We start from the raw sequence: 135,807 nt of genomic DNA on the forward strand, positions 1-135,807 counted from the left end.
CTGACAGCCCCAGGCAGCTCCGGCCCCTCTGGAGGTCACCCTGCTGGGGGGGGGGGGTGCTGCTGCTGCGTGAGGTCACCCCTCCCTGCTGTCTCCCTCTGTCTCCTCTCTCCGTTTTTTCTCTCCACCTCCTCGCTCCACTCCTCCGTATTTCTCTCCCTCCCCTGCCCCCATCCCTGTCTCCGTCCCCCTTCCTCCCCCTCCAGGCATGACTGGACCCATGGCACCTGGACGCTGCCTGGGCTCAAACAGTGGCCTCGGCTGCCTCTGAGGCCCCCACTGGCTGCCAGCTCCTCTGCAGAAGGGGAGACTCAGGGCCGGGGCCAGGGCTCCGTCACCCGGAAGCGGGGGATTCTGGAGTCTTACTGACTGTCCCAAGCCTTACTCTTGTCTTGTCAGAAAAGTGATGAGGGGCCTCCCTGGTGACGCAGGGGGCTGAGCGCAGAGCTGTGAGGCTGTCCTCAGCCTTTGCGCGCGAGTTTGATCCCCGACCTGCCAGGGAGCTACCCACAGGGCGCAGCAGACTCTCCTGTCTCCCCGCTGCTCCCCTCAGCAGTGGATTTCAGTGGATCCACCTGTTCTGCTCCCCACTCTGTCTGGTGAATCTTCTCACCCCCCATGACTCTGGCCTGGACCCCACTTCTTAAAAAAAAAAGAAAAGTGATTAGCACGCATGCCCTTAAAATAAAAGAACAGAAGGACCATGTCCCCTGAGGAGCAGCCGTGTAGGGCGGAGCGCTGGGGGCCAGGGTGACAGCCCTGTCCCAGGCAGGCCCGACTAGAGGCAGCCGGCACTGCTGCTCCCAGGGACCCAGCCCAGCGGGACGACCTTGGGGTGTCTCCTGACTCCTTGGCCTTTAATGTGGCAGCCAGGCAGCCGTTTTTTGAAGAGTTCTAGCCCCTTCCTTCATTACTCACTGTCCCTACTGGACAAAGAAGTCCGGTGAGTCACGGCTTTATTCAGATGCCCAGCCGTCCCGGGTGGGGAGATGACCTCAGCGTGGCTTCCCTCCAGGGAGGCGGCTGACCGCTGTGTGGGCCAGGCCCGGATGGACTGACGTTTGCCCCGCCTCCCCACCCTTCCTGAAATTCCCACTGCTGAATCTATCCCTTAAGAAGTTTCTAGAAACAGGCGTGGGTAACCTGGCAGGAGTCTCTGTCACCAGGATGATAGGACCCTCGCCCTCTGGTGACTGGCAGCAGCTGCCCTCCAGGAAAGCCGGGCTCCCGCCACCAAGACAGGACAGGAGAGCTGAGAATGAGGCCGCGGTGGGACGGGCGCCGAGGCCACGTGGCGGGGGTGTGGTCACTTGGGTCCAGCAAGAGCGCCAACTGAAGATCTCCTCCCCACTCCTCTCAGATGTGGGCGGCATCTGGGGTGCACCGGGGAGATCTTGGGGGCCAGTCGGAGGGAGTTAGAAGTCGGGGAGTATGCTGCTTTGCAGCGGCCGCCAGGGCACCCTCGCTGGGTGCTTCTGTCTCCAAGTGCCAGCCTCTCCTTTCTGTCTGCGCCCGGGGGGCCTGGGGAGCGCCGCAATGCGTGTCCCTCGCAGGCGGAGCTGAGTCTCCCCTGCTCTGGCTCAGCCTCCCCATTCATGCAAGGAAGACAAACGTTACCCTGACTTGGCGGTGGGGTCTGGCAGGCGAGATGCCACAGTGGGTGTGGGAACGACGCGTGGGCTGTGAAGATGCAGCGCCTGACCTGCCTGTCAGGTCCTGGCTGGCCTTGCCAGCAGGAATGTGGGCACACTTCAGCACCTGGTCAACAGGTACAAGCCCAGCTGCGGGGTCGCCGACTGGGTGGTGGGCACTGGGGAGACTCTGGGTGTAACCCTGGGCAGGTGCTGGCCCCTGGGCACCCGCCCTCCCTGAAGGCCAGGCCATCCCAAATGTGGCATGGAGCCTGCCTGACTCCCCCAGAGCACAGCAGGGGGCACCTTCCCCAAACTCCCAGCCCCTCAGCCCAGCCCCTTGGGGACCCATGGAAGCTGAGGCTGAAGTCACCACAGAGGTCACGGTGTCATGCCCACGCAGGGCCTGCACTCGCCTCACCTTCAGGGGCTCACCAGCGGCAGTGGCTTTTCTTTGAAATGAGGTTCTCCTGACTCCTGGGCCCTCCGGCCGTCCTGCCCAACTGCCCGGTCTCCAGGCCCAGGGTGGGTGGCAGATCTTTCTCCTGCAGACAAGCTTCCCGTGTGAACCATCTCGACGAGCCCTGTGACTTCTGTGATGACCTCCAGCCTGGACACACGTCTCTGCTGACCTCTCCCTCTCGGGACCGCAAGGCTGAGTGGGCCTCTCCATTGGGACCCCTACTAGGCCCCAGAGGGCGCTCCCAGGCCGCCCCGCAGCCGTTACCCTCACGGTGTTCTGTCTCTGAGGGACCCTGACCGGTCAGTGGGTCAGTGGCTGGGGTGAGCCCCCAGGGCAACGGCGCCGACACCACCTCTCTCCAGCCTGGCGCTCAGGGGTCCTCTCCCTCCCCTCCCCACCCCCCTTGCTCAGCCAACCAGGCTTCTGTGCACTTACCGTAAAGTGTTCCGGAACCGCCCTCCCCGGCCTTGCAGGGCCTTGCTGTGGCCCGAGCCAGCTCTTCAACCCACTGGTGGTCTCCGAGCCACAGAAGATTGAAACAAGGAGGACCAGGCTTCTCATCGCCAGCATTTCCTCAGAAGTCAGGGAAGTGACTAAAGCCAGCCCACGGCCTTCCTCTGCTCCGCCACACAGCCTCAGGGGGAGTCCGCAGGGCCAAAAGCCCCAGAGTAATTCCATGGAGGCATGCTTAAGCCAGAGCAGGGCTGCTCCGGGCTTTGACCCCCACCCCCACCCCCACTATCTGAGAACCCCGTCTTCCGCCTGGGGCCTGCGTCACAACTAACACTGGCTCCCTAGGGCCTGGGGGCCTTTAGGGGCGCAAACCTACCCATCTCGCTGGCTCCAGACCTGCAGTGAGGCTGCCCTTGAACTTCAGGCCAAGTCCACCAGGCACAGGACGGGGAGTCCTGCTGACGTGGAGGTCCCCGTTCTCTGCTCTCGGGCGCGTTGGAGAACCAGCTTCTTCCTGCTCTGGAGCCGGCTGCCCTGTGCCGCTGGGAAGTCCCCACGGGCTCCCACACCGCTGCCCTCTTCCTGCCCGGCCTGGACGGGGCTCCCCTGAGGGTGTCCTGGAGAGGGCCTCGGGGCGCCGCATGCTGCGGGGGCGCCTGGTCCGAGAGGGGCCCCGACTTGCCCCCCTCCAAGTCGAGCGAGCTGTCGCTGGGGCTGCTTGGCAGCGCGGCGTCCCGCTGTACGCTGCTCTGCCCAGTCCGCTTCCCCGGGATTCCCTTTCATTCCCTAGGAAGTCACGCTGGAAGTCCTCGCGTCCGCTTCTGTGTCTCTTGAACAAAACGTCGCTCGTGTCTTTCCCCGACTTTGTCACTGGTTTGGGGTTTTGTCGTCGAGTGTCAGAGTATCTCGCGTCGCACACGCACGCGTCGGGCGGGTGTGACGCTGCCACGTCTTCTCCCCGAGCCTGTGGTTTTTCTTGTCCTCTTCCTGGACATTGACATCATCGCACTGATTTTCACAATTTCGAAGAGTATGATTTCTCTTTTTTTTTGCTTTTGAGGCCATGCTTGGGAGCTTCTGCCCTGCTCTCAGGTCTGCGCTCTGAGTCTGTTTTCTTCTGAAAGGTCTGTCGCTTCGCAGCGACCCCCGTGCCCTGCCGTGAACGCTGGTTTCCGTCCTGTGAGGTTTCGTTTGTTTCAGTTTTGCTTTCGAATGTCCAGCTGGGCCGCACCTGGTGCTCACGCTCTGCCTCCGTCAGTTGATTTTGCATATTTGTCAAAAAGGTCTGTGAGCTCGCGCAGCGGGTCCCTGCTCTGGAGTCTCTGGCTCCTGTTCGCTTCTCCGGGGCTGACGCCAGCGTCTTGACGACGGAAGCGACGCAGCAGCCCGTGAAGTCAGGTGGACCAACTCTTCCATTTCCCCCAATTTTCACAGCAATTCTACTTCCTCTCCCTTCCCACATCCATTTTAAAATAGTCTCTTGTGTGTCGACAGGAACTCCTGCAGACGTCGACAGGAGCTGCGTCCCACCTGTAGATGAACTGAGGAGGAGTCGGCGTCCTCACCAAGCCGGGTCTTCCCCTCGCTCTCCATTTATTTTGGTCTCTGGCGTCTTTCATTAACAATTTGTAATTCCCAGCTTACAAATTATGAGTGTGGTTTCTTAGGTTTATTTTCACTTTCTGTGTGTTTGTTGCCGGTGCATGGAAACAGCTGGTCTGCTCGCTGGTCTGCGCCCCGAGTGCCTGACCCTCTCTGGGTGTGCTTTATCAGTGGGGGGGTTTCTTGAAGATCCCTCAGGATCTCCTGCATGGACAGATGCTTTGCTTACCCCTTCCCACCGCATGCCCTCGAGTCCCTTCCTGACCTGCCTCGCCAGCTAGGCCGTCCCAGTCTGGGGCTAGATTGGAGTGACGAGAGAAGACACTCTTGACTTCCCCCGGGGTTAGGAAGGACAGATCGCGTCTTCTGCCATTCCGTGTGGTGTTAGCTGTCGATGTGTCAGAGCTGTGTCGCTGAGATACTTCATATACCACACAACACAGGTATTTTAAGTGTGCGATTCGAGGATTTTTTCATACATTTCCAGCCTTATGACGATCTGCACAACACTCTTAGAACTTTTTTTAATTTTTATTTATTGCATAGAACTGGGGTACAGGCCAGAGGTGCAGTGGGTGACAGGGGGTGAGAGGACTCCCCAGAGACAGAGTGGGGAGCAGAACAGGCGGATCCACTGAAATCCACTGCTGAGGGGAGCAGCGGGGAGACAGGAGAGGTTGCACTGATTAGCATTCTCTGAGCCCCCAGAGTGATTCCTCTCCTTGCTCACGTGGGTGGCTGCCCCTGCAAGCAGGCAAAACGGGCCCCTCGACTCTCTAGGGTCCCTGAGAGCCCTGGGCTTCAAGCACCTCCCTGTGGTTCCCTGGCCAGGAAATCAGCCCCATCCGAGGGAACTGGTGGGTCTCTGGAGGAGCAGGTTCGGCCAGCTGCGGGGGGTCAGCTGTGGGGTCCAGCTGAGGGGCTGCATGTTGGCAAGGCTGTTTGGATGCCAATTGGAAACATGCTTATGGTCAAAATACTAATCACGCCTTCAGGTAGGAAGGTCCCTGTGCCAGCCCCGCACCCACGGCCCAGGGTGCGTCCTCCGTGCCTCACGAGGCCCGTGCATCTGCATGAGGGCTGCTGCATGGGAAGAGGGCGGAGGGCCGCTGCCAGGACTTCCTGGTGCTGGCTTTTTGTGGACACAATTGCTGGCTGTCCGCAGCCTCTGCAGCACGGGTTTGATTCCCGGCTGGCCAGGGAGATTCCCACATGGCACGGCAGACCTCTGCTGTCTCACCCGCTGCTCCCCTCAGCAGTGGATTTCAGTCCTTCTGCCTGTTCTGCTCCCTGCTCTGTGTCTGGTGGATTCTCTTACTCTCCCGCGCCTCTGGCCTGTACCCCAGTGCTTGTATAAAGAAAATCTTTAAAAAAAAAAATGATGTAGGAAAAGTTTAAAATTTAATAAAAAAAGATTTAAAGTTGAGAGCACTTGCTTCGCTATTTCTCTGGCCATATTACTGTCATGTCACAGTTCTTAAAGACAAGTTGTGTGTTTCTAACAAAAATGACCACTGCTTAGAGAGAGGGAGGGAGCGGGAACTCCATCTCCCGTCACCCACGGCGCGGGCCTGTCTGCGCGGGGCCCCCGGCTGCTGACCACAGGCCTCGGGGCGTGTGGATGCCACCATCTGCTGCGCCGAAGCCGGATACCACGGCTTTCCCTGCGCCACCCACCCGCCCTCTCGCCGGCTCCGAGGAGCGCCGCTGGCTGCCCGGGCTGCGGGCGTCCCTTCCCGTCTGCGGCAGCCTTCGGGCAGACATGACTCGGGCTTCGCCAAGTTTTCGTTCCTTTTTGTTTGCAGAAAAAAACCACATGGCCTCTAACTTAATATTTAAGTAAATTCATTTTATTTGCCAGTCCTTGACCACAGCGGCCGGTCTCCACGGCGCGGGCAGGTCTCTGCTGCTCCCCGGCGGGCGAGCGGTGGCGCGGCCCTCTGGACTCCTAGGGGAGGCTGTGATGTTTGGCTCCTTTAAACCAACTCTCATACTTCATTGATTTTTGCTTGAGGTTGTTTCCTGTTTGGAAGGAGATTTTCTTGAGAAATTCTATGAGTCCGTGTCCCAGCCCCTTGGGCACCGACGGCCGTGGCAGCCAGACGTGCCCCCAGCTGCCGCCCGAGGCCCTCCCGGCCCAGCGTGTGTGCAGGTGCGGGCACCGGCCCCCCAGCAGGCTCCACTCAGCCCCGTGCCCGGGGGAGGCGCTCCGGGCACCCCACTTTGAGGACAAAGAAGCCAGGGCCAGGAGGTGCCGCCCCTTGCCCGAGGTCGCCTGCGGCCACTTGGGCCCCGGGTCGAGGCCGATGGCGCCCTGAGCTTGGTCGCGGGACTCAGTGTCCCTGACCTGACGAGCGCCAGGACGCTGCGAGGGGCGCCCGGCCAGCCTCCCGGGGCGCCACCTGCCCGAGGGGCTGCCCTCGCTCGGGGACCAGCTCCTGGGGGAGCTGTACCCCGCTGCACCAGGACTGCGCCAGGACTGCGCCGCCCGCTCACCCAGAGCTCTGCGGAGACTGTCGATGATCTTCTCCAGAGCCGCGAGGCTCTTGATCTGGTACATTGTTTCTTTGTCCTCTTCTGTGGGAGAAGAGCGGGCAAGATTCGCACCCAGGGATGGATCGCAGACTCCTGCTTTTCCCTTCACCCGGGTCGCGGGCACCTGACCTCTCTGCGCCAGCCCCAGCCCGTGTCCCCCACGAGCCTCTGCCCCGTCCATTAGGGAGGACGGGAGGCCCCGCTCTTCCTCTGTCGATTCGCCTCCATGCCACGGCGGGCGGCGGCGAACCTCAGCCGTCTCCCGCCCTGGCCACGGCCACTGCAGGGCAGGACCGGAGAAGAAGCCAGACGGAGGCCACGTGGTCAGCCCGCCCCACACCAGCCAGAGGCCTCTGCAGGAGGGGCCAGTCCCGTGGGGAGGTGAAGCGAGTGGACACTGGGCTCCGGCAGGGCAGGACCTGGCGTTCACCTTGGCAGCTCCGTCCTGCGCCAGATTTGGCAGCCTTGGGTGGCACATCAGGACACAGCTGTGGGGCAGTCGGTGGTGGGGTGTGGCGCGTCCCCAGACCTCCGTGGCGCTCTCTGTTCTGGACTAAGTGACTGCCAGGCAACAGTTTGGCCAGCCACCTGCAGGGCAGGCCGTGTCCCCTGGATGCCACATCTGGGCTTCTCCCCGCAGAGCCGGCAGTGACAGCAGGCAGAAGGGCCAGGGGTCCAAGGGGTGGGCCCCGGAGGTCAAGGGTGGGCAGGTGTAGATGCAGGCCTGGGCCTGTGGCTGGTCGGCACTGAGTCATTTCTAATGGTCCAAGCTGGTGCGCAAGTCCTTAGAGGGGACCCCTAGGAGAACCTGACCCCAGGCACATGGGGCTGCCTGCCACGTGCCCAGCAGGGAGATGCCCTCAGCCTGCTGCCCTGGAGGCCAGCTGGGGGCAGATGGGGTAGGAGCTGGGGCCTCTGAAGCTGGGGCCTGGAAAAGGCTGTGTCCTTCTCCAACTAGCGTGCCCCAGGCTAGCTTCTGAGCAGGGGTGCACAGAGACCTGCAGGAGCTGGTCTGCGCTGGCACCACTGCCCGGAGCAGGTGACTTTAGGGCAGCTCCTTTCTTGGTCTCCCCTCCATCCCCCCGCAAGGCCCCTCATGGCTGTGCTTCCCTCTCCTCTTGAAACCCTGGTTCGGGGCCTGCTGAGTCCTTACACTTCCCTGCGAGGTGGGAAGAGACAGGTGTATGTTGACATTTGCACAGTCAGGGGCGTCAGGACCTGGTCTCAGCAGGAGCCCACCCGGGCCGTGGGGAGAGCCCTGGAGATGCCCCTGGCCAGGGGAAGGTTTGGGGGCATGGGTCGAGTTCAGGGTGTAGCCACAGGTTCCTACGGTGGTTTCCTAGGAAGCGTGGGTGGCCATGAGTGGGGAACCACCTACAGGAGAGCTCAGCTGGAGAACCCAGGAGGGTCACCGGGAACATCGACACTTGCGTCCCACCACGGACTGGTGCCACCCTCAGCAGCCCGTCCATTTGCAGGCCTTTCCTTGCCACCCACTCCTGCTGAGACACTAATCGTCACCAGCAGAGCCGCTGACTCCAGCCCTCTGACACACGAGGGGCTGATGGGCAGCCATGAAGTGCCCGGGAGTGGGACCGGGCAGCCCGCCCCCATGGGAGTGAGTCTGTATGGCCCGCTGCCGCATGGGGTGAGGCTGGGCCGCTCCGCAACATTCTCCCCAAACACACAACCGAGGGCAGTCATGGGGGAGATCCAGACACAGCAAGTAGAGTCGGCAAAGCAACCAGCCAGGCCTTGGCGCCCTTGAAAGAAGGGTGAGCAGGGGACCTCCCAGATCACAGGGCCCCGAGCGCCAAGGGTTAGCATGGAATCCTCCTGGTGGACCCCAGAACCCCAAAAGTGAGGTGTGTGAGAAGCCGGCCGCATGGCCGGCTCTGGGGCTAGCAGGGCTGCTGCCAGTGCCTCCTGCCTGGGGAGGCTGTGCTTGGTCAGGGAGGATGGCTGGCAGGGGTCGCCAGGGGGGGGCGGGGATGCGCGGCACGCTGCACCCTGCTCTTGCAGCTTTGTTAGACGTCTCATGCGGTTTCACAATGGAAGCTTTTAAATGCTTGCGCGACCCGGCTTCACCATCCCGTCACCTGCTTCTCAGACACCGCCCCACAGCCGCGGGAGTCTATGCACAGCCCACTTCCACTTATCCACGGGCAGGCAGCCCTTGGCCGGAGGCCAACTTTCTTTCCACAATATTCGCAAGTAAACGTCTCTGTCCAGATGGCCCCCGGCATCCGGCACAGCGGCTTCCTGCCGCCCCCTCCGGGGCAGCCCAGGGCAGAGGGCGAGCGCTGAGCCCCTCCCCTCCCACACCAGCTCAGCTTCTCTCGCCCAGGAGCTAGTTCTGCCCATGGTGTGACCCGGGTAACCCCTTCATCAAGGGGTGCCTCTGTTTCTCCATCTGCAAAATACAGGAGGGCCCAAGAGCACTTGGCTCACAAGTGGGTAGAGCGCGCCTGGCTCAGGGCACACGGAGGCTTTGCCTCAGGGCTCAGGATGGTCTAGAGGACCGTGTGAGGACAGCAGCGGGGGTCCAGCACTGCCCCCGCCTCCAGGCCGCCACCTGGGGCTGCGTCCCAGGTGCCACGAACTGGCCCCCAGGCAGGGGCACTCCTGGGACCTGGGGCGGCCTGCGCAGCCAGGCTCAGCTTGTGGCTAAGCACACGGGCTGGGGCTCTGACCCTGGTGCTGCTGGGAGGAGACACCTGGAGGAGACACCTGGAGACGGGCGGAGGAGACGGGTGGAGGAGGCAGTGTCGGGACACTTGGAAGAGATTCGTGGGTGAGAGGCCTGGGGGAGGCTGCTCCTGGCCTTCGCAGAGGCGCCGGCAGCCACCGTCCTGACACCATGGAGCCGTGGAGCAGCTGGCACGCTGCCTCTCCAGGCCCGGCTCTCTGGACCTGCCTGACCCTTTCCGTGGCTCCCTGCCAGAAGCTTCCTGAGACTCGGGCCAGCTCTCTGGCTCCAGCGGCTGAGCCGCACGGCCTGGCATCTGCCCGTGAAGGTCGGGTAATTGGGGTTTTTTTTTGGGAAAGAATTCTTCCCTCTCTTCTCCCTCCCTGGATGCCAGGTCTATCCAGGATGCTGCGCAAGCGTCTGCTCCCGCGGGTCAAGGGTGGCTGCTCTAGGCCGACCCAGGCCGGCTTCTCTGGGGATGCCACCCAGAGGCAGGCTCCTGGAGAAGATGGTTAGGAAGGCCCTGAAAAGCAGGCCCCTGCCATGGGCGCAGGGACACGAATTTGGGGAGCTCCCCTCCCACTGCCTGGGGGTGTGGTCGTGCTTGGCGCCTTCCACACAGCCCCCCCATGGGGTCCCCTTGTTTTGGTCTAATCTGTAGGGCAGAGAGAAGCCTGCTCCCTGGGGGATGCCGGTCCTGCGCTCACAGCCTTGACCTGGGTCTTCATCTGAGAAGCCTGCTTCTCCCCCACCCCGGGGGACACCTGCAGGGCGGCAGCTCCTTCTCCGCCTGCCGGCCGCTGGGACAGTCTATGGGCTCTCCGGAGCCTTCCAGGGTCACCCCTGCGAGGCTGGGGCTGCAGGCCCCTCGGCCCTGACTGGAACCTGGGAAACGGTCCTCGCGGGGGACGAGCGTCCTCGGCCCTCCCCGGGCCCCCTCCGCCCCGGGGCTTGGGCGCAGGCCCAGGCCACACTCACCCGTGAAGGAGAAGCCGTCACCTTTCTCGGACGAGAGCTGGTTTTTTTGTCTCCTATCCGTGTCGCTTGCGTCGTTGGTCATAATAGGGGCTTCGTTGAGGAAGAACATGGAAAAAATGAAGAAATGTTTCCTCAGTCACGCACGGCGAGAGCCGCCCCCCAAGCACTGAAACCCGAGGCCGGGGCTTGGCGAGGTCTCGGCTCTGCCGCCGGGCGCTGGAACGGGGATGTCGGCAGACGGGGGCGCCCGCTGACCGCCGGAGCCCGGGGCCGGCCTGCAGAGGCGCCGGCCGCCGTCTGGGGCTGGGGTTCACGGAGGCCGACCGCCGACACGCTGAGCCTCCCGCCCCAGCGCCCCTCGCCCGGTCGGCCCGGCCCGCGCGCCCTTCTGCGAGCACTGCCGACCGGACGCGCCGCCGGGGGCCTGCAGGTCCGCTTCGTCCACTGCGAGCTGTGTGGCCCGGCGAGCCCCTCGGCCGGCTCCAGCCCCGGGGGACCGCCCTGTCCTCCAGGAGGCGTGGGGGCATCCGCGGGCGGGAGAGGGCGTCGCCTCCGGTGCCCCGCGCGCACCCCGAGGGCAAGACTTCGCCCGTGCGCGCACCGGAGCCCGGCCGAGCGAGGAGAGGGGAGCCTGTCCTGCCGGCTCGTCGGCCCCGGAAGGCCCCGCAGAGGGTCTGGGCTGCCCGCAGCTTCCCGCCCCCGTGGCTTTGGCCCGAAGCTGCTGACGTGGAAGACGCTAAAGCAGGAGGACGCGCACCCACGGAGGCCTCTGGGCGCGGCCAAGCAGGCCGGGAGTGTATACTTGCATTTTGTCTTTGTGTTCATTGGTGATTTTGTGAAGGTTCTTTGTGCTTCAAGAAATCCTGATTTATTTGGATCCAAAATCTCTTGCACTAGAATCTCATCTGGGGAGAAGCACAAACACGCGTTACAGCCGGTGACGGGGCCCACACCCTCTTGCTCCTCGGCCGCGGCGCCGGGGTCCCCGGGCTAGAAGCCGAGGCTCAGGGCGAGCAGGGGCGGAGCCGGGACTAGAGGCCGGGTCTGGGGAGACCAGCGACCCCTGCGCAGGGTCCGGAACCGGAGCCAGCAGACGCCCCGGGTGTGAACGCCTCGGTGCCGGGGAGCAGACCGGCCCTTCCCGTGGCGGCGTCTGCCCCGTTCCGAGACCCTGAGGCGGCGTGCGTGGCCCTGGCCCGGCCCAGGGAGCCCAGCTCACGGGTCCTGGCCGGGGCCCCCGCCGGCTCCACGCGCCATCCTGCCCTCGTGGGGGTGGCTGAGGCCCTCCCGTCGTTTCCGTCACCCCTGGCGTGGACTGGGCCCCACCCATGGCCGTGGGGAGCCCCCGCAGGGGCCACGGAGGCGCCAGAGAGCGTCTCGTCAGCCCCTCTTGCTGGCCTGGCCGGCCCCTGCCTTCGTGGGCCTCGAGCCGCTGGGCGCCCCGCCCGCTCCCAGGAGCTCCCCGCCTGGCCCCAAAGCCCCACATCCCGGGCGCCCTCGGCTCCCGCCGGCCCAGTTCCGGAGAGGGCGGGGGCTGGGCCGTGTCTGGAAGCCGGGACTCAGCCGGCACCCGGAGGAGACGTCCAGGCCGGGGGTGGGGCGCGCACCCCGGGCCACTTGGGACCCTCGGCCGCGTGGCTCTGGGGCTCGCAGGGGTGAGTGGGGCCTGCCGGGCCCGTGGGGGATTCTGCTCCTGACACAAGAGCTGCCCCCCGTCCCCTCCCCGGCCCTGGAAGGGCCGCGATGTCTGCAGCGGTGGACGCCAGCGTGACCACAGGCCCAGGCCGGAGCCGGCCGGAGCCCTCAGGCCACGCCCCGCGGCCCCGAGCAGCCGGGACACGAGCCCACGCTGCGGCCAGCCCGCCCGGGGAGGGCCCGCTCCCGCACCCGCCCGCGCCCGGGCAGGACTGGCCTCCGCTGGAGGCCCGCTCGGTGTAGCCCCGGGAAGCCCAGGGCCGAGGCTCCGAGCTCTTGCAAGGACCGAGGCTGCCCCAGGCGGCGGCCGGTTTGGGATTCTAACTCGGGCTGCGGGCTGGGCAGGCCGGCGGGGTCTTCAGCAGCCGGCACCCCGCTGCCCGCCCTGGGGGGCGCGGTCTTCATGGGCAGTGCCCGGGGAGGGGCTGGCTGCGCCTTCCTGAACACTCTGTCTGGCCACACGCAGCCGGTTTGCCCCCAGCCTGCACGGGCTCCCGCCGACCCCTCAGGGAATGGCCGTTTCGCCCGCAGGTGTGGGCCTGGCTCGGGCCCCGGGCACCTGCCGGAAGGCCCTTCCCTGCCCGGCACTCTGCCCGCCTCCCTCCTGACCCCACGGGCGGGCCAGCGGCCGAGGTGGCCCCGTGTGGGCGAGGGGTCGGGCCCCAGGCTGCCGGGCCCAGCCGTCTGCTCCGAGGGCGTCTCTGGCCTCAGCTTGCCGGCGTGAAAGGGGGGCGGGCCGGGACCGTGGCCTGGGGACACGCGAACGTGGCTGGTCCCCTCGGGCTGTCCCCTGAGCCAGGAGGAGCCTGAAAGGATCCACTGATCAGGAGCCTCAGCACACGTGACGCGGCACCGGCAGGGAGCAGGCTGCTGGGGTCCGGCACCCCCGCTCTTCAGTGCGGCCACAGGGCATTTGAAACGACTTTCTGGGCCTCGCTGTCCTCTGCGGGGGGCGGGGGGGGGGCGCTTCCAGCCCAAGGGACGTCCCGGGCTGGACACGGCATTTCCCACACGCTCCAGGCCACTCGGGCGCCCCGGTCTGCGGACTGGCCTGGCGAGGCGGGGCTCGAGCCCTTCGAGGTCTGAGGCGCCCCAGTTCCGTCTTAACGGCGGGAAGTTTGACTCGGGCCTCAGCCTAAGGCGAGGCGCTGGGATGGGGAGCCTGGCCTCGGGGCGGACCCCGAGCTGGTCCTGCGGGAGAGCCCCAGGCTGACCCCCCACCACGAGCTGGTTCTTACCAAACACTGTAGCCACATCGTCATCCATGCTTCTTAAATTTATTGGCAACTTAGTGCTTGAACCTAGAGGGGAAACAAAACCCCTAACAGCTTAACAATGCCCACGACTCTAGCGGCTTCTCTCTAAATAGACGGGCTTGCGGGTGCCCTCCAGTCTGCTCGGGTCTGGGTTCTTGCCTGGAAGGTGGGGCCCCGCGGCGGCCAGGTGCGGACAGGGGAGGGCTGTCCCTGCGCTCTGAGCCCACGCTGTGCCCAGGGCTGCTCACAGGTGTGGCCCCGGCCTGTGTGACCCTCAGGGTTAAGAGAGCCAGCACAGAGGACACGTGTGTCCCTGGTCAGGAGCTCTCTTCCTCCTCCAGCAGTGCCTGCCCAGCAAGCTGAGGGGTGCACCTTGGAGGGGGGAGCAGGAGGGGTGCTGCTGTTGGGGGGCTTTTGGCGGGGCAGGAGGCCCAAATCGACGGCACCCCCTCTGCTTCCATCAGCAGCCTCTTCGGGGGCCAGGACAGGTCAGAGGCGGAGCTCCAGGGTTCCTGGGCCCGACCCCAGCCTCCCTGCCTGCCTGAGCCGTGTGTGGCTGGGGACCGATGGCCCCGCCCTCCCTCCCAGAGCTGTCTGGGTCCACTTCCTGGACTCAAGGTCCACCTCAGCCTCCTCCACTGTCCCAGGTCCTGTCAATTTTCAAAGGCCCACAGTGATGGGCAGTCTGCATACCAATGGGCTCATCTGGCAGGGGCCGAACAAAGCGGGAACTTTGCAAAAAGTCCTGCGAGACAGTCCCTCCAGCTTGTGATCCTGCAAGCAGAGCAGACGAAGTGCAGTTCTCCTTGAGGAGACATTAATGGGCCATTAAGAGCGGGTGCAGCTGTGTCGCGCCAGCACTTTGTTAAAAATACTCTTCATTTTGCGCCGGTCCCGCCTGACAAAGGCGCCGGTGCAGCCAGCGCGTGCAGGGACACGCTGATGCTGCGTGACGTCGCGCGGCCCCCCCGTCTCGAGCTGCGCTGCCGCAGTGGGCACCACCTCGGCCGCAGCCGCTGGGGTCCGCCGTGTCACTGCGTGGCCACCGCGGGCTCTGCGTTTGCACAGGGTGCAACCTGGACGCCTGGCCCTGAGCGTCCCCCTCGGGTGACTCTGGGAAGCTTCCCGGACGGGGTCCCCCCAGTGGCCCACCCCGATTGCTCACACCCAGGAGGGCCCCTCTGGCCCCCGGCACAGGACTGGTCGGGACGAGGCCTGAGGCCCGCTGGCAGCACTGAGGCCCGTGACGGGGCAGGGCCGGTGGGGCTCCTGGCTCGGTTAGGGGCTCGGGACTTGCTGGGTGCTGATGCCGCTGTAGGCCCGCGAAGAGAAAACGCCTTGTTCCAGCAAGAAATGCCAAGACAGCAGGGTGTGTGTGGGGGTGTGTGCATGCGGGTGTGTGTGTGTGCGCGTAGGGTGTGTCTGTGTGTGTGTGCACGCGCGTGTGCGCGCGCTGTGTCGTGTAGAAAATCGAGATGGCAAAATGTGTGTCCCTGGAGCCGTGACGGGCTCTGCCGTCCCTGCCTCGGGGAAGAAGGTCTCCCGAGTGAGGCTCCTCTAGAGGGGGGTGTCTCTCCCCGGGTCTGGATTTTGAAAAGGGTTTTAAAGGTAGAAAAATTCTTCATCTCATGCCCACCCTGGCCCCAGGAATAAATGGTGAACTCAGGAGGCAGGGCGGGGGGCCCATGGGAAGGCCATACCCCAACCCTGAAGGTACCTGGAGAAGTTTTGATGGGCTGGAGCTCAGCGCCTCGCCAGCAGCACAGCAGCAGGACCACCAGGCTCGCCGCCCCGGCCGCCATGTCCCTCCAGTGCCGAGGAGGACCTTCTCCTGTGGCAGCCCCTCTGCTGGCCCTGGTCTCCGGGAGACGCGGAACCCTGGGTCTGTGACCTCACACAGGCAGTGCCCCCTCGGGTGTTGGCGGGAGAGGCTGTGCGGCCTGCGGCTGGAACACAGGGCTGGCGCCCGGGCGTTGCTGTCCCCTCGCTCCCCTGGAGGCCTCTCACCCCGGAGCCGGCAGGACGCAGCTGGGGCCCTGGAGCCGGCCTGCACGTGCACCAGTGTGCCAGCGCGTGCCAGTGTGTGCCAGCGAGTGAGAAGAACCGGTGTCGGCCTCGGCCTCAGGCTCTCGCTAGGAGGGAGCAGAGTCCCCGCGACATCACACAGCCCCTGGCTGGCGGGAGAGCGGAGAGACCAGCAGGACAACAGACGAAACCGTCTTTCAGACGAGGCTACGTGACGGGCATCCCCCGGGGGCCTGGGCCCGGAGACCCGAGGGCTTTCTGCCAGGATGATGGAGGATGGACAGTCCTAGGGGACCTGGAGGAGCCCGGGGCCCTGGAGAGATGAGCGGGGCTGGGCAGGGCTCTCCTAGGCCTCCCTCTGCTGGGAGGGGTGTGGGGCGCCTTTCCTCCAGGGGCAGGCGGTGCCCCCCGCAGGGGGTTCTGGCCTGGTCAGGGGAGAAGCAGGAGAGACCCTCCTCCTCCTGCCACGTCCCCAAGCTCCTTTGGCTTAGGGTGACCAGCAGGCCCGGCGCACGGCCTGAACCCCATCACCTACCATCTGAACATCCCCCAGAAGCCCCAGTCCAGGGTAGGTGGCCCCGGAGCCAGTGAGCCAGCGAGTCCAGTGCAGGAGCCCGGCGGCTCCAGCCCTGAGCATCTCCATGGAGATGAAAGAGGGGACAGAGGTGGTGGTGTGAGACAAACGCCCCACTGGGGCTTCATAGTGGGAGGCAGTCGTGGGGGAGGCCGGACCCAGGGCGTCCTCGGGCGGAGCGAGCCCCGCAGACCTCCAGCCCCACCTCTGCTGTCGCCAGGCGCCTGTGAGCTGCGTTCCCTCATGCCCAGCACGGGGCATGAGGGTCGTCCAGGCCCACATGCTGGGGTCACCCTGAGCTTCCCGTCAGGTCGTCGTCGGCCCCCAGCTTGTGGGCTCATGCACACGCTCCCCTTGGAGAGGGAACGAGGTGAAAGGAGAACAGGGGAACAAGGGGGCTGGAGAACAGGGGAACAGGGGGCCGGAGAACGGTGTGCAGGCAGGAGCGCCCCAGAGCAGCCCGGGCGAGTGAAGGCGCGCGGGAAGGTCCACGCTCAGGTGGCGAGTCCCGGCCTTGCTCTTTGCGGAGAAACGAGCTTCCTGGCGAGACACAGACGCCGTGTCCCCAGGGAAAGCTGCTGTCTTGGCTCACTCTGCCAGGCGCTCGCTCGCCTGCCGGCAGAGGCTATTAGGGAAAGGCGCTCGGCAGGCAGAGCCGTCGCGGCATTCCAGCGCAAACAGGGTGCAAATGCCCAGTTGTACTGGAAGATGATGCCCCAAACCGCACGGACAGTGCGCACGCGCAGACACGGCCTCTGCGGGCCTCCGCCCCGGCGTCCAGGGCTTGGGTTTTGTTGCTAAGCCTCCAGGTTCTGCTTTGTCTGCAAAAGCAAGCCTCAGAGGGCCTCCCTGGTGGCGCAGGCGGTGCTGCTGCCCGCAGCCTCTGCAGCGCGGGTTTGATCCCGGCCGCCTGGCGAGAATCCCACAGGGCGCGGCAGACCTCTCCTGTCTCCCCGCTGCTCCCCTCAGCAGTGGATTTCAGTCAGTCTGCCTGTTCTGCTCCCCACTCTGTCTCTGGTGGGTCCTCTCGCCCTCCCGCGCATCTGGCCTGTACCCCGGTTCTTGTGTAAATAAATAAATCTTTAAAAAAAAAAAAAGCAAGCCTCAGAAAAATTTGAGGTTTCCTTCTTTTGCACTCTAGGATCTTAAAGCTTTTTAGCCACTCATCCTTGGTCACACTTTACTTGAAAATTGCCCAGGTGCCTTTCACAAAGGTGCCCCCTTCCTAAGGAGGGACGGTCTGGGCACGCCCGGCCCCTGCCCTGGTAGCCCTGTTGTTTCCTCAGCACATGCGGCACTTGGTGATTTCCACCACAGCTAAAATGTGTGTCCAGTTAACTGACTGTCCATCTGACGGCCGCGAGAGCCCTGTCTGGCACCTGCAGAACGCCCGCAGCTGCAGGTGGTTGTCTGGCAGGGGAGGGAGGGGCAGCGGGCAGGGGTGAACCCCACGGCCGCGAGCTGGCGAGGAGCTCATGGGCAGTGACCCCGGTGTTTCTTTCTTGCCTCTGACAAGATAGAAAATCCATAGCTAGATTTAACTTGCAGGCCGTTAACTGAGGATCATAAACAGCATAGAAATGCTAAATAGCACCATTAAGTAGGTGCTTATATAACATTAAAAAAATTGCTGCTTAAAAATTCTGCTCCAAGGCTTTAGAAAGCCATCTAAAGCTATTACCATATTTTTTAAAAACCTGAGCTTTTAAGGGTGAGTATGAATAAATTTTTCAAGATGTTTTCTGCATACCTTTAAAGACTTAAGCTCGAATTCCTGTGTCTATAAACTTCCTATGTAAAGTCCTGCACCTTAATCCAGTCTCCGGGAAGGTGTGGGGAACAGACCATTAGCTTGAATGCCCACCGGTCCAGCTATGGCCTGGAGGTGTTTATAGAAGGCGTGAGCACCCCCAGCTCAGGGGTCCCCTCAAGGACTCCCTGCCGGGTCCCCCTACGAAGGAGCTGGGGCATCTCTGTCCCTCCCTGTCTCCAGGTCCCTGTGAGGACAGGCATGTTACCAGCCACAGAGCCCCCAGGCCCACAGAGCTGCCTGCCGCCTGGCCCCTCCACTGTCCAGACAGTCTACTGTCCTTCCCGACCAGCACCTGGTTTTGGGGGCGTCTCTGGACCTGGACTTAGATCTGGCAGCGGGAGAAATGCACAATATTGGGCCAAAACTCCGGAGACCGGCCAGCTGGCGTCCAGGGCAGGGCTCGGCCCCAGGCCTAAAGGGGACGGTCCATCTCTACACACCCCGTGGTCTGATGGGGTGCCTGGAGCTGGAAGGCTTTAAAGTGGGGGGAACCAGGTAAACAACAATAACCCTTACAACTCTGAGTTGTGGGAAAGTGATAGAAATGCAAGTAATCTCCGTCCATAAAGTGCAGGTCATGTCCACTAGTGTGACCGGCTGCCTCGCCATGGTCCCCGCCAGCTCTGAGGCTATTTGCACACTCGTTTCAGAAATGCGTGCCCGTGACAGCGTCTGGGTCTGAGCGACAGCGTCGCCCCCTCCCCCCGGCCCCCCGGCAGGGAGCCAGCCCTCTGGACCTCTGCGCGGTTACCTTCCGGAAGGACCGGCCTTTTGGGGCGAGCAGCGCTTTCCTAGCTCTGGAAGGGAGCCATCGGTCAGCTCAGAGTCTCCTCCAGGACTTCTGCCTGATTGACTTACAGATAAATACTTGATTGAATATTCCTAAAAATCTGAGAAAATAAGGAAATTGGACTTAATTGGATTTGAATATTCTTTAAATGTACTAGTTAAAAATATTATTCATATAAAATCTCACTCAAAAATGTTTTAAGAATCCAAATTTGCAAATTAGGCAAATCCTGAGCAAGTGATAGTAATTTAATCTAAAATTTTAGTTTTAAAATCAGCGGTCCTGATTTATCGACATTAAGCATCAGCTTAACTATTTGGGTCTGTTTTTCCTAAACAAAAATAGTTTTCCTGATCAAGTGAGCTGGTGTCGCCCCTTCAGATGAAAGGTGAAATGTGGGTTTGTGGGCCAGAAGTGCAGGCGTTACTCGGGTCGACTTTTTGTTTCAACGGTAATTGTTTCATCTTGACACCCGCAGATAATTTCCGAGATCTGCAGAGAAACCCAGATCTCTGAATGAATTCCCGTTGTGTTTATTAACGGCTGGGGCCGGAGACCGGCGCCCGAGGTAAGAGCGGCCGGGACCAGCGAGCGCCGTGGGCCGGGTCCTCAGGCCGCGGGTGTCCAGACAGCGGCAGGCGGGTCGGAAGAGAAAGGCAATCGCACTTGGGGAGGCCACGCTCGGTGGTGCCTCCGGCTGGGGTGGGGGGGGGGCGTCACGTGGTGTGGAGGGGTGACCTGGTCCCCAGAGTGAAGATGAATGTCCCAGGCAGACACTCCACCTAGAAGACGCCCCCAAACCTCCACGACTGCCTCTTTGATTAGGGAAAGTGCAGAATCTTCGAGAATAACCGTGTTCTTAAATCAGGTGGGGTGCAGGGCAGAGGGAAAGGCCTGGCCGCAGAGACGCAGCTGGAGGCCGCCCTCCCCGGCCCATGCGCCAGCGTTCCCTGGGGATTGGGGCCGCTGTGTTCTTGAAAAAGACTGGCCTGCAGTCTTCCTGTCTGGTGACTTCTCCATGGGGCTTTGGATTAGGGTGCTGGGACAGGGAGCGTTGCCTCTGCTTCTACCTTCTGGAAGAAACTGTGCAGAATTGTCTCTCTCTGTGGAAGCTTCTCGCGATCCTCTGCCAGCGTGAACGTGCGGGCCTTTCAGCTCCTCAGCTCCTCGCGGCGACCTGCTGGGTCCCTAATGAAATAAGGAGTTAAGTAGAATCTTTGACTTGTGCCATGTTGTCTTTCATCTGAGACGTGACTTTACATTTTTTTTTTTAAGATACTTTTTTTCTTTAAGATTTATTTATTTATTTACACAAGCACTGGGTACAGTCAGAAGCGCGGGAGGGTGAGAGGATTCACCAGAGCCAGAGCGGGGAGCAGAGCAGGCAGAAGGACCGAGGTACACTGCTGAGGGGAGCAGCGGGCGGCAGGAGAGGTCTGCACGCCATGCGGGACCCTCCTCCGGTGGCCGGGGAGCAGCCGGGATCCAACCGGTGCTGCAGAGGCCGCGGGCAGATTCACAACCCAGCGCTCAACCGCTGCGCCACTGGGGAGGCCCTGAAGATACATTTTTTTTTGTACAAGAACCGGGGTACAGGCCAGAGATGCGGGGGGGTGAGAGGATTCACTAGAGACAGTGAGGAACGGAACGGACAGATTGACCGAAGTACACTGCTGAGGGGAGCAGCGGGGAGTCAGGAGAGGTCTGTCCCGCCATGTGGGTTTCTCCCTGCCTGGCCGGGAATCGAACTCGTGCTGCTATGGCTGTGGATTGCTTCATAGGTTGCGTCTTAACCCCTGCGCCACCAGGGAGGCCCTGACTACATTCTCCAAAAATCGTCTTTTAACCAAAAGTTGGAACCTTCCCCCGGGAACTGCGTGTTCACACAGGTGTCGCCTGCACATGGCGGGTCCTGGTTCCGTGTTCTCTTGGGGTCCCCATGCGCTCTCAAGCGGGGCTTTGGACGAAGGAACTTTCAGTGAACACAAAGTTCACGGAAAACCTTCAACAGCAGTTGCTGGTTCTCCAGAATCTAGTTTTCTGTCTCGAGGATCCAATGAGGATTTATGAGGATGTGTGAGGATGTACACCCCGGCGAGCCGGCCAGCACCCAGAAAGGCCAGACCCCCTAATCTGGCATGGCTGTGCTGGGCCCCGTGGGGGCCTCCAAGGACACGCGGGGCCCGGGTGTGGCTTGTGCAGCCAGTGGGATAGCGGGTGTGGGGGTTAGCCTGATCCCGAGGGGGAGAGCGGGGCTGTGAACCCCAAGCGTGGCCGCTCGAGCGGGGCGCTGCCCTGGCAGAGCTGGAGAGGGACGGGGCACCTGGGCCCTGCTGGAGCCTGGGGCCGCGGGCCTCCCTGGAAGGGGCCCCAGAGCACGCGTGTCTGTCTCTGGTCGGCCTTGGACCGAAGCCGGGACCGCGCGGGCCAACGCTCGCCAGCCGGGCCGCGGGGCTGGGGCCGGGGGCCGCCGTGTCTGCAGTGCTTGTCCCTGGAGACGGGGTCTGGATCCCGCAGGCGGGCCCTGGGCGCCCGGCGTGGGAGGAGGGGCCGGGGGCGGCGGCGGGCAGCGGTCAGAGCTCGAGCTGGCTGGGCGGGGCGGGCCACCTGTGCTTGGAGGATGCGGTGCCCAGGGGTGGCCGAGCTGACCGGAGCCTGGAGCTCAGCCTCTCGCCTTCGAGCGCTCTTAGCCAAAGCCCAGAGTGTTACCGACCAAGCAGCCCAGCCCAGCCTCCGCGCCGGGGAAGCAACAGCTGCGACTATTTAAAGCGTCCTTAGCCCGACTGCCCGGAAGGCCAAGCGGCTCTGGGCAGCTCCCTTCCCGCTCGCGCCTGGCAGCAGGTGGGGGCGCAGGAAGCAGCTGACGCACAGGGGTCCGGCCGGGCTCGCCGCCTCGTGCCCTGGCGGGGGCTCAGGAAACCACCGGCCCGGCCTGTCCCCCAGCGCACTTGCGGGCTGAGCGCTCACAGCACTGAGCCGAGGCCGACGCCTCCGTCTGGGTTGGCAGCGGGACCCGGGTCACGCGTCCAGGACAGGCCAGTGGGCTGGCGGCCGGAAGGAGGCGCTGGCGCTGTGCCAGTGGGGCCCCGCGGCCCACCCATGGACGCGTGGGCGACCCCGGCCGGGTGCCAGCACCAGCTTCAAGAGCGAGCCCCGCAAGCCCCCTCACGCCTGCTTCCGCTTGCGTCCGCGTCCTTAGCTGCGGCAACTCCAAGCTTTTTGTGAAGAGACTTAAAAACTCTGAGCTGTTTGGCCTGCGTGCGGCCACCACCAGCCCACTGACCATGCCGGCGGGACCCCGGGGCGCCCGTGGGCAGTGCTCCTCCCACGTCAGGGCTGCAGGAGGGTCTGGGCATCAGGCGGGCTGTGTCCCCACACCCAGGGGGAGGGGTGGGCCGCCCTCCAGCCCACCCCACCAGGCCGAGGACGACCGTCGGCGAGGAGGGAAGGGGCCGGGCCTCCCCTGGCCTGCACAGCCCCCATCCTTGCCACGGCCGGCCAGGCTCCCAGGACGTGGCCTCAGAGCAGGACACACATCACCAGCTTCAGGTCGTAAAGCTGGAAGAGTCACAGGCTGCGGGTCGGCCGCCGTCGGCCGGCACCTGCCTGCTCCTGCCGAGGTCCAGGCAGGAAGGCGAGAGCAACGAGGAGCCGCACCGGGAGGCGACACTGTGCAAGGCCCCGTGTGTGTGTGCACGCGTGCGTATGTGTACCCATGTGTGTGCGTGTGTGTGTGCTGCCTCAGCCCCTGGGACGGGCGCGGAGGCGGGGCCTGCAGCCCTTGGCTTCCCGGCCCTTTCCCGGATCTGCCTTCGCTGCGGTCGCCTTCCAGCTGCTGCCCGGCCCTGGGCGCGGGGTCAGTGCCCGCCACCCACTGCCCGCTGCCTCTGTCCAGTTGTCCTCTCAGCACTCAGTGTCCTTGGGCAAAAGGCCGCCCAGCTCTGTGGCCCCCGGCACTGGCCTGGAAAGTGGTGTGCTGGGCTTCCTAACTGAACGTGGGGGAGCCCCGTGGCAGGGGCCTGGGGGGGCTCTCAGGTGCTGAGGTCTGCCGGGTGCCACCTGACCCAGTGTCTGCTCCGACCCCTCATGTGGGCACGCCAGCCGGCTCTGGGTCCCGGTGGCCCCTGCCCGCAGCTGCCCTGGCTCGGCCACCCTCAGCTGTTGGGACGGGTCACCCTGGGCCACCCCACCCTTCTGCCGCTGCTTCCCCACGCATCCTGCCCTCTGTGAAGGCGGCGGCATGATCGGGAGTGAAGGAGGCCGCGGCCTCGCCCAGCTGGACAGATGCCCCTGAATGGGTCTTGTCGCCGGCCTCCTTCTTCCTGGCCTGGCTCCCTGGCCACGGGTGGGCGCAGGCTTGTTGGGCACCGTGCACTCCCGACAGGCAGCGGGTGGCTTCCGGCGGCGGGAAGATGCACCGCTAGGGCTGGCCGTTGGGGCCACCTTGCCTCTTCCTTCTTATCCCGGGGAGGGGGCGCCACCCAGCCACCCACACGCTTTGAGCCCAGCCCTGACCCCGGACCTCTGCGTTTTCACCAGTGACCTTGCCACGGAGACCTCGGCCCCCCTTCGCCCCTGTGCAGCCAGAGAAATGCTGCTCCTCGTGGTAACGTGACTGGACTCGGCATCTGAAGTGGACAGGAACCGGGACTCTGGGACGGGCCGTGGAACAGGCCACGTGAATTTCAACGAGTCACGTTTGACAGCAGGTTCAACTCCCCACCCCTCGCCTCTGGCGACTCGTCCTCAAGCCTGCGCTGCGGTGCTCACACCCCAGGATGGACACAGGTGCCCAGTGCCCAGGGGCAGGTCAGCTTGCCTGGAGCTCCGAGGGGGACACTGGCCCGTGGGTCATCGCCTGGCACCCCTCCCGCCTGCGCCTGGTCCCCGCACCTCATGCAACGTTCTCTGGGTCGTGACTCAGGCTAAGCCTTCTGGCAGTGCGGCCAGCTTCTCGAAGGCGGCTCCAGCAGGAGCTCACCTGCGAGGGGTCAGAGGGGACAGCCCGGAGGAGGCCGGCCTTGGCCTTACAAAGGGAGAGGCAGGCCGGACCCCAGGAGACGTGTCCCATCTGTGGGACGGGCCCATATAAAGACCCCCACGGAGGGGCGAGCCGGGGCGGCCACGTGCAAAGCCACCTGCGTCACCTTCAGAAGTCAAAACTGCAAAACCCTCCCATCAATAGTTGCCTACAAGTTTTGGCTTTTTTGTTTTGTTTTTTCTATTCTTTTTTTTTTTTAATTTTATATATTACCATGTGACGGTTCACAGGGGATGTGGTAGTGGGATATTTATGGGGCTACACCTATGGGGAGAAATCAAATACTGTACAAAAATAAACAACAATGTACGAACATTAAAAAGTTAATAAAAGAAAATAAAAAAAAAAAAAAACCTATTTTTACTTCAAAAAAAAAAAGTTCCCCCCCCCAAAAAAAAACACCAAAACTGGAAAACCTGGCACGGGGTGACAGCCCTCCGCCCGCTGCCGGGCAGCACCGCAGCGTTGCCAGCACCGAAGGCCTGGCCCTCGCGGTCACGGGGACCTGCCAGTTACTCCGCGGACACGATTATTGAAATTTGTAAGACGGAAAGAACCACGCTCCCGACGGCAAGCGATTTTTCACAGAAGGGGCGGACAGCGCGAGAAGACGGGCGTGGACGCGCCAGCCCTCCCGGGGCCGGGGGTGCGGTTGTTGGCTTTGCCCCATGGGAAAGTGTGTGTGTCACTGAGCGGTGAAAGGGGGTTTAAAGATCTGCACGTGTAGCACAATCCTGTTTGACTCTTTCAAGGACTCTGTACGTCTCAGCCAGGGCGAAGGCGAGGGGCCTCGGCTCGGGGTCGCCTGCCGCCACGGCGCCGACGCACGGGGCAGCGCTGGCGTGGAGAACACAGGCTGGCCGTGCTGGCGCTCGGGCACCGTTGCTGTAAATCGGCAAGCTGCTGCGGGCAGATCAGAGCCGCCGTGGAGGAGCTAAGCTGACAGTGCCGCCGCAGAGGAGCGAGAGAACGAAGCTACGCCCGGCGATGTGCAGGGCGGCGGCCGGACGAATGCCGAGGACGCTCAGACACGTCCCGTGCGCGCGCCGGCCAGTGCGGCTCCCTCGGCCCTCGGCCCGGCCCGGGTGCTGGACGCGGCCGCTGGCCTGTGCTCACCCCTGGGCCCAGCTCCCGGCGAGGGTGGCGCTGGCTGCCCCCGCTGCTGCCTCACCCGACAACCTCGGCTCGTGACCCCCAGTCCTCTAACCTCTCCGGCGAACGAGGTCAGCCGAGAGCCCCGGGGAGACGGAGGCCGTGAGCTCCCCGGAGCCCTCCCGGGGCGGCCTGAGGGGCAGACGCCCGCGTTTGTAGCGCCAGGTCCGCAGGACGGTGACTCACCCTCCGCTGCTCGAGAGCGACAGCACAGCGCGGCCGACCTTGGTCCCCAGCCCCCGCTGCAGGGGTGACGGGACGCAGGCTGGAGAGGCGAGGGGGGGGCAGGCCCACTTTCCCTGGTCTGCGGCCTGGAGACCCCTCGTTTTATGTCCTCACGGCCAGCAGCCCCGCCATCTCCCACGCAGACACCCGCGTCACCGTAAACAGGACGAAATGAACGTTAAGGAGAAAAGTAGCTCCAAGGCGATCCTGGTTCTGCCGTCCAAGCCCAGGAGCGGCGCTGAGTGGCCCGAGCTCCCGGGACGGGGCGCGGCGTTCAGATGCTCCGCCACCGGGAGAGGAGGGCCCACGCCAAGGGGGCGCCGGAGGCAGGATGTCTGCTCCTCGTCCCGGCTCCCGGCGTGGCATCGGTGCGTACTAGGCGTCTGGCACCCAGTAGGCGCCTGGGCCACAGCTCCCTTCCCTGGGCTCTGTCTTCCCAGTGTGGGTGGTTAACTTTGAGGCCAGACCCCACGTTCACACACCCTAGACACGGATCCCTCACAGGCCGGGGCCAGCGGCGCACTTCCGGGGCCAGCTGCTCACGGGGACGTCCGGGGCAGGATCCCCGCGGCAACCGCACGGGCCACACAGGAAAGGCACTCTCCCGCCTCCTGGAGGCCAGAGCCCCAGCCCCGGGGGCACCCCCAAGCCTGCAGGGCCCAGTGCTTCCCCTCGCCCTGCTCCAGGCTCTGGGGACCGATCCCCAATCTGTGTCATGCGTCTGGTTTTCTCTCCATGTCCCCTGCCAAGAGGACACCCATCCTGTGGGGTTCAGGCCCCTGCTCCCGGGAACCTCCGCTGAACCCCTCACCTCTGCACAGACCCTTCCTCCGGTGCTGGGTCGGGACCCGAGCCTGCCTTTTTTTTTTTTTTTAAAGATTTTTTTATTTATTTATGCAAGCACTGGGTACAGTCAGAAGCGCGGGAGGGTGAGAGGATTCACCAGAGTCAGAGCAGAGCAGGCAGAAGGACCGAAGGACACTGCTGAGGGGAGCAGCGGGCGGCAGGAGAGGTCTGCGCGCCACGTGGGACCCTCCTCCGGTGGCCGGGGAGCAGCCGGGGATCGAACCGGCACTGCAGAGGCCGCGGGCAGCTTCGCAACCCAGCGCTCAACTGCTGCGCCACCAGGGGAGGCCCCCGAGCCTGCCTTTTGGGGGCCCTGCCGGACCCGTAGTGCACATCCTGGGGCTCCTCTCCTCCCTGGGGTTGCACAGGGGGGGTCCCCATCCCCAACCCCGAACCTCTGGCTCGTGCACTGGGCCTGGTCCCTGGGCCCCTGGTACCCCCAGCACTGACCACCCAGCAGCGCCCTGGCCAGCTCCCTCGGGCCCAGGCTTGCCTCCCACCCTCTGGGCACCCACTGCTCTGTGCAGGGCCCCTCCCACCCAGCCCTGTCTGCAGCCTCGGAGACCTGGGCTCATCTGTCTGCAATAGGCTGAGACAGCGCCTCCTCTCCAGCAGCCGAGGCCCGTCCCCCAGACAGTGCTGACCGCCCCCTGGGGGTGGGAGAGGCCGGAGCAGCCTGCAGCCCCACGACACAGCAGGGCGCCTCCTCCTGCCCCCTGCACTGGTCCTGGGAGGGGAGCGGGAAGAGCAGAGTAGGAGGGGGGTGGTGGTGAGGGGCAGGAGGCAGAGCCGGAGAGGAGGTGAAGGATGAGGGGAAACCGGGAGAGGAGGGAGCGGGGGAAGCGGTGTCTCTGGAAACAGGCAGGGTTGGGTCAGTCCCTCAGAGCCTTCCTGCCTAAAATGGACGTGAGGCCGCCTGTGCCCCCGCTGGGGAGCCCTGGGGTCACACCTGCGGAGACGGCTGGGGGGTCGCGGGGCCGGGCAGACGGGGTGGCAGGCTGGGGTAGGGGCTTGTTATTTTAGGGGGGCAGGTGCTGCAAGCCAAGAGCCCTCCTGGGTGCGCAGCAAGTGGGACATTTCGCCCCAGGTGGCCCCGGGCCTGGCCCCCGGCCGCGGCGTGTCTGTCTGCCTCCTGCACCCAGCGCCGCGCGCCCGCCCAGCCCAGCTCCTCCCTCTGATGGCTGAGTGGCTCCCCAGGGTGCTCACGGACCGCGTCTTCATCTTCTCTGTTCTGGGGCGTTGGGGCCGTTTCCATATGGTGGGTATTGGACAATTTTAAAAAGCTCCCCCTGCCCCTCTGTCCGCCTGCCCTGGCCGGCCGGCCGACGTGTCTCGCCTTGGGCTCGGGTTAGAGATTACCCCCCGGTCTGACTTCCCGTCAGCAAGAGAGGTCTGGGGGGGTTGTCGGGGGGACGCAAGGCCAGTCTGGACTGAGAGCCAAGGGGGGCCAGCTTGGAGAGAACGGAAGTGGCATCTGAGGACAAGAGGCTTGGGGGGCTCCCCAAGGGGACCCCGGGCCGAGCGGCAGACTCCTCAGACCGCCAGGGTCCCTGCGAGGCTTGCTTCTCCCGAGGGGCGGGCCACAGGCCTCGCCACGGGGGCCCTCGTCTCCTGGGTGGACCCCGCGCCTTTGCCCAGCCCCTGGGAGTCTCCAGGCGGCCGCCTGCTTGGGTAAGGGCTCCGTCCACGCGGCGTGAGGTTGGCGTCTGGAGACGCTCTGGCCGCTCCATCGCCTGTTCCTCCGGCTCATCCCCGGGAAGGGGCCTCCCACCGCCAGCGGCCTGGGCGCCTCGCTGCACGGCTCAGAGGCCCCGGCTCCGCTCGGGGAAGCGGAGCAGGCCCTGGGGGCGCTGGGGCTCTGGGCTGTCTGCGGCGCAGCACCCCTCGGCTGGGGCGAGGAAGCCTCGCTCCCCTGGCCCCCGCACGGCGGGCGGGTGGGGCTCTCCTGGGCCTGCGGGGCTCCTGTCGCAGTGGTCAGGAGGCGCTGGAGCCGATCACGAAGCCCCGAGCCTGGAGATAGTTTCTGACCAACAGCAGCTGCCCGGGGGCCTTTGCACCAGATGCGCCACAGACGCCCGATTCCTCCCACCACCTGCTGCCGGGCGCGCCGCTGCCTGGGGGCGTCCGCTGTGTGCTGAGCCTGACAACAGGACGCTTCGCTGCGCCACGTCCTTCGCCGGGACTGTCCCGGGGAGGCCCTCGGGCGTGGCTAAATCCGGGGCCACCGGCGGCCACCGTGTCCTGAAGCCAGGCTGTCCCGTGGCAGCGCTGGGGCCGCCGGGCATTCCCAGCCTCTTCCTGCTTTCTCCGCTGACCGGCCAGGGCAGGTGCCCCGCGGCCTTCCTGCTCCCCGGGACCCGCCTGCGCTGGCCGCGGGCGGCCGACAGGGGGAGGCAGCCCACAGCACGTGGTGTCCCCAGCGCGAGCAGGAGAGCCCAGGCTTCAGCACGTGTCTCAGCCAGCACAGCTCCGTCGGCTCCTCCGATCCCCGATCCCCGAGGGCTCCCGCCTGTCGTCAGTTTCACCTGTGTAGTCTTTATTTTTAATTAATTTATATTTTACACCACGGTTCATTCTTGTGCACTGTCTGCTCTCTCCTCTCAGGCGTAGCCCCTGTCAGGTTCCCACAGTTCACCCGTGACCATCCCCGCAGTCCCCGGCGCGCCTCCCTCCCAGTTTGATCCCTCTCCCGCCTCCTCCCCTGCAGAATGTCTCTGATTGAGAGTTGCCTGTCAATTTTTTTTGAGATTTATTTATTTATTTTTTTTTAATTTTTTTTTTAATTTTATAGAGGCATGTTTATTTTATATTTATTTATTTGTTTGTTTTGTTTATACATGCACTGGGTACAGTCAGAAGCGCGGGAGGGTGAGAGAATTCACCAGAGCCAGAGCAGGGAGCAGAGCAGGCAGAAGGACCGAAGTACACTGCTGAGGGGAGCAGCGGGCGGCAGGAGAGGTCTGCGCACCATGTGGGACCCTCCTCCTGTGGCAGGGGAGCAGCCGGGGATCGAACCGGCGCCACAGAGGCTGCAGACAGCTTCGCAACCCAGCGCTCAACCGCTGCGCCACTGGGGAGGCCCTTGAGATTTATTTTTATGTATGCACGCATGCAAGAGCTGGGGTGCGGGCCAGAGGTGGGAGGGTGAGGACTCCCCGGAGACAGAGTGGGGAGCAGAACAGACGGAGCCACTGAGACACACTGCTGAGGGGAGCCGCGGGGAGGCAGGAGAGTCTGCTGCGCCCTGTGGGCAACTCCCTGGCCGGGGATGGAACTCATGCTGCAGAGGCTGCGGGCAGCTTCAGTGCTGAGACTTAACCCCTGCGCCGCCAGGGAGGCCCCTCATTCTGTTTATTTATTTATCCTGATCCCTTATTTGGCTTCCCTGCGTCCCCCCGTAAGAGCTGCAGGAGAGACCACACGGTATTTTCCTTTCTCCTTCTGACTCTTTCACTGAGCGTCATCCCTTCCGGCTCCATCCATGTTGCCGCGAGCGGCACGAGTTTATCTTTCCGACGGCTCAGGAGTACTCCACGGAGCGTGCAGACCGCGTCTTCTTGAGCCGGTCACCTATTGGGGGGCATTTGAATGGTCTCCGGCTCCTCCCTAGCGTACATAGTGCTACAACAGACCCAGGGGTGCAGATTTCCTTTTGGATGAAAGGTTTTGGGTCCTTGGGGAGACTCCGGGAGTGGAGCCGCGGGGTCGGGGTAGCTCCATTTCCAGTGGCCTGAGGGGCGTCCCCGCGGCCCTCTGAGGAGGCCGGGTTGGTCTGCGCCCCCGGCGGCGTCAGGGTCCCTCCTCCACGTCCTCGCGTTTGTTGTTGCTGGTTTTTTTTTAATACACGCGCGATTCTCATTGGTGTGAGGTGGTATCTCGAGTTCCCTGGGCAGAGCCAGTCGTCCTGCCCGCCCGGGTGATCTCTGGGAGCTCAGCGAGTCCCTGTCACCTCACAGAGGTCACCTGCGTGTCACCACCAGCGTCCTTTCCAGGCTGGCTGCAGTGAGGTCAGCACGTCCTGCAGACGTGGGGTGCAGGGCAGCGGGTTAATGGCGGTGGGGCCCCACTGTCTCGCAGCTGTGCCCCTGCATGTCCCGTGGGCTCCCCACACTGCCTCAGCCCCGGAGGGCCCGGATGCACCACTGCGGGCATGAGGCCCCACCCTCTCAGCACCTCCCAGCCGCCCGCCCGGCCCGGGCCTCGTCCTGTGGGCCCAGCGGAGACCTGGGGTGAGCCCCTGGGGGTATCTCACACCCTCCACCGAGCTGCCCCGGCTCCTAGGTCCTTCCTGACAACAGCACTGTCCTCCCTCCCACGTCCGCCGCGTGGCCGTGAAGTATGATCGTGCTCCTCCCCGCCCCGCCAGCGGGCAGCCCTGCTCGTCCTGCTGGCCCTGGGGTTCCCGGCCCCCGCGTGCTCCTCGGCCTGCCCGGGCCTTCTTCCAGCCCTGCTCGCCTTCCTCCCTGCTCAGGCGCCTGGAGCCAGGCGAGGCCTGCCCACCAGAGAGGGGCCGTGGGGCTTCTCGGCCCAGCTGAGGTCGCCTTGGGCAGAGCCCGAGAGCAGCGGCTGTCCCCAGGGCTCCCCCCGCCCCCTGCGCCGGGCCTCTGAGCCGCGCCGAGTCCAGCCCGCTGCTCGTGGGGCGGCCTTTCTCCCTGGAACGAGGCGGGCACTGCAGTGACTTAAATCGCGCCCCGTGGCCGCCGCCCTCACAGGCGGTGGAGCAGCGGTCTCGGCGCCTCGGGCTCCGGCGGGACGGCCGCTGCGTGTGGGGCCGCAGGCTCGGTGCCCAGCTCCTGTGTGCCGGGCTCCGCTGCTGCTTTTCCCGAAAGGCCTGCGGGCCGCCTGGCTCCCGCGCAGAGAGGGAGTCGGGGCCCTCCTCTGGCCAGCTCCCCGCTGCCCGCCGCAGGCTCCTTGGCTGGCGCCGTCGCCTGGAGGGGGGCAGGGGCGCATGGAGGCACGGGGGAGCAGGCACAGGGCAGCCTAGCGAGGGGGCGTGTGTGGCTGAGGGGAGCCGCTGGGGTTGGCCTATGGCCCCGGCCTGGCACTCGTCTGCCCCAGGGTCACGGTGGCAGGGATGGCGGCGCGGGAGAAACCACTGCATGGGGTCACCCAGACCCCGTCAGCCGAGCCCGGCTGAGGGCAGCCTGCCTGCAGGGAGGGCAGTGCCCAGCTCAGGGGGCAGCCTAAGGCGTTCGCCAGGAGCCCTGCAGGAAGCTGAGACTCACCCTCGGGCTGGACACTCGCGGGAAGCGGCGTGGGAGGCCTGTGTGGGGTGCGCGACCTGCCTTTCACGAGGTCACCTCCACATGGAGCCTGTGGCTTCCGGGTGCGTGTGAGGGGGCAGCATCTCACGAGCAGCGTCCAGGCACTCACGGTGGGAAGGGGGACACAGCCTCGGCCTCGACCACCGCTCCCGGGGCGCTTGGGGTTGTGCTCTGCTGAGCTGGAGGCCACTGTCCTGGGGGAGCCCACCAGTCAGGGCACGGGCGTGGACGGGGGACTTGGGAGACCCTGGGACCCGTTCCCCTCACTTCTTTTTTTTTTTTTTTTAAAGATTTATTTAGTTATTTATTTATACGAGAGCTGGGGTTCAGGCCAGATGGCCGGGGGGGGTTGTGGGGTGGTGAGAGGATTCCCCAGAGACAGAGCGGGGAGCAGAACAGGCAGATGGACTGAAATCCACTGCTGAGGGGAGCAGCGGGGAGACAGGAGGGGTCTGCCGTGCCCTGTGGGCAGCTCCCTGGCCGGCCGGGATGGAACTCGTGCTGCTGAGGCTGCGGGCAGCTTCCCAGCGTGGCGCTCAACCCGCTGCCCCCCAGGGACCCGCTCATCTCACTTCTCAGAGGCCTCTGGCAAAGGGGCCTGCAGCTTTGCCTCACCTTCCCCTCCCCCGCAGTCTCCCTCCCTCCCTTTGTCTTCGGGGTCACCCCGATATACCAGCTGCCCCCGGCTCTTGGCTGAGCAGCTGCTTCCCTGGACCCGGGTGGGTGTCTCTGCGCGTGCGGCCCCACGCGGCCGGTATGCGTGAAATGGCTCCCGCCAGGAGCAGCTTCCCGGACACCTATGTTTATAAACGATAATTATCCTGCCTGGATTCTTTAATTTTTAGCATTTTGGCCATATTCATTCCAAACGACTAGGCCAGGCCCATAAAATGTTCACAGTGGGGCCTCCCGGTGGCGCAGCGGTTGAGCGCTGGGTTGCCAAGCTGCCCGCGGCCTCTGCAGCGCTGGTTCGATCCCCGGCTGCTCCCCGGCCACCCGAGGAGGGTCCCGCATGGCGCGCAGACCTCTCCTGCCGCCCGCTGCTCCCCTCAGCAGTGTACTTCGGTCCCTCTGCCTGCTCTGCTCCCCGCTCTGGCTCTGGTGAAGTCTCTCACCCTCCCGCGCTTCTGACTGTACCCAGTTCTTGTATAAATAAATAAATAAATCTATAAAGAAAAAAAAATGTTCGCAGTGGGCGCAGCGAGCTTCCTAGAGCATCTGCTGCTTCCGTCCCTCCAGGGCGGCGCTGGCACGGCCTCCCAGGCCACGGGCAGTGCCGCCCAGCACAGCCTCGGGGGGCCGCAGGCCCTAACACTCTAAGACCCCTCCCAGCTCCTGTGCACTCCCTCAGCGCAGACCAGCCAGCGCCGGCCGTGGTGGGCCTGTGGTCTGTGTGCCGGGCATGCCCACGGCTGAGCGGGGAGTGGGGCTGAGCGGGCTGGTGAGAAGCAAGGGCGCGGCAGCCACCCTTGCAGGTGCGTCCTCCACACTGCACCTTCGGGACAGCGTCTGAGGGGTCTCCATGCGGCTACCCCGCGCCGGGCTCCTCCGCTGACCTCTGCGTGGAGACCTGGACACAGCCAAGGAGAGTCGGAGCTCATGCCCACTAGGGAGGCGGGCACAGCGCCACTGACACCTCGCCGGGCAGGCTGGCACGGCCTGGGGCCCTCCAAAGTCGTGCGGAAGATGAAGGTGCATCCCGGGGAGAGAAGGCACCAGAAGCTTCCAAGCCCAGTTCCGGCGGACGGCCTGGGCTCCTCTGACAGCTGGCCGCCACGTGCAGGGGCACCCGAGGCCACTCCCGAGGCTGGCTTCCTGCAGACCCTTCTGTCCAGTCCATTTGAATCAGGCTCCTGTTCACCGGCCGCGCCCCGGCCCGGCGGGACTCACCGTGGTTACGGCCGCCTTCATCCCGCCCGCTGCAGGGGGGGGGACCCGACGACAGCTTGGCCCGGCTCCCTGCTCTCGGTAGAGACCCTGGGCCCCGACGCCGGAGCTGCTCCCGGGTCTGTCCCCTGCCGCGTCTGCGGTGGGCAAGGTCAGAGCCGGGCGAGTCCATGTCCACGGCGACACGCGTGGCCAGTGAGAAGGGGACAGTGGAGGGCCCTTCCAAGGCTGTGACTTTGACGCGTGACCTACCAGGAGGCAGCGCTGAGCTGGGCGCCGGGCGTCACCCCCAGGGGCAGCGGACATGAGCGACCAGTGACCACCGAGGGGTGCGGGGGTGGGGGGAGAGGAAGCCTCGAGGTGAAGCCCTTGCAGGTGTCTGGCCTTTGTCACCAGACGGCAGCTCAGCAGGTCTGCGGGCCCTGCGGGCGCGGGCAGGGGCACGGGCCTCCCCTCCCTCCTCCCGCGAGGTCAGGTGGGCCCCCAGGCTGCCCTTGGGTCCTCCCGTCCGCGGGGCCCAGCACCTTCGCCCCGCACCGGCCCCCAGCCCGCCCACCCGCCCGCCCGCGGGGCTCCCCGGCCTTGGCCTTGCTCCCCGCGCTCTCCACGATGCCAGCAACTTCCAGCGGAGTCGCCCGTCCTGGGGGGCGGCGGGTGGGGGTGGCCGCTTGGGCGCGGGGGGGGGGGGGGGGGGGGGGTTGGGTTGTGGGGGTGGCCGCCTGGGCGCGGGAGGGGGGCCTCCGGGGTGCGGGGGGGGGCCGTGGCGGGGGGGGGCCGTGGCGGGGGTGGCGCGCCGGTGCGGTGGGGGGTCACCGGGGCTTGGGGGGGCGCCCGGCAGCGGCGCGCTCGGTCCCAGGGCGGCGCGGGGCGCGGCCCCACGGGCTGCGGATTTAATTATCTTTGTGCGGCTCCGTAATTACGGGCTCGCGGGAGCGGGGCGCGGGGCGCGCGGGGCGCGTTCGCGGCGGCCCCTCCCCCTGGAGGCCCGGCCGGGGCGCGGGGCGAGCGTCCGGGGAGCGGCCCAGGCCCGCGCGCTCGCGGCTCCGAGGGATAAAGCAGGGGCGCAGGGGCGCGGGCGGGCGGGCGGGCGGGGGCCGGGGCGCCCCGGGCGGCGCAGGTGGGGCGCGGGGGGGCGCGGGGCGCGGCGGGGGCGCACGGCGCGGGCCGGGCCGGGCCGGGCCGGGCCGGGCCGGGCGCGGGCCCCGACGCGGCGTGTCCCCGCGCGCGGGCGGGGGCGGGGGCGGGGGCGGGGGCCGGGGCGGGGCGCGCCGGGGCGGCCGCGGCTCCGCGCCTCCGCCGAGCGGCGCTGACAGCGGCCAGGACGCGCGCGGGCCGCCGGGCCGGGCCGGACCGCGGCGCCGCGCCGAGCCAATCGCCGGCGCCGGCCGCCCATGGGCGCGGGGCGGGGGGGCGCGGGGGGCGCGGGCGGCCGGGCCGGGGCCGCGGCGCGGTGAGCGCCCTGCGCGGAGCGGACCGGCGCCGCCGCGATGAATTCGGCCGAGCAGACCGTTACGTGGCTCATCACGCTGGGGGTGCTGGAGTCGCCCAAGAAGACCGTGGCGGACCCCGAGGGCTTCCTGCGCGCGGCCCTGCGCGACGGCGTGGTGCTGTGCCGGCTGCTCGAGCGCCTGCTGCCCGGCTCCATCGAGCGGGTGAGTGCGGCCGGCGGGGGCGGCCGGCGGGGGCGGCCGGCGGGGCGGCGGGGGGCGCGGGCGGCGGGGGCCGGGGAGCCCACGCGCCCTCCTTTGTGCGCGGACCCGGGAGCGCGGCGGGCGCGGGGGGCGCGCTGGCGGCGCGCGGGCCGTGGCGGGAGCCGGGGCGCCATTGTGCGCGGGGCGGGCCGCGGGGGGCGGGGGGCGGGGGCCGTGCGCCCCGGGCCGGCCGTGCGGGGCCGGCGGGAGCCGGGGCGCCGCGCGGGGTGCCCCCCGCCCCCCGCCCGCGCCCCGAGCGAGCGCCGGTTCCGCAGCGGGCGCAGCCCCGCCGGGGCTTTGTTCGGCAGAGTCGCCTGCAGGCGGCGCGCGGGGCCCCCCCTCCGCGGGCCCCCGCATTGCTGAGGATGCGCCCGGCCGGGGACCCCTCCCGGCGCGGCCCCGCGGGGCAGCTCCCCGCGCCCCCAGCGGGGCCCCCGCCCGACTCTCTCCCCGCGACCCCGCCCGACGCCCCGACTCTCTCCCGGCGACCCCGCGCCCCCCGCGCGCGCGCGCGGCCCTGACCGGGGCCCTGACCGGGGCCCTGACCGCTGTGGCCGCGGGCGCCGGCCTGGCCCGGGGAGGGGCGGGGACCTCCCGGGGCGCAGAACCTGCCGAGACCTTCTCGGCCTCTGAGCCCCGCCGGCCTCGCCCGAAGGTCACCGCGAGGCCGAGTGCCGGGAGCAGGGACCGCGGGTTCCCCCAGGGTGCTGGCCGACCCTGGACCGCAGTTTGCTAATTAAAACCCCGTGGGCAGGCGCCTCCGCGAGGGGCCGTCCTGCAGCTCCCGCCCGGGCCCACGCAGGAGGCCGGCGCGTGGCCGCGTTTCCCTGCCCGTGAGTGTCCGCGGCTCCCTCCTGGGCAGGCTCGGCCGCGCACCCTTGTGTTGGGGGAGCTGCCCACCCGTGCGGGACATGCCGGTGCCGCATGGCGCACACCTGACCGCCCGGAGCGGTGACTGGGGCAGACCCGGTCCCGAGCCCGTGGTGTGGCGGGCGGCGGGCCTCCGTGAGAGGCGGTGAGAGCGGCCACGGTTGCCCAGACGGCTAGAGGTGATGCTCCGTCCTGAGCCAGGCCGGGGCCGCGCTGCCAGGGCCGACGGTCGCGCCCGTGTCTTCCCTGGCACCCGGCCGCGGGAGGATGGAGGGGCAGGCGCCGCGACCCTTTCCCTTTACGTGGTGGGCGGTTTTCTCGGACGCCGTAGCTTTCCGTTCACCTCTGAGACGCCACTGAGCAATGTCGAGCTTGGGGAGGCCACGCCGCGGCTGCCTGGCACGGTCGAAACCGTGGCCTGGGGGCTCTCTGGGCCCGCACTTGCCCGGGCCCGGCGGGCCGCGCACTGGCAGCTCCAGGGCGGGACCTCACTGACCAGCAAGTTGCAGCCGGAGCGCCGACGCTCTGGGTCAGAGGTGGGTTTGGGGAGTGAAACTTTAGCTCTGCTCTGCCTGGACACGCGGGCCTCGGGGGCCCCCCGGGCCTCTTCCTGCCGTGGCTGCTGTGGCCACATGCACCCCCCCCCCACGTGAAGGGGTGTCCATCCAGGGAGGCGTGTCCCTGGAAGGAACCTTTGGGAACTGGATGTTCACATGGAGCAGAAGGGACCTGGCCCTGCTCTCCCAACACTGCCCGACGGGTCTGGGTGCCCGCGCTGCGCCCGCTTGCAGCCATCGGGAGGCGAGACCTTGCGCTCAGCTCACGGGGGACACCCAGGCTTCCCGTGCGCCTCTGTCGGGGAGATGTGCCTGCATCCCGTCCAGAGCTGCCGCTGGGAGCCCCAGGTCAGGCAGGGAAGGGCCGTCACGTCACCGTGGAGAAGACGCCTGCTCCTCGCCAGGGGGGCGTTTCCTGATGTGGGGGGGTGGGCGCTCAGAGGGCCCCGGCCCCAGGCCGGTCTCCTGCGCCCCGGCCTCTCTGCACGTCCTCGCGGCCTGCTGGGCTGCTCCCACGACGGGGATGGGAACAGGACGCCAGAGCCAGGGCCCTTCCACGTGCGCTGCCGAGGGCGGTACCGGCTGCTGGATTGGGTCGGGGGATGTGCTTGGGGTTTGGGCGTTTGCTCCGAGGCTGGGAAAGTGGCTTTCCGGCGGCGGGAGTGTGAGCTGCGCCCTCCGTTTGCTTGGGGCCGCAGCAGACGAAGGCGCTTGATTCACTGCGAAACGCAGGCCAGTCCTCTCTCTGGCAGCGCGGCAGGGCGCGCGGGGACCCGTGAGGAGGCCGGTCTGCTGAGCGCTGTTGTGTGGCGCCGGGCCAGCCGAGGCTCCCCTGTCCTGGGCGCCCCACTGCCGCCCGGGGTCAGCCTGGGCTCCTGAGGCCACCGCCGCAGAGTCCCGCGCCGGGCCGGGGAGGTGGGGTTGTCCCAGCCTCGTCCGGTTCCAGTGGCCCCATGGCTTGTGGCTGCGGGACACGCGTTCCCGTGGCTCCCCCTTCTGGGTCCGAATCACCCCTTGCTGAGGACGCCCGTCACGGAGGATCCGGCCGCCCTCCCTGGTATGACCTCATCGGAGCCGATGTCAGCCCAAACCCGCCGAACGCCGAAGGCCGGGGTCAGGCTTCAGTGTGTCTTCATGGGGCGACCCGTTCAGCCCCTAACAGGTCACACGACAAATTTGGACCAAGTCAGTGTAGTAAGTACCTGCCCGCGGGCCCAGGGGCAGTGGCCAGGCGACACCTTTAGGGCTGGCAGGAGAAAACTCCCCGGCTCAGAGCAAGGCCGACGAGAGGGAGGTGACTGGCAGCCGTGTGCAGGGGCAGCCAGAGGCCAGAGCCCTGGGCCTGGGCCTGCGTCCGAGCTGGCCAGCCTGGTGGCGTGGCTGCACGTGCGCTGCCGTGTGGTGCGTGTCCCCCCAACGTGGCTTCAGGAGTCCTCGGTCTTCCGCAGACTTGCGGGAAACCAGTGCCCGCCGTGGGGGCACGGGGTGAAGACGCTTTCTCCCTCTCGGGTGGCGCTTCTTCCTGACGGCACTGGAGCTCTGGGCCAGGCGGGAGGAGAAGCCGGGTCTCCCATGCCCTCGGACCGAAGCTCGGAGTGCCGGGCCCCAGCGGCCGTGCTTCCAGGCGCCTCCGCCTGCGGGATGGAGCTGTGGGGATGGTGCCAAGGGCTTGGGTCTCCCCAGCGGGCGGGTCTGCGAGGCCCCTGCAGTGGGGCCGCAGACATTCTCGCTCTGGAGGGAAGGGCTGGAAGGGAGTCCGGAGACCACCTCGTCCGACTCTAAAGACGCCTTTCAGCGCTGCAGGCCGACCGCTCAGATCAAGGCTCTGCCGCTGCACGGCCCTGGACCCCGGGGTGGTTGACTCTGCGACAGTGACATCTGCTTGAGGCACGTGACTGGGACGTGCTCTCTAAGCCCTGCGCCCGGGGAGCCTTGCTGTGGATTTTGGACCCGAGGACAGGGGTGCTCTGGCCGCATTCGCTGGCTCCTGTGGAATAAAGCAAACAAGGCTGCACGCTGGCTTACGAGAGCCCCCCGGGACCGGCCGCAGCTCCCTTGGGCATGCGGAGTGGGGACACACTCTCTCGTGGGCGGGGCGCGGTGGTCTCGGAGGGATGCCTCGGCTGCTCCGGGCTAGTCTGGTCCACAGAATTACACCGGAGTGGCCCCTGTGGCTCTAGCACCGCCCGCCTCCCTTAAAAAAGTGCCCACCCCGAGCGGCAGCCTGATGACCCTCGGTCCCAGCTCACCTGCTGCTGCCCACTTTGCAGGTGAGACACGGCTAGTGCGGCCAGGTCCCCAGCCAGCACGCAAGGCGGTGCCCTGTGTACCTGCTGCCTGGCTGGGCTCTCTGGGACCCACCTGCTTGTCAGGGCAGCTGTGACCACAGGGACAGCAGACTCCAGCTAGATGGGGTGGCACGGACAGGCTGGCAGGGCCCGGGGAGGGGGCAGGGGGCCGCAGGCAGCTGCAGGTGCGAGCACTTAGCACTGCGTCTGCGTCCGTCACCCACAGGGGAGTTGACCGGAGCCGGCCGGCCGTGGCGCTGGGCCGGCACCACTCCCCCAGCCTCTTGGAAGGGAGCGTGCCTGGGTGACCAGGGGGAGGCGTCAAAGGCACCCCATTCCTCTGGGCCTCCAACTCTGATACAGGCAATGTCAGGTCTGAGAGGCTCAAGGCCCCCCAAGCCCACTGGTACCCCTGGAGACACCGTGTTCTAGCATGTCCACCCGCCCCTGACCTCAGCAGCCTGCCCTCTTCTCTGAGTCTGTTTCCTCCCATAGGCAAGCCCGTGGTGCCCGCCTGGAGGACCCGGCCTGTGGGCAGCAGGGCGTTGGAGGGGGAGGGCTCCCGGAGTGCTGGGCCTGGAGCGGGCCTGGGCCTGGTGTGTTTGCTCATGGGTCAGTATGTCTGTGCCGTGTCCAGGAAAACCCTCAGCAGCAGCTGACCCTCAGGCCACCGGCGTCTGGGAGTACATTTCCATTCTCACAGAGGGCCGACTCTCCGCTTTGGGGCACCGGCGCCCCCTCCCTGCCATCCTGACAGCCATGCTTGTCTGGGTGGGGGACCCCGACTTGGCGGGCAGGGCGCCTGGGGTCCCTGCACAGCTGCTGAGCGTGCAGCTGCCAATGTGGAGGGCCCGAGGCTGCGAGGGCTCGGGTTTCACACGGCTAGAGTTTCAGGCGCGGGCCAGCACTCACAGATGGGCAGCGAGGGCCAGACGGGTGGCCGCCGGGTTTGCAGAGAGGCCTGGGGCCCAGGCGACCCCAGCTCGGCTTCTCACTCCCCCGTCACCTCTGCCGTGCTGGGTGGAAGCAGCTTCTCGATTCTCCATGTTCCCAGCTTCAGGGCTGGACACCAGCCTGGGCTGCCCGGCTTGCGTGTGGCCTGTGTGCTCTGGCCCAGGGCCGGGGACTTCGCTGGTGGTGGTGGTGGGGGGGCAGGGGCTGCCAGCACCTTGGCTTCAAACACTTCAGGCTAATTGGTGTCTGCTGGGTTCACACCATGGGCTGCCGGTGTTCACGCCGGGCACACAGACCCTCACGCGTGTGCATGGAAGCCACGTTACACACACTAGTGCACGGCACTGTGCACACGCACGCTGGGTTCCCACACGTGCTAGCGTGCTGCACTGCACACATGCACACCCACGCACGACGAGTCAGGTTCCTGCTACACACGTGCCGGCAGCGAGGTCTGCTGGCGGCGCCTCTGCGCAAGGCCTGCCTGTGGGTTGTCCGGGAGGACTCGGCCCCATCGACCTGCCCCCCGCGAGCCCGTGTCTCCTGCTAGATCCTGTGCCGGGAAGACGCTTCCCCGCTCTTCCTTAAATAGCTCGAGCGCGGAGGAGACGGGCGCGTCGCCTTCAGCAACTGGGCTCGCGAGGCCTTTGCTGGGAACACAGGTTTCCGGAGAAGCCATTGGCCGCGGGCGCCCGGGAGCGCGGGGCTGCAGCTCCAGCCGGGAGGGGTCTCTGCAGACAACCGGGAGCTCCTGGGGACGCCGGGGTCCTGCCCCACCTGGCTGTCCCCTCGCGCCCCTGCTCCCGGCCAGGAGGCGTCTGCGGGGAAAATGGCCGGGTGGGCCGTGCTCGGGACTCCTGGCGAGGGCGCGGGTCACACGCTTCCCACGGAAACAGCCCTCCGGCTTGCTCACGCCTTGTTTCTTCTGAAAACAAGCCCCACAAATAGCGCGCGGTCACATTCCTGGCCGGCCCGGGCAAAGGGCGAGCCTCGAGGGAGGACGGCGGCCGCGCTCCAGCGGGAGGGGACCCGCCCGAGCGTCTTCAGGCCCCCGCGGCTGGTGATGGGCGGACAAGGTCCAGCTTGTGGCGTGTGCCCAGCAAGCCCCCATTGTACGGTCCGCAGCACCCCCACATCGGGCCCCCTCAGGGGGTGCTTCAGATCAGCAGCCGCGACTGTGCGGGGTGCTGGTGGTAAGCGTGCTGTGCCCGGGGTGCTGGCAGCACCTTCTGGAGGGAGAGGGCACGCACCTCGCCCACAGCCGTGCCCTCGTCCTCCGCGTGGAACTGCCGCTGTAGGGAGCCGGAAACTTCAGGGCAGACGAAGCCCCGAAAGGAGGGAGCGAGAGGGGAGTAAAGACGGGACTGGGGATCAGCGAAGCCAAACTACTTGAGAAAAATCAACAAAACCAAAAGCTGGCGCACTGGGGTGGTCAAGCTCTCGGCAGACCGGCAGGAAGGAAGGAGACCCAGTAGCACCGCGGCGGGGCGGCCGGGCGGGCCAGCAAGTGCTTCCACGCCGGGCTGCTCAGCTGGACCCGCGGAGTCCCTGGAAGCTGCCCAGAGAATCGTCGCGGCACCCGAGGCCTGTGTCCAGAACAGGAGCCCCAGACTCTCGGCAGCGGAAGCCACGGCCCAGCCGCAGGCGGGAGCGGACGGCTGCGGCAGCCATGGCAGCAAGGGAGACGCTCGCGTGCCCCGTCGTTTCCGCAGACGCCTGCGGCACCAGTAGCTAGAAGTGCCTGGTGGGCGGGCTTGGGGGTCCTCACACCGCAGGGTGCTGGGGAGGAAGGCTGCATGCACCCTGCTGCCGGCCCACAGCTCCTCTGGCCTGCACCCACTTCCTGTGTGCCCCGATAAATACATCTTAAAAAAAGAGAAGAGGTTGGACAGTCTCCCCCGAGGGCTGGCTGCCCGTTTCGGGGGCTTTCCCAGGACAGACAGACGACACCAAGCCCGGTGTGACCCGCCCGTGCTCTCATGTGGTGGCCTGGAGGCGAGGAGCCGTTGCACCGGGAGCTGGCGGGGTGCCCACAGCTATGCTGGCGTGTTGGGGTGCGGGCGGGGTGCTCATTTGGGCGCGGGGCGGTGGCCCCAGCTTTGCAGCCCCACGAGCGCACACGGCGGAAGAGCTCTGCTGTGCGCAGGTGGCGGCGCTGGCGCTCAAGGTGTCTGCAGCTGTCCACTTCCCCAGCGGGTCCTCACTGGGCGTCCACTGCGCTCCAGGGCAGGCTGGACCGGAGGCGGGTGCTTGGCCAGAACACAGCGTGTCCTCTCCAGCGGGGGCTTCTCCCGAGGCGCCGGGGCTCTGTCTGGCACCTGGAGATATGTGGCCTGAAGGAAGGGGAGGCGCAAAGCACCCACTTCCTCTGCGGGCATGGCTGTGTCTCAAGTGGCTCCTCGGGAGGGGCCTGCGCCCAGTGGGGTGTGGGCCCAGGTGGACGGGCGGGGGCCTGGTGGACGCAACTGCCCAGAATCCCAAGGGCGCCGGGGTGCTGCTTGGCCCAGGGCTTAGTGTCTATGGGGTGTTTGCTTTGAAAGGTCGTGATGTTTTCATGGGGAGAGAGACGTGGCCTGCTGTGCCCTTGGACACTACTCTCGCCCCAGGGCGGGAAGCGGGTTGTTGGGGTCCTGAGGCCTGGCGAGGACAGTGACTCAACTGCTGTGCCCGCCGTCCCTGTGCTGGTGCTGGGCACGCTGCTGCTGGGAAACTGAGACAGAGCTGCAGGGCTTGGTGCTGGGCCGGCTGGGAGGTCAGTCAGTGCTGTAGGACAGTGGGGGTGGCCCCCGCAGGGACACTGGGTTGAGCGTGGGCTGGCTGGGCGCGCACAGAGTGGAGACCCCGGGGGGAAGTGCCAGGGAGCCCCAGCCTGGGGATGGCCCTGCAGGCTGCGGAGGGTGGTGAAGGCGGCTCAGTCAGGGTTCAGGCGGCTGGGAAGCCTGTGCAGGAGGGTCACCACGCTGCCAGAAGCTGCGGGGCCCGGTGAGCTCTGGCGAGGGGCGTGGAGGGAGGGAGGGCGCACAGAGGGCCTCCTGGCAGCCCCGGGCATGCAGAGGCCAGTGCGTGGTGCCGGAGAGGCTGGGGAGGCGGAGGCGGGAGGCGGGAGCAGGGGTGCAGGGCCTGCCGGCCACAGGCTTGACGTAGAGAGAAGCAAGTACTTCATGTTTTAGCGCAGTTTCAGGTTTCCAAAGGGATGAGCAGGAGGTACGGCCCCGCCCCCTGGAGTGGCACCCCTCCTGGCGGGCAGCGTCGAGGCCTGAGCGGGGGGCGGCTACCCGGGCTCTCTGCCGTGTTTCGTGGCTCTGACGCACCTCTTGCCCCCACAGCAGCGCACAGAGCAGTGTCACTGCCCTCAGCCCTGCTGTCCCCCTCCCTGCCTGGGGCGTCGCACGGACACCTTTGCGGACAGCTGCTTGCTGCCCCGTGACATGCGTTTGGGCTCCTCACCTCCTTTTGGGGTGCAGCCCTCCCCTCACTGCTACATGGCCGCCAGCCTTTCTGGGCCGCACGCTGAGGGCCTCGTGGCCACCCGCGTCTGGACAGTCGTGAGCGCTGCCTCCTAGACTCCCCGGGGCAGCGTCTGTGGGGACAGTGCTGGCCGTTCGTGGGGGTAAACAAGGTGCACGTCGCTGGGCCGTGCGGCGAGAGAACCCCAAACTGTCCCTGCGCGGCGCCCCAGCGGGGGTGGGAGTCCCGCGCGCCACCCGCGTGTCTGGGCCTGGGGGCAGCCCCGGCCTTCCCAGCACCCAGCACCCTGCAGGCCGCTTACGCCCTGCGTCTGTGTCTCCCGAGGGCGGGGCCGACGGGCGCTTCCGCCGGCTGCCGGCTGCACATCTCCTCAGCTGAGGCGTCTGTCCAGGCCTTCGCCCGCTTCCTCCGGCCCGTGGGAAGCCTGGGCCGTGCTCCGGCTGTGTCTGACGTGCTCCTGGCCGCCGGCGCCGGCCCTCCTGCCGCCACTCTCGCCCGGAATTGCTTTCTCTCGTCTCTCCGTCCTCTTCAAGGACACCAGCGTCCACTGCGAAGTAGCCAGCTCTGGAATGTCCAGTCGTGGTGATGAAGCCGGTGCACACAGGCCCGGCCGCCTCCTGTGCCACCGTCAGTGAAAGCTTTCTGGAAAAGTGTCTCCACCGTCAGCCCCTCACAGCCCCAGGCCCTTGCCGCCCGGGGGAGGGTCTCGGCTGCTGTTTCAGAGAGGAGGGGTCTCGCTGTTCTGTCCCGCCCTCAGGGCTCGTCCTTGCGCCTCTGGCCACCGGCTCTGGACCCGGCCGTGCTGATGCTGGTCCGCTCAGGCTGGCCCGACTGCCCCTGGCTCCCGGCTCCGGAGCTTCAGGTCCAGGACAGGATCCTTAGCTGGAGGAATGGGCTCAAGGCGCCCCCAGACCCCACTGCGCGGGCAGGGGCGTGGCCAAGGGGCCTTCACAGCGAGCTGGCCCGAGGCCACGTGGGGGTGCGGCAGGGAGAAGCCCAGGGCAGCGGAAGACACAGGTGAACGTGCCCGGAGTAGCGCCTGAGCACCGCAGGTGCGGCCAGCCGCGAGCTGACAGTCTAACCTGCGTGGACCCGCCCCGGCATCTGCTCAGAGGGGCACCGTGTGCTCTTGGGTGGCCCAGGCCCCTCGGCACTGCAGGGAGGGACACATCGGGGCCTGTCTCCCGGCGTCCCACACGTGGGATGGGAGCGAGGCTCTCGTTTCCACTCTGGGATGAGCAGAAAGAGACCCCGGAGGGTTCGGGGGTGTCAGCAGGGGCACGGCGACCGCGCTCACGGCCGAGGACGTGGGAGGAGAGGCTTTTCCATGGGCCCTCGCACAGCCCTGGGCCCTCACACAGCCCTGGGCCAAGGGCCGACCTGACCTGGGCCGACACTCACCGGCTTCCGCGCTCCCTGCTCCGCCAGGACCTGCGTCTCGGGGCTGGGCTGCAGCCGCCCGCAGGCTCCGGGTGCACAGGCAGCGCGTGGGGAGGCCGGCTCTGGGCTTCCTGGCCAATGCTTTATGCCTCCATGTGAAAAATGCACTTTTGGCATCGACACAAATGTGCTCCAGCCACCCGGCTCCAGCGACGCACGCTGTGCTTTCGGGTTGTGGGAACCTGGCCTCAGGGGACGCGCGCTAATTTAAGCCAGCGGTCTCACGCCCCGCCTGGACATCTTAGTCTGGTTTGGGAACCGGAGGCTGGGTGCACTTGTGTTCCTCCCGCCCTTGCTGATCCGTCTGGCCGAGGCCCCCGAGACAGCTCACCTCCCCGACGAGCGCACCTCCCCGACGAGCGCCGTCCCGGTGGGAGCTGGGCCTGGGAGAGCAGGATGCAGACAACTCACCTCCCCCACGAGCCGTCCCAGCAGGAGCTGGGCCTGGGAGAGCAGGACGCAGGCCAAAAAAGGGGGGAAAACGTGTCTCTGTTAAAAGCTCAGCTCAGTGAAATACCTGTGACCCCAGGCTGCCCATTTGGGGGAGAAAATTAACTGAGCTGGTGTCTGTCAAGCACATACATCCCTGCATTTCTGCTTCACTTGTTGGCTCTGAGGAAAGGGAGCCACGCCCCAGGCTGGGGGTGCAGAGTGCAGGCGGACGAGGCGGGGCGGCCAGGTGACAGCAGCTGGCTTAAAGGACGTGCCCTGGGGCAAAGCAGGTGTGTGTCGGCTGTGCTGGGTGGGCCACCAGCAGGACCCTACGAGGACGGCCCGCCCCGCCACCGTTCTGACGGGGCCTGAGGAGAACATGGCTCTCGCTTGCTCACAGGCTGGCAGGCCGCACCAATGCCAGGGCACTGGCTCCTGGGCTGCCCGCCCCACCTGTCCTGGGTCCACGTTAAGGGCGGCTCCACGGCTTCCAGAGATACCTGGCGCTTTCTTCCACCCGCCATTTCTCTGGCACGGGAGGTGTGATGCTGCAGTTCCTATGTGGCTCCCCATAGGTCACGTTGGCTATGCTATGGCCGGCCATCTCCAGAGCCGCCTCTCTGGAAGGCCGCTGCCTTGTGGACGGGCCGGGCAGCTAGTCCTGTCTCTGACCCATGCTCCTGCCGTCGCTGTGGCGCCTGTGGCCTCCAGTCTGGGTCCCGGCAAAGGGCAGGCGGCCGCCACTGGGGTGGATGGAGAGCTGCGTGGAGAGGTTGTTTACAGAACGTGGGTGGCAGCAGGAGGACTGGAGGGCCTCGAGGCCAGTGCCCTCCGCAGGCTGGATGGACCTCGGCAAGTGGGGGTGGAGGCTGCGGCCCAGGCCGGGGCTTCAGGCCAGCGAGGCACGTGGCCAGCGCTGCCGGGGTGCAGGGTGCTGGGCCGGCCGTCTCTTCTGCTCTGTCTCCTGAGACCCCAGAGAGCTCGCCTCGTCCCATCTGCTGGTCATGTGTTTAAGGGGAGAAGCCCATAGGCCCCGGGCCGGGCCTACCAGATGGACGCTCGGGCGTTCACGGGAGGGTCCCCTGCAGGGGCCTGAGGCTGATGGCGGCAGGGCCTGGGTTCTGCAGTGGGAATCCCTGTCTCCAAGCGGGGTACATGGAACGTCTTGGTTGACAGTTCCGTCTACGTAACCTGCCCGGTGCCACGGATGGTCCTCGACCATCAGTATGCAGGGGCCTTGTCGGAACCCGGCCTTGGCTCCTGCCCCAGACCTGCTCTTGCACTCGGTGCCAGGCGGGCCGGTGCGGGCATATGTTTGGGAGATGCAGCTACATCTGCTCGGTGGGTCCCAAAACTGGTCAAGTGGGGAGCTTCACCCCTTCTTTCATACGCACGCGCTCCCGACAGACCCCCTCTTGCTCGGCGTTTCCCGGTTGCCAGCGGCCGGGTGTGCTCTGAGCCTTGATCTTCAGTGTTTGGTGACATCAAACCTGTTTAATTATTTGCCTTCCAGAACTGCCACGTCTTCTTTCTCTCGCAGTTTTGCAAACCAGATCTAAACACTCCCAGAGTTGGAGAGAAGGCAGCCGCCTCCTGGCGCGTGACTTGGCCTGAGGGGACCCGCTCCTCCCGGCCTGGCGTGGGAGATGGGGACGGTGAGCAGGACATGGGGCGGCTGTGGCGGTCTCTGAAGTCTGACCTTAACCCTGCTTCGGATTTGAAGTCTGTAGCCAAGTCTCAGCACACCAGACACACCCTTAATCAAATATTGCGTACACCGGCCACGTTTCCAAGGAAATCACGATGGTTTTGGCACTGCCTCTGCCTGATCACGGGCGCCCCGGCAGCGCCCGGAGTTGCCTGCGGAGGGCTTGGGCAGGGTTCTCAGGAGGGCGCGGGGCCAGGTGGCTGGAGCCCTGAGCCCAGGATGCCCTGAGGACGCAGTGAGCGGCCCTCGGGGGAGGCGCCGTGGCGGCACATGCAGCTGCTGCTTATGTGGGGCCTTTGTGTGCAGTTTCGCCTCTTGGGTAGACACCCGGGAAAGGAGCTGTGGGGCTTTGGGTGTAAGTGTGCCTGAAATGTCCAGTTTTCTTGTGGCCTTCGACGCTGCTGCGGCGAGCATGGGGGCGGGGCTCGGCAGCTTCCCAGCCTCGCCACTCACTGCTGGGCTTTCCGCTTGCCCTCTGCCCAGTGCTGTGCCGTGTGCTTTTAATTTGCACTTTCCTGATGACTGATGGTGTCACACGCTTCCTAGGGGCCCACTCGCCACTCGGCTTACTTCTTCTCTCTTTTTTTTAAGATTTATTTATTTATACAAGCATGGGGTACAGGCCAGATGCACGGGAGGGTGCGAGGACTCACCAGAGACAGAGCGGGGAGCAGAACAGGAAGACTGACGAAATACACTGCTGAGGGGAGCAGCGGGCGAGTCAGGAGAGGTCTGCTGCTCCGTGTGGGAATCTCCCTGGCCGGTATCGAGCCCGCGCTGCAAAGACTGCTGACAGCTTCACAGCCCTGTGCTCGATGTGCTGCGCCACCGGGGAAGCCCTCAGCTCGCTTCTTTAGGAAAATATGAAGGCGACGATGAAGTGTCTTCTTTTGCATCCAATCTCCAATCAGCCACGGTCTGGGTTGTCCCCGGTTACTCACCACCCTTGGACCCACCGAGAACTTCTCAAATATCATGCGCTTGGAAGCACTTCCAGCTGCTTCTTTTTCCTCTGAGCTCAACTCAGACGTCACTGGCTGGGTGGGTGACACGTGGCCTCCCGTATGTAGAGTTGCTGTTTCTTTCCCTCTCACTTCCGTGGGCCTGAGGGGCCACCCTCTTCCTCACGGGAGCCCGGGTGGCACCCTGCTGCACTCTCGGCATTTCTGCACTTAGCACCCCGCCTGGCTGGGAGGCTGGGCCCATCATTGTTGAACTCTCTTATTGGCCGTTTGCCCCTCTTAGCAGCCCTGTGGGAAAGGCTGAAGGTGTCAGCATGACTCAGATGAGGACCTGAGCCCAGAGGGGTCAGCTGACTTTTCCAGGGGCCACATGTGCGCTCCGGTCAGGGCCCTTTCCGTGACATTCTTGCTTTTACTCACGCTTCAAGCAGGTGTCATTGCAGGTGCGCTGTTCTTCGGCCCGCGGAGCCTGGTTGCGTGCGCTCGTGCGCCTGTACATGCACTCTCAAGGCCTGCGGGAGTTTTCAGGGAGTCCACCTGCAGACCCTTAGCTTGCGTGTGCAGTCACTCGAGGCGGCCCGTGCGGGACGGCGCCTTCCCCACCTCCCATCAGGCATGCTGCCCACCCGCTTCTCTCTCGGAGGGGCGCTGCTGCACATTCTGGACGTCCCCGAGTGGTGGGACAAAGGCATCATTAGAAATAGCCGTGACGTTTGAAAGTTGTGACTGAATCAATCCAGGAATTTTGCACTTGAGGGGCTCCTGGTTGTTAGCAGCCGCAGTCATTGAAGGAGGCCCTAATCCGGCTGTTAGTGGAGAATTGAAAAAAATCACAATTTATGGCAGATTCTATCTGGACTGGCCTGTGTAGCTCAGAGGTGTCAGAATTTTCGGCAAAACAAAGTGCCTTCCTCGTCCATATACTGATTAGTATGAAGACGGTTTTGGGGTCTGCATAAAGAACCCCAAGAACACAATTAATGCTGGAACTTGTCTCATCCTAGCAATAACGGAGTCATCCATGAGTAAAGGTACAAATGAAGCCCTATACACCTAAGGTAGCATTTCCAAATAAAACTTGATATTAATAATCTTCATCAAAAATTAGTATGTTGTTTCCATTCTTTTTTTTTTTTTTAAAGATTTATTTGTTTATTCATACAAGCACTGGGCACAGTCAGAAGCGCGGGAGGGTGAGAGAATTCACCAGAGCCAGAGCGGGGAGCAGAACAGGCAGACTGATGAAATACACTGCTGAGGGGAGCAGCGGGTGCGGCAGTAGGGGTCTGCGCGCCATGTGGGACCCTCACCGGCGGCCGGGGATTGAACCAGTGCTGCAGAGGCTGTGGGCAGCTTCGCAGCCCAGCGCTCAGCCGCTGCGCCACCGGGGAGACCCTGTTTCCATTCTTTGTGCACTCGGAGTAGCTGTGCTAACTGCAGAAGCTTGTAACTTGCTATTTCCAGATGTGGAGGAGATTCTCGTTCTCTGTGGCAGTTACGTTCCCCCAAGTCGGTGTGGACATGGAGCAGAGCTTGAGCCGTTATTCCTAGGACAAACACAGGGTGAGCTATGCCCTTCCAGATTCTGCGTACACGTATGTGCAGATTTTTAAGGTGCTGGATAGTTTTAAGGGAACCCACTTGCCAATCAGCACAAAATCCGGCTTTAGGTGTATTTCCGTTTAACGACAGCTTATTTAATGTATAGTTTTATTTATTTATTTATTTATTTTACTTTTTAAAAAGATTTATTTATTTATACAAGCACTGGGTACAGTCAGAAGCGCGGGAGGGTGGGAGGATTCACCAGAGCCAGAGTGGGGAGCAGAACAGGCAGAAGGACCGAAGTACACTGCTGAGGGGAGCAGCGGGTGAGACAGGAGATGTCTGCGCGCCATGTGGGACCCTTACCCGGCGGCTGGGGATCAAACCTGTGCTGCAGAGGCTGTGGGCAGCTTTGCAACCCAGCGCTCAACCGCTGCGCCACTGGGGAGGCCCTAATGTATAGTTTTAGAAATAACTAATTGCATGTACCATTGCTTTCTAAGAAGGCACTACTTCAGTTACAGCACCACATAGAGCCGACTGTGAATGGTGGCCCCGAGTGGCCCGCGCAGTGCCCACCTTGCTGTGTCCATGAGCGCGCACCGTGCATGCCGAGGGCACAGCTGGGCAAGAGTGCGAGCCCCGGGAAGCCTGCGGCTGCTGCTAAACACACAAAGCTCTATGAAACTGCTGTAGATGGGGCTGCGGCCTGTGTGACGGGGCACTGCCCCCCCGGGGTCTGACCTTGATCTTGGCCTGCGCCGTGAAAACCAAGGGCGTGGGGGAACTGGCTCCTCAGAAGAGGAGCTGCTGGGGGTCAGGGGTGGGGTGTGACATCAGGGGCTCGACGGCAGGACTGTGGCTTTGACCTGATGATGGAGTTTGTGGCTTTCCTTCCCAAGCTGGCTTGAAAAACTGCCTCAGTCTTGCCAGCTTGGCTTTTTGCCTCAAGTCTTTAGCAGCCTCTGCGTGAGGGACGAAGCCCGAGGAAGCCAGGCACCTGACCGCGAGGCCGTGGGCAGCACATACATTTGTTTGAAACAAGCCAGTCTCACCAGCAGTGAAAACCTGCTCTTCCACGGAAGCCTCTCCTTGCGTGACGCTGAGTGGGTGCTCCTTCAGTGCCTCTGCAGAGCCCGGCTCACCCGCAGGTCTGGCATTTTCCACGCAGTGACGCCTTTGGAAACGAGCCAGGCAGCCTGCGCTCGCTCGCCGGAAAGGGCTTGACATTCTCCTGGCCCTGGGCGACGTGCAGTAAATTTCTTTAGCTTTCAGCAGCACCGCGACACTGTCCACGGACTTCTTATCAGCTGCTGTCTCACGCAGCCATAAGTTGGGCTGCTTTTCCAGCGTGTCCATGGCCGCGTCACGTGCGGCGGATGTCACCTTAGCACTTTTCTGGAGCAGCTTCACCGGCAGATCGGCGGCCGTCCCCTTCCTTTTTGTGGATGTACCTGATGGTTGATTCACTGACACTGGACTCACGGCCCCCAGCGCTGTAGCTCAGGCCGAAGGAAGCTGAGCTCGTCTGCGCCCGTGCGTTCCCTGCCAGGCGCCACCGCCCTCTCGCGCTCAGGCCCCGGCCGAAGCCTAAGCGAGAGCCCAGCCGGGCACCAGGAGCTGGCGAACGCGGCGCCAGGGTCTCCTGCAGAAACCACGGCGCGCCCGACGGGCGGGCGCCGGCCGGAGCGCAGGCCGGGCAGGCTCCGGGAGCCGGTGCCCCACAGGCCTGCGGGGCGGGAAGGCGCGGCGCGCTCGGGCTTCCCGGGCACGAGCCCCTGACGGGGATTCCCAAGCAGGAGCTGCGATTCGCGGGTCTTCACCCGTTTCCCGGCCGAGCCGGGCGCAGCGCGGGGAAGGGAGCGAGGGCGGCGCCCGGACCGGCCCTCAGCGGCGGCGCGGCTCGGGGTCCCCCTGCGGCGGGGGGAGGGGGGGGGCACGACCCGCCGTCCGCGGGGCGCCCGGGGGGGTCCGTTTCCCAAGGCCATCCCCGGCGCGGCTCCCCGCCCGCGGGCGCTCCCGGCCGGACGCGCGCGCGTCCGCTCCCCGCGGGGCGCCCCCAGCCTCCGTGCGGGGGCGCGTGGGGCGGGGCGGCGGCTGTCCGGGCGCCCGGGGTGCTCCCCTCGCCCGCGCGGGCCGCGGGCGGCGCGGCGGGGGGCGGCCGGGCGGCCGGGCGGGCCCAGGGCGCAGGCGCAGGCGCGGGGCGGGGCCGGAAGGGGTCGCGCGTCCCGGCCAGAGGACGTCACTTCCGGCGCCCGCGCTTCCGGGTGCGGGCCGGGCCCTGGGATCGGCGCGCCCGCGGCGGGGAGAGGTGCGCGGGGGGCGCGGGGCCGGGGGGCGCGGGGCCCCCACCTCCCGCCGGCGCCCCCGCTCAGCGCGCTGCGCCCCTCTGTTGCAGGTCTTCCCGGAGCCCCGGAGCGAGAGCGAGTGCCTGAGCAACATCCGCGAGTTCCTGCGCGGCTGCGGGGCCTCCCTGCGGCTGGAGGTGAGCGCGGGGCGCGGGCCGGGCGGGGTGGGGGGCGCGGGGCGCCGACCGGGAGGGGCTGCGGGGCGCGGCGCGGGGGCGGGCGCAGTTGGGGGGCGCGGGGTGGGCGGGGCCCTAACGGTCGCGGCGGCGGCGCCCCGAGCCCCCCACGCGCCGCCGGGTGTGGGCGCCCCCGCCGCGGAGCGAGGCCTGTGCGAGCCCCGCGCGGCCCGGCGGCGGAGGAGCGGTTCCTGCGGCTCGGGTGCCGGGGACGCGCGCGGCCACCCCCCGCGGGTCAGGGCTGCGGTTTGGGGCGCCGGACTGGCTTTAACTGGCCTCAGGGGTCGACCCGCGCCGCCCCGAATCGGCCAGCGTCCTCAGGAGGCGGCCAGGCAGGGCTGGGCGGAGGTAAAATGGACTCCAGGCGCGCCCAGCCGCGGTTCTTTCTCTTCCTCGGGCTGCAGGCCGGCTGGGTCTTACTGGGTCCTGACGTCCAGTGTGCGGGCAGAGAAGGGGTCCCCGTGTCGGGGGAGCGCGCTGGGCGGGATGTTGCCAAGGCCTGGTCAGGCCACGTACTAGCGTCTCGGTGGCAGCTCTGGAAATGTCCAACTTACTCTGCAGATGGCACCTCAAGTTCAGGCGTCTGGCCTTTACTCGCGGGTGAAGGCTGCTGGGGAGCGCTGGGCTCAGGGATTTTGTCTGCCGTTCCCCGGGGCCTCAGCGCCACGCCTGCCCACTGCCAGTCCTGCCACAGCCTGCTGGCGGGGCCTCCACTGAGGCTTTGCCTCCTAGACTGGGTGAGCAGCAGCTTCCCAGCTGTGAAGTCCTGGGATTCGCCAGGTGGCATAGAGAGCGCGTCTGCTGTTGGCAGCACGTGTAGGAATTGATAGGTGCAAGTGCTGTGTCTGTGAGTGATTGCAGATGCTCGTCTGCTTTACTGCCGGTGGTGCTTGATGTTGGCACTCAGTGTGACACTTTTAAGTAGTTTTAAAGAAATTTGAGTGTAAAAATGTCTTGTCCTTAGTTTTCCAAATGTTGCTGTTGCGTTGTTTACAGTAACTACTTTTTGTGATTGGGAGTTTACTTAGGGGTGTTCCACCAGAGCGCGTTCATGGACATACCTTGATCCTGTGGAACAGCTTGTTGCACATGTTGGGTCTTCAATAAATACCAGCAATGGATTAAATGAGTTTGAAGTTGCAGTTCAGAGCAAATTAGTTTCTTTTTTTAAAAAAAGTTCAGGAGTTATTTTACGTTTTTATGGAGCTAATGTGTCAGGAAATTTAAAAGACACACGTTTTGTTAGCATTCTCTCAAGCTCAGCTGTAAGTCACTTAAAACCTTCGTTATGAAAAAGATGAGAAAAGGGAAACAGCACATAAAGAAACCTCATGTTGTAGGGCCACCCTGGTGGTGCAGGGGTTAAGTCTCAGCGCTGTCAGGCTATCGCCGGCCACTACAGCCTGAGTTTGATCCCCGGCCAGGGAGCTGACCCACACAGCGCAGCAGACCTCTCCTATCTGCCCGCTGCCCCCTGCGTGTTTTTCAGTGGGTCTGCCTGCTGTGCTCCCCACACTATCTCTGGTGAGCTCTCTCACCACCACCACCCCCCGCACCGCTGGCCTGTACCCCAGTTCTTGTTTGCTTACACAAATAAAATAAAAAAAACCAGAAAATCTCATGCTTTTCAGTCATGTGGATTTTTTAGGAAATTCTCCTGGAAAGGGAGCTCTGCTTGGCCGGGCCCTGCCTTGGACTCCAGACTCCTATCCATGGTGAGCGGCAGGCTGGGGCCTGACAGGAGCTGCCTGTGCGCCGCTTCCTGGTGTTTTTGAAGGAGCAAAAACACCACGCGACTGGCAGCGCCCCGCCACTGCGGGTTTTGGCGGGGAGGGGTCACGGGAGTGCGGCGGACAGGGCGTTTCCGTCCCGAGTTAGCCAGAGATGCCCCGGCTGTGCGGCCCTGCCAGGTCACCTGGGTGCAGCGCCGGCTCGGGGCTGGCCTGTCGGCTCGGGGCGGCTCTTCCCTTGCGCGTGCGCGTTGCTTCCCGCGCCTTCTGCGGGCGGGCCGGGCCTGGGACTGCAGGCCGGGCCCAGTGCTGCCGCTTTGTGCTTGGCGGCATCAGCGGGCACATTGTGCCGGTGGCAGGCGCTGGCCGTGGTGCCCAGGCAAGCCTGACTCGGCTGTTTACTCGGGACGATGGCAGCATAGTTGTTTACTCATGGCCGCAGCGGGCCCTCCCCCGCCTGCGTGTTAGGGAGGAGACCCTGACTGCACGGTGCCGCCCGCGTCGGTGGCGCAGAGCCTCGGTATGCTTGTGGGTGAACAGTCACGTCTCGCTCACGCCAGAGGCGCGCGGGCATTTGACAGCATAGGCATGCCCTCCATGTGCGCACACGTCGGCCTCTTAGCTGGGGTCTGGCTCCCGCTTGGCCCCAGGCCGTCGTGGGCAGCGGCAGCTTCTCTGCGCAGTTTTCCAGGGAAGTCCGAGTCCAGCGCTTCCTGGGAGTGACCAGAATGGGTGTCTTGAGGGTCTGCAGGGTACGTGTTGTTCTTGATTATTTTGCAGGATGTGTGATCTCTCCCCGCCCCCGCCAAGCGGCCCGACCCCTGGGATTCAGACCCCGGCCCTTATTCGCCATCTGGCTGAGGATCTCACCTGCGGTGCTGCTGTGTGGCTGTCCCTTGTGGCCTCAGCCTGGTGTCCTGCTGGTGATGAGGCCCGAGGCCCACCTTCCAGAAGGTTGTGCCCAGGAGCCTGGCCCCAGCGGGCAGGACTGTCACAGTGTGGTCTCTGTTCGCCGCCCCGCATACTCGCAGTCTCTGTCCCAGCGTTGGACTCCCTAAGAGGCCTGAGTCGTCTCTGCTGTGACTTGTCAGCAGATCACGGTGCGTGCCCGGGCCAGGTGCCGTCCCGTGCCCTCCCGTCTAGTGCCTGGCTGAGCCGGTGGCAGCTCTCACTTCTGCTGAGAAGCTGGGACAGGCTCGGGTTGTCACCTTCCCCGTAATCTGTTCTCATTTAAAAGGATGTGAAGAAAATCCCAGTTGGTCTTGTAGGAGGTCCCCCATTTCCAGGCAGGTGTGTGCCCTGAAGCCTTTGCATTTCAGGGGAGTCCTTTACACCCTGGGGACCAGTGGGCAGCCGGCTTCCCAGTGAAAAGTCGCACAGCAGCCCCCTGGCCTTGTGGCCCACGGTTACATGTGGATCTGTATTGAACTTTTGAAAACTAGCTCCCTGTGCAGCACGTCCTCGCCTGCGCGTGCTGTCCGTGGGCTGCGCTTGCCCTTGGGGGCTAAGAAGTCTGCTTGGCAGCGGCCACGTGGGTTCTCGTGCGGGAACAGGTTCCTCGGCCCCTGGGGTGCTGCTGAGTCTGGGGAGGTGTGGCGCAGCGGGGTGGTCTGCTTGTCCTTGTTTCCAGGGGGCCTGCGGGGGTGAGGGTGGAGTGCTGGCATTTCCATAGAGAGAGGCGGGGTGGTGAGGGGCACCGCCAAGAGAAAGAGTGGGGACACCCCTGTGACCCCCCAGCTCCTCTTGACCGGGTGGCTTCCAGGTCCCCGAGCTAGCGTGGGGCTGGCAGGAGGGTGCCATCACCGGAGACCAGGGTGAGCGCAGGGACGTGGCCGAGCTGGTGTCGGGGGCAGGTTTGTGGGGTTCCGGGTGTCTGTGGGCTGTGGGGAGGGGCGGGGAGCTCCCGGAGGATACATGTGGACGTCGCCCGTGGTGCCTGCGGTCAGGTGGCAGCTGAGAGGAAGCTAACATAGGATCTAGGACACTTAATTGCGAAGTGTTCGTTTCCTGTGCATCCGCTGTCATCTGGGGGGTGACGGGTTGAAGCCGCTGGTGTGGAGAAGGGTGTGTGACACAAAAGTCACTGATGAGCGATCCCCTGCCGTCCTGCCCAGCCCCTGCCCGCCAGGGCTCCTGTGTGCTCCTGCCCGTGGCCAGGGCACTTGCGGTTGAGCTGGAAATACCTCTCAGCTCGAGTTTTGTGCCCATTTGCTTGCAGGTTCACAGTGGAGCCGTGTGTGCGCCCTGGCGGCTCTGCCCTTTGCTGCACCCTCCTCCGCCCCCTGGCTTGCCTAGGCCTAGGAGTAGCCTGGGTCCTGTGTGGGAGAGGTGGCTCCGGGTGGCCTGGGTTTCTGGGTGGTAGTGCCCCCCTTCTCTGCGGGCTAGCGTGCGTGAGAGACAAATGCTTCCGCACCCCGCCCCATCTGCTCCCATACCCCCACCTGCAAGGGGCTGGGGAACCGCCACACAGCCAGGCCTGCTTCAGTCCGCCCCCCCCGCCGCAGCCCTGTGGGTGCATCTTTGCGCCCCTGAAGCTAACGCAGGAGCTGGCAGCGTCTGCCCAGGCCTCCGTCCTGGGATGGGGCGCGCGGGCCTCAGGCTGGTGCCAGGGCTGTGTGTTGGGAGACGCTGTGTGAGACTTGATTGTCCCTCCGGGGTGGGAGCGTTGGAATGAAGGACAAAATCTGCAGCTGCCCCAGGGTGAGCATCCCCTGCTGGGCCTGTTTGTCGCATGTCCCTACAGCGTGGGCCCTGAGCTGGGGACGGAAATAGCACAGCCAATTTAGGACTGGTTTTACTCCTCTTTTTCTGAAATCACAAATTCCATTTGACGATGTGATAGGACAAAAATGTATTTTTAAACTTTGCGAACCACACTCCGGGACTGTGCCAAAAGTAACAATTTCTTGCATCAAAAATAGCTTCTTCCTGGACTCCCTGGAGGAGCTGACCTGGCCGCTGCCTTTGGAAGGTTCCAGCCCTGGCTATGGTGGGCGTGGAGCTGGCCCTGGGGTAGCGCCTCCCCGCGAGGACTGGGTGCTGGGAAGGATGCCTTCTCCGTTCCCTGCCTCTCTTGTGGGTGCACATGGGGAAGCCGGGGCCGGCATCTCGTCGGCGTGGCGGGGGAGGGTGAGGAGCAGGTCTGGGTGTGTTCCCCTGTGTGGGGTCCTGGGAAGGTGAAGCGCCGAAGAGCTGATTCCCGGGACACAGGGGCCGGGGCCGTGCTCTCGGCAGCGCTGCTCCCAGGAGCCAGGCCTGGGCACACCCCAGAGCCCAGGGACCCAGAGCGGCCTGCAGCTGTGACCTGCCGTGCTTTCAAGGCTGGTCCAAGCCCCGCCATCCGCAGAACCTGGATGGGGCTGGAGCGGGGAGCTTGGTGGCGGCAGGAGGAGCAGGACAGCTGCGGGGCCTTCGCACCTGGGAGGATCCTGAGGCTCTACCAGACCCGCCCGGCCTGGTAGCTCTGACCGCAGGGGTGGGGTGGGGGAGGGGGGGGCAAGGGGCCCAGTGGGCAGCAGAGGGTGACACACGCGAAGAGGTGTGACCTGTTCCCCAAGCCGCGCGGGGTTAGAAGCCACCGCTCCTGCGGGGAAGCATCCTGCGGCGGGCGGCAAGGGGTTGGCGGGAAGTGTTGGGGTGATTCTGTCACGTCAGTGCTGTGTTGTGCTTAGATGCCCTGACCTGTTGTTGGCCTCGTGGGGTTCGCGGTCTTCAGCTGAGCTTCGGGGTGCTCTTTCCTTCCTCGGAATGGTTTTATCTCCTCCTTTTCGTGGAGGAGCAAACCCGGCCTTGGGGCTTCGCCCGGGCCCTTGGCGGGCGGCCCCGGTGCAGCTCTTCTGGCGGGTGCAGCCGGAGGAGCCCCATCCTCTGCCCCCGTCGGGGCCCAGGGTGGGTTAGGTCGGTCGGTCCCCTGCCGGGTGTCAGTGGGCGCCAGGAGGGCCTTTCCCGGTGGGGGAAGGGGGTTTCCCGTTCTTGCCAGGAGCAGGCGTACCCCTGCCGTCCAGGGCCTGCACCCCCTGCCGGCATCGCTGTTTGGGTTTGAGATTGGGCATCGTTCACACCATTTTAAAAGTGGGCTGGGGCGGGGTGGGCCAGAGCCCCAGCTGAGGGTCGCGTGTGAAAGGCATGGGTAGTTGAGAGTTGTATGTGGGGGTGGGGGTGGCAGTGCCACATGTGGCCTTGGGGTGCAGCGAGCTGACCCTAGGGGCGAGTTCCCTGTGAGAGACTGCTATTGGGGGTAGGGGAGCATGGGGCGGAACCCCGTGTTTGGAGGAAGGAGGGAGGTGGTGATTTGTTGGGGTGAAGCTGGAATCTTGATGCGGGTCCGCGGGGGTGGGGTGCGGTGGGGACACAGGGTGTGCGTTGCACGGTGTGCCGTGTGTGTGCTCCGCCGAGAATGGGGCGGGTGCCCAGGGTGCAGGCGTCTGAGGGCCCGCCGCGCGCTCCTCGTGCCCGCTGGGCGCCTTTGCCCTGTGTCCTGGACGTTCCAGGTTTTGCCTTTGGCCGACTCGGTTCCTGCCTCTGGCAGCGCCGAGCTCCACGTCAGCTCCGACCTCAGCGCAGGCCCGCGGGGCGCTTCCTGGTGTCCGGCGGAGAGGCCTGCAATAACAGGAAGCGCCGCTGCTCCGCGTCCTGTCTGCCTGGGTCTGCGCCTCGCGGCCACCATGAAGGTCAGTGCCGGCCTTTGTCTCTTTCCGCGGAGCCGCCACGTCTATCTCCCAGGCTCTGGGCCCCTCGTGTCTCCTGCGCTCTCCTCCCAGGCGAGGTGGGGCCGCCGGCTCGCTGCTCCCCGGGACTTGGGCTGTGCGCTGGGCCCAAGCACAGGCGGCCGCCACTGCCTCAGGCCGAGCCCGGCAGCTGCGGGCCAGACCCTGTGGGATGCGCCAGGTGTGCAGGCCCCACTCGCTGTGGCCTGCGGGGGCCGCGGGGCCCCCAGAGTGTTCCCTCACTCAACATCTGAGAAACAAGCCAGAAGACAGTACGTCGAAGCTGACGTGCGAGGGTTGTGGTGCGGAGCGGGCGGCCGTCGGGGGCGTCTGCGTCTGTTGGCTGTGTCTCTGCCGCAGGACGGGCCGGGCACACGCCGTCCTGTGAGGGCGTGGGGGCCTGCCAGGGGAGGGGAGGGGAGGGGAGGGGAGTCGGGTAAGGACAAGGTAGCCAGGCTGGGGTGGGGGGCAGGAGGGTCCCCCGGCCCTGGCAGGTGGCGGGGCTGCGCGCATGGGCAGGAGGGTGGCACCGGAGGACGTCCCCACGCCTCTCCCGGTAGGCCCGCGGCGTCCGAGGACATCTGCTGTGCTCTCTGGCACGTCCTCGTGGTTTTCCTGGCAGAGTTGCGGGTGGTTGAAGATTTGCTTCCGCCCGAGTGTCCGGCCACCTCGCGGCGAGCCTGGCAGCGAGCTCTGTGCTCTTGCTCCCGTGCGCCACGGGCCTGCGGCTGCTTCCGCCTGTCCCTCGGGGGGCTGACACTGAGGACCGGGGCTGGGCCTGGCCTGCCTCAGCGCTGTCCCCTCACACCGGGGCTCCAGGCCTCCTCTCAGCCTGTGGCACGGACGTCTGCTCCTGTCTCGTTGCTGTCAGCTGGAGGAGGGCGGGTGGAGGGCCCGGGTCTCCGGCTGGAGGCCTGCCTGGGCTGACGGAGGCGTGCAGCAGCGTGGGGCTGCGCGGGGGGCGGGGGGGGGGCTGCACTGAAGTGGTGTCTCCTGCCCCAGGTCAGGACCCGGTCCCTTCCCCTCAGGTGCGCCTGGGCGGGGCCTCAGACCATGCTGCCCGCCCTCAGGCCCTTGTCGCTTCCAGAGCCTGCGCCTGCTCCGGGAACACGACTCCACTGATTGTGCTTATTTGATGTTTCTTTTCAGACGTTCGATGCAAATGATTTGTATCAGGGGCAGAATTTTAACAAAGTCCTCAGTTCCTTGGTGACGCTGAATAAAGTAACGGCAGGTAAGACGCGGCAAACTCAGGGGCGTGGGCGGGGAGAAGAGTCTCGGCTTTTCCGTTAGGCTGACGAGCATTGTTGAGATCAAAAACTAGCTTCCGTGGCGTTAAGTTTGGGGTTGTGGCTTTTGCTGTGACAGCTGTTGTCTCCCCTTTGGGTCTCTGCTCGCAGCACGCTGGGTGCTGAGCTGTGTCCAGTCAGTGCCGGCCCAAGCCAACGTCTCCTGCATGGGTCTGCTGACTCCCTGTGGTCACAGCCCACGAGTGGCTGGTGAGGTGGCCCTTAACACCCACCTGGGCCACTTCCCTAGGGCTGCGGGGGCCTCCAGGCCACTGGCGTGCAGGGTCGGGGCCCACTGTCTCCTCGGTGGGAGAGCATAGCGAGGGGCTCCCGGGGGCGCTTCCTGGGGCCCAGGGCCAGGCCAGGTTCTGTGCGAGTCCCCCCTGAGCTCGGCCCGCTGTTCCGTGGGCATGGAGACGGCCCAGCTCAGGGGCCTGCTGTGCTCGGGATTTTCTGTTTGCCTCTGTGGCGTGAGGCTTCTGATGGAGGGGAAGTTAGACCCGGATGTGCCTCTCTGGGTCGCTGGCTCCCCGAGTTCATTCTGTCAGAGCCTCCCTGCACTGAGGCCCGAACACCCCTGGACGGGCACAGGGCTGGCGCTCGGCTGCCCTGCTGTGGCCTCGTCAGGGGCGGCGTCCCGAGCAGCCTGCCCCCTCCGCCAGCCCAGCCCGGGGCCAGGTGCGGCCGCACTTGGATAACTTGTCGGGTGGGGCTTGACACGGCCGTCTCGGGGCCGTCGACACGAAAGTGTCCAGGAACTTGCCGAGTGGGGACCCTCCTGCCTGAGCAGGTCTGAGGGAGGCCGGGGCTCCGGGTGGACGGGGTGTGCAGACGAGACAGGCCCAGCGCCCGCCGCGCTCTGTGGAGGTCGTTGGCCGGCCCGGCCATCTTCTCTACCCAGCGGCGTCCCTCTCGCGGGGGAGACCAGACTGTAGGAGGAAAACGAGTCACGAGCTGGCGAGGTGGCCCAGCCCTGGGACAGAAGAGCTCCCCGAGGCCACTGGGTCCCGGCATCACAGACAGGCGCCCTGAGCGGCGGGCACAGGCCGGCCCTCCCCCAGCGGGTCCCTGTACACCCAGTCTGCCTGGGCGGTGTGTGCCAGCCACCTGGCTCTCTGGGGCAGGCGGGGCAGGGAGACAGGACGTGATCCCTGCTCCCGCACGCCTGTGCCCCGTCAGTGGGAGTAGAGATGGCCAAGCGGACCTGACCCCAGAGCTCCTGTTCCAGGGCGATGCCAGTCGGCGCGGGGCGCGCCCACGCAGGGTGTGGCCTCAGGCATGGGTCAGGCGCCATGGCTGACAGCCTTGGATGGCGCTGGTGGGTCCAGCCAGGTCTCCGCGCTGTGCCGGGCGGTCAGACCCAGCTGGAGCCCAGCGTCCTCAGCTCTCTCGCCCCCTCTGGCTGCACCGTGGTGGGACGCCCAGCCAGGCCACTCCTTCAGGGCCCATGAGCCCTGCGCCGCTCCCGCTTCGGCTCCAGGGTGGCTGCAGGTTGGGGTCCTCTTGGGGGCTGTGGGTGACGATGGTGTCAGAACATGGGCAGCTTGGGCAGGGCCCTCCCCCATACCTCAGGAGCTGTGGGCGGCCCTCTCTGCACGGCGCTTCCTGAGCAAACTCCCCATGGCCTCGGGACTTTCCTTCCAGCCACGTCACTTCCAGGACGGGGCTTGCCCCTGGCTGCCTGCCGAGCCCCCTGGTCCTGTGCGGGGCAGAGCATGGCCGCCCCCACCAGGGGGGCAGCTGACAGGAGCTTCTCCAGCCGACAACGCGGAGTCTGGCGTGGGCTTGAGTGAGCGTCCTGTCTCTTGGGTGCAAATAGTTCTTGCTGCTGTGGGTGTGCCGTGGGGCTGGGGTGATGTCCAGGGGTCAGCGCTTCGAGGGGGTCACTTTTCGGGTGAGGGGAGAGTGTCACAATCAGAAAATGTTTCGCAAACCTGAAGGCTGCCCTGGACAACTGGTGACTCGGTCCTTCCAGACGGCTCTGGAAAGGTGATGGGGGGGAGTGAGGCCCTTCGGTGCACAGAGGCCTCCTGTTTGCAGCATCAATGGCCTGCTTTGTGGCAGCCCGGGTGTCCCTCGGGGCCACCCCGCGGGGTCTGGCGTGCGTGGTGGCGGGCGTGTCGCTCACTCTCCCCTGACCTTTGCAGACATCGGCCTGGGGAGCGACTCTGTGTGTGCCCGGCCCTCGTCTCATCGCATCAAGTCCTTTGATTCCCTGGGGCCCCAGCCGCCTCACAGCCGGGCTTCCAAGTTGTTCCAGGGCCAGTATCGGAGCTTGGTGAGTGGAGTGGTGGTCGCGGGTGCGTGTGGGTGTGGGTGTGGGTGTGCCTGCGGGGCCCCTGTGCCGGGTGCGGCGGCGCGGGAGGGCTCTCTGGCTCCCTCGTCCGTCCTGCGCCCCCCCCCCCGCCCCCTGGTCTGACTCATGTTTGCGAGCCGCGTGTCGTGCTTCAGATGGGGGTCTGGTTTGAGAGCCAAAGCTGTCTGGAGGATGCTCTGAGCTTGCCCGGCGCTTGGCGTCGGGACGGGGAGCAGGTTACCTGCTGGGTGCGGGGCCGGCTGGGAAGAGGCTTCCTTCGGAGTGGGATTAGCCGTGCTGTCCTGGGTGGCCGCGGCAGGGGCTGGTGGGCAGGGGAGCCCGGCCGCGGCTCGCTGGGTCAGGTGCCTGCAGAAGACCGCGGGCAGCAGGTGCTGGTGAGCGCTGGCAAGGACGAGGCGCGGGCTGAGAACGTCCCCGGGGTCTGGGTTGTGCTTCGGGGGGACGGCGCTTAGTTCTGCTCGCTGGGGGCGACGTTGCTGTCACACCAGAAACGGGCGATCTGGTTGCGAGCCCAAAGAGAGCTGAGTTTGGCGAGTTTTTAAGGACACGGCTTCTGTCTGCTTTCCGCAGAGGGGAATGAGCTTGAGCAAGCGGCGTGGCCAGAAGAAACCAGAGCCGCGTGGCCAGCCCCGCAGCGCAGACGCACTGGCGCGCCGCTCCCAGGCCGTGGGCTGTCCCCGCCGTGGAGCCGCTCGGCTCGCTATCGCTGCGGTGCCCGGGGGCAGCCCGTCGCCCGGGGTTGGGGTCTGCGCCGTGTCACTCCTCTGCTGGCCCAGCCCTGCTGGACAGGCGGGCAGCCCTGGGGGTGGTGGGCTTGCCCGGAGGGACCGCAGCACACACTGCCTGCACCCTGAGTCCACTTTTGGGAGGAGCCCCCACACCCCTGGAGCGCTCCCAGGAAAGCGTCATGAGAGGCACGAGGCAGATGGAAACGGGCGCTGGCAGCTTGGTGTGAAGACACCCCTGCGGTTCCCCTCAGTGCGGGCGTGCTCTCGTGCGCCCCTGGTGTCCTGAGGAGCAGGCCGGGCCGCCAGTGTGGGCACCGCAGCAGCGCATGGGGATGCTGCCCTGAGCCCCAGTGATGTCAGGCTTGGCTTTCTCAGTGTGCCGGGGAAGGAGGTAGGGAGGCTCTCCGAGGCCTGCATGGGCAGGCGTCCCTGTTGGTGACCGTGGGCCCGCCCTGGCCAGGACTGCCATGCACCATGCTGGAAGGCGACCTGCTAGGGCTGTCTGCGAGCCGGCACCGGCACTCGCAGAGGCTGCCCTCATTCTGTGCTGGGAGCTCTCCTGGCCACGCCGCCAACCTTGGACGCCATGTGTGCATCCTTCCTGGGAAGAAACCCCCTTCGAGACGGCCCTGCGCCCCAGCGGTGCTGTCAGGCTTCTCCTGGGCCAGCTCTGGCCACTGCGGCTGACCCCTCTTGCCATGATGCGCGTGCTGCGGCGGGCAGCCTTCCTCTCACCGGAGGGGCCTCTGCTCACAGGCTGCCCACCGCACCCAGGCTTCCCCTCACGGTGGGCCCCCCCACCTCCCACGGACCTGTGCCAGGGAGCGCCAGGGAGGCTGCACGGCCAGGCAGCCTGTGCCGTCCTTGGTGACTTTTCTCTGCCTTTTTCCCTTTAGGACATGACCGATAATAGCAACACTCAGCTGGTAGTGAGAGCCAAGTTCAACTTCCAGCAGACCAACGAGGATGAGCTCTCCTTCTCCAAGGGCGACCTGATCCACGTCACGCGCGTGGAGGAAGGGGGCTGGTGGGAGGGCACGCACGACGGCAGGACCGGCTGGTTCCCCAGCAACTACGTGCGCGAGGTCAAGCCCAGCGGTAAGTGGCCTCCCCAGGCGGGAGCGCGGGGCCGTCCTGGCTCTCGTGCCGTGGGCCGCATCCTCGCACAGGACTGCCCTGTCGACACCCTCCCTTCAGCCGGCCTTGCTCTCTCGCGGGGCCTTCAGGAAAGGGCGCCTGGTCAGAGAGCAGCTTCTCATCTGTGCCGAGGTCGGCGGGCGTCGAGACTGCCCTGGGGCCGCGAGGTCCGCCCTTCCTGCAGCGGCCCTGTCACACCGAGTAGCTTTTGAGCCCCTTTGGGCCGCCATAGGACTCGGGTTTGCGCCATCAGGCTGGTTGTTTAACGTTTACCACCGTGGCAACGCTCGCCTTGTGTCCAGTTGAGCTCTTCCCGCTGTCTTCTTTCTGCTGGTGACGGTATTCCAGGGGTGTCGCTTTCCCGACGGGCCATGACGCTTGCCGTCGTGTGGAGATGCAAGCGGGTGCCCAGCTCGCGCTGGGGGAGGGGGAAGGGCGGGCTTTGCGCACCTCTCTGTTGCTGCTGGGGTGTGGGGCGTGCTGCAGGGGTAGGTGTTTCCTGAGTCCGGCGTGGCTGAGCATGGGCGGCGGTGCTGTCCTGTTGCCGGTGCTGGCAGAGCGTCCCAGACCTGCCTCTCGCCGGCTCCCCAGGGTGAGGTGCACGGCAGGTGTGCGAGTGCAGCTCTGGCCCCGCGTCACTGCGCTGGGGCAGGGGTCCTGACGCAGGATTCTGGGTCTGCCGCAGCCAGGCCCCACACCGACACAGGGTGGCAGCCTGCCCGGCACCCACAGCCGGCACTCACAGCCGCACCTGCCTGCCCTCCTGGCCACGAGCCCATCACCAAAGCACCCCAGGCCCGGCGGGCTTCTCCCTGCCGTCTGCACAGACAACTGTAAATCTGTAGGCAGAGAAGCACTCCCCCGGGGCGACGCGGGACACGGCAGAGGGCCCACGCGCAGTGGCTCGCGGTGGCCTCGAGAGGGCCAGCTCAGCAGGCCGTTCCTTGGCCTCGCGCCGTGTGCCTGAAGACTGGGACCCTCCGCACGTGCCCAGTTGCGCCGTGACAGGCAGCCCTCAGGGCCCCTGAGCCCCGGGCTTCGTACGCCTGCGGTGCCAGAGACTCTGGCAGGTGCGCCTCCTCTCCTGCTGTGAGGACAGGGCCACGCTCTGCTCGCCGCGGCCCCCTCTTGGGCTGAGGCCTCCGGAGCCCAGCGCTCGTTCTGCCCGCAGCTCAAGTCCCCTCACCTGCTGCGCTAACCGGTCCTGTGAGTGGTCACTCCAGCGACCACGGTTACTCTTTCTGGAAGATTGCCTTGCTCTTCTCCAGGTGGGCTCTTTTTCCCGGTGCCTTTGCACTCATCACGGTTGGGTTCCTTCCCAGCCATCCTGGCCCTGCCCCACCTGCTCCATGGCCGTGTGTCTGTGCTTGGTTCCGCCCTGTTTTTTGATTCTGTGCTGTTTGGTTCAGCTTTCCAGGAGCCTGTGTTAGGGATTCTTTGTCAGGTGGTCACTCCATGTGGTTCTCTGGATCCCGAGATGCAGAAGTGGGCCTGCGGAGGAGCAGCAGCCATTCTTTGGGGGCTCCCAAAGGTGGTTCTTGCCTTGGGTAGATCCTGGAGGGCTCACAGGAGGTGGTGTCTGTTGGGGTCACACACCTTTGAGGCTGGACTCCAGGTGTTGGTTTCTCGCAGGCTGCACCCCATCTCTGCATAGCCACCTTTCTCCCCTGCTGTCTCTCTGGATGCTGGTAGGCGGAAGCTTCAGGGCTCTTCATTGGCCATGTGAGAGAAGCCCCCACCCTTGCCCTTGGCCAGAGTGGTTCCGGGCTGCATCTGCGCCCTACACCACAGCCCGGGCTGCTGGCTGGAGCCCTGCTGTGTTTGCGTTCTCCCCTATTTGGCACCCAGGGTCCCCATCCCCTTTTTATTTTAATCATTCCTGTTTAAATTGTGTGGTCCCAGCATCTCCAGTTTATTGTCAAACCACTGCCTGCCTGGGGGGCAGGGCTGAGTCCTGTCCTCATCGTCTCCCCCTCCCCCCCAGCATCCCTGAGCCTGTCCGTTTGTAGCCATCGGGTGGACCGGAGACGTTTCTCTCAAGCTCCTGGGACGGTTGGGTTCTTCCCACTGTTTCCTGCGCGGGTTTCTCACCAGGGAATGGCCGCTCTGTCACATTCGGTTGGGGTGGGGGGGGGTGGAAGTTCTAGAGGGTTCTCATTCAGGCTGCACAGGCGCCTGCAGTGAACCTGGGCATGTGTCTCTGCTGCCTCCTCTGCTGCCTCCTCTGCTGCCTGTGGCACTGAGGGACCGTCTGGGGCCTGGCCCCTGCACGCAGGCTGTGGCCCCTGGCCTGGAGCCTACCGCCTTCGCTGGGGACAGCTCCTCTCGCACCCCATCTCCTGCAGGGCGCTTCCCCCTTGGTCCTGGTGGCTGCACCTCCCAGCGGCGGGTGAGCGTGGGTCCCTGGGGTCCTCAGGCCTGGCGTGGGCTCCCTAGGCTTTCTACCCCTGTGGTGTGCGTGTGGCTCTGCTCCTAAGGGAGCCGTGCCAGCTTGCGTGTGAGGAGCCCCTCTGCCTGCGTCTCTCCCCCCGTTTGCTCTTATGTCGCCTTAGCGGCCAGGCCTGCCTTCTTGGGAGGGTTTCCCCGCGGCTGTGCGGTGCATGGGTGGGTTTCCCCGCAGCTGTGGCGGAGCGCGCGTGGGGCTGTCACCTGGGCCTCGTGCGGTGGGTCTTCAGCGTCGGTGGAAGAGGCAGTTGGACGATTCTTTTGCTTTTGCGTAGTTAACAGCCGACTCGGGGCGCTTTCAGCGGCGCTAGCTCCCCGAGCCACGCCTGCTCTGCCGGGCGCCGGCCTCCACGGCCCCTCGCTGCAGCTTGTCGTCTTCCTCCCGAAGGCGGGTTTTTCAAGACGAAAAAGGCCTTGTCACTCTTGGCATGGAGATAGTCCAGCCTTTCCTCCTGCGGCTGTCTTGGGCCACGGGTAGGCGGTTGGGAGGAGGCGAGTCTGCGGGCGTTGGTCCCCTGGGCTCTGGTCCGCGGTCCCCTGCCCCGCTCCGCCACGGGGGCCCTCTGGTGAGGCGCGGGGGCCCTCTGGTGAGGCGCGGGGGCCCGTGTAGGCGACAGCGCGCGCTGAGGCCGTAACGGAGACTGAGCAGGCACTCGGGGTGGGGGGCCTGGTGCCTGGGAGGGCGCGGGCTGCGGGCCTCACGGGAAATACTGTGAGGACAGGCAGCGCGCGGTGGGCCTGTTGTCCCCGACCCATCGGCGGCGGGCTGTGCCTGACGCCAGGACCCGTGGGAGCAGGGCTGCTGCTCGGAGGCCCTCCCGCCTTCCCCACAGCCCCAGAGCACGCGGGAGAGGCAGCCGCCCACCCATGGGGCTGATGAGCAGCCCGGGCCACAGGACTGGGGATAGGCCGCCCCTCCGCCTGAGAGCCGCGGCGGCCACACTCCCTAACGTTGGGGAAAATGGACCCGCGTCCCGCCAGCCAGTGCCCGCCTGCCCCTCCAGCTCCCCTCAGCAAGCGTCTCTCCGCACCCAAGTGGGTGTGACGGGAGCCAGGAGTTTACAGCCCGCAGCCTCTCTGCCCCGCGCTCCGGGGCAAGCCGAGAGTATCGCCTTGCGCCCTGCCCATGGCTGCCGCTGGAGCCAGCACCTGCCTGTCAGTGCCTTTGCACCCTGGAGGGCCCGAGAGCGGAACCCAGACCAGGCACTGGGTGCCCTCACATCGCCACGGGGCCAAGGCTCTTCCCAGTGCTGTGCGTCACGCCCGGCCTGGCCTGGCGTCGCTCCACAGCGGCGTGCTTGTGGCTGACAACCCAGGGCGACCTCTGTCGGGTGTTCAGCACCTCGGGCTCCGCGGGCCTGGCCTCCTGCCCCGGGGAAGGGCTGGGGTTCGGGAAGGGCTGGGGTTCGTGGCGGTTGGATGGGGGCCTGTGGGGCTGGTGCTTGGGGCATCTCTTGTGGCTTCAGTAAAACCACCTCACATTTTCTTTGCAGAAAAGCCTGTGTCGCCCAAGTCGGGAGCCTTGAAGAGCCCTCCCAAAGGATTCGACACAACCGCCATTAACAAAAGCTATTACAACGTGGTGAGTGCCCGGGACGGCTGCTTCTGCTTCAGGCTGCGCACAGACCTGCACCTGTTCCCGGGGTGGCACACGGTGCTGGCCCCCTTACCTGCAGACCTCAGATGTGGGGTTTCTAGGAGGCATGGAGGGCAATTTTAACTTTCAGGGCCCTCGCTGTCGCTTGTTGGTGCTGGGGAGGACGGACGCGTGTCAGAGCAGGCGTCGGTTTCCTGGCTGGGCGGAGGCGCGCCTGACTCGCGGAGTTGCAGCTGCCACGTGTTGCAGCCATTGGCATGTGGGAGAGGCGTATCCCAAGACTTGTGGGCCCCCAAGTTTTAGAAATTCTGATTTCTTTCAAAGCTAGGGTAGGGTCTCCCTGGTGGCGCAAGGGTTAAGCACCGCACTATGAAGCTGTCCGCAGCCTCTGCAGCACGAGTTCGATCTCCAGCCAGGGAACTACCCACAGGGCGCAGCAGACCCCTCCTGTCTCCCTGCTGCTCCCCTCAGCAGTGGATCTCAGTGGATCCGCCTGTTCTGCTCCCCACTCTGTCTCTGGGGAATCCTCTCACCCCCCGCATCTGTGGCCTGTACCCCAGCTCTCGTATACATAGATAAATAAATCTTTAAAAAACAAAACAAAACAAAACTAGGGTAACAGACCTGTGTTCTTTTGAGGTGCCGGCCCTGAGTAGTTACTCAAGAGGTTCAGCGGCCCACAAATGCGTTCAGCTGGCGCTGGCTCGTGGGTGCTGCCCGGGCCCCTGGGCGCCTGCTGGGAGCTCTGTGGGGAGGGCGTCCTCCAGCAGCCTGGCCACCTTCCCCATGAGGGGCGCACTGCAGCTGCGTCAGTTTAGTTTCTCTCTCCTCTTGTGCATGTGAGCCAGGAGTATGGCGTTGATGTTTATTTTTAGCGTAGGATGGTCTCCGGCTCAGCTTGCAATTTTTTTTTTTTTAAAGATTGATTTATTTATGCATACAAGAACTGGGGTACAGGCCAGAGATGTGGGGAGTCACCAGAGACAGAGTGGGGAACAGAACAGACAGATTCACTGAAATCCACTGCTGAGGGGAGCAGCGGGGAGACAGGAGAGGTCTGCTGTGCCCTGTGGGTAGCTCCCTGGCCGGCAGGGATCTTGTGCTGCAGAGGCTGCGGACAGCTTCACAGTGCCGTGCTTAACCCCTTGTGCCACCAGGGAGGCCCTCAGCTCTCAAATCTTAGCAGGCCAGCACCACCCACTTCTTACCTGTGAGTGGGTCACTCTGATGCCGCATCAGTGACGTGTGGACTGAAGCCCCGCCAGGCCTGCCTGCTGTGCGAGCCATGCCTCGCTGGCCCCAGGGGGACACCCCGTGCTTCTGCAGCATCCGTGTGGCCACGGCCCGGCACGGGGCCCTCTGCCGGGTCTGGCTGCCAGGACAAGCGGCTTGGGCGGTCTGTGTGGCTGGACGGCGTCTCCTGAGTGCCACCATTGTTCAGCCGGGCCATGCTCCACGCCCCCTGACTGGGCCGCTGGGCACGCTCTGGCGGGGCGGGCGCAGACTGCTCTTCCCTGGAAACCGCGCGTCCTCCTGTGCTCTGGCTCTTTGGGGTGCACCGCGTGCCGCCAGGCTTCATGGGGTCCTGCAGCAGCCAGAACATGCAGAAGGGCAGACAGGGCAGGCAGGTGAGGACCCTGTGCTGGGGAGAGGCGGCTCCCTGGCCACTGTGCGGTGGCAGGAGGCCGGCGGTCCGGCGTCTGGCCTGGGAGTCCTTCCGGGGCACCCCGCCCCTCCTCGCAGACCCGGCCCCGGCCAGCTGCCGGACTGACCGCTCTGTGTCGGCACGGCATGGCCTTTGGGGGAGGGGGCCTCTGGCCCGGTTCTGTCCAGCCTCAGCCCGGGTTCCCAGCTGCGTGTGCCTGATGTCACCGTGGGGCGCGTCCCTCTGGCCCCTCACACGTCCTCACGCTGGTGACCCGCGCTCCTGGGCCCATCTCCTCATGTCCCAGGGAGCTGCTCTGTCTGCAGTGTGCGGGGTGACCCGATGCTGCTGCTCCCAGTGCCGCTCTCCGCGTCTGAGACATGAGGTCGTGTGCTTCACCCCGCGTGGAACGCCGGGCAGCGCCCCCACCTTGCCCATCTGTGACGTACTCGTTTTACTTTATTTGTAGCGTCAGGGCCTATTATTTTCCGCGGCGCACTGTCACGCTGTGTCCTCTGTTGCCAGCCCCTTGCCGTTTGTGTCCAGTGAGTATTTCTTTGAAGAGACGGGGTGATGGTAGGATCGGCACCCGCTCTCCCCACAAAGGAATGAGCTTGGGGCGGCCCCGCCTCCTCCGGCTGGCTCCACCGGGCTGTGTGAATGGACCCATTCAGGCCTGCTGGCCAGCGTGCCGGGAAAAGCCCTGTGACAGCGTCGACACGAGTTCCTTCACCAGGCGGCGCCGGCTCGGCGGCGGGCTCTCCCCAGCCTGGGGAAGCCGGACACACGAGCCCGTTGCTGTATCGGCGCTGGCGTGTCCGTGTACCGTGTACCTGGGCGCTGTCTTTCTCCTGGATTTCGGTTATTTCGTTGGCGGAGGTCGGGCGAGAGTGAGCACGAGGCACTGTCATCGCTGTGTGCGCTTCCTCGTGTGTGATTACTTCAGCCCGACTTTGGAGAGACAGCGGCACGTCTTAGTGCAGGTGGTGGATCCTCAGAGTCCCCTTAGAGCAGGTGCTGGCGCGGGGGGCTAGGAAGAGCACGGGGGGGTGAGGAGGCGGAGGAGGGGTTGAGGCGCAGCACAGAGTGGGGGGCGAGGAGCAGCTCGGGGCGGAGAGGAGCGCGGGCCGGCCTGTGCTCCGTGCAGCGGAGCTCCCGGTCGCGGAAGTGCACCGGCCTTCCTGCTCGCCGCCTGCTGGTCTCCAGGCGCAGCGCTGCCTCTGTCCAGGGGAGGGGGGTCCGCAGCGGTCACTCGCTCTCGAGTGGGCACGAGCTGACTCCTGGCCCTGCCTCCAGGGGGCCAAAGAGGCCCCCCCTTGGCCCCAGCCGTCTTACGCTGGGTCAGTCTTTCCAAGCCGTCAACTGATGGGCTTTGCTAACATGTCAGAAAGCATTTAATTATGCTTTTCAATTATTTTGCTATTTTTAAGTGAAGTCACGGCTATACAGAGGTAGCGCCGCACGGCTGACCGCCTGTCACATGCATGCACTCAGCCGGGGGAGCCAGGGCTGCCCTGCGTCCTGGGGGGGGCTGCCGCCCGGGCTGGCTCCCGTCCGCCCAGCGCAGCTGCGTGACCTTTCCGTGGACAGACCTGCCAGGCCTGCGGCCGTGAACGCGTGCATGTGAGCGGGCCTGACCCGCACTGTGCCGCTCCCTCCTGCGTGCCTGTCCTGCCTGGAGATGGTCTTGCCTGTCCTGGAGGGTGCGGGGGCCTTTGGAGAACAGCTGCCCGTGCCGTGTGGTGTCGCAGGGCCCGGCCCGCCCCTGCTTCGTGGTCATCCTGTCCGTCGCAGCTGGCTTGGTGATGGTTCTGTGATGGCGGGACGCCCGCCAGCCTGGCCTGGGGCCACCGTGTTGGGGTGGCTCTGTCGGGGAGGCGGCGGGTCCTGGGGCCGGGACACACCGCTGCGGTGGCAGCTGAACAGAGGTGATGGTCTCTCCGGAGCTCACTGCACATCTTAAACGTTGGATCAGTCTTACTGTGTGCGCGTTGTCTTTCCCTGCAGGTGCTACAGAACATTTTGGAAACGGAAAATGAGTATGCGAAAGAGCTTCAGACTGTGCTTTCCACTTACCTGCGGCCACTGCAGGCCAGCGAGAAGTAAGTCAGGTGGCGACATGCCCATGGTTGCACCCTGGGGATGCCAGAGCTGGGGCCTGACCACGCGGGCCTGCTCGTCAGTGTGGCCTCCGGGTCCTGGGGGTGGCGGCAGGACGTGCGTACACCTTTCACGCGTTTTCACTGTGGTTCTTCCTGACTCTAGGCTGAGTTCAACCAACACTTCGTATTTAATGGGAAATCTAGAAGAAATATGTTCTTTCCAGCAAATACTTGTACAGTCTCTAGAGGAGTGCACCAAGTAAGTGAGATGCTGAAAACCTGGGGAACTGGGCTTGGTGTCGCTGGGCACGAGGGTCCGGTTACGTGGTTTTGGAATTCGCTGTTCTGAAGATGGAAAGGAGCTGGTTTTGGCTCACGCGGGCATGACGCGCTAGTAAAAGCTGCTTTAGATTGTCCAGCTTACGGTCCAGGGTGCAGCTCTGACCGGCAGGTGGAGCAGGGCCTGCACGGGCCGGGAGCGGGCGCCCCCCCACCTCCCTGTGCTGGCAGGCCGTGCTCCCGGCCGTCCTGAGGGCTGCGGGCGGCCTCGTCGCCGGTGTTTAGGGTGGACTAGACCCTCTGCCGTCACCAACCAGCTCTGTCTCAGGCCCCTCCTCTCTTGGAGGTTCCTCCAGTCACAAGCTGGGCCCCTGGCAGCCTGCCTCCACTCTGCAGTTGAAGGGGCCCAGGCAGGACCTCGCCGGCACATGCCTGTGCAGTGGACGGCGTCACTCTCTTCCTCCAGGCACGAGCATTGTAGGAGCCTGGGCCAGGACCGAGGCCCCTGGCTCAGCTGCAGGAAGGCGCCCCGAGGTGGGCTTCACCCTGGCTGAAGCCTGGGAGCAAGGAGGGGCAGGACATCAGGCCCTGGGGCCTTCCTGGGACTTGCGCCACATCTTGAGTCTGTGGCCCGCGTGGCAGCCCCGTGAGCGGCCCTTGCAGAAATGCACGGCCTGCTCCGCCAGGGCGGGTCGGGTGGACGGGCCCTGTCTGAAAAGTCACCGATCGCGGCCTTTCGGGGCGTGCTTTGTGACGGCAGGTGTGGGGAGAGGGCTCCGCCTCCCCGCGCGTCTTCACTCTCCCGGCCCCTTCCCACGGAGAGCGCCGCGCCTCTCACGAGCCGTGAGGCCTTCCTCCCTCCCGTCCTTCTGCCCCGCAACGAAGCCCTGTCTCTGGCTGTGGCTGCGGCTCCTCTGAAGTAGAGGGAGTGCCTGCTGCCTCCTGGGGGCCCTGGGGCTCCTCGCCCAGCGGGGGTCCCCCGCGATAAGGAGACGCAGGGCTGCTGGGAACGGCGGTCTGCTGAAGCTAAGCAGAGGGACACTTAGCTTTTTCTGGTGACAGAGGAGTTTACCGGCACCTCGGAGAACGCCGGAAACCACGAAACAGGAAAAAGTGAAAGCAGGTGCCGCCTCCTTCCCGCATGGAGGCGACGGAGTCCGCTCCCCTCTGCCCGTGGCCTGGGCTCCAGGCTCGGGCTGGTGTGGCGCCCGCCGGTGGGTGGGGTGGCCAGGGCAGAGCAGGACAGCAGGCAGGCGGGCTGCGGAGGAGCTGTGTCGCTGAGCGCTCTGGCCCTCGAGGTGGCGGGGCTGCCTCCCACCCCCGCACTGAGATTGGGGGCATGCCGCTTCCGTGAGTGGGGTGGCCGGCGCAGGCCCCGCCGTGTGCGGGGTTGTCAGTTGGAGACCGCCACTGTTCTCCGTGGCTTGCGTGGTTTAGCCCGTTCCACCCTCTCAGTGAATGAGGAGGCAGGTTTGAAGGGGAGGCCGGCAGGGCAGAGAGTCTGAGTGGCTCGCCCAGGGGCACGCGCGGTGACCGTGGGGACTGAAAGCGCTGGTTTCCAGAGTGCCCGGAGCCGCGTGGCAAGGCCTTACCCCCCACCCCCCACCCCCGCCCCCAGCGCTGTGCGGCTTTCCTGGCAGCCACCTGCTTGCATCCTGTGGCTGCTGCGAGGTCTGTCTCGGGGCAGCTGGGCCCTCCTGTCCTCTGTAGAAAGGGTGCTCGGCTGTTGTTTGGTTGGGGGACTCCCCCAATACTATGCTTCGCCACTTTCTCTGGCCGGTTTCTGCAGGGAGAGTAGCAACCCCTCTGGTGTCCTGCCTTGAAGGATGTGGTCTTTCCAGTCAGGGCTGGGGGCTCTGGTGGCACTGGACTTGGGGTGCAGGGCTGCGACAGTGTCGTCCTGCCCACGGTAGCACAAGGACCCCACTCCCAGTCACTTCCAGCTGGCACCTGGTGGTCCGCAGAGACCAGCACCGGGGCTCCCAGCGGCCTCCCCCAGACCCATGTTCAGGGCCCCACCTGGCCCTTGGCTGCGTTGCATTGGGCTGCGCAGGGGCTGCCGCTCCTGGTGTGGTTGTGTGCGGCGCGCTCTGCGGTGCGGCTCGGGACGGGGTGGTCTACCCGGGCGCCTGGTCCAGCCTTCACCTGCGGGAAGGCGGCGGGTGTTTATCGTGCGCTGCCATGGGGCCGCTTTAACACAACGTGATGACAGCCAGCTCGCCCTGCTGGGGGGTCTCCGCGGCTGCTGCCAGAGGCGAGGCTTTCTGGCCGTGGTTCCTCCCAATGCCCGCGGAGGTGGGACTGGGGTGAGTGTGCGCAGAGGTTGGCACTGGCTGGCTGTGACTTCACATGCCTTGGGGGCTGTGGCGCGTACCCAGGACCCCTGCCACACCATGTGTCCTCGCTGGGCCCTGGCCCGTCTGCTGCTGCTCACCGAGGATGTCTCCCTTTGCTGTCTGCAGGTCGCCTGAAGCCCAGCAGAGAGTTGGGGGCTGCTTTTTAAACCTGATGCCACAGATGAAGACCTTATACCTCGCGTACTGTGCCAACCACCCTTCGGCAGTGGGCGTCCTCACGGAGCACAGGTGCGTATCCCGCCTTCCTCGCGAGGCCCCGGGCCTCTGTGTCCACCTCCCACCTGCCGGGAACCAGGCCCTTGCTCTCACCAGGAGCAGGTGGCTCAGGGCCCCTTGGGAAGAGCCATGGGGGCGGCGCGCGCTCATGGTGTGGTGTGACCGAGTTGGGATTTGCCGTCTCCCCTTGAGCTCTGTGGCCGCGAGGTGGAAGGAGCTGCCGGTGCTGGGTTGCAGCTGCCGCCCTCGCTTCCCAGCGCGAGGCCCGGGGCTGTCAGAGAAGTGCCTGTTTCTGGGCAGGGTGGGCTCACAGGCTGAGCATGCAGCTCTAGCTTGTCAGTGGAGACACAGTTACCCCGGCTGGGCAGACGGCGGCTTTCCCCACCGCAGAGGGGCCTCCGTTGCCAGCGTTGGCAAGGGTTGATGGGAGGTGAAGCATGGCGTACTAGCTGTGTGTGTCTGGGGCCCGAGTGTGAGCCCGGTTCTTGGGGTCACCCCCCAGGGGTCCGCCCGCTGCAAACCCTGTGTCCCTGGCGGCGACTCTGAGCGGCCTGTGGCTTCTGAGATGGTGCCCGTGAGGGTGACAGTGGCTTTGTCTGTGCTTCCCCTGCTGCCCGGCTGCGTGTCCTGGGCTGCCGTGTCAGCCAGGGAGGACGGAGAAGTCACGTACAAGTGGCTGTGAGGAGCGGTTTGTTGTATTTTTTTGTTGTTGTTGCTGAATTTTAAAACACTGAAAGGTAGAATTTTTCTGTAAGGTCACCGGTATTGTGGGGTGACCTCACGTTCGTGCTTCGGCTGTGTGCCGCGTGGAAGTTAAGAGAAGTTACCTTTGCTTGCAGACTTTTCACTTAAACTCTTAGATACAGTTTTTTGAGCGGAGGAGGATAACGATAACTTCGTTTTTGTTCATTTTTCTCTGTCAGAGATGAATTTTAACTAAGTTGAAATTTCAGTATAATCCTGAAATATCAGATGTGGCCCGGACAGGCTCCGTGGCCCCTCTCTTGGGAGAGGCCCCGCAGGGGTGGTGCTGAGGGACATGAGCTCTGGTGCCAGGGCCTCCCTTCAGCGGGCTGTGCTCTGGGCTGTCCAGCGCTCGTAGAGGATGTCTGCGAAACCGATTTCTCCAAAGGGAACAATTCCCTTCCGTACACTCAGCTGCAGGGCATCATGGAGTGAGTGGGTTAGGACAATAATCGGAGGGGTGGCGTGGGGCGGGCCCAGCGCTGGGGCAGCCACAGCTGTTCCTGGGCCCTCTGGCTCACGTGAGCTGTGCGTGGCAGGGCCGGAAGGGGGCCCACCGGCCTTGTGTCCAGAACCCCATGCTGGTGCTGTCCAGGGCCCCGCGGCTCAGTGGAGCCGCCCAGAGGCACTCACGGCTGTTTCTGATGCCCCCACCAGGGGCTGGGCAGCGCAGGACCGCGATGCTCACAGCCAGAGCGGCGTCTGGGTGTGTCCTGCTGAGCGGCCTGGGGTGATGTGGGCCCGCCCGCGGGATCACCTGCCCGCACTGACCTCGCGTCTCTGTCTCCTGCGGTGGCGCCCTGCACAGTGAGGAGCTGGGGGAGTTCATGGAGACCAAAGGTGCTGCAAGCCCTGGGATCCTGGTGCTGACCACCGGCCTCAGCAAGCCCTTCCTGCGCCTGGACAAGTACCCGACGCTGCTCAAGGAGCTGGAGCGGCACATGGAGGTGCGGGCCACGGGCTGGTTGCCAGGCTGGTGCTCCCCCTCACCCCGGGTGCGGCGCTCTGGCTCCCTGGCCTCCCGGCGCGCCCGTGGGCTGGGGTTTGCAGAAGCGGGCGCGATGGGGCCGGTTCCTGGGCAGCTGTGTGCGGTGCCATCAGCCACGGGCTGTGGCGGCCGGAGTCCCAGGGCACCCTGCTCGCCTGTCCTGTTCTTAGCGACGGGCTGTGTGCCTGGCAGAAAGCGGGGTTCAGGGCATTGTCTTGGCTCAGGAGCGTTCCCGTAAGGGGTGGTCAGCGGGCCCTGCCCACACGCGTGCCGGTCCTCTGCCGCGGTGGCTGCTGTGCCCGCACCGGCGTGTGGGTGCGGGGGCCCCTCTTACTCCCACGTCCTCTGACGTGTTTCCCCGAGGGTCACCGGCTCCCTGACTGTATTAAAGAATGAGAAATGACACCTTGTAAATAGGACATGTTGTGGGGTGAAAACCCTGACACAGGCTGTAGGGCGCCTTTCCAGGGGGAAGCGTGTGACTGTGAGAGCTGAGAGTCTCGCTTCTTCGCAGGATTATCATCCAGACAGACAGGACATCCAGAAGTCCATGGCCGCCTTCAAAAGCCTCTCTGTAAGTGTGGCGCGTGTGTTACAGGCTTTCCTCGGCCCTTATTCTGGCACTTGAACGCAGAGAAAGGCGTGTCGCCTGGGAAGGATAGGTAACGGGGAAAATGCAGTTCTCTCAGGGGCGTGAGCTGAGGGGATGTGTGTGTCATCAGTGTCCCCGCGGCTGGACTTGTGGGCGCCAGAAAAACGCAGTTGTCGTTCAGGTGTCGAGAAGACACCGCGACGCGCCCCGCGGCTGCCCGGCTGTGGCCGGGTGCCCTCCCTGTGCCCTGCAGCCCCCCTCGCGGTCGGCCTGCTCTTGGGCCGGCTGTCCCGAAACATCCGCCTTGTTGGTGTTTCCCTCGGCCCAGATTCTGCGCGGGCAGACGTTACAGTCACAGCAAGCGCGTCCCTCGCCGCTGTGTGTGTCTCCTGACGTGGGTGACTGCGGTCCCCGGGGCCCTGGCCCAGGGGCTGCTCCGCCCTCTCGCGGGTGTCGAGCAGCGGGCTGTCTCCGGGCGCGCCACAAAGCTGCTGTGGGGCCACCCAGGCTGTGAGGCTGGCGGCTCCCGTGCCATCACCGGGCTCTCGTGTCCCTCAGGCTCAGTGTCAGGAGGTGCGGAAGAGGAAGGAGCTGGAGCTGCAGATCCTGACGGAAGCCATCCGCAACTGGGAGGGTGATGACATCAAGGCCCTGGGCGCCGTGGTTTACATGTCGCAGGTCCTGATCCAGTGCGCGGGGAGCGAGGTACTGTGCTGCCCCCGGGCGGGCCACTGCCGTCCCCGCCCACGGCTGCCCTTGGCTCTCTCCGCCAGTCCCTGCTCCTGGATTTCCCTCCGGCTCTGTGGTCAGTAGTGCGGCTTAGAGCACGCTTGCGGACATGAGGCCTCAGGACAGGCTGGTGCTGTGGCCCCCAAGGCGTCCGCCCTCTGTCTCCTCTGGGGGTGTTTGTTCTTGAGGTGTGGTCTCTGGGGTGTTCTTAACCATGTTCAGGTGACGGTTTGAACTGTCAAATGCTGCTCACGCTAAGTCTCTCACGCAAACAAGGTGACAGTTACGGGAGGGAGGAGACCGCCTTCCACGGGCGTGTCCGGCTTTGGGGATGTCCCCGGCTACTGGTGTTGGCATTTCACGGCCGCCCTGGGCTGAGGGCCCCGCCCGCCCCCTGCACTGAACGCCGTTACGGTCGCTTTTCCTTAACCAGGAGGGAGAGTTTGAGTCCAGTTCCAGAGTCGCAGGCAGAGCTGAGCTCTTTGGCTAGCCTCAAAGTGAAGGGTTGTACGTGGGCTCCTTGTGAATCTTGAAATTTATTGTAACTTTGTTTTCACTTAATTTAGCCAATAAAACGGGGTGGGAGAAACGCAAACAGCGAGTGGGGCGGGGCGGGGGGGACCGTCCTCGTGCTTCTGTCTCTGAGTAAGTGCTTGGTCTGTCCTTGTCCTGGCCTAGGAGAAGAGCGAGCGCTACCTCCTCCTCTTCCCCAGCACGCTGCTGATGCTGTCCGCCAGCCCGCGGATGAGCGGCTTCATCTACCAGGTACCGCCCGTGGGGCCTCCCCCAACCCCCCGTCCGCAGGGCACCATTTCTGGCCTGGCTGGTGTGTGCCTGGGGCTGTGGTGCCTGCGCCTGCCCCGTGCATGTCCCCTGCCAGCCTCAGTCCTGAGCTGGGGGGAGGGAGCAGGCGATGCGCAGCACCGCCTCCTGACCACTCAGCCCTCCTGCCGCTTGCCCCGCACCTCAGACGAGCAGCCACTCAGCGGCCAGCCGCGGCGTGCTGGGAAGGGCCTTTCCAGCTGGCCTTCAGGGACCTGTTGGAGAGGACGTGAGCGCTGATGGGAGGGCCGAGGCGAGGGCTTCTGGTGTTTCCTGAATTGCAGACTCGCGGCGTGTGGGTCCTTGGTCTGGGTCGGCCTTGGCTCTGGAAGCCAGTGCCTCCCAGTCCCGTGGCTTGGCCCGGCGCCCGAGACGGTGTTGCCGAGCTCAGCCTCCTTTCTCTGGGTGGCCTCGTGGTTTCCTGCTGCACTGGCCAGATGTCCAGCCACTGACCCGAGTCAGATGTCCAGGGACTCTGCTGCCCGGAGAGCAGCTCCTCACAGGCCCTGCACAAAGCGGGCCTCTGAGGACACCGGACAGCCCTGCCCCTCTGTTGGCCAGCCTGCTGCAGAGCAGGGTCTGTGCAGAGTCAGCTGCTGCTCCCTCCACCCAGCACCGCCCCCTCCTACCCAATGCCCTGGTGGGATGACCGGCGAGGTGGAGGCCGAGCTCCCTGTGTTCAGGCTCTGGTCTAAGCAGAGAAAGGAAGGGTCACCGCTTGTGAGGCCCAGGCCCTGGTAGCAAGGCTGGCACGCGGCCATGGGGGCTTGGGCGTCCCACCCACGGGACCTGTCCTTGCAGGGAGCCTCTGCATGCTGAGGCCCGTGCATCGGTGGCGTGCATCTCCCGCTCTGGCAGGTGTCACGCAGCAAAGCCAGGGACACGGGGAGATCCTGGCCCCTTTGTGGTGCGAGGCGGCACACCGCCTGCTGTGGTGGTCTCGCGGCTCTGAGCCCCGTGCCTCAGGGACCCGCTGTGGCTGACGTGCCGGAGGGTGCCTCTGTCAGAAGTGTCTGACCATGCATGCCCAGCATTGCCCAGTGTCCCAAAGTGTCCCCGCCTCTGGGTGACCCTCAGCTGGCTCTGCCTCCGTGGACAGGGTCTTTTCTGGTGTGGGGATGGGTGGGGAGACTGTCCCTGGCCGATGGGCATAGAGCAGCATCCAGGCCCCTGCCCGCCAGGGCTCTGTGCCCTGTGGAGGACCGTGGCTCTCTGCCAGACAGCCCTTGCTCCCCGCTGCCGCGGCCTGGCCCGGCCCAGACGTACTGGCTGGTGTCTGTGTTCAGTGCCGTGTGTGTGGCCCTCTCTGACATCTCTGGGCGCCATGTCCCTGCCTGCTTGCTTGTGCTCATTGCCCAGCAGCTGGCCACCAGCCCCTGCCCCTGGGCCGCCTGGGCGGGTCCCTTGGGCCTGCTCCCTGGGGGTGCTCGGAGGCGCGCCACAGGTGCAGCCGGGGTGTGTCTCTGCTGCTCGCTGGTGCTGTTCCTAGATTTGAGCATCAGTAGTTCTCACTGGGTCAGAAGCTCTGATGTCACGCGCGTGGCTGGTACAGGAGAGGGGTTTTCCTGGCTTGCGAACACTCTTCTCCCGCTTCTAACGTCACTTGTCTATGAACGTTTGCTTTAAAAACAGCATCTTTACGTGAGAAGCTCTAACTTGGGGGTCGTTTTCAGGGCAAGCTCCCAACTACAGGGATGACGATCACGAAGCTTGAGGACAGCGAGCACCACAGGAACGCCTTTGAGATTGCAGGTGAGGGGCGCTGCGGGCGCTGCGGGGGGAGGCCCACCATTGGGGCGCCGTGGGCCCACGTGCTCTCCCCATGTCCCGCCTGGGCATCTCCTCTCTTCTAGGGAGCATGATCGAGCGGATCCTGGTGTCCTGCAGCAGCCAGCAGGACTTGCACGAGTGGGTGGACCACCTGCAGAAGCAGACGAAGGTCACGGCTGCGGGCAACCCCTGCGTCAAGCCGCATTCTGTGCCGTCTCACACCGTAAGGACCCGCCTGGCTCGGGGTGGCTGCCGGCTGGCCACACATGGCGTCATGTACCGGGGCCCACCCAGGGTTCTCTGCAGACGCCGCCGGCCCCGCACTTTAGCCCAGGGGCTGCGGACCCAGCAGGGTCTCGAGAACATTCACTCTGTAGCAGGCGTCATCAGGATTTAGTGATGAGGGGGCCAGGCTCACGGGGAGGCTCTGAAATCGCCTTCTTTGATGTCTGCTTTGACTTAAGGAATCTTCACCTGTGTCCTGCTCGTTTGCACATCTCAGCAGCTCTTCGGTCTCCCATATACTTAGGGCGCCTTCAGAGGTCAACATGGAAACTCACATTTAGAGCTTCCTGTCGCGCTGTCTCTGCTGTCGCTGTGCTTGGTCTCCGTAGCAGAGACGAGCCTGGAAGAACGGGCCTGGCCGCATCCAGGGGTTCACGAGACAGTGGCGCCCGTGCTTTGCCCAGTAAATCACACTAACTGGGCCGCGTGGGCCCCCACATAGTGGCTGTTATTTGACAAAATTCCGTTATTTCCATGGGCTGAGATGCCCTTTGTGAGTGTTACTGCAGGCGCACGGGCCGGGCCCCTCGGCTGCCTCCTGGCCTGGGCGGCCCAGAAGCTCCCACGATCGCGCCCTGTCAGCGTCGTCTGGGGCGGGGGTGGCTGAGCCTCCGCGGGTCGGGTGTCTCTGCACGGCCTCGACTGCGGACGCTGTCTTCCTCGTCTCCCGGCAGCTCCCCTGCCACCCGCTCGCCCCGTCCAGCAAGCACGCCGACAGCAAGCCCATGCCGCTGGCGCCCCCCTACCACACGCTGCCCCACCCTTCCCACCATGGCGCCCCACATGCCGCCATCAGCTGGGGGCCGCTGGAGCCGCCGAAGACCCCCAAGCCCTGGAGCCTGAGCTGTCTGCGGCCCGCGCCTCCCCTCCGGCCCTCGGCCGCCCTCTGCTACAAGGAGGTGAGGCGCTCGGGGGCGCTGTCTCGGTGTCGGTGCAGTCGGGGTGAGGCGCGTGTCTGTCTGTCTCGGTGTCGGTGCAGTCGGGGTGAGGCGCGTGTCTGTCTGTCTCGGTGTCGGTGCAGTCAGGGTGAGGCGCGTGTCTGTCTGTCTCGGTGTCGGTGCAGTCAGGGTGAGGCGCGCGTCTGTCTTTTTCAGTGTCCGTGCATTCAGGGTGTGGGGTGCATCTGTCTTTCTATGTCCTTGCAGCCGGGGTGTGGGGTGCATCTGTCTGTGGCGCGAGAAGGCAGAGGCCTTTCTTCGGAGGCCTGTGGGGGGTCAGCCCGCTGTTGTCATCCAGAGTGCCCCGTGCCCCTCCCTGACTTGGGCGCTGTGGGCCAAGGGGCTGGCAGGTCTCACAGCGGCTTCCTCCATGCCCCTCACGGCACCCAAGTTATTTGGCTTCCGGTGTATCAGGCCTCGCCTTGCTGCAGCTGGCCACCGTGTGCCCGGCGGCCCCGTCTCGCTGGAGGCCTGGTCCAGGAGGCCGCATTTGTCGGGAGCGGCGGTGGGAGGGCAGGGAGCATTGCGCCTGGAGGCGAAGACAGCTGTTTGGCAGCGCTGTGGCGCCAGAGAGACCATGACGCCTCCCACTCACCATGCCCAGCGCTGCGGTCTCTCTGACCACTGTCGCCGGGCCTTGGGGGCCGACTGCAGGCGGGGCCGAGTCAGGGGAAGCCGCCTGGACAGCGGGCTCCGATCAGACATGTCCGCACAGCAGGCTTCTGTCCAAGGAGCGCCGCCGGCCTCCCAGTAGAGCACCAAAGGCCGAGGGACCTGGGGGGACGTGGCTACAGTGACTGTGTCGCTCATTCCCAGCCCCGCCCTAGCAGCCTCGCCAGGACAGGACGCCCTTCCTCAGCCCCGTACCCACGGCCCGGACGCACAGCCGTCCCAGTGAGCCCGGCGAGCATAGCTTCAGACCTGGCCCCTCCGGACCTGGCCCGACTGGAGTCCAGTGCTTCATGCTCCCTGGCGGCCAACGCCATCCTGACAGCGGCCCTGCGCTGTGTGTGGGCGCCTTTCGGGCTCGAGGAGGCGGCGCATGTGAGGAGCCCCGGAGGCCCCGCCCGAGGACGCGGGTGGAGCCCGAGTGTGGCGGAGACGAGTGTGAGCGTGGGGCATGTGTGAGCGTGTGGTGTCAGCGTACACGAGCCTGGCGAGGCGCTGCGCACACGCCCCTCTGCTGAGGGCCGCCGTGAGAGGTGCTCCCGACTCCCGGTACCCTCCGGGGGTTTCTCGCGCAACCTCTGCCTTGCCGGTGGTTGGGGTCCCCGCTACGGCAGCCGCTTGGGGAGCATCGCTGCTCTGTGCTCCCCGGTGAAATTGGAGTACACGCGAGACGGGCCCACGTAGAAAGGCCCCAACGACAGGTGCTGGGAGGGAGGAGCCGGTGGGCAGGAAGGCTGCTCCCCAGGGGTGCGCTCTGGGCCCGCCTCAGCCCGGGAGTGGAAATGCCGCTTGGCCAGCAGCCCCACTTGGGGCGTCAGCTGGAGGCCGTGAAGCTCTCGGTGCAAAAGGCTATGAGCCTTCCAGCAGCGGACGCTGGGGCCCTGTGCCCAGGCAGGGCAGGGTTGCGAAGAGGCGGCAGCCACGCTGCGGGCAGCTCTCAGCTGCCAGGGAAATGCTGTGTTGCCCTTTGCAGCAGAATGGAGTTTGAGGGAACACAGCGCGAGGTAGTTCAGAAGGCCAGAGAAAGTACTGGGCGCGTGAGAGCAGGGTTGGCCGGAGTGAAGTGCTCCTGAGAGCGCGGCGCTGAGAAGGGACCTGAGGCTCGGAGGGCGCAGGGAGGGACGCACCATGGGCCTGGGGGCTGGGTCGTCAGTGGGGCCTCAGCAGGTCTGTCCGGGACTGAGCCCACGGTGCCAGCCCCTCCCTTCTCGCCCTCTGGGCCCCTCCTCGTGTTGGGCCACTTGGCTGGCCGTGGTCAGCGAGGCCTGGGGCGGGGCTACCGCAGTGTGGTCTGGGCCTCGGTGCAGACCAGGATGTCCTAGGCAGGCTTCCCTGGCAATCCGTCACGACTGTGCCCTGGCCCTGGGAGACGCGTGCTGCCCGCCACCGCCCGCCGGGGACGCGCGCTGGGTTGTATGTGCTCAGCGTTTGTCTGGCTCGGAATTTTTGGACTTGGTTTTGTGCACGCTTCTGGCTGCTCGCCGGAAGGAGCAAGCATGACGAGGGAAGGCTGGTGCTCAGCGGACAGCAGTGGCAGCTCCGCCCTGGGACCGCTGCCCCGGCTCCTCCCAGCTCTGGATGGTCTTCTGGGCCTGGCTTGACAGGACTGGCGTGTGGGGCCAAGTCCTCCTGGCCCTGCATCCACGCGGCGTGCGCGCTCTGCGCTGGTGCCGCTGCAGGTCTACAAACTGCTGGAATTTATCTGTTCAGTGAGGGTTTGAAAGAGACACTCTCCAAGGTTGATCTTTCTTCCCTCTGCGTGCATCAGCCTGACCAGCGCATCTCCCCCGCCTCCCTGGTCAGAGGCGGGGTCCCGTGTCTGTTGTCACGGTGATGCCCACAGTGACGCCTCACGGTTGGCCCCGGCGTTACTGGCTCAGTTGTCCTGTTGGGTTTCCGCCGGCGTGCTCTGCGTCGTTCTGGGTGCTGAGTGCCGTGCGGCGGGGGCGAGGGTGCCTTCCCGGTGAGGAGTGCCCCGAGTCACCTGAGCCCCAGCCCTGCCTTCCACGCCGCTGCGCCCAGGCCAGCCCCTGATCCCCAGCTCTTCACTCGCTCCTCCAAGAGCAGGCGCAGCCGCCCTTCCTAGCGAGCCGGGCGGTTAGTCCCTGTGTGCCCTGCTCGCTGGACCCGGCGGTCCGCTGGATGCAGGTGCCTCACGTGCGAACTCAAGTCACCATGGGGCAGCAGGACGCCCCACAGGCGGCTGGAGTGACCCAGCAACGCCCCAGCACTCTCGGGGTTGCCAGGCAGGCCCCTGGTGAGGCTCATCAGTACTGCCCTCTCTCCCTGCAGGACCTTAGTAAGAGCCCCAAGACTATGAAAAAGCTGCTTCCCAAGCGCAAGCCTGAGCGGAAGCCGTCGGACGAGGAGTTCGCGCTGAGGAAGAGTGAGTGTGTGCGCCGGCGGGCGCGGTGCGGGGCTGCCTGTCGGTGGTGTGGAGAGAGCTCACAGCGGCGTGTCCACGCGATGCCTGGCGCGGCGGGAGAGGCAGGAGGCCTGCCTGGGATGGGACGCCATGGGCGAGGTCTCCGGTGCTGGGCCCCCGCGTGGCCCATCCAGCCCGGCCCTGGCGCGTGAGCAGCAGCTGGGCGGCGCCTCCCAGCTCCAGGGGTGTGGACACTCTGGCGGGGGCTCTAAGGACCACTCTCCACACCGAGGCTGGCCTGCGGCCTCTCTGGGGTGCAGCTGCCTCCCCTCTTGCATGGCAGGCACGGGGTGCCGCCTCCCTGCGCGCTGAGCTCTGGGGCATGGCAGCTGGTGGGTGGCGGGTGCAAGCCGGGCCTTGTCAGCTCTCGCCCTTCCTGGGCCGCAGCGGCCCTTGCGCTCCTGCGCGTGTCTCTCAGCTCCCCTCTCCCGGGCCTGCCCGTCCTCAGCCTCGGGTTGGACAGCGAGACAGCTCGCGCTGTAGGGGGGACCCTGGGCCCCCACGCGGCCGGTGAGCCGCACTTCTGAGCAGCCTGGTCCTCTCGGAGGGCGCTCGTCTGTCCTGGCTGTGCTCCGTCTGGTCGGCGGGCAGCACCGGTGTGCAGCTGTGACGCATGTGTCCCCACAGGCACGGCCGCGCTGGAGGAGGATGCGCAGATCCTGAAGGTCATCGAGGCCTATTGCACCAGCGCCAAGACCCGGCAGACGCTCAACTCAAGTGAGTCTCTGCGGACGTGCTGGGCAGGGCCAGGCGGCTGCAGGGCTGGCCCGCGGGGGTGTGGTGGGGCAGGGCCACACGTGGGCCTCTGCCGGACACGGAGGACGGGCGGTTCCGTCCAGGCCGTTCAGACCTCCGTGGGGCGGTGTCACCATCTCTGCTGTTACTGTGACTTAGTTTTCTAGAGTCTGGTCAGCAGCGTGCCCTGGGCCAGTCCCTCTCGGGCCAGTCCCCGCCTGAGATTCTTTGGAGGTGCATCCAGTCAGGTGGCCCCTAGATGTCGGGGCCACCGGCTTCACCTGCCCTTGGCGTGTGACGGCTCCCGGGGGCCGCCTGACCTGCTGCAGAGCTGGGCCTTTTCAACAAGACCCTCCCGCATGCCGAGCAGAGGCCCCGCCCGCCCCGCCCCGCAGGGGGAGGCGCCCTCTCTGCTGCCGTGTCCTGGCCACGGGCCCTCGCAGGGCTGTTATTTCTTGGGTTTTTCGTTTTTCTGAAGAACTAGGTTATCCCATAAGAATTGGTTTCTGTAGGATTTTGAGCTTTTGGTTGCTTTGCCACTCCAACTTGTGGCGCATTTGCTCGCTCCCCCTCGGTGTCAGGGCCCAGCACAGGCCGCCCGGTGGGCCGGTGCTGGGTCCTCTCAAACTCGTGCTGGAAAGAGGGGCGGCGGGGATTTCCAGCTGCCTCTCAGCGTCGCGGGGACGCCTGCAGCCCCGCGGTTGGGCCGGCTCCTGCCCGGGGAGCGTCTGTCCCCTCTTCGGGGCGGATGCCCTTTGTAGTGACAGGTCAGTGCAGAGGAGAGGGCTGTGCTGGGAGGCCCACCGTGAGTGCACCCCGGGGCCCTGTGTGCAGGAGGCTGTGTCTGAAGTAATAAGCTCTAGAGCGTGGCCACAGCCATCTGGGTGTGGACTTTGAGAATTTAAAAAAAAATGACTTATTTCTGCTTGAATCATTTGAAATAAAATTTTAGCCAGGGAGTAGACCAGGCAGTGGGAGCTCTGTGTGTTCTCGTGTGAGTGCATTTTTTTGTTGAGAGGCAGTGCCCACGACGGGCCCGGCCCCCGCAGGGCCGCCGGAGCTGTGCCCGCGGCTCCTGACCAGGCACCCGGCCGCTGCCGGAGCAGCCCACACCGTGGGCCCAGGGCAGACCGTCCCCTCAGGCCTAGGCCCAGTGTCCCGAGGGCAGGTGGGACGGGGCGCCGGTCCTTGGTGCTGGCCAGGCATGTGCTCGAGCCGCGGGCGCAGGGGCCCAGGGGTGCGGGACACTCATGGGTGGTGCTAACGGCTGTCGGGCGGCGGGTCCACGGCTCCCGCCCCACCTCCCGGGCCGCACGGCCTGGCCAGCACCAGTGCTCGTGGCTCTAGCCCCTGCTGGCCTCTGCTCTGCCTTTTGTGTCCACTTTCTCCTGTCCTCCTCCTAAGTGGTGGCATCACCAGTGAGAGGCCCCGCACCGGGCGGGCTGGGGGGCGGGGCGGGGCCCGTGGACACCCTTCTCCACGCGGATGTTTTTGCGGCAGGGAGAGCGGATCAGGTAAGTGTAGGCCCCGTCCTTAAGGTGCTGCCTAGCCTGACAGAGCGAAGAAAAGGAAAGTCCTCGGAACTGTCTTGCATTCAGCGTGTCCGTCTCAACGACGGGACACGGTTTGTTATCGGCCACAGGGACGGCTCCTTGCCCGAGGACGTCCTACAGGACGCTGTGGTCCGTGAGGCGCAGGGCAGACGGGGGCTCGCCAGGCGCTGCGGGCCCAGCCGCCCGCGAGGGCTGAGGGGGGGGTGAGAGTCACGCGTGGCTGCGGGTCTAGTGAGGTGGTAGCGGGCCCGGTGGCGGCTGGGCCGGTGCTGAGTCCGGCATCGCGGCCCAGCCTAGGTGAGGAGAAACGAACGTTGCTGCCATGTTTTAACAGTATTTTCTCTCTTCCTTCTCTTCCCGTTACCCTGTGCTTCTGTCTCCATGTCTTTGGTTGTGGCTCTTCCTGTCCGTCCTCCTCCTCCCGCCTCCGCTGTCGCCCGCCCCGCCCGCCCGTCTTAGCATGGCAAGGCACTGACCTGATGCATAATCACGTCCTGGCCGACGACGACCAGCCAAGTCTAGACTGCCTGGGTCGTCGCGGCAGCCTTTCCCGTTTGGAGCCTTCAGACCCCTCGGAGGACTCTGACTATGACAGTGTGTGGACAGCCCATAGTTACAGAGCGGGGGCCGCCTCTCGTAAGAGCTGTTGCTCGTATATCTCTCACCAGAACTAACGCCCTGCGCTCTCCCCAGCACTGCTCGTGTACTGCAGCCTGCTTTCCTAGACGTTTCCTTGCTGTTCTTGTCTCTTTCATGTGGTGTTTTAACAACGCGGGGGTCTTCTGCTCCCCTTGTGCTGGGTGGTGCAGCACCGCCCATCGCCGCTCCTTCGAGCACAGCTGGAGGGGCCGACGCCCGGCCTGTCCCCGGGGTGCTGGCTCCTTGGGCAGGCGGGGTGGTGCCGAGCACCCGCAGGGGTTATTCTCGGCGTGGCGCCCGCCTGCTCACGCACGGTAGAGGCGCGAGCTCGCTGATACCGGAACCGGCGGGCCGGGGCCTGCAGCCCACAGGACCAGCAGGGGCCTCCGCCTCCACGTGGGCCCGCCTGGCTTCCGTGGGGTGAGTGCCGAGCACGCCCCACAGCCTGCGGCTGGGCGACCAGCAAGACCGTGCTGAGCTGTGTTGGGGGGGGGGGGGCAGGGCCCAGGGGGCCGGCCCGCGCCCGCCCAGGGCTCCCGAGGGCGCACGGCCGCAGGAGGGAGTGCTCTCTGAGGCGGCCAGCGTAGCGTCAGCCGGGACCCCCCACCGGAGCTGACCCCACCGTTGTGCTCCTCGGCCCCGCCCACTCCCTGCGGGTGAAGTCCCGCCGCAGCTTCCTCCCCCCGTGCAGTGCAGGCTCCCCAGGCGGTCGGTGGGCTGGAACAGGCGAGTGCTTTGGCTTGAGTCCTGGCCTGGCTGCACCCCGACATCCCCGACACCCATACTCATACTGCCTGCAGTGGATGCGTTGCTTGTTCTCAGCCGCTGGCTGCAGTGAAAGTCCAATTACCGCAATCCCGGCGCAGTGGCCCCCGCGCTCGATGTCCTGGGGACACCTCAGCATCGCAGACGCGCGGCTGCCATGAGACGCAGGAGGGGACCCCGCTGGGGCCCGCCCCCTTAGGGATGCTGTAAGGAGGTTTCACTGACCTCGCTCGGGCTGGGTCCGCGTCAGGGCGGTCTGAGCGAGCGCGTCACATGCAGCGCAGCCCCACATCTGCCCATCGCTGGGGGCCGTGTGCCCTCCCGCCTGCTGTGTTTGGGGTGGAAATGGCACCCGAGGGTTGCGTTTTAAGGGTTCGCTGAAGCCAGCTCAGCACGTGTGACGCCATGGCGAGTCGGGAATAACGTGTTTTCCTTCCCTCAGGGTGGCGGTGACCGCAGGTGGCTGTGATTTCTCCCCAGCACCCTCCCTGGCCGCCCCCAGGCAGTGTTCCCGTCTCGTTTGCACGGAGACACCTTTGCTGCGTCCGCCCTGTTCCTGGGAGTTGAGCCCGGTGCTGGCGGCCCGGCAGGCGTGTGGCTCAGGCCGCGGCTCTGCGCTGCGGCGGGCAGGCGGGTGGCCCCAGGGCTGGGTCGCCCCACTCCACGTGCTCTGCCCCGTCGCCCCGAGGGGCCCCTCCGGCTGCAGCTTCCTACTTTCCCACCGGATGTAACTACGTGCCAGTGTGCCAGGGTCCGTGCCCCTGCGGGGGTCTGTCTGCCCCACTGGCGCCAGGGCGTGGAGAGAGAGGGCGCCGGAGGCTGGCCTCCTCACCCGGCCGCGCTCCTCGGGAGCAGCCTGGCTCTGTCTCACCTAACGTGACCCTCCTGCCCCACGCCGGGCTGCCCCGTGGCGGAGGCTCAGGCCTGGCGGCGCGGCGGGCACCCCCGGCACGGCCCATGGGCTCTGTCCCACGCCGGCCGCGCTTGCGTTGTCTTGACGAGACACGTTCTTGACCGCCGAGTTGTGGCGCTTGCCCACCCTGTCTTTTTGTGCCAGTTAAAGCCATTTTGACAGTGATTTTGTTGACGCGAAGACGACTGCAGGACGACGATCCGGCTTCTTGTCTGGACTCGTCCCGAGGGTCTGCACCCGGGGCGCTCGTGGCCGGGTCGGAAGTGTCGTTGGCGCCGGCCTGGGACCACGGTGGCCGTGCCGGCGCCCGGGGGCCGCGCCTGCTCGTGCGGGGCGTCGGTCACCCCGCGCTAGTCCGCGTCCGCGTGTGCATTAGCGTTACCGTGAGGATGGAGAATCCGAGCAGAAGGTAGGTCCCGCCGCTCGGCCGTGGCGCGTGGCCGGGGCGGCCTCCCCGTGGCTCCACGCTCGCCGCGGGTCTCTGAGCTGTGTAACTGTGTGTTTTGTCTGAAATTGCCAAAACACAGTGATGTGTACGTAGCGTGCGCGGCCCCGTGACAGCCCGGCGTGGCGCTCTCGGGGGTGCCGGGGCGCTGCCTGGAGGCAGGCGGACGCCCCGTCGTCCTGGTTGCACATGGCCACGAAGTGTTTGTTTTATATTGAAAAACGACATCTGTTCTGTACAGTTGAAATAAATTTTGCATTTCTAGCCTGTGGCTTTTACCGTTTGTTCCGGGGGGCGGCGGGAGCGCGGTTGCAGCCCACGGGGTTCTGGGGGGGGCTGCCTGTTCTGGCCTCGGGGCTCCCGGGCCGTGCAAGTGGGTGTCTGCAGTGCGGTGCTTTGGCTGCGTTCTGGAGGCGACGTCCGGCGCAGCTGAGCCAGGCAGAGCTCGGGGGTGGGCCAGGAAGCCGCGTGACTGCGCGCGGCCCTGCCTGCCGGTGGGCGCCTCCCCGTCTCTGGCCAACTCTCAGCTGTTTAGGCTCCTCGTCTGGCAGCCTCAGCCCTGCGGGGCCACGCCACTCGAGGACCCGGAATGGTCGCCCAGTGGGAGCCATGGGTCTGCGCACCGCTGGCACTAAGGCCCCCAAAATGGACCCGTTTGATGAGTTATTTCTCAAACGGAGGTGCTGTTCCCCCAGGGTTCTGTGTTTTAGGGGCCGGGGGCCGTCACTCCTGGTCACCTCTGAGCGGGGACTGCATGTGTGTCTGGCACCTCACGTCTGAGGAACCTGACGTGGTCCCGAGGGTGAGATACGGGGCTCCCCCGCCCCAGCAGCCGCATGGCCGTAGGCGCAGATGGTGAGTGAGCTGGTCTCGCGTCCCTCCAGCCACTGTCCGGGCACCGTGGTGCTTGCACCGGTGCGGCCACGGTGAGGCCAGCCCTCGGGCGGTCCCAGGCGCGCTCGCGCATGACGGGGTTTCCTGCCTCCTCTGAGGTCCGGTACATGCCCGGGCCCTCCACAGGCTTCGGGGGGCTCCAGGCCACGGGTGGCGGCCCCATCTCCGTCCTGGGCCCTGTGCGGGACCAGATCTTCACTGTGCTGGGCCCGCCCAGAACCGGTCAGGAGCCTCGGCCCCTTGGAGGCTCTGACAGAAAGTGCTGGGCCATTGTTTCTGCTGTGAGCGTTGTTTTCCAGCCCAAGTGACGGGGGAAGTGGGCAGTGTGCCTTTAACAACGCGACAATCTTTGCAATAATTTGTCAAGTCCACTTTCCAAAGCTGTGTTTTTAAAGAAGGAACTTGTCACGAAAGCGGCTAGAGGACCGTCCCTCGCCGGTGAGAGACTAGGCTCCTCCAGTTGTTTCGAAGGAGCAACGTGAAACAAGGCCGGTGGTGGGCAGCCCGCCTCCTGGGCACCCTGGCCCTCAGCGAGCCCGTAGCAGCTTTTCTGACCCTGGTGGGTGTCGGGACGCGGTGGTGCATCCTCACGCTCCCAGGCCGAGTCCATGTGAGCTGTCAGGCCGCCGTGCCTCTGCAGAAATGCCCACTGCACCGTGCATGTGTGACCCGTGCCGGCCCCTGGGGCTACAGTGCCCGCCCCAGCCACGACTTTCGGAAGTCGTCACGCAAAATCCTTCCCTCTGTCGTCCCAGGGGACCCGTGGGAAGTGCTGTCACGGATGTACTGACTGATGCCCGGCCGGCCCTGGTGTGCCCTGGTCGGGGCCTGGGGCACAGCCGGGTGGGAGGCCACACGCCGGGACCGCAGTTAAGCTGCCGCTCCCTGCCTGCGCCGCCTCTGCACACGGGGCCGGGTGCCCTCCTGGGGGCCCGGGCAATGGCCTCTGGACAGCAGGCACATCTGCCCCTGTGGGCATGCCCTGGGGCCTGGCCCTGCGCCTTCTCTGGGACGTCTCTCTCATTCCCACTGCCCTTGTAAGCCCCAGTGTCCAGCAGCACCCCAACTCCCCAGAAAGGTCCAGAAGAAGATGGATAGCAATTGGCCCCGTCCCCCAGCTGGGGCCCCAGCACGGGTGCCTGGGGGGACAGTTACAGCAGCAGAGGAGTCCCCTTCTGGGGCCACGTCTCGAGGGACCCCACCTGCTGTGTCTGTAGAAGCTGTGCCCGACTTGGCCGGTGCCCACGAGAGGGTGGCCCTTGGAGGGGCTTCGGAAGCCCCATGGCCTCTGGGGCCTGGAAGCGGCAGCAGAGGGCGTCTTTGAAATAGCATCTGACCAACGTAGTTACAGGCGCCCCCAGCCTGCTGCTCGTCAGCCGCAGTGGGACACCAGGACCGCCCTGCCCGAGGCTCTCCCTGCCCCCCTGCCAGTAGCTGCTTCCCGGGTGGCCCTGGCCTCGGGGGGGGGGGGGGGGGAGGCCTGCTTTGCCTTCCTGGGGCTGTCGGATCCTCAGCGGTTCCGTTCAGAGGCTCAAAATAAAATGCTGGTGAAACTCATTTTCCCGGGCCTGGCTCCCCGGGTGGCAGGAGCACGGTGCCTCCTCGCAGCTTGACGAGCTTCTAGAAGCGGGTAAAGCAAGTCGAAGCACGGTCCCCTTAGCAGTCAGCATACGTGACACCCGACTGTGCTTTCTTCACAGAGCGCGTTGGTCTGTCAGGACGTGACCCGGGCATCTGTGTTCTGGGGTCCCCTGTCGCCTTTTTCAAATAGGCATCTCGTGTCATTTTTCAGAAATAGGAATGATGCGTGTGCAGTGTGGTGCTGACACCTCCTCCTCCTGCCTTTTAAGATTTTCCCTGCATCCTTGAATAAGATTTATCTTTTCTCATTTTTAAAATAAATACTTGGTTTCTCTGCCTTACTGGGTGTAATGTTTGGGTTCATGTGTCTCAAGTAACCTGTTTTGCAGCAAACGCTGACTGTCCAGTAGACACTGCCCTAGGCAGGCCTGTGCGGGTGACGGGCCGCTGCCCGCACACCCCCGGCCCCAGGAGTGGTTCCTTCCTTCGCTTGGAGAAATGTTTATATTCCAGGGAACGTAAAGTCTTCGTGAAAGAACCAAGTAATGAACAAATCGTTCCCCTTCTCCAAACTAGCGCACCCCGATTCCCTCCTTGCGCACTGGCGAGCCGTGTCCCCCCCGCGCTGGCCGCGCCGGCTCGTGCGCCCGGGGCCGCGCGTCCTCCCAGGGCGCCTGAATAACGGGACTCAGGATGTGGACGAGTCGGCTGTCCTGCTCAAACCCCAGCTGGATGTTTCCCCCCGGTGTCCAGAGCAGTGTGGTCAGAGGCCTTGAGCCGCCACCTGTTGAGAATTTCAGGGCTCTGAAGACCCAGGTTCTGACCCGCGGCGGAGCCTCAGGGCCCGTGTTCGGGGAGTGCCGCCCTGGGCGTGGGCGGGCCTGGCGCCCCTAGACGGAGGTAGAGAAAATTGAGGAAAGCCGCCCCCCCCCCCCGCCCCCGTTTCCGTGGCCGCCGCAGCCTGGCGTGGCCCCTCGTAGCCTCAGCGCGGCAGTAGCGCTGCCTGGTCGGGTTTTTTGTTTTGCTGCCCAGGCGGTGCCACGATGCTCACCTGCGGGCTCTTTCTCTTTGGTGGCGATAGGTTCACGCAAAGACTCTGCTCCTCAAGTTCTGCTCCCAGAGGAAGAGAAAATTATAGTCGAAGAAACCAAAAGTAACGGTCAGACCGTGATAGAAGAAAAGTGAGTAGCGCTCGTGGCTGCAGCAGGCACGGGGTCCCCGGGGCTGGGCTGGGGTGCACGGAGCCGGCGAGACCCTGGGGGGCGTGGGTCTGGGCTCGCTGGGGTCTGGGCCTGGGCCCGGAGCGTGCTGACCGGCCTCTCGGTGACCCGGCGCCTCCCTGAGCCCGCCTGCCCCCCGTTTCAGGAGCCTCGTGGACACGGTGTACGCGCTGAAGGACGAGGTCCGGGAGCTGCGGCAGGTGCGTCGGCGCCGCTTCTTGGGCTCAGCGCTCAGTGGGTTTGCGAAAAGGCAAAAGGGATGGAAAGCTGGGGCGGGCTGTCCTCCAGCAGGCGCTCGAGGGCCCCTCGGGCCGGCCTGTCACGCCAGGGTCTCCACCTGCCTTCCCTGCTCCACCCCGCGCCGGCCGGCCCGGCCGTCACTCGAGCTCCTATTCAAGCCATCATTGAAAATGAGATCGGAGGGCCCAATAAACGCCGGCCAGGCGCCCCCGGGTGTCCTGCCACTCGCAGCCCCTGCTGCGGCCCTGCTTCGGGACCGGTGCATTTTGTGCATCTGTCAGGTCATGCGCATGGCTCTGCTCTTGGGACGGAGCCTGCCCGCCGAGGTAGGCCTGGGGGTGGGAGGTGAGCCCTGCGGGGTCCATGCTGCGTCCAGGTGGCGGGGCGAGTGGCACCATCCCTGGGGACACGTGCGGGTGCCGACGGGCTTCCTGCGGACCCGAGGTCGCGGGGGTGAGCGGAGGCGGTGGGGCCAGGCTCTCCCTGACATGGGCCGCGCAGGGCTGGACGCTGGGGCTGCTGCACCCGGCTCGGCACGCCAGGCCGATGTCCTGGACGGAGACCTGCGGAGCCTCTGCAGGGCCGGGCCCGGCTCCACCGTGTCTGCTTCCTTTGTAGGATAACAAAAAGATGAAGAAGTCTCTGGAGGAAGAGCAGAGAGCCCGGAAGGACCTGGAGAAGCTGGTGAGGAAAGTTCTGAAGAACATGAACGACCCTGCTTGGGACGAGACCAATCTCTGAGCAGCAGGAGCCCGGCTTGGGCGCGGGAGAGGTCGCGGCAGCCGGCCCTGCCACTGCTGACGCTGGGACCCAGGGGCCGCAGGGTCTGTTGCTCGACCGGCCACGCGCCCCGCGGAGTCTAGGCATGAGGGGGACACCTGACGTGACAGCTCGGCCCCTCCCTCGGCGACAAGCACAGTGACTGTCCAGGCCCCGTGTCCCGACTTCTCCCAATAGATGTAAACGCCACCTGTGTGCTCTCGTGCTTGGTGTGCGGGACACCGGCCTGGCGGGCTGGTGCGGGCCGGTGCGGGCAGGTGCGGGCTGGGGGCTCCTGCTGCCACTGGCCCGAGCCCCGGACGGGTGTCTGCACGCGAGGGGCAGAGGCCCAGAGCCTGCGGAGTCCCTGTGTCAGCCCGTCTGCCTGTGCCAGGCGCCTTCCCCTTGCCCGCCTCCGCTGTGGGCCCGGCTTCTGTTGAGAGACCCGGCCGGCCCCACACTGTCCCGGGCGCGTGGGGCTGGCGAGCGCGCTGTCCCCAGCACACATGGCCGGTCCTCCCCTGGGCCCGCAGACAGAGGCGCCGCCATGCCGTGCTCTGCGGCTGCGGGGTGCGCTGGGGGTGGGTGGGTTGCGCCGGCCGGCAGGCAGAGCATGACTCAGCGCACCTTGGGGGAGGGAATGGGGAAGGAGGCGGGTCCACGGTCGACCCCGGGGCGGGGCAGAGGCGCGGGGAGCCCAGCTCGCTGTCCTGCGAGGCGTGGGGCAGGTGCCCGTCTTCCGAAGGGGTCGCTGAGGGCGAGGTCACCGTCCTGTCGGCGGGGCTCTTCTCTGCAAACCAGTGCTGCCGTGGGGAGCGCACGCTGGCCGTTGTGGCCGGCCCCTCGGCTTCCTGGTGGCCGGCGGGCCTCGCTGCCCCGCCCCCAGCAGTGCTCGCCCACCTTCCTGACAGCGGTCAGGGCCCGGCGATGACCTGTCTGCGCTGGACCTTGGACGAGGGCCGCCAGCTTCCTGCCCTGAGAGTTCTGACACGTGAGCCCTGACGCTGCAGCGGGAGGCTGACCTCCGGGCCGGTGCGGCTGGCAGCTGGACAGGGCTCCGCTCGGGAGCCGCCCATCTCTGCGCCCCTGGGGGCACCACGTTGCCGGCTGGGGGGCTCCGGGTGGCTACCTTGCTTGCACCTGCGTTTCCCTGAGTATTTCAGGAAGCAAGAGAAAAGGCGTCTTCAGACCTGCCGCGCCACGCAGGCGGGTGCGCTGGGAGGGCTGGGCGTCCGCGGCGGCCCTGGGCAGGGCGAGTGCTCGCCGAGGCTCCTCGCCCGCCCCACCCCGTCTGGAGAGGAGACCTGGAGCCCTGTCCTGAGGCCGTGGAGCCGCGCCCCGGCGTCGACTGCCTGGCGGTCCACTCCGCGTGCCCTCCGGATGCCCCCTCCTCAGCGCCCCCAGCGCGGCGCGCCTCACCCCGCGTGGTTGTCATTAAACAGACTCCTTTTGCAAACCTGCCCCCGCCTTTCGTGAGGTGTCGAGTGTTCCTTGCACTTTGGTTCCCAGAATTTTGAATCCTGGTGTGAATTTTATAACATCGGAAATAACTACTTTTGCCTCTAAGACCTGGGCTTGGCAGCCTTGGCCGGGGACGGGGCCGTGGCCGCGAGCCCCTCCGGACGTCCTCCAGAGCGCAGCATCGCGTCCCCGCGGCGGCCCCGGGCAGCCTGGTGGGCTTGGGGGTCAGCCCGACTGCGGGGAGCACATGGGCTTGGGGGGTGTTGAGGGTCTCCCCCTCCCGCGCTCCTGGCGGCACTCGCCGGGGGGCCTGTGATGACCGGGAGGGGCAGCCACTCCAGGAGGTGTGCGCAGGTGAGCGCTGACCGCTCGGCCCCTTTCCACTGTGTGGCTCTCAGCTGGGCCCAGGGCCCCGGGGGAGACCACGAGGTGGTGGTGAGGCCCCCGCACCAATGGGCCAGGGCAGCCAGCGAGTGTCCTGCAGGCCGCAGAGACAGCTGTGTGGGATGTCCCTGCCGCACGGCCAGCGCGCTTGCTGGGGGCCCCGGAACCGCCGTACCTGGAGCACAGGAGTGGGGGGAGCACGGGCTGCGGCAGGGAACTGGGGAGAAGGCGGGGGGCACTCACCAGCAAATGGTGGGGGCCTGGGGCGTCCTGTTGAAGCCGGTCTGGCCGCGACGCCCGAGAGAGGCACGAGGCACAGGGAGGCGCCGCGCTCAGCTTGGGCCTGGGGTGTCTGGGCGGGGGTTCCAGCCCTCCTGCTGTGCACCCCGACTTGGGCCAGGAGCCCCGCTGGAGGGGCTCCCGGATCCCCGCACTCGGCGCTGTACTGAGGAGGGAGGGAGGGAGTAGCTGGGCTGAGGGGCCGCTGAGCCTCGTCAGCTTCAAGCCGTCCAGTCCTTGTGCAGACGTTGGGGCTGGGTGGGTCACGGGTCAGGCGCCCGCCCGCAAGATGGCCTCCGAGCCAGGCGCGGGGGTGCTGCAGGCGACGCCCCTCCCAACAGTGGACACCAGGGTCAGTGCAGGCGGCCAGGCTGCGGGGGGTGGGGCTGAGTTAAAGGAGTGGGGGCTGTGGGGGTCAGGTCCTGCCACCCAGGGGCCAGCCGTGGGGACTCACTGTGCAGTCGGCGCATGCGCGCCCTTTCTCTGGCTCTCGGGAAGAGCAGACACCGCCTGGGCCCGGGGGCGGGGCCGTGCGGGGCGGGACGGGTGTCAGGGTGGGGGGTTGCCAGGCTCCTGCAGCTGGAGGGCGGCAGGCTTGTTGGGGGGGTTGATTCCATGCTAGTCCCCGAACCAGAGTGGCCCCACGCCGCCCAGGCGGGTGACTGCCCTCCTGGCCCCAGGTCTCGACGCACTTGTCAGGGCCTTTACACCTGCCGCCGCTCACCCGCGTGCACACGCGCCTGCTCCCCGCCCAGGACACACAAGCTCCCTCCTGCCCACACGCCTTGTCACCCCCGGGCAGCCCCTCACCGGTGGCCCTGCTGGCTGTCCTCCTCGACCCTGCCCGAGGGCACACGCCTTGTTCTGGCTCCTTCTGGCGGCGGGCCCTGGGCTTGCACCCTCACTGCTGTGCCCTGGTAGTACCCAGCGGGCTGTCGGGAGGGGAGTGTGGGCCCCCGGAGTCCGTCCCCTCGGCCCTGGGCCTCCTGGCCCTCTGTGTGATGTCATGAGCCTGTGTGACATCACAGTGGGCAGGCCAGAGGCCTGGCTCCGTGCTCCACGGCTGGAGAGCGGCAGGTTGGAGTGGCCAGTGTCCGCTTTGACCCCACGGTTGGTGTCCACTTGGAGGGTAACTGCAGCGCAACTGGGCTCCGTCGGGGTCATGATCCACAGGTGAACCCCGGCTCCTGGCCTCCCCGTGGGGCCCTGTTGCTGGCCCTCGGGCTCCCTTCTGTCCCCCCACCCGTGCTGATCCCAGGCTTCTCCTGGGCTGGGTGCTGACCCCGGCCTCCTCCCCCGGTGCCCCCCCCCGCCCTGCTGACCTGCTGTCTCCTCCAGGTGCCCTTGACCCCAGCTGTCCTCCGCTGGCCACGATGAGATATGCACCAGAATTCAAAAAGTCCCCCTCGCACCTCCTGAAGAAGTTTGCAGGTAATGGGACGAGCCCTGGGCGCCGGCCCTGCCAGCAGGGGACGGGGGCCGAGACCGTCCTACGTGGCTGGGAAGCGCGGCCACGGCGTGAGCTGGGCGGAAGCACCTGGCCGAGCCGGCCCCTGTGGGCCAGGTGCGGGGGATGCACACCTGGCTGGGAGCCCGTCTCTGCGGAGCTTGCTCTGACAGTAAACAGGTGGGCGGAGGAGAGCGAGACCGGCTTCTCCCCCTCCTGCTCCTGACGGAGGAGCCGAGCCCTGGGAGGCATCTGTCCCTCTGCCCGGGAGGCGCTGGCTTGGGGTCCCAGCAGCCGCGCGCCCCACAGGGAACCTCGGCCCGGGGCCTGGAGGGTGTGTGCCTGGCACAGGGCTCCTCCCTGCCGGGACTGTCCCAGGCGCCAACACAGGGCGGGGTCTCTGCCGGCCACGCTGGGGCCACAGGAGGGTGGTGTTCCGGGTGCGAGTGGCCTGGCGTTGGCGGGGGCTGCCTGGAGGCCTGGGGCCATGAGGAGGGAGGGGCCTGCAGGTCCTGGGCACCCCTGACCCTTGGGGCAGACGTCCCCCCTCCTGGCTCAGGGCTGTCTGGGGTGCAGCAGGTGGGGCCGGACCTGGGCAGGGGACCGGTCTCCCCGTCTGCAGTACGGTGGAGGGTGGCGTCCACCCACCTGCGAGAGGTGGCCCAGGGGACCCCCAGAGTCCGCTGGTAGCGGGAGGGCCCCCCAGGCCACGAGGTTGCCAGCGCTGCGACTGGGCCCTGCGCGATGCGGACGCATGCGGAATCCCTGGGACTCACCTGCGAGGGGAACCTGCCCCGGGAAGGTGGGTGCGAGGCTGGGGCCTGCCGACCCCGCAGAACGTCCCGGCCCAGGTGCCGTGAGCGCGGCCGCGGTGCAGGAGGAGGACGGGAGGATGGCGTGGAGCCGGGCGTCCACGGCCACAGCTGCCCGCGCGTGGAGGAGCGTGTCTCAGATGAGTTGACCGCACAGGAGGCCCCTCCGAGGCAGGCCGGCCCCCGGCCCAGGAGGGCAGCCTCGCCACGGGCGCAGAAGCGCTTGGTGGAAAGCGGAGCTGGCCGCCCCCCACCCCCACCGTGTGCCGTGGCCCCGAGCCGGCGAGACCCGGGCCCCGCCCCGTCCAGACCAGGCCCAGGCGGACTTGGGGACACCCTGACACCACCCGCGGCCCCCGGCACAGCCCCGGGTGTGTGCTCAGGGCCAGGGCTGCCCAGGGCCAGTCAGCCGCCAGCACCCCGGACCCCAGCCGGGCCTCTGGCCGCTTGGCTGTGGCTGTTCCCAGGCCCTGGCGCCGTCTGCCCCGCGGCTTCTGTGCACAGACGGGAGGGCCAGGCGGGCCGCCCAGCTTGGCTCGGCCCTGGAAGTGGGGCTGCCTGCCCCGGGCCGCAGAGGCCTGCCTGGATCTGGCTGGAGGGGGTGTGGAGCAGCCAGGACGGGGTGTCTTGGGGAGGGGCGCCGGGGCAGCCATTCTCCTGGACCACTTAGTGTGGAGCCTGAATGAACCTAAGACGATGCTGGGTCACTGGCGAGCACGGTGGCCCTGCCCCTGCCCCTGGTGATGGGGGTGTGGGGCTGGCCTGAGCGTCGCCCGTGGGAGAGGGGCCCCTCCCCTCCCCCCCGCCCTAGGGCCCAGCCCCACCCCGGCTCTGCCAGCTGGGGGCTCCGAGCCGTGGACCTGTGGGAGCCGAGCCCACCTGCCCCCTGCAAGCCCGCGGGCCACGCGCCTCCCGCCCTCCGCTTTCTCAGCAGCAGCTGCCGCAGCCGCCCGCCCACGACAGCTTTTCGGTTCCCAGCTAATCCTCCGCCCCTGCTGCTGACTGAAGCCCCGGGGGCCGCGCCGAGTTCCCCCCCGGCCCGCTGGATCAGGCGGGCTCCGCCGCCCTGCAGGGTGTCCCCTGCTATCACGGGGGCCCCGTTCTGAGCGATTCCCTTGGCACATCTTGCTCAGAAACCTCATTCGCTTCTTAGTTTCCGAGGGAGATTGCGTGACGCGTGATCTCGAGTGACGGCAGCCGCCCCGCAGGCCCCGCCCCGCCCTGCCCGGAGCTGGCTGCGCCCGCGTGACCCTCCCGTGCCCCTTTGCAGTGTGCGACATCCCCCTCTATGACATCTGCGACTACAACGTCACCAGAGACCGCTGCAAGGAGCTCGGCTGCTGCTTCTATAAAGGCGTCTGCTACGAGAAAGCAGTTCCCAGTAAGTATGAGCCAGGCCGGCGCCGAAGCCCCGCGCCCGCCGCCCGTAGCTGCCTCCTGCAGAGTCTGCGGGTCGGCTGCAGCCAGACACGGCCCGCGTGGGGTAGACGTGGCTGAAGAGCCCGCTGTCCGGGGCCCGTGAAAGCTGAGCGTGGGGCCGGGGCCCATCCAGGGCCGGTGGCTGCGGCGCTGCCGGGAGCCGGGAGCCAAGCGGACCTACAGCAGGTTCTGCACCCGCCACGCACTCGGCCCGGCTGCGCGGTGGGGGGTGACAGCAGCGGGGGCTCCTGGCCGGGGGAGGCCATCGTCCTTCAAGTCGGGGCTGCTTCTCGTCTGCAGGCTGGGGCCTGGGGGCCGAGAAGGGCCGCCCTGCTGGCCCGTGTCGGGGGTCTGGTCTCCGGTTCGCTGGTTCTTTCTTTGACCTGCTGCTGAGCTCCCCCAGCGAGACGCTGAGACTCTGGGCCCCTGCGGCGGCTCCTCGGTCTTCTTGTGTTTCGCTAAACGATTTCCCTCCCTCGGCAGTCCCCGACTGAGCTGTTGTTCACTCCGGCCCCTTAGGCACAGGCCGTGTAGCTTCCTGAGCACGCTGGGAGAGCTGCCTGTCTGCGCCGGGCCGTCCAGACCCAGCGTCCTCGGGGCAGCTCAGTATTTTTCCAGGCACACGGCCGGACCTTCTTGCTGCTTTGCACGTCTCGTGTTTCGTTGAAAACCGGACCTTTTACACCACAGGATGCGACGGCCCCGAAAGCCTCCCCCCAGAGTTGCTGTTGCTGCCAGGGTTTGCTTAGTGAGTTTTCCGAACTCATGCCTGTGTCCTTCGTGTTGCGTGCGCCAGAGTCTGCCTGGCTGGCCGCGTGGTCAGCGAGCCGTGGACAGAACCCTCCCGGATGCCCGCTGACGACAAGGCCTCCACGTCGGGCCTCCGCGTCGGGCCCCAGAGCCTCACGGCCGTCTGGAAGAGCATCAGGCCTCTCGGCCTTTCCCGGAAGTGTCCTGAGCCCCGAGCGCTTCCCCGGCCCCGGGGACCCCAAGGACGATGTTGCAGCTTTGAAGCCTCCCAGCAGACAGCGCCCCCACATCTTCTGCTCGGGCTCTTGGTCAGCGCCGGCTCCTGTGGTTCCCACGATGGCCTCTGAGCATGCCTGGCAGACACACCCGGAGGGCAGCCGCGGCCATGAACGGCACTCGGAGAGCTCAGCTGCCAGGACGCCCTGCAGCCCGCCCGCCCCCACCCCGGCTGCCGCAGGAGGTCGCCCCAGGCCGCCTTTGGACGTGAGGCTCAGCCTTGGCGCCACAGGCGCGTGTGTCCCGGGGACCAGAGGGAGCACACGGGCGCGGGCTGAGGGGTGCATCTGAACATGGGTGCGGCCCCGCAGGCGAGGCCTGGGCTCTGGCTGCTCCCAGCGGGCGGCCGGGCCTTGGGAGGTCTGGCAGCAGCCCTCGGCGGTTCCGCGGTGCCTGCCTTCGGCTTGCTCCCTGCGCCCTGCCGGCAGGAGGCGTGACCCTGCTGCCCCTGGGGTCACGGGGCAGCGGGGGGAGCCCTGCTCCCGGCCCATCTGGTCAGGAGCGCGGACACGGGGGTCAGCACCGGGTCTTTGGAATTCAGAGGGCGACTCGCCCCTGCCCTGCAGCCTCCGCGCAGGGCGCAGGGCCTCACGCTGTTCTTCTGGGTGTTTGTCTTCCGTTTCTTCGGGCTGAGGTGACTGAAAACTTGGATCCTGTCTGGGGTGAGCGGCCAAGACATCTAAAGAGAACATTTCCCTCAGTGGCGGCTACTTCTGGGTCCTCTCACACGTGCTCTGTGACAAGCCGCACGTGTGGCGACAGTAAGCGCCGCGCTGGCTGGTGCTGGACGCCGCAGCCTTCTGGGCCCGGCCCCGCGGTGGCCGGCGCGTGCTCGCCCCGCCGTGTCTCAGGTCCCTGGAAGTGCCCGTTCTCTGTCCCAGCCGCTGCCACACTCCCTCGTGTCGTCCACCCACCGCCCGGAACATGCGGGTCCAAGCCCCGGGGCTTGAGCAGCAACTGGGGGGCGGCCCGGGGGCGGCATCGCAAGCCAGCGGGCCCTGCAAGGGGGCTCAGGGGCCCCCAAGAGGCAGCTTGGAAGCCCCTGGGCCCCACCAGCACCAGGGCCTCCGCATCTGGGGTGTTCAGAGAAGACTACGCACCACTGGGGGTGGGACCCCCAGCTTGGGGCAGCCCGGCTGCGGCCGCACGGGGCCACGGGCCCTGTGTCCCGGGAAGGCTCGTCGTCCCAGCCGCCCACTGCCCCGGGGGCCGGGAGCAGCACGGCTGTGGGCGCGAGTCCTGCTCGTTCCCGCTCGCCAGCGTCACGACAAGGACGTGTCTCAGGAGGTCCAGGCACGTCCCTGTGAAGCCATCACCTTCCTCACTGGGCCTTCACCGTCCAGCCTGTGGGGTCCCGCCGGGCCCACCCGGACAGCACCTCCCTGGGGCGTCAACCCCCACCCCGCGGGGGCCCTGGGGACACGGGCGGGCCCCAGTCCCCAGAGGCTCAGGAGAGGCGCAGACGCCACGCTAGGCCCGGGGCCGGTGTGGTCCTTCCCGCCCTCCGCGTAGGGGGCCAGCGGGAGGGCCGGGGTTGAGGCTGCTGGGGGCCGCGCGCTCCCCAGGCCCGGCCGGCTCCGCCGCGTGGGGCCGTGTCTGCGGTGGCCGTGGCCGGCGGTCCCGGGAGGGGCGGGAGAGGCGGTGGGTGCAGAGGCTGGAGGACGCCTCTCGCCGGGCCGGCCGCTGACCCCGGCTGTCCTTGCCTTGCAGCCTACGTGCAGGTGTTCTCGGCCCTGATAATCATCGTGGCCGTGGCCTTCATCATCACCATCATCTACAGGTGGTTCCTGCGGGCGCAGGCGCAGAGCTGGGGGAGGCAGCCTCAGCAGAGGTGCCTGTCCCGGGGCGCCTGTCCAGGGGCCCTGCCTGTCTGGGGGCCCTGCCCTGGGGGGCACCTGTCGGGGGGGCCCTGTCTGGGGGGGACCTGGCCTGGGGGGCTCCTGTCAGGGGGTGTCACCAGGGAGCCTGGACAAGAGCGGCCGGGAGCAGGGCCTCCCCGGAGCGCACCAGGCGCGCCCACCCCCAGGCACACTGACAGTGTTGGGGGGCTGCCCCTCCTGGCCCGCTGTCCTTGGTGTCCGGTGCTGCACGTGGCCCCTGTTTGGTGTGGGTGCAAGGAGCAAACAGGCCAGGCGCCCTCTCAGCAGACGCCCGCTGGGTGGGGAGCGGCACGGGGCGGTACAGGAGCCGCTCCCGACACGCTCCCTCCCGCCAGGGTGGCCCAGGAGAGCCGGAAAGAGAAGGAGGTCTCTGCCGGGCAGACCTTGTCACCCAGGACCAGTGAGAAGTTGGGGGACACCCCCTCTGGGGAGACCCTGCCAGTCACGAGCACGGGGCTGTCTCAGTCGGGCACGGAGGAACGAGGGGAGGAAGGTGAGTGGCCGGCCCCGCAGCGCCCAGGGCCCCAGGGCCAGCTCCCCGGCCGGAGGGTCCGCTGGGGCTCCCCCCCTCGGCTCGGCGTCTGGCCCGAAAGCCCCCCGGATGCCATCCCGTGTGGCCCGGGCAGAGCCGGGGGCTCCCTGGAGACCCTCCCAGGGCCTGGGGTCAGCAGCTGGCAGGTTGGAGAAGGGTCCCTGCGGCCCAGGTGACCGTGGGGTGTGGGGGGCTCCAGTCTCGGCCCCTGCTGTCCTCCCGCACAGCTCTGGCTCATGCAGGGGCAGCCCCGGAGGTGGTGTGGGCAGGGAGGGCGCCCAGCCCCGGAGGTGGTGTGGGCTGGGCCGCTCTGGCGGCGCGCGGGGCCCGGCCTCCTGTGGGCGTGCTGGCCCTCCCGGCGCAGGGCCCCCGCTTGTCTCTGGGGAGTCGGGCTGACGGTGCTCAGGCGTGCGGGGAGACCGGGCCGCGAGCCTCAAAACTGCCCTTCTGTCCCCCCCCCAGCGACCGTGACCATCACACACGCGGAGGAGAGCTTGGACTAGGCGGCCGGCGGGCGCTGCCGCGTGGGCCATGCGTGATGATGCCCCGGGGGGAATAAAGATATTTTGCAGGCTGCTTGCTGGCCGTGTCTTCCTTGCGTGTGCTTTTCATTATCACCCCTTCATTTCCGGGCCTCGTGGGTCCCCGGAGCCGGGTCTTGTCCCCCGAGGCACGGCCTCCCCGAGTCGCAGGACACGGCTTGGCTCCCGTGTAGCTGCCCGCTCCTGCGGCCGCCTTCAGTCCAGAACGTTCCTCGGGGCTCCCGGCACCCTGGAGCGGGCAGAGCAGTGACGGTGTCCTCGGCTGCGGGTCCACTGCGCCCTGCGGGGCTCCCCGCCCGGCGGGCCTGCTGGTCACCGGACCCCACCACGGCCCTTTCTCCTGTCTGGTCAGCGCCTTGTGTGACGACACTGACGTGACGTAGATGCCCAGTGGCCCCTGGCTGCCACTGTCACTGCTGTCCCGGTGCTTGCGTCCCCTCGGACGGGGCGCCCCGAGACTGGCCAGTGTCTCACCCGCTCCCTGGCTTCGTCCTGGAGAACGTTCTCGCTTTCCGGCGGCAGCAGTCCCAGACTGCCGGTTCTCCTCGGAGCCCTGGACGCTGGAGGGCTGGTCCTGCGCCCCGACAGGTCCCGGCTGCGGTGATGGCCGTGGGAGGTGCTGCCCTCGCTCCGCGGAGGGGGCAGCCAGGGCTCCCCACCTGGCATCGGGGGCCGCCGGCCCCACCTGAGCGCCTTCTCCAAGGCCCCTCCCAAGCGAGGCCCACGTGGGCCCCCAGGGCGCTGCTGCTCCAATTTGGGGTGACTTTAAATCCCCCTTGTCTATCCTGCTTCAAGCCGACCCCCAGGGCTGCTCTCGCCCTCGACTGCAGGTGCTCGCCAGGTGCTCGCCGCTCTGGCCGGACAAGCACCTTCCGGGTGAGGTCGCCGGGTGGTAGTGCTTCCTCCGTGGGGGGTGCGTGAGCAGCTGGGGGCCGCCGGCCACGGCCCTGTCCTGGGTCCCGGAATTCAGGGCCGGCCACTGAGCATGGGGCGGAGGGGGGGGCAGGGGGGTGCAGGCCCGGCCTGAGGGGACGGTCGGGAGACCTGACTTCAGTCCAGTTCCCGCCTCCTGGAGTCCCAGGCAAGTCGCTCTGCCTCCTGCGCGGCCCCCACCCTCGTGCGGCAGCTCCTCGGGCCGTCCTGGGGTGGCTGGAGGGCGCGGTCCTCCCAGGGCCCTGGAGAGGGCCAGGCTCACCGCCAGCCTGGGGGCCGGACACTCAGCCCTGGCACCCCCAGGCAGACGCGAATGCTCCTGCTGGCCCCCGGCTCCCCCGGACCTTTCGCCAGCCCCAGGCTCCCCCAGGAACACCTGCTGGCTGGGCCTCGCTTCTGGCTGCCCCCTGCTGGCCGCGTGGCCAGGCCAGGCTCCGGGGCCTGCTCCTGGCCTCCCATGTCCTCTCCCTCACGGTGGCCCCGTCATGGCAGCTCCCTTGGGGCCAGCCCCCCACCTTTCCGCCAGGGTTTCGTGTTGGGGGCTGAGCCGGTCTGTGAGTGGGAACGGGGCCTCCTGTCCGGCTGGCCCCCTGCCCCACCCCCGGCTTTCTCCCCGGCACCGCTTCTCCCCAGCTCCCCTCGCCCGGCCGCTCCGGGAGCCATGGGGCAGGTGGCGGCTCCCCCTCGGCCCTGCTCCGCCCTGTCCACGGGGCTCCCTGGCCCGTCCTCCCGCCCACTCTGAGCTTAGGGCCAGCGCATCCCGCTCCTGCCAGAGGCCGGGGAGGGGCCCCAAGGTGCTCCTCAGGCCCCGTGGCTCCGGGCGCCTGTCTCCCCGCGGGCCGCAGCCGGTGTCCGGGTCTCCTCCCGCGGCCCGCCTGGCCGGAGCCGCTCACTGACCGCCCTCCCCGTCGCCGGCGTCCCGGGTTCGGGTTTGAAGGGTGGTGGTTTGCGGCCAGCGTGTGTTCTGGCTGGAAAGCTGGGCCTTCTCAATAAAAGCAAAGGTGAGTTAACAAAGTTGTATCTGAGGAGGGTGTGTGAGGGCGAGTGTGAATGCGTGTGTTGTGTTTGTGTGCTCGTGTGAGCGCATGAACCTGTGGGAGTGTGGACGGGAAAGTGTGGGTGCGTGTGCGCCGGCGGGCGTGAGCTCAGGGAGGTCCAGCTGAAGGGGGCTGTCCTCCAGCCCCCGGCCGCGGCTGTGCTGGGACCCTGCTCCGGCCGCGGCTCTGGCGGGAAGGACCCGGGCCGGGCCGGGCCAGCGCGGCTCAGCTCCAGGCCCGAGGCCGCCACGCCGCCTGCGCGGGGAAGGTTGTATATGAGGCGCCTTATTAAAGTGACAAGGCAATTTAATCCCTTTGTGCGCGATGATTCTACTTCATTGATTTACAATGGCAAGGATATAATTTTGCTAGTGTTGGCAAAAAGCTCAAATGTCAGCCTTTTCAAATTGCCATACTCGCCTTGTTCAGGATGAATAATGAATAAGTCACCTTTTGTCTACAGTTAAATATTCTTGAATAAATACAAAGAACATAAAAGACATAAATGATTGCCTGATTTATATTTAAAATAAAGATCAACATTGTGATAAATGGCTGAAGATGCTGCCTGCAGCAATATGCCTCTCCCGGCCTCGCCAAGAGGGTGTGCCCGGCGGAGGCTGGAACCCTACCTGGGCGCCGGCCAGGCCGCGGCGGGCCGGGCTGCAGAGGGACCCGGGTCCAGCAGAAGGGCGAGAGCGGAGGGCTCGCTGCCCGTGGCCCGGGGCTGTGGCTGCCTGGAAGGGGCGTGGAGGCCGCGCCCGGGGAGGAGGGGCGGGTTGGCCGAGCGGGCGCCTCCTGGAGAGAGGGCCTTGGTGGCGCCCCGTGAGCCGCGGCGCAGGGCAGGCGTGTGTGTGTTTGTGTGTGTGTGTGTGTGTGTGTGAGTGAGCCTGTGTGGGGGTGTGCAGGTGACTGTTTAAGTGTGTCCGTGTGTATGATGTATGTGCACCCATGAGTGTGAGCACACGTGTATATATGTGAGCGATGGGCATGTCAGTGTGAGCACATGTGCATACATGTGAGCAGATGTGTGTACACACGTGAGTCTGCGTGTGCGATTGCAAGTATGTGCATGTGCCTGAGTGTGTGAGCACATGCATGTATGTGTCCGTGTACCTGTGGGCATGAATGTGAGTGCGGACGCACAGACTGGGCCAGCAGGGGCAGCAGCTCCCGCTGGCCCCCACCACCACCCCCACCCCCCAGCCCCCAACACCCCCAGCCCCCAACACCCCCAGCCCACACCACCAGCCCACCCCCCAGCCCACACTCCCCACCCCCAGCCCACACCCCCTACCCCCACCCCCAGCCCACAAACCCAGCCCCCACCCCCCATCCCCCACACCCCCAGTCTGTGCCCCAGCCCAGCTCACACCCCCAGCCCACACTCCCCCACCCCCCAGCTCCACCCAGCCCACACTCCCCCACCCCACACCCCAACCCCCCAGCCCAACCCTCCAGCCCACACCCCCACCCCCTCAGCCCCCACCCCTCCAGCCCCGCCCAGCCCACCCCCCCTACCCCCCCGCACCCCAGCCCCCCATCCCACCCCTCTCTGCGCGGGCTGGGCCTGGGTTGCGGCCGCTGCCTCACGGCCGGGGTTTGCGCCAGACGCGGGCGGCGGGGCGGCTGCGGCGGACACGGGCCTCCAGGTCGGAACCAACAGCGGCAGGTGCGAGTTGGGGCCCAGCCGGCCAGGGCCTCCGCATGGGGGGCTGGGGGTGCGGCAGGGGCGGGCCAGCCTCCTCGGCCCCCCAGCTTGCTGCCCTGTGGGCGGGCCGGGCCGCCGGGAGGCCTGGGGCGCCGCCATGTCATCCCGGAGCGCAGGGCCAGCCTGGGGGGCGTGGGGCTCCCTGCGGTGTCTGGCGCTGCCCCCAGCCAGCCGGCGTCCAGGTCGGGGCACGAGGCCAGTGCGGGGGCAGCTGCCGCCCGGGCTTCCGCCGAAGCTGGGGAGGGCCGGGACCCCAAGGGGAGCCGCGGAGGGCAGCCCCGGGAGGGGTGTCTGAGCCTGAGGGGGCCGGACTGGGGTGCGCGGGCGCTGCCCGAGGTCCCCTTGAGCCCCGCCACCCAGTGGGCTGCCCGCCAGGCCCTGCCCTGCCCGCGGGGGAGCTTCAGGGTCTGGTTTCCAGCAGGACCCGCGGGGCGCTGCCGCCCCGGCCGCGCTTCGGGCTGCAGCACAGGCGTCTGGACGCCGGGTTCCGGCTCGCACGTGGATGGGGGGCGCCCCCTGCGGCGCTCCGTCCCCCCGGCCCCCGTCCCTGGGCTGGGGCAGTGCAGACCCCCGCGGGTGACCAGGCTGGACGGGGAGGCCGGGGCCTGGCGGCAGGCGCTGGGTACTGAGGCCTCCGCTGCCCGCGCGGTCCTGGTCCAGCGGTCGGACGGGCCTCCGGGTGCCCAGGCGCGGGCCGCGGGCCAGAGGAGCGGCCTCCTGGCGGTGTCGGGAGCGGCGGCCGGGCCTCCGCGGGGAGGTTCAGGCCCAGGACTAAGCGCTGTCCAAGGACACAGCGTGGCCACGTGCACGCCACGGCTTTGCTGACCAAACGCGCCCAGGGAGCCTGGGGTCAGCGCCAGACTCGAGTGTGGGGGTTGCGGAAGAGGAGGTGGGGGGGTCGTGGGGTGGCAGGTGGGGGGGCAAGTGCGCACAGGTAGGCTGGCCTCCCCCCGAGTCTGGGGGCACCGCACTGGGGTTCCCCAGCTGGGGACGTGTTGGACAGTTCGAAGGGAAGAGCAGAGTTTGTCGCCCCGGGCGGGCCTTTCTGAGGGGGGCACAGGCGCTGGAGGGGGCGCTGCGGGCCCCAGGGCTGTCGGGAGTCGGGATTCACACGCTGGCCCAGGCTGTGGGGTCAGCTCGAGGCCCCAGGCTCCCGCGGACGGGGCAGGCGAGGCTGCAGCAGGCCTGGGCTCGCTGGTGAGCCCTGGACAGTGTGCACTAGTGTGGGTGTGTGTGGATGGGTGTGCAGACGTGTATCCACAGACGCACGTGGCATGTGTGAGTCTGGATGGAGCACACACGTGCATGTCTGCAAACAGGTGTGTGGCGTGCGAGTGCATGAGTGCACACGTGTACATACCGTGCATGGGGTGTGTGTGCACACGTGTGTGCCTGGTGTTGCTTGCACACGCGCCTTGCCTCCCCTGGCCGGTACCTCTGAGGCGGAGGAGTGCCTGGCCTTGCAGAGCTGCAGAGGCGGGGAGCAGGGCCGCCCCGCACGCCCCCGCACACCTGCCCCACACACCCGCCCCCGCACACCCGCCCCGCACACCCGCCCCTGCCCACCCACCCCGCGTGCCCCCGCACACCTGCCCCACACACCCGCCCCGCACACCCGCCCCACGTGCCCCTGCACCCCCCCGCACACCTGCCCTGCACACCCTGTCCTCTTCCTCCGCCAGAGCAGGGCAGCTGCGGCTCTCGCCGCCTTAGTCCCGTTCCCGCTTATCTGCCAGTCACTCGGCCTGTGGAGCGCCCCGAGGCCCGCGGAGGAGCGAGAGGGTGTCAGAGACCAGGGTGGGCGCAGACAGCCCTGTGGGAGGGACACGGTGCCGTTGGCCGGGACTCAGCCCCCCCAGGCCACAGGGTCCGGGTCCCAGAGGGCGGGAGCGGTCCTGGCGCGCAGACCCTCCTTGCTCTCCTCGCCTCGGCCCCTCGCCTCCCCCCACCTCGTCCAGCCGCCTTCGGGGCGGGGTCCCTGCTGGGCCCTCATCTGCGGGAACCGCCCCATCTGTCACAGGGGCCTGAGCGGCTGTGGGGACGCCGGGCTGCGCTCAGATCGGTCGGGGCGGCCTGCAGGCCCCCGCGCCCCCTTCAAAGGGACCCTGGAACAGCCGCCTCGTGGCCCGGCGGCGGGGAGCCTGCTCCTCCCGGGGCCAGGGTGGGGACGGAGGGCCCTAAAGCGGAGCTGGGAGCGGTGGGCAGGAGGGCATGGCCCGGCTCCGGCCCCCACAGGCCTGTCTGGCAGCACTCAGCAGGCCGATGCCCTGCATCCGCCCTCCTCAGCGAGGACAACACCACTCGTGTCCGGGCAGGGTCAGGCGGGGCCTTGGCCGGCTCCACAGTCACCTCTGAGCCACTGCCCACCTCTGGGTCCAGAGGAGCACCCCGGTGCAGAGCCCCACACCGGCAGGCTGGCTCACGGGGGGGGGGGGCAAGGAGCCCTCCGTGGCCAAGGGCAGGGCCTGGTAGGGTCCAGAGCCCTGGGGTGGGGCCTTCGGGCGGTGCCGGGAGCTTGGAGGACCCGGTGAGGCCTCGGGGTGCTAAGGCTGCTGCAGGGGAGGGGGCTGCTGGGGCAAGTTCAGAGGAGCCTCAGGCTGGTGGGGGAGGGCAGAGGCAGCCCCCCCAGGCTGGGGTGAGGGTGGCTGTGGGGGCGGGACACCCCGAGGGGCGCAGCGGGGTCAGGCTTCCTGAGTGTGGCTTGGGGGTGGGCGGTGGCGAGGGGCCCCCGGAGACCTGGGGTGGCGGGAAGCGCTGGGCGAGCAGGGCTGATCTAAGGAAGCCCCCCCCGGCCCCCCCTGCCCCCCACCCTCCCGCAGAGCGGCCGGGGCTCTGGGGACCTCAGAGCCTGCAGCGGCTGACTTTGCCTTTGCAGCTTTGGATTCTTTTTACTTTATTCTTCAAGCTCGCCCTGCCCCCAGCTCTTCCTCGGCCATCCCGCTTTCTGGCCCGCAGCCCTCGGGTGCTTGTTCGTGTCCAGCGGTCCTTTGCCGAGCTGCCCCCCGTGCGAAGGTCGGGGTCCGCGTCTGCCCCCGGCTTCCGGCTTCCCGCGCGCAGCCCGCCGGCCCCTCCTTCCTGGAACGGTGGCCTCGGCCCTCCGCCGGCCCAGCTGAGCCCCGCAGCGTGGCTGGGCCGGCGCACCCTCCCGGGCAGCGCTGCAGCGCGGGGTCTCCGTGAGACGAGCGCCCCAGAGTATCCCCTCAGGGCCCCCCCGGGCCTGCCCACAGCCCCGGTGCTCCGGAGTCAGCGCCAGTGTGCGCGTGCCGAGGCCCTCCCGCGGCGGCCCAGGACGCCCGAGCCCAGGCCGGCGTGGCCGCCTCGTTGGGAAGCCCGGGAGGACGGCTCCTGTGGCGCACGGGCAGCAAAAGGAAAAGGGGCTGAACCCCAGAACACACCCACCCACTCCCTGTGCTTGACTCTGGCCCGGGCAGCAGCACCCGCCCGGGGCGTCTTCCCCAGTGCCTCCTCGCTGTCCTCTGGGGCCAGGTGCCCCTCCCCATGCCAGCCTGCGCCCCCCCACCCCCAGCCGGCCGCCCCGCAGCCTCCGCTGGCCGGGTCCTGGGGTTCGCGGAGGCCGACAGAGGTCGCGCTGGCCTGGCCCGCCCCCCACCCCGGCCCTGGTCTAGGTCTGGGGCCTGTGGTGCCACGGCCGGCGGGCTCGGGGTCGCGAGCTTCCCTGCCTGACCCAGGGACATCGGGTCCCTCACCTGGGACAACCGCGGCCTGGATGGCTGCCTGCCCGCGCCTGCCCGCCCTCGCCGTGGCCCGCTGGGCGGCCTGGCCCCTGGTGGGGCTTGTGTGCAGGCGGGGGAGGGCCCGAGGAGCAGGGGGCGCCCGGGCTGGTGGACGGTGGCCCTGGCGAGGCGGGCGGCTTGTCTCCTGAGCCTCTCGGGGGCGGCCTGGGCTCTGGGGCCGCCAGCCAGGGCTCACCTCTTCCCTGTCCAGCGGCCCCGCCCTGCGTGTTCCGAGGGCGACGGGGCGAGCCTTTCGCCCGTGCTGGGCGCGCTCTGCCTGGGGTTGAGACGAAGGACACCGTGCTTCGGCAGAGACCAGGCGGCCTGCGGCTGGACAGGAGAGGCCCGGCCCGTCACGTGGGTCCTGTGGGGCCAGCAGGCAGTCTGGCCGTTTGGACATGAGAGCCCATGGCCCTCCGTTGAGACGGTAATACAGGCAGGCCTCGCCGTTGCCTGGAGGTTGTTCAGGACCAAGGGCGGGGTGTCGTGGGCAGCCCCGCCTCGCACGCTCCCACCGGAAAGTGGGGCCTGCCTGACCGCTGCTCAAGGACCAGGCCGAACCCCGCAGCCCGGGCTCGCCAGGGGACGTGCTGTGTGTGGGCGGCTGCTGGCCAGCGGCTTCCGGCATCGCTGACCCCAGCACCCGAACTGTTCTGGGAGCAGCCGGGCCCTTGGGCAGCGCCAGGCAAGCCCGGGACGGACGGAGGGACGGACGGATGAGGGGGCGGGCGGCTCGCATCGGCGTCCTCGGCCGCGACGGGCTGCGGTCTCCTCCCTCTGCGAGGCGAGGAGGGAAACCTCCCCCGTGTGGGCCCTGGTGCCCCGAGCTGCGGCGTGGCCGGCACCCTGGCGAGCAGGCGGTGCCGTGGCCTCTGTCCCTGGGGTCCCCGGGGCCTGGGCGACATCCCGCCCCCACCTCCATTTTTATGATAATTCCAAGTAAATTGTGGTGCAATAAACTCTTCAAGTCTGTCTCCGCTGAAAGCCGTGAGTCAATCTGCTCGGGTCTGTCGGGCCGCTGAGCGTCTCGTGATCACTCAGATTTGACGGGCATTGTGAGTGCCCGCCGCTGCCCGCCCCCTCGCCGGCCTGTCATTAGCTCCAGCCTCGGCGGCTCTGAAGCGCGCTGAAGGACGGCTGAGAAATCGTTGCCCTCTTCAGTCCTGTTATTGCACAAAATAGACGCGCAATAATTTTTTGTCAATGTTTTACTCTAAAAGCTTTCTACGTCAGTTTTGAAAAGGAAGCAATAAAGCCCATTCAATGGTATGAATAAAACTCCTTTGAGGGCTGGGAGCTGAGCCTCCTTTCTTCAGCTGGTAATCAAATTGGAGCTAAAATGAAATTGAGTTTTCTTATGAAAATAGCCTTTGTTGCCGGGAAGGCTGGTAATTCATAAACAATAACCTGCTCTTTTGTGTGGATAATAATATATGCATGTTCTTTCAGCAGGGTGAAAGCCAGACCGAGTGCATCATGGTACAGTCGAGACAGAAGGAGCAGGCGGCGATCTTAGGGGAGATGCACGCAGGGCGGCGACTGCCCCGGCCTCGGCGAGGCGCCGGCTTCATTCGGGCGCCGCTTCTCCCTCCGGGCGTGCGGCTGCCGGCCTGCAGCGAGCCGTGGACGTCTCCAGCTGTGCCCACTGCCAGCCGCGCGCCCCGGCCCAGCCCAGCCCAGCCCACCCCGCTGCCGCCGGACGTGCGTGTCACCGGAGCCTCGAGGACCCCAGTGCCTGTGTCCCCAGCCCTGGCCGGCGCGCACAGGGAGCGGCAGCGCAAGGTAGGCGGTGGGCTCCCCGCGGGAGGGGCCCCTGGCTGGGGGACGGCTGGCCGAGCCTCCCTGCTCCGTATGGGGGGCTGTGGGGGCAGCGCCTGGTTGTCAGAACTGCGGGGGGCTCCACCTGACTTGTAGGTGAGGCCTCGGGGCTCTGCCCGGAGCCTCCCGGGACACCCAGGAGCCCGGGGGCCGGCGTGCCGGGCGCTCCTGCTGAGGTCGGGGGCCTGTCAGGGCAGCGCCGGGTCAGGCTGTCTGCCCCGGGGACACAGCCCTGACTGTCACGGCCACTTTTGTTCTCCTGCTAAGTTGGTGAAAGTTCCGCGCTGTGGGATGTGAGGTCCCCCCACCCCGCGCCTCCCCCGTCGGACGGGGTCCTGGACTCAGATCCGGGGCCGGCAGGCGGGGGCTCCTTGGCTCGGTGCTGTCACCTGGCGCGGCCGGGAGGAGGGGGGGCGTCGCCGAGCGGGAGCTGTGGCGGGCGGGAGCCCCCGGGAGCGCTGGAGCTGTGCTCCGGGTCGCGCGTCCCTGGGCTCTGCACGGCGCCCAGCGGACAACAGGAAGGGGAGGCGGAGGACGCCTCTGGGGGCGGGGGCGGGGGCCGGGGACAATGTCCTCGCAGCGCTGATTGTCTGGGACGACGGTCCCGCTGCGCCCGCGGCCTCCCCGCTCCTTCCACGCGGCCGGCGGGTGGCGGGTCTTCTCTGGTCTCGGCTCGGGCTCTGAACCCCCCGTGCTCGGGGCGGAGGAGCCGGGACTGGAGGTGGTGCCGCGGCGGCCACGCCAGCGCCGGAGCCCGGGCCGTCTGGGGGCTGCTCCGCGCCCGCGGCCGAAGCGCCGTCTCCAGGGGCCGGGGCCGGCTCGCAGGTACCGTGCTCCGCTGGCGGCGAACAATGAGACCCCGGGCTGCGAGGGGAAGTTGCCGGGCGGCGGCAGCTGACGGTGGGGTAATCTGTGTCATTATCCAATTAGTTTGCACAAGTGTGCGGTTTACACTGCCCTCGCCGGCCTCTTTGTGTTTTCAACTCGAATAACTGCCCCTGAGGCGCGGGCGCCAGGCGCTCCCGGCGTCTGCCCCGTGCTCCGAGGCTGGCCGCTGGCTCCGGCGCGCCGGGCACCTGGTGAGCCCGAGTCTCAGGCCTACGCCTCGTTTCTCTGCTGCCGAGCGGGGTCCCGTGGCTCCTGATGCACTGCCCCCCCCCCCCCCCCCCCGCGGCTGGCGGCTCGTCCGGGGCTCCTGGCAGGCTCGGCGCCCACCTTCCTGGAAGGCCGCGGACTGTGGAGAAGCCGGCGAGGCCGGTCTCCGGCGCCAGGGCCAGGGCCACGGCGGCCGCCCCACGGGGCTCGCCTGGGTCTGTGTGGCCGGGGCTCCGCTCACGATGCCCGTCTGGGCGTCCGTGGCCGGCTTCCTCCCGCCTGAGACGCGTGGGGGTCGGGGCCCCGGGTGGGAGCGCAGCACCCGCGGGAGCCGCACGTCCTCGGGACATGCCTGGATTTCCCTCTGTGTTGATAAGAGAACGGCAGGCTCTGCTCTTCTGGGCTGCTCTGGCCGCCGCGTGCGTTTTCTTCCTCCGTCCACTCTCCAGGGAGGAAGGACCCCGGGCACAAGCTCACGCTGCGCTGGCTGCGTCCCGGTGCCATCAGCCCAGGAGGCGCAGGCAGCACGGGCGGACGCTCGCCCGGGGCCTTCAGACCTGCACGAGGTCGCTGCGGCTGCTTCTCATGTCGCAAGCCTGGGTGGCCAGGATGGGGCTGCATCTCCGGAACCCTGCGTCTCAGGGGGCCTGAGTATCGGGGAGACCACATCTTGGGGGGCCCACATCTCGGGGGCCACATCTGGGGGGCCCACATCTCGGGGGCCGCGTCTGGGGGGCCCACGTCTCTGGGGGGGTCCCGTGTCTTGGGGCTCTTGTGTTTCAGGGACCCGTGTCTCTGGAGGTCCCGCGTCTTGGGGGTCCTGTGTTTTGGGGACCCGTGTCTCGGGGGGCCCGTGTCTCAGGGGTCTGTGTCTCGGGGACGATGTCTGGGGTCCCGTGTCACTGGAGGTCCCGCGTCTCTGGAGGTCCCGCGTCTTGGGGGTCCTGTGTTTCAGGGACCCATGTCTCGGGGCTGCGTCTGTGTCTTGGGGCTGTGTCTTGAGGGCCCACATCTCAGAGGCCACGTCTCGGGAACAGGTTGGTGGCAGGATGGACACGCCCAACCACGGGGGCCAGTGGGGTGCAGAGCTTTCTCGGGTTGGGGAGCTCTTAGGTGAGGCCCAGGGATCTGCCGTGAGAGAGCCTGGCCGCTGTGCCGGAGGCGCCCCTCAGGCCCTGGGGACACGCATGCGCGGGGCAGGGGCCCAGGGAGGTGCAGGTGCCGCTACGGGGAGAGCCTGGGTCCTCCTGCAGGATCTCCGAGAGGCTCTGACCCCGATGGTCACTACGGCGGGGCCTTGCTACGTCTGCAGGCGTGCCCGAGGCGTGCCCGAGGCGTGCCCGAGGCGTGCCCGCTCTTCTCGCGGCATCAGAGCGTAGACGGACATGAACGACTTCTGGCCGCGAGCAAGAGATGAGCTCTCAGGACTGGGCACGAACAGCCGGAGTCGCGAGGGCCTCTGCGGGTGCTCCCCTGCCGGAGCGGCTTCTGCTTCCCCGGCTCCCTGTCCCGCCCTGCTCTCCCGGCCCTCCCTCCGGCACCGCGGGGGTCTGGGCGCGCACTTGCCCGTGCGGGCGTCCCTGCGCCGGTGGGCGGGGGCAAGCCCGTCCCTGCAAGGGCTCTCCCTTCGCCGGACCAGGCTGGGGCGGGCGTCTGCGGGGGCCCCCAGGCATGGGCCGAGCCCTCCTGGGCCCCGGGAGAGCCGCGTCGGTGTCCTGCGCAGGCCGGCGCGGCTCTGGCGCGCGGGTGGCCTGTCCCGGCGCCTCTCGGGGCCGCCGCAGAGACGGAAGCGGCCGCCTCTCTCCTTCCCGAAGGGTCAGGTGATGTCCCGGCACAGCTGTCCCGCCAAAGCCCCGGCCGGGAGGCGCGCTCGGGCAGGGGGGGTTGAAGAGTCCCCAGAAACGACCAGCGCGTTTTCAGTGCCGGGAGCACCTGCTCCTGGCGCGGTTCTCTGCCCCGAAGCCCGCGCGGCGCTTGTTCTGGGAGACGGCCGGCTGGGGCGCCGCGTGACACCCGCGTGCGGAGGAGCCCCCGGCGCCCGCCACCCGCCCAGCTCATTTCGCTCACGGTGTCGTTGAGTTTCTGCTGGGAAACAGTTTTGCTGCTCTTAGGCTTGAGATGAAGGTTTGAAAACATCCTTTTTAGGAGGAAAAATACTGAACCGGGGCGGGTGGGGGTGCCCAGGTGGACGGCCCGGCCCGCGGGGGGTGGGGAGCCGGGCCTGGGCCGTCCTCCCACCCCCAAGCCGGTCTGATGCTCGGACGTGGTTTGTCTTTCTTGGAAGGGGTGACGTTGTTCTCGCTTTGACTCGTTGACGCCGCCTGTCCAGCTGTTCTCGGGGCCTCCTGCCCTGGCGCTGGCCTCTGGGCCTGCCGCCGCCTTCTCCAGGACGGCAGGCGGGCAGAGGGGACCCCACGGCGCGCGTGGCCACAGCGGGCCAGGAGGCGGCCTCGGGATGGGAGGCGAACGGCACGGTCTCAGTCAAGGTGTCCCCCGGCCCCGACGGAAGCGCCCAGGCTCCCGACAGCCGGCAGCTTCGGGCACATTGGACCCCAGCACCCTCGTCCCGCCCTCCGATCTCAGTGAGTCTGCACCCCAAACGGCCTCCCGCCCCTCCCTGGGGAGACGAGGGGGCAACAGGCCTGCGGGCAGGAGGCGTGCGGGCGTCCACCGGTTCGTGGACACTGGGGGCCCTTGAGTGGCCTGGGCTCGGGTCACTGTCCGCTGACCACAGGGCCCGGAGGCACCACGCCTCTCCTGGGACGGTCTAAGGGTGGAGTTGGTGCCCCGGCAGGCCCACTCGGCTGCGAGTCCCCCCAGGCTGGGCCAGCTGAGCTGGAAGATGCCAGGCCTGTGCATGGGGGCGTGGGGGGATGGGGGGCGTGGGGGGATGGGGGTGCCGTGCGTGGGGTCCAAGTTGCCCGTGAGCCTCAAGGGCTCAGAACTCGGGCCCTGGCCTGCTGGCTGGGCTGTGCCAGGACTGAGGCCCGCGGCCTGCGGGCACCCCCTCCCCCCGCCCTATCCCTGCTCTCCCAGGCGCACCCCACCTGCCGCAGGGCCTCCGCTCCTGCCATTCGGCCTCCCGAGCAGGCCCCTGCCGTCCTAGGCCTCCTCGCGGCCGAGGCTGGAGTGGGGGCAGACTGGGCTGGCCCGCGCTGTCCTTGCCAGCGGTCACGGCCTGTGCTGCGCTCGTGCCCTGCGGGGTGCCCTCGGGCAGCCCTGGTGGCGGCATGTCCGCTGCGGCCCGCAGGGCTCGGGGCAGCCCCCGGCACCCCAGGGACGAGCAGCTTGGGGCGTCTGCGCCGGCTCTGCTTCCTCATCTCGGGCTTTCTGAACCTGTAGATACTCATTTTCTTCTGATCAAAAATATAAAGTGTTACATTTTGTTCTTCTCTGTGCATCACACGACATTCCCGGCGACGGTTTTGAGGCTGAGGCCCTCGCCCCGTGCAGACGCGCCCCGCGCGGGCCGGTCCCGGCGCCGTGGGCCAAGGGCAGGCACCCCGGCTAGTGAAAGCGCGTCAGGAAGTGGCCCGGATCCCCACGCAGGGGTCTCGCCAGCTCGGCGGGGATGGGGCCACAGCGGTTCTTGACACCCGCCTTCCTCTCCTGCCGGCCTTTCCGTCATCAGCTTCTCCACGACCTCGCTCAGGTTCACGCGGTTCCGGCTCCCGGCGCTCCCGCTCGCCGCTCCCCCCGGCCGGCTGTGGACAGCGCTGGCCCGCCGACCCGGCCGCGCTCCCCGCGGTGTCCCTCCCAGGGACGGAGACAAAAGCCTGTGCTGCGGCCGCCATGTTGGGCTGCGTCTTGCCTGCCTCGGGCCGGTGTGGCCCGTCTGCCCTGCGGACGCGAGCACGGGGTGCAGAGCCCGAGCGGGGGCCAGGCGCTGCGGGGGGTGGGGGTGCCTTCTGCCGCCAGCGGCTGCCTGGGACGTCGGGGAGCGGAGCCCAGCTCTAGGGAAAGGGCCTTTCTCTCCTGGGAGCGGCGCTGTCCTCGGTGTTCTGAGTTTCTCCTTCCGCTCGGGGCCTCTCCGGCTCCGCCGCCCCTCCTGGCTGTCCCGCCGATGGGGGTTCGTGCGCGGGAGTCTTGGGTTTCCTGCCGTGGCTCCTTCCTCTGCGTCGGGCTGTTCTCTTTCCTCGCAGGATGCTGAGACTTCATCGCTGAATTGTCTGCTTAAACATTTTTGCCAATCATTTACTTTTATTTTGAAAGCCTCTCTCCTGCTGTCCGGTGTCTTCCTTCGGACGGCCAACCCCGTCAGCGCTGCGTCGAGGTCCCTGGGGCAGCGCGGCCTGCACGCTGGTGTCTGTCTTTCTTTTTCTTTTTTTTTTTTTTAATTTTTTGTTAAAGTACATTGAACTTTATTAATTAATTAATTAATTAATTAATGCAAGCACTGGGCACAGTCAGAAGCCGGGAGGGTGAGAGAATTCACCAGAGCCAGAGCGGGGAGCAGAGCAGGCAGAAGGACCGAAGGACACTGCTGAGGGGAGCAGCGGGCGGCAGGAGAGGTCTGCGCGCCATGCGGGACCCTCCTCCGGTGGCCGGGGAGCAGCCGGGGATCGAACCGGCCCCGCAGAGGCCGCGGGCAGCTTCGCAACCCAGCGCTCAACCGCTGCGCCCCCGGGGAGGCCCTCTGGTGTCTTTCTTAAGGCGCCTGTTTCCTGTCACAAGTCCCCCCTTGATGTCCACTGGGGTTTTTTCTGTCACGTGGCCAGTTCTCCCCAAGTGTTGGGGCGCGGTGGGCGCTCGCAGCCGGATGAGCAGGCGGGGACACGGTGCTCAGTGGTGGGCGTCTTTGCTGAATGTCGAGGACAGGACCCTCCGCAGGCTGCGCCCCAGGAGGCAGCACGGGGCGGGATGCTGAGTCCCCGGGACAGTCCTGGGTGCTCTGCGACTAGGATGAAGGCCTGCGGCGGCTTCTTCGGGGAGTCCTGCCTCTTTGATTTTTCCTTCTTGTTTTTAATGCACCTTCAGGGGACTTTCTGGGGCTGGGTGCTCTGAAGCGGCTTCGCGAGGACCTTCCCCCCCACCCTGTTGCCCCCGCTTTGGCAGCCACGGGGCGCAGGGGGGCCCTGGAGAAGGGGCCCCCACGTTACCCGCTCGTGCCTCCCGCCCTGCGGGTCCTCCCCGCCTGTACCCTTCGCCTCTTCTCACCCAGGGCAGCGGCACAGCTGGCAGCGGGGGCTCCCGGGGCCTCCTCCTCGCCCTGGGACACCGAGCCACACCCTGAGACCTCCTGGCAGCTGGCAGGTGGAGGACAGGGGACAGTCCCCCGCAAGACAGACCCGGCAGAGATGTGCCCGCGAGGAGGCTGAGACCTGGTGCTCTCGGTCGCTCAGGCCAGAGGCCGCGGCAGTGACTCAGGCCGACGCTTCCGTGAGCAGCTCCCCGGGAGCCGTGGGTCCCAGCCCCGCCCGTCCGCACCAGAGCCGGTGACAGTCCCGTCTGGATCCCAGGAATCTTCCTCAGCGTCGTCTGAGGGCGCGGGCTGGCGCCGTTGCTGTTCCGGGCCCGCTGTGCCGGTGGGGCTCCAGGCCCAGGTCCATGAGCCTGCAGGCCGCCTGAGCGGCCGTGGACCGCGGGCTGAGGGCACGCGCGGGACGCGGTGCAGAGCGAGCGCGGAGCAGCGGCCGGCCGGGCCCTCCAGGCGGTGGGGCAGGCACAGAGGCCGCGGATGAGGGGCAGTGCGGGCTGGGTGCCGGGGGGCTCGGGCGGCGGGGCACGGCGCGGGACGGCTGGGGTGCGTGACACAGCCCAGGCCTGCGTCGGCCTAGACACGGGCCATGGTGCCCCGAGGTTGACATTTGGATCAGTGCTTGGCGCCGAGCAGCTCGTCCTCCATGAAGTCGCGGCGAGAAACAACCGAGTGCCCGGGAGAGGAGGGGCTGCGTCAGCGACAGCCGCACTTGCCTGGCTGGCAGTTCCTCAAATACACGCCCACTGCCCCTCCCTCCGTCCCTCCGCCACCCACCCACCCACCGGGCATCCGTCGGTCTTCTGCCCTCTGTCTCCGCGTGTTCCTGCTCATCTCCGGTGTCTGCTCCTCAGTAGGACTCTGGCTGGCACGGCAGGCGAGCCCACGGGGAGGACAGGGCTGGGCACCGACCGCAGGGGACCACGGGCTCCTCCTTCCCCAGAACGCCAGGCTCCCGACGCGGCCTGACGCTCTGGGGCCACCGCTGGGGGCCCTGGGCAGCCCCAGGCCAACGCAGGGCTGTGACTGTGGTCCCGCGTGTGGCCGGAGCCTCTAGGGGCGGCCGTCCGCCCCCTGCTCCGGGGTGTCGAGCTTGGCAGGTCATGGGGAAGTGTGGCCGCCGGCGCTGAGTGTGCGCTCGCCCGCCCTCGCCTGCAGGCCCAGCTCCTGCGGCACCGCTTCCCGCACGGGCAGATGCGCAGCCAGACGCCCCCGCGCAGCGGCACAGGGAGCGGCGTTCACGAGAGCCCGGAGCCGGGGACAGACGGGGGGGGGGGGGGGGGGGGAGAGCCGGCCTGGGCCAGCTGGTGTGGCCGCTGCGTGGGCCACAGCAAAGGCGGGGAGCCTCTCTGTCATGCGGTGAGGGGGGCAGCACCGGGCCCTCAGCTCGGCCTCTCAGTCTGTGTTAATCTGCGAACTGGACCTGAGAGCGGCGGCCCGCGGCGGCCCAGAGGACTGACCTGACCCCTCCGGGAGCCCCTGCGAGGCGTGGGGCGTCAGGTCTCTGCTGCCAGGAGCTGTCCGCCGTGCCTCCCGCCTCCACCCAGCCGCTAACGAGCCTCCAGCAAACAGGCTTCCTGTTGTCCAGCAGGGACAGCGAAGGGCTTCCATGGACGCCCCCGGAGCCGGGTGGCCTGCCCTGGAAGGTGCGTGTCCGCGCCAGGCCTTGTCTTCCGGGTCGCGACCGCTGGCACTGGCCAGGGCTGCTGCGCCACCGCCGGGCCCTCTTCTGTCCTGAGCACGTGGGTCGTTTCTCCCAAGGTCGGCACCTGAGCAGGCCGAGGGGCTGGGTCTGACGTGAGGGCACGGGCCAGGAGCGGGGCACCAGCTCTCATGGGGGTCCCGAGCCCCGCTGCGGCCCAGGTGCACGTCTGTGGAGTCCACCCAAGCGCTCGCCGAGAGCCTAGTCCAGCCTGCACCGCGGCCAGTGCTCCTGGGGCTGGCAGGGCCTGGGCAGAGGCTGGCCCGGGCGGGAGCTGAGCCACAGGGGAGCTTGGACACCCTCCAGGCAGCTGCTTCCCAGGAGAAGGATCCGGGATGCCCTGGTGACCAGGCCGCTCGCCCGAGAGGCACCTGACCTGGCTGTTTCCTCCGCCTCCCTGGTGGCCTTTCTGTTGCTCTTCTCGTCCAGCCTGGCCTCACCCCTGCGCCAGCGCTTCTGGAGCAGCGTGGGGGGCTATGCAGCTGCCTCTGTGTAAGCCGGGCCGGCTCCTCCTGTCATGCTCCCCCTGCCCGTGCCCTCCTGCCCATGTTCTCTTGCCCATTCCCCTCCTGCCCGTGCCTCCTTGTGCTCCTCCGCGTGCTCCTCCCCACGTCCCCTCCACGGTGGGGTGGGTGCTTGGCAGGCGGGCTGTGGCGGGGCCGCTGGTCTCTGCTCCTGTGGGCCCAGCGGCGTCCCCAGGTGTCCTCGAATCCGCACGCGCGTGTGCCCCGGTCAGGGCGTGCGGCCAGGTCTGCCCCCCGGAGGGCGTCCCGGGCGGGGCTCTAGACTCGACAAGCGTTGTGCCGCTGCCCTCGACCACCGCAGTGTCGGGCCAGCGCTGTCGCGGGCCGCGGTCATCCTGAACGACGCTCCCCCCGGGAATTCCTCCGACCGCCATCCCGCGCCCTCACCCGCCAGTTCCCGGCAGCAGGCGCCGTGTGTCCTGCAGCCCCGCGGGGGCGGACAGCCTGGCCTCGCCTGCCCGCCGGTCACGGGGCTCTGTGCGTCCAGCCAGCTCCAGACGCCCCCGGCTGCCGCCCGTGTGGGCCCTGCCGCCCCCCACCCTCCAGCCCCGCGCCGCGCGGTGGGTCGGTGGAAACATCAAAAACGGTTTTTGATTAAAAACTACTTTGAGGCTGCATTGATGGATCGTAAACTACATTTATTTTTGAAAATTTCCCACGTGGGAGCGGAGCAAGGAGTGAGGCGAGGCCGGTGCGGCCCGTCGCTGCCCTTGGCTCGCCCGCGGGCCGGCCCGCAGCAGAGGCCCATGTCCCGGCGTCTCAGACGCCCCCGCCCCGGCCAGCCCGCCTGCCTCCGGCCCCGCCCGCCCCTGCCTCTGGCGACCACGGTCTTGTTTTTGCGAGTTCAGCTGTTTCTTTCCTCTGTAGTTTGCCCGTGATTGTGGGTTTGGTGTTTACACTCCGCGGATGGGTGAGCCCGGCTGGTGTCTGCCTTCTGCCTTCTGCCTTCCGGCTCAGCTTCCTCATCAGAATCTCCTCACGGCCCGTGTTGAGTGCCGAGTGCCGCGGCAGCATCTTCTTCACGGCTGTGTGCTATTCCACTGGCTACGTGCCCAAGGTCTCCCGTCCTCTGTTCCAGGGCCCGTGGGTGGGCTCCGGACGTGGCTGCCGCGCACAGAGGTGTGGGCAGCTCTTCTTGTGCTCACTTTTTCACGGCACTTGGCTGGATGCCTCGAGCAGGACCACGGAGTCCAGTGGGATTTCCCTTCCTGTTTCCTCGGGCGGCTCCACACGCCCCCCACCGGGCGGCGCAGCCTGCGCTCCCGCGGCAGAGGGTGAGAGTCCTCCCGCTGCAGCTAACGGCAGTGGCCGGCGCGGTCTTTTCCAGACGGGCCGCGCTCACGGGGCGAGGCGCGTCTCGGGGTGGTTTCCAGGTCGTGCCGCCGGGCACGTGTTTTAAAGTCTCACTCAGAGAAGTGTCTGCTGAGGCCCTTCGCCCCCTTCGAAGCCGGGCCTCTGGCCTCTGCTCGGGCACCGGGTCAGCGCTTCGCGGGCGCTGGCGGGGGCCCTTGTCAGACGCGCGGCGTGCGGGTGTCTGTCCCCGCCGTGCGGGCGGCCTTTTTGGGCCTGGGATGGCTTCGCGCCACGAGAGCTTTCAAGGCTGACCTCGTCCCACGTGTTCATTTCCGCGGCGCTGCCCTCGCCGCTGGGCTGGGCTCCCGAATCCGTCTTTGCGGTGGGCGCCCTGGGGTGTGTCCTTGTATTTTCCTCCAAGCACTTTATGGTTTCGGTTCTGATGTCCAGATCTTTAATCCATCCCGAGCGACTTCTCTGTGCGCTGCGAGGCAGGGATCTGCTTTCCTTCCCGTCGGCAGCGGCTGGCCTGGTTTCCCTGCACCGTCTACTGGAAAGGCTGCTGTTCTCCGCTGTGGGATCTTAATTCTTTTATCAGAAATGAGCATCCACGTGAGCTGGGCCTGTCTCTGGGCTCCCAGCTGCGCCCACGGGTCTGGCTTCCGCGTGTGCGCCCGGCTGCGCTGCTGCGGCCGCGGTGCCGGGTGAGGCAGTCTCACCTCTGGAGGGGCGGCCTCCGCTTTTCTTCTTGTCGCTCAAGGTTGTTTTGGCCATTTGAGTCCTTCTGATAATTCCTCTAGTCCCTTAAAAAAGGCAAGTCTATTTTACGGGTATTGCAGTAAATCTCCACACAGCTCTGGGTACTAAACTTCCTAAAGTGTGTCACGGGGTAGGGGTTGGCAGAGGCGTCTAAACGGCAGAGCGTCCTGCGGAGGAAAACACTGGAGTTCGGCAGGATGGCAGGGCACGAGATAAATACGCAAAAAGAGATGGAATTTCCGTACACCAGAACGTCCATGTACGGAAATCTCAGGAAAAATACTAAATATGGGCCTCCCTGGTGGCGCAAGGGGTTAAGATGCGGCCTATGAAGCTGTCTGCAGCCTCCGCAGTGCGAGTTCCATCCCCGGCCAGGGAGCTACCCACAGGGCGCGGCAGACTCTCCTGCCTCCCCGCTGCTCCCCTCAGCAGTGGACTTCAGTCCGTCTGCTTGTTCTGCTCCCCGCTCTGGCTCTGGGGAGTCCTCTCACCCCCCACCTCTGGCCTGCACCCCAGATCTTGTGTGCAGAAATAAATAAATCTTAAAAAAACCCACTAAATGCATGAATGACATCAAATGATGTGAAGTATTTGGGTGTGGCTGGCGGGCACTGCCCCCTGCCCGGGTGCCTGTGTCGTCTGCCTTCACAGCCCTGGACGCTGCGTCTTCCTTGAAGGACGTGGTCCTTCTTCCATGTCCAAGCCCCCAGACCGGACACTGCCCTGGGGTGCCCCGAGCCCTGAGCGAGTCACGGAGCAGGTCCTGCTAGCGGTGTCCGTCCTGGGCCTGCGCACGGGAAACGGGCCTGGATGCGGGAGGCGTGTGTGGTCAAGCCCGCGCCCACCCCCGTGAGCCTGGGTCCTGCCCGGACACGTCCTCCCCGGGTCCGCCCGAGCACAGCACACCCTGGGGGCCTGCCAGCGCCCGCTGCACCTGCGGTCCTGCCTCCCCAGGAGCCACGGTGCCCACGAGCGGGGCTGGAAACGCCGCCTCTCTGCTGCAGCCCCGGGACCCGGTGGAGGCCAGACCAGCAGGTGCCCGCCCCCAATTCCTTCGTGGCAACATCGGCACTTGCAGGGACCCTGGCTTGGCCTTGGGGAGTCGGGCCTGCCCAGCGCCCTCCCACGCCCGCCTCGGGGCTCACCCGCACCCGGGCGTCCCTGCAGTGTGGGCGGGTGGCCTCTGGCTTGTCCCTGATCCTCATGTGGCCCTTCTTGCCCTGGGGTTCACGGGCCCTCCCCCTGGGTCTCCTCCACCGTGCTGCGGGGTCTGCAGGGTGGTGGAACAGGCACGTCTTCCCGTGGGCCCGGTGGGCCGCTCCACCCTGGTGGGGGGGGCGAGGACCATCCTGCGGTGGCCGGGCCCAGCCAGCGTCACTGTGGGGACAGCCGCGACGGCGCACCCCTCCCCTGGTGGCGCAGGCACCGCAGCACCTTGCAGAGGGGAGGCTTCGCGGACGTGGGCCCCACCCGGCCTTGCGCCACAGCGCTCACGGCCTTCCCGGGCGCCCCGCGCCCGCACTCGCCCTGGCACCGCCAAGCGGGTCCCCACGTGCCCCCCAGCACTGCTGCCCCTCTCCTGGCAAAGCTCTGCCCAGCCCCGCCCAGCCCCTGCGGCACTGTCCCTCCCCAGCGCCGGCCGAGACCGACAGCCGGGTGCGCCCCGGGCCGCCCTGGGGACCCCAGCAGCGCAGGCGGCATGTGGGCTCCAGCCCGGGTTTCCACGGGCGGCCGGAGCCGCGTCCCCTCCCCGGAGCGCGACCTGGCCAAGGCCCGAGTGGCCCGGCCCCCCGGCTGCCTCGGGGTGTGTCCCCCCCGGGGGTGCGCCGCGGGCTCCAGAGGGCCACCCCGTCCAGCGTCCGTGCCGCGTCCCTGCGCGCCCGCGAGGGCCCCGGGTCAGTCTGTCTGGACGGGGGTGGGGGCGGGGCAGGGGGGGCCGCGGGGCCTGGGGAGCAGGTGACAAGCAGTGTGGGCGCCCCCCGCGGGGAATAACCCGAAGCTTCAGACCCTTGCGCTCCCCGCTCCCCCCACCGTGCCCCACCTGCGGGGCGCCCCCTCCCCCCGCGGGGCCCCACTCCCCATCCCTCTCACCCCGCGGGTCTCCCCCATCCCCCTACCCCCCACCCCCCACCCCCGTGGGACCGCCAGCTGCCCCCTCCAGTAGCCCAGGGGAGCTGCACCTCCGCCCGCGCTCCACACTCCCCGGGCACGCGATCACGCTCACCCTCCCAGCCCTGCACCCCACACACCCCACACCCGGCACACTGCACCCCACACCCCCACACCCCCACACCCCGCACCCTGCACCCCACATCCCTCACATACCCCACACCCCACATACCCCACACATCCCACACACCCCACACCCCGCACGCTGCACCCCACACCCCCACACCCCACACCTCACACCCTGCACCCCACATCCCTCACATACCCCACACCCCACATACCCTACACACCCCACACCCCCCACACCCCACACACCCCACACACCCCACACCTCACACCCCACACCCTGCACCCCACACCCCTCACAGACCCCACACCCCACACCCCCCACACACCCCGCACCCCACACCCCACACAACCCACATACCCCACTGCCCACACCCCGCACCCCACACACCCCACACCCCCCTCACACCCTGTACCCCCCACACACCCCACACCCTGCACCCCACACACCCCTCACACCCCACACACCCCACACACCCCTCACACCCCACACCCCACGCATACACCACACCCCACACACACCTCACACAACACATACCCCCCACACATCCCCTCACACACCCCCACACCCCCCACCAACCCACACAGCCCCACATATACCACACACCACACACCCACCACACACACACACACACCCACACACATTACACCCACCACACATACACCACACACACCCCCACACACTTCCCATACCACACACACCCCACACAGCACACACACCCCATCCACACCACATCCCACACACCACCCACCCCACACACCCCACACACCACACACACACTACACACAACCGCACACAGCACACAGCACATACTTCATGCACCACACACCACACCACACACAACCACACACCTCACACACCTCACACAGCACACACACACCACATGCACACACACCACAGACACCACACGCTCAGCCGCCCCCGATGAGCCCCGCCCTCTCCCGGGCCCGCAGGGGGCTGTCTTGGTGTCACCCCCGCGCCCCCAGCCGCCTCCCACCCCGCGTCCTGCCTGCGCCCCCTCCCGCCGCGGCCTCTTCCCTGAGCCTGCCCAGGCCCGGCCCCACGGCCAGGAGCCCCGGCCGAGCTCCCGGCCCTCTCTGCCGCCGCGGCCCCGGGAGGTGCCCCGCGCCCCTGCCCCCCGGGACAGCAGAGGGGGCGCCGCAGGGGCCTCGAGGGCGGCTGGAGGCCTGAGCAGCGTCTCTGCCGCGGCGCCCATGAGGCAGGAGCGCTTGCGCGCGCGCCAGCCTCGCCAGGGTGCCGGCGCGGGTGTGTTGTGTCCCCGTCGGCCAAGCGCGGGCTGTGTGCGCGTGACTTCTGCGTGTGGACACCCGCGCACGTGCCGTGTGTGCCCGAGCAGCGCGTGCAGGTGCGCGGGGATGGAGACCCGAGTCCCGCCAGCCGGCGAGGAGGCGGAGGGGCCTGAGGGTGGCGCCGCGGTGGGCGGCCCGGAGGGGGCCCGCGGGAGGGAGGGCGCCGGCCCTGGCACCTGCTGCGCGGCTGGCGGTGGGCCCCGGGCAGGGCGCGTGCCGGCGGGTCCCCGGGCTCAGAGCGGGGCAGCCTCGGCCGCCCCATGGCTGGGTGGCGGTGGGGCTGGCTGCCCGGGCCTGCCCCCGCCCGCCCGGCGCTGAGAGGCGCCTCCTGAGCCCGCAGCTCTCTCGGGGGCAGCGCTCCTGGCCTGTGCCCTCTCCGCACGTCTCGCGGCTGCCTGTCCCGACCGGCGCGTGGTCGGTGGCGGCCTTCGCCTGGCCTGCACGCGCCGTCCTGCCGGGAGAGGCGCCCTGGCCCCGGCTTTGAGGTCGGGCGGTCTCTGCGTGGCCGAGGGCCTCCTCCCGGGGTGAGCTGGAGGAGGCCGGGCGGGGTCCCCCGGGTCTAGCCCTCACTCCCCGCGGCCAAGCCTGCAGATGAGGTGCGTGTGCCCGGCGCGTGGTCAAGGTCGGCTTGGAGCGAGTCCACCGACAAGCAGGGACGCGGGAGGGGAGAAGCCTCTGGCCTGGCCTCCCCGACGCGGGGGCGCGGCCTGGGCTGCTCCCTGGCCGAGAGGGGCCAGGCTGGGGTGGGAGAGCCTGGCAACGCCACAGGGTCCAGGGCTCGCCCTGCGTGGCCGTGGACAGGCCCCTCCCGGCGACAGGCTGGGTCTGTGGGCCTCGCCCCCCAGAACCCCTCCTGCGTGCTCAGCCTGCGGGCGTGGGGGGTGCTGAGGGGCGCCGCTTCTCCTTGCTCGGGCTCAGCCAGGCGGTGTCTGCAGAGACGCTCTTGCGGGGTGGGGACGTGTTTCCCTGGCACTCTTGGGGTCTGAGGGTGTTGTGGCTCTTGAGGCTGGGCCTGAGCCCGTCCTGGCACCGGGAGAGAAGCAGCTGGGGCGCTGGGGCGCGTCCGGCTCTCCCAGGACACACGAGGCCAGGAGCTTCGCCTCCGCGAGGGCCCCAGCCAGGTCTGTGCGTGCACCTGTCCACGCACGCCTGAGCCACACTCCCTTGCACACACCAGTCCGCGCACACCCGAACCAGAGTCCCACGTGTGTTTGTCCGTGTGCGTGGGGGCCGGCCCTGTCCCCGTGTCTCTGCACACGCACGAGGACAGGTCTCTGGGAAACCCACGTGTTCTCAGCAGCTCTAGGTTGCAGATTATCGTGTGAGGGACAAAGGAGACCGTGGCCAGGGGGTTATTCCCCAGGGAACTCCCCTGCGGAGCCGGTGCCCTGGGAAGCAGGCCCGGGCCTCCAGAGAAGGCTCCAGGGAGGCAGCACCCAGGCAGGGGGCTCCTGCAGGCCTCGCTGCCAGTGCCATGGCCACCCAGCCTGCTGCCCGTCTTCCTGGGTGTGGCCCACTTGCCGGCTCGCGACCCCCTGTCTCCCGGGACGTGGTGGCTGCAAAGTGACGGGGGTTGGCGTCGCCCGCACCTTCGCTGCCGCCACCCCGCAAGCCTTGCCCCTCCCCGGCCCGGGATGGCTGTGAGAGCCACCGTGGGCAGCTGGGTCCTGTCCTCAGCCACACGCGGAGGACGCGGCCTGTGCACGCTCTTCCTGGACAGCGGCTTTCCGGCGTCGCCACCAGATGGCAGGAAAGTCCCTCTTAAAGAAACGTGCAGCTGCGCGGTTCCTGGCGGCCGGCCTGTGGCTGGCGCTGCGGGCGGAGGCGCCGGCGCTGAGTGTCGCCGGTGGCGGCGGCCCCAGGCGGCTGGTGCCAGTTAAAGGGAGAGCCGTGAGGCCTGGGCTCCACCTCTGGATGTGCCTTTGCCTGCTCGGGATCTCCCTTCCGGAAGCCGGGCCCTGGCAGGTGGAGGTGGCCTCAGGGGGCCCTGCCTTTCCCCCCGCAAGGGGCGAGGGCGGGGCGGGGGGTGGGGGGCAGCGGCCCCGGCCCCAGACACAGCAGCTGGCCCTCTGTCCCTTTGCCTTAGAGAGACCGAGCAGCCCTGGAAGGTTCTCCTGCTTTTGGGGCCTCTCCCAGCCCTGCTGCTTGGTGCCTTCGTGTCCACGCGCCTGGGGTCCACCCGGGTGCTGCGGGCTCCAAGCTGACCGGGCTCTGGCCACGCCACGGCTCGGGCCGCTGCGCCTCGGCCGGTCCTCGGGGGCTTTCCTTCCTGCCGGTGTCGCTTTGGACTCCGAGACTGTGTCGTTTTCAGGGAGCAAGCGCCTCCTGCTCCCGCGCTCGCCCAGTGACGCTGGCTCGCAGCCAGGGGTGTGTTTTGGGGCGCAGCTTCACACCTGGACACGGTGCCCGCGCCTCGCCCGCCCCGTGCCGCCCGCCCGCGCCTGCGCGTTTCTTCTGTTTGTGCATCTGCTCGTTGGTCCCGCCGGAGGGGAATCGCCGCTGTTTGTCTTTCTCCCTCCGACTTACTCCGCTAAGAGCCCCTGCAGCCCCAGCCATGTTGTCGGAACCGCAAGACTCTGTTGTTTTCGCTGGAGCCGCGCGGCGGCCCCCGTGCCTGTGCGCGGGAGGGGAGCCCGCGCCGGGCGCGTCTCTGCCCACTCCGCCCTGGCTTTCTCTGGGACTCTCCGCCGGCCGGAGGCGTCTCACCAGAGCGAGCAGGAGGCTGCGGAGGGCGCTGCGGGTGGGCCTGGCGGGACGCCTGAGCTGAGCTGGGGCCCCGCTGGCTCCCGCTGGGTCTCCTGTGCTGCCTCCTCACCGGGAAAGTTAAACAGGTGGGTGACAGACCAGAAGCTTCCAGAAAGTTCTCCTGCCTCCTCATGTTCCTGGTTGCAGCCCCTGGGGCCCTGTGCATCTCCTCAAGCCTCGCCTGCTGCTGCCCCGGGGATGCCACATGCCCGAGACCCGCTGCTTCACAGGGAGGCTTGTTCTAGGCCCTTGTTGAAAAGGAAACAGAAACAAACTTCCTTGTCATTTTCCTGAAAACTGTCTTCCCCATTCTTAATTTATTTTATTAAATATTTTAAATTTTCATTATTGAAAATTCAGATTTTATATAAGAAAACCACAAAAACAATAATTAACTCCTCTGCAATAGCGGCCTTCGTGGGCTTCTCCTAAGACTCCTCTGCGTGCACTACTTTGTGCTCAACAAAGCCATGCCTGGCAGTCTTGACAGTGCAGTGATAATGATTTGCAATGAGAAAAAAGTAAGAAAATTCCACAGACACGCTTTATTTGCCATGAGAAGTAAATGGCAAGTTACAAACACGTACAGGGGCCTCCCTGGTGGCGCAGGGGTTCAGTCCCAGCACTATGAACCTATTGGCAGACGCTGCAGCAGGAGTTGGATCCCCGGCCAGGGAGCTACCCACATGGCACAGCAAACTCTCCTGTCTCCCCGCTGCTCCCCTCAGCAGTGGATTTCGTCAGTCTGCCTGTTCTGCTCCCCGCTCTGTCTCTGGTAAGTTCTCTTACCCCTGAAACTCTGGCCTGCACCCCAGTTCTTCTATACAAACAAAGAAAAAACACATAGAACCAAATACTCTGGCAGTTCCTCAAAGGGTTAAGTGTAGGTCACCATCGGACCCGGCAGCTCCACATCTGGGTATGTGCCGGGGAGAAGCAAGAGCGCGACCCTCCCGAAGACGCACATAGGGACGTCTCCGGCGCCTTTCTTCAGAACGCCAACGGCAGGAACAGCCCCAGGGGCGGTGAGCTGATGAGTGGCTGAGTAAGCGTGATACAGCCACGCAGTGGAATATTACTTGGCCGCGAAAAGGAACACAGTGCTGATGTCAGCTACAGTGTGGATGAACCACGAGAACATTGTGCCAAGTTCAAGAATCAGCGGTGACAGCCCACGTGTGTGATCGTGTGTGTAGGATTCCCAGAGTGGGGACACTGTGGCGGTGGAGAGTCATTGCTCAGGCCTTGGAGAGGAGGAGCCGACGGGGACGGGCGATCACCAGAGGGCGCAAGGGTTTTCTTGCGGTGGCAGAGCCGACTGAAATGGGGAGATGGTCGCACACACCTGATTCTGCAGCCGCCGTTGGGCTGTGTGGTTTAGATGGGGGACTGCCCTGCTGGCTGCGGCGAGCTCCGGCCACGAAGCCCAGAGAGCCCTGCCCGCACAGAGCCAGGCCACAGCTGCAGTCCAGGCAGCAGGCATGGGGGTGTGGGGGGCACACGGTTGCGGGGGTGCAGGGTGGAGAGGCCTGGCTGGGGCCCTGTCCCTGTGGGGACATTGGGGCCCAGTGGACAAACAGACCAAGGTGGCGTGGAACCTGGTCCCCACCCCCCTTAGTGCTCCTGAATTCATCGAGGTAAAGCTTTTGAGGACCTACTGTGTGCTTGGGTGGATTTATCTGCGACGTGATTATGTTGGCGTTTCTTTCTGTGCATCAGTGAGCATTGCAAGGAACTGCTGGAGCCGAGCACGTACAGCAGGCGTCGGCAAGGATGATAATGGCTCTTTGTGCGACGAACGCGCCTCTCTTAATAGCCTGATTTCAAAGTTTAAATCTTCAGCAGGTTGGAGATTCACATCCACGCAACTCCGCCCCAGCCCCGGACACGCTCACAAAAGGCCTCATTTTCTGAATCCAAACACAAACACCTCACGCGCGGACGCTGGCGCGGGCGTCGGGAACAGGCGGCTTCGCCGACTTCTTGCCGCTCGCCTCGAGACGATGGCTTCGTAGCGCTGCGCAGTGCGGCGCCATAACCGCGGCCGCGCCTCGTCCCGCTGCGCTTTGTGTTGGAATGAGTGGCTGCGGATCTGGGGGGGCTTTTTGAGTTTAATTTCCATTCTCTCTGTGCCCTCTGCCCGAGAGAGAAGTGGGGAGAGGCGCTTTCAGGCCGGTGGAGGTGCGAGACTCGCCCAAGAGGGCAGCTGCCTTTCACCTGGCTGGGCCGCCCGCGCGTGGGACCTGCCCAGGCCGCGTCCAGAGGAGGAGCCTCGGAAGCCGAGGCAGAAAGACCGCGGGCAGGGTCAGGGCCGGCGCGGGCAGAGGCCTCCGCGCCCTTGCAGACTCCCTCCTGGTGGGCCTGCGCGGAGGGCGGGCAGGTGACCCGCGTCCCTGGGCCGTCCCGCGGGCTCAGAGCACAGAGCCGCCCTGGGGTGCCCACCGGCGTGCCCACTCATTTCATCTGACCTCACGCGTGCCCTCAGTCCCCCTTCCAGAAGCTGCTCTGCTGCCCACCTGCCCTGCGCCTCGGGCAGCCCCAGGTGAGAGCTGGGTTTGCGCTGCCTCTGCCAGGAATGAGGGGTGGGGGGGATCACCCTGCTCTGCTCGGGCTCCATCCTCATCAGGGAGCTGGGGTGGGGGTCTGGCCAGAATTTGGAAGACCTACTGTGTGCCTGCGGGCCCAGCGAAGAGTAGTAGGTGAGGGCGCGAGGCGCCTGTGCTCGCCCCGAGGGGTCCCTCTCCATGCCATCCTGTCCCGGCTTTTCCTGCACCCTCTCCGCGCGCTCCTGCCGCCCAGGCGTCCCGCCCACACGTGGTCCGGTGGGGGGGCGGGCCGGTGCAGCTGCGGACGCCCACTTTTGGGAAGACGTCCACCCACCGACGGGGCATCTGGGGAACTGGGCCTCGCCACGCCTCCCACCTGGCACTGGCTTCATCGGAGCTGCGCCACGGGGGCCGCGGGGCGGGCGGTCTGGTCCTGCAGGAAGATGTGCTCGTGTGTGTGGGCGCTGCGGGTCTCCGACGGGGCTGGGAGGGCAGAGTGGCCCTCGCCGGGGCGACTACCCCGGAGCTCCAGGCCAGTGCGATGCTCCAGACGCCGGGAAAGCTGAAACAGCAACCCCTGACGCCAGCCTGCCCGTGTCAGCTCCGCGGCAGAGCTTGTGGCTGAGATTTTTGTCTAATAAAAAACCTAAAAGGCCATTTATAACCGCTCCCTCCCGCCCCTCCCCCCCCCCCACAAACTCTTGCTATAGGAGGAAATGGAACTTTCTTGAACTTCTTGGATTCGAGAGCCCTAACTCTTCAAACTTTGCATTAATGTACATTTTTCTTTATATTTAATTTCTCTGACAGCCAAATTACATGCCCTTAATTGAATTAACACAAATTAGACCTGAAAGGAATTGAGGAATGAAATTTGGGATGTTTCTTGAAAGCTCTTACTGCCGAGGCGCTGTGAAAAACCGCTCTTCCCGGGAACGACACCAATTAAAGGCGCATTAGAGCCAACGCCAGTCACGTCTCTCCCGGGCGGGGGTGATAGCTGCTTCCATCCTATTCTTCAAGTATCAGGTGTCACGCTGAAAAGCAGGGTGCAGCCTGGGGGGCCGGGGCTCCTGCGGGGTCTGGGCTGGCTGCAGAGGAACGTAGACTCAGGGACCCCCTGCTGCCCGGGGTCCAGCTCTCTCTGCCCCCCACGCCCCGCTGGGGTCTACATTCTGTCCCCAAGGGCCAGTTAGGGGTCTCGGTGGGTGGTTGCCCCCCCTGAAGCCCACCCAGCCTCAGGCTTGCAAGGATGAGGGAGCCCCCTATGCAGCCCCACTGGTCACAGCCACGTCCCTGAGGTCCCCGCCCTCCAGACCCAGCATCTCCTGCTCTTTGTTTCTGGCCCATCTGTGCAGAGCCCCTTCCTCTGCCCCTCGCCCCGCGCCTTACCCCTGACCTCTCTCCCTCCCCTTCCCTCTGCACCCCAGGAACCATGCTTCCTCCGCAAGTGCCGGCTTTTAATTAATTTTGCTTTGTCAGTTCCTTGTTTTGCTCTGAGGCGATTCCTTGTTTTGCTCACACGTGTCCATGTGGAGAGCTGGTCTTTGTCCCGTGGGCCCCGCTGGCCATCCCTGTGGCCTCCGGCCTGCGAGCAGAGGCGGGCCGTCCTCCTGGGCAGCACGCTTCCCGGGCAGCCTCCCCTGCCCTCACCCTGCACTCTGCCCGGCCTGGGCCTCCGCGTGCAGCCGCGTGGACGTGCCACAGGGTGCAGGCCACAGGCCACGGTCGCTCTCGGCCTTGCTGCTTCCCGCCCTTCAGCCGCAAGCGTGAGGGGTGCTGGGTCGTGCGGCACCTTTTCTGGATTTCAAGGCCAGTCCATGTGGCTGCACCTGCTCACCCCCTCCCTGCATGTGGCCTCAGCAGGGGCCGCCCAGCGGGTTCCCAGGCCAGCAGTGTCCCCAGCGCTGGGCAGCCTCAGCTCTCCTAGCCGTGCAGCTGCAGACCCCATCGGAGGCTGGGCTGGAGCACTTTGCGGGCTGGCACCGTGCCCTTCTCCTTCCCGTGGGTGCAGGCGCTCGCTGGGCCGGACCCGCCTGGGCGGAGCACCTTCTGCCACTGCTAAGTGCTCCTTGCGGCCTTCCTGGGGCCTCCCCTGCGCTCTCCCGGGGCGCGTGGCAGGCCCTGGGCTCCTGCAGTGGGGACTTCGTCTGCCCTGCTTTCGCTCCCCGCCCCTGCTGGTCCTTCCGGCGCCCAGGAGCCTGGCACGCTGCACCCAGCAGCCGTGGTGGGGCCGGTGGCCTGGAACCTGTGTCCCGCTGCAGAGCCCTGTGGTCAGAGGCGAGGCTGCCCCCTGCCTCTCTGCCCCGGAGGCTGGCCCTCAGTGGAGCTGCTGGCTTCTGGCATCCCACTGGGGGCTGACTTTGTGGGGCCCCAGGTAGCAACGGGCCCCCAGTGAGCATGGTGGGAGGAGGGGCTGAGAGAGGAGGGGAGAGACAGAGGTGAGGCTGGGCCGGGTGGCGGGAGCCGCGCGTTGGGTGCAGACGGGGCCGCGTGCAGGGGGAGCAACGTGTGGCTGGGCCCCTCAGAGGTCTGGGCCTCTGACCTCTGTGGTGCTGTGGGCCACCCTCAGGACCAGCCTCAGGAGGGGAGTCGGGCGGCGCTCCCTGCTGCATGGCCGCCTCCCCAAGGCTGGCTGCCGGCCCACGCAGAGCCGGCCTCCTGCAGAGAGACGGGGTGACGACGGGGCTGGGTGGTGACTGGGGCTTAGTCGGGGCTGCTGCGTGGGCCGGGGCAGGTGTAGGCCCCAGAGATGAGTGTGAAGACCAGTAGTGTCCCCCAGGCCTCACCGAGGAGGGACCCGGGGTCACCTCGGACCCCAGCAAATGCAGGGCGCCAGGCCCCCGACCCCACCGTCCGGCCAGACAGGAGTCCCCGCTGGCTTTGTCTGGCCCCTGCCCAACGGGCGATGTGCCGGGGCAGCTCCGCGCGCGCCGAGGGTAGGGGCGGCCGGCCCTGCTTCGTCCAGGGCTGCGGGTGGCGGGGCCCTTGGCCGGGCGGCATCAATCCCGCAGTGACGGGCGCACAATGGCACGGGCCGCCTGCCCGGCCGCGTCTGAACTATTCATCACCTGCAGTGTGAATGGGCCGATGAAGGGCCCATTTACATGGTACACGAGCTGGCGCCCGCCCGGCATCGATCTCCCCCGCGTTTGTTCTGGCCGGGGGCAGGCCGGGGGCAGTAACGCGAGGTGCCCTTATCAGATCTCGGATGTTCCCAGACCGCCCGCGGCCATTAACCTTGCGATTATCTGGCCGTGGTGATTAGTGCAGGCTCCGAAGGCGCATCGACGCGGCTGAGTTACGGGCCGGGTTGTGCTGACTCTGTGATCCCAGCGATAGCATTGTGCTGCCGCCCGGCCCCTCCTTCTCCGGCGTCCTGCGATGGGTGTGCGGGGGCGGGGCGGGCGCCCCCACTTCCTCCTGCGTTTGCTCCCCCAGCCCCGGCCACCCCGGGGGCCGCCTGTCCAGAGGCGCCCGGGCCTGCTGTTCTGCGGGGCGGCTGCCGCTGCCGGTCAGGAGAGGGGCGCCCTGATCTCGTCCCCCAGAGGGCGCCCCGTGCAGGCTCGCCAGCTGGAAGGCCAAGACCCACGGTCCCTGCAGGGGGCACTGGGCCTGCGGCCTAGGCCCACAGGGGGCCCCACCTGGGCTCCGGCCTCGGGACTGATTCTCGCCCGTGGGTGTGGCGGGCCGGGCGCCGGGGCCGCCTGCACAGGCCGAGCAGACCCCGCGAGGCCGTTTGAGTGAAAACCTGCGGTCGCCGCGCCTCAGGG

The 135,807-nt window shown here is 66.6% G+C and overlaps 2 protein-coding genes across 8 annotated transcripts; both read left to right on the forward strand.

Annotated features, from left to right (window-relative positions):
* Window positions 1–34,406: 34,406 nt before the first annotated feature.
* ARHGEF7 (Rho guanine nucleotide exchange factor 7) lies at window positions 34,407–93,875 on the forward strand (the record flags this gene model as incomplete). 7 transcript variants are annotated; one of them, XM_084234365.1, is made up of 22 exons in its annotated part: window positions 34,407–34,571; window positions 51,233–51,346; window positions 58,944–59,028; window positions 61,231–61,361; window positions 63,025–63,226; window positions 67,204–67,292; window positions 70,960–71,054; window positions 71,218–71,313; window positions 73,796–73,918; window positions 75,459–75,597; window positions 76,153–76,212; window positions 76,789–76,935; window positions 77,638–77,724; window positions 79,455–79,533; window positions 79,635–79,774; window positions 80,511–80,735; window positions 83,736–83,829; window positions 84,496–84,585; window positions 86,616–86,792; window positions 92,475–92,574; window positions 92,759–92,813; window positions 93,472–93,875. In XM_084234365.1, 22 exons carry the CDS (start codon window positions 34,407–34,409, stop codon window positions 93,592–93,594), a joined length of 2,616 nt encoding a protein of 871 aa, XP_084090491.1. The 7 variants fall into 7 exon arrangements, with proteins under 7 accessions (XP_084090491.1, XP_084090492.1, XP_084090493.1 ...); XM_084234366.1 differs by having other exon boundaries at window positions 51,233–51,319; XM_084234367.1 differs by lacking the exon at window positions 86,616–86,792 and having other exon boundaries at window positions 51,233–51,319.
* A 3,234-nt stretch (window positions 93,876–97,109) lies between these two features.
* TEX29 (testis expressed 29) lies at window positions 97,110–103,355 on the forward strand (the record flags this gene model as incomplete). Its single annotated transcript, XM_084234919.1, has 5 exons — window positions 97,110–97,167; window positions 99,266–99,376; window positions 102,151–102,220; window positions 102,656–102,813; window positions 103,315–103,355. 5 exons carry the CDS (start codon window positions 97,110–97,112, stop codon window positions 103,353–103,355), a joined length of 438 nt encoding a protein of 145 aa, XP_084091045.1.
* Window positions 103,356–135,807: the final 32,452 nt, after the last annotated feature.

This window comes from Talpa europaea (genome assembly GCF_964194135.1).
Source record: "Talpa europaea genome assembly, chromosome: 6".
NCBI lineage: Eukaryota > Metazoa > Chordata > Mammalia > Eulipotyphla > Talpidae > Talpa > Talpa europaea.